Source organism: Halichoeres trimaculatus, unplaced genomic scaffold (assembly GCF_033239565.1).
Source record: "Halichoeres trimaculatus isolate MK-OKI-2021-1 unplaced genomic scaffold, fHalTri1.1 fHalTri1_scaffold_14, whole genome shotgun sequence".
NCBI lineage: Eukaryota > Metazoa > Chordata > Actinopteri > Labriformes > Labridae > Halichoeres > Halichoeres trimaculatus.
Genome location: NW_027437192.1, coordinates 33641443 through 33785621, shown reverse-complemented (window position 1 = coordinate 33785621; position 144179 = coordinate 33641443). Strand labels below are relative to the sequence as shown.

Here is a 144179-nt window from a genome sequence, read left to right as displayed (position 1 = left end):
AGAACACAAACGCCCTAACTGACTCATAACTGTGGCTCACACTGTGGTGATGGGGGCAGTAATGAGTTGATAACTGTAGTGATCAGAAGAGTCAACCACAGCAGCAGAAGAAGAGAAGACTGAAAAACTGAAGAAAATGAGTCGTGGGCTTATGTGGAGCAGTAAAGAAATAAAGTGCCTTATGGAAGTGCCTTGACGCAGTCAGGACTTTTAAAAACTACATTTGTTGATCATATGGCACACACCGTTACATGAGACAGATTAACACCATACTGCTAATTAGCCACACACGTTGTTGATGCTCCATGGCTGTTCTTCCCTGAGGGAAAGCGGACAAGAGCATGAATGAAGATAGAGAAACTCTCTGCCTTCCAGGTATGATTTCTGACCAATGAGAGAAAAAAAAACATCATGTGGCATTTGATGACAACTTTGGACCACAAGAGACTTTTGCTTTGGTAAAGGTAAGTTTCTGCAATTTTTTGACTGGTCAGAAGAAATTGATCAGGAATAGTGTAATTATATATATATATATATATATATATATATATATATATATATATATATATATATAATCCTAGTATTTCTAAACCACCTCTGACTTTCAATTTCTTTTTCCTCATAGGAGGTTTCCAAACAGCCACAGCAGCATCCCAGTTTAATTTGCACAATTAAGGTGGATCAAAAAAAAGCCTCAGTGAGCAGAGACGGGCATGTTCAGCAGCCCCCGGCTTTTTGTTTTTCCTACGGTTGAATCTTCTCTGAGTTCAGCCTAAAACAATTCACAGTGGAATAAAGAGCACGGATAAAGTGGTGCTGCAGGGTGCAAACATCATTTGACTCATGAGATGATCCCAAATGAGGAAATGAAACACTATGTAGACATGAAAGCTCTCGGGGCAAGCCTGATCTTCACATCAATATGTGATGATCCATTTCGTGGCTCTCCCCACGGCTCCCTGCTTCCTTTTAGTGTCTGAAATCAGAGCAGAGAGAGTGGAGGCTGCAGGAGCATTTATAAACTATCTCCTGTACACTGGGCTCACCCACCATCCTGCTGCGTGGATACAGGGAGCAGCGTCTCCGGGGATGCTCCTCCTCCTCCTCCTCCTCCCCCTGCAGTGCATCTCATTCAACCAGGAGTTAATTCACAGGAAACAGTTTGAAATGAACCACAGATGTGTTCCTCAATGAGGCACTCTGAGCCCAGAGGTGACCACTTTACATCTTCTGTGGTGGAGTTACAGGAACCAGGACTGGGTGGTTTCCTGAGGGGAAGCCTCAGAGGTCAGCATGTAGAAAGCCCCAAACCTCAAGATGCATCTAAAACCAAGAGCACAACAAGAGCTGGCAGGAGGATTAGCAGCTCCAGGTCTGAGGCCATGAAGGGGACTCAGTCCCTGTCCCAAGAGGAGGAGCAAATGTAGGTCAGGGTCCTGTACCATGTGAGGGTGATATGGATCCTAAACCTTCGGGGTGAGCTGCATGTGGGAAAGTTGTCTACCAAGCTTTTGGTTGGCCCGGCTGTGGTGAAGGGGCCCATTGAGACATCTCTTTATCAGGTCCAGGATTTTATGCAACAGCCCTGCATGGAGCAACTGCAAACCAGCCAGGACAAAACCTCCAGCCTCTAAAGTCAAACCAAGTTTACCCAAGAGTCAAGGCTCAGGTGACGTTCGTCCGAGCTCTGCTTCCCCTGTTGCAGATTGAAACCAGAGGGGAGGTCCAGTGCTGGAGCAGTGACACATCAATTTGCAGGGAGCAGATCAAGCAGGATAGGAAGTCATGTACTGACATCACGTTAAAACAACCGGTGACTTCAAAGTCCCTGTGAGGAGTTTGACAGTGATCTTAAAAAATTCTCCTTTCTAGATATACAAATTCACCAGATACAGTCTAACTCTGCTCCATTGCATGTTGACTGTGTTTGTCAGCTGTATGTTCGGTCCATCATAGTAAGGGCATTTTATCCGATATTTGACAAATCTGGGAACTAAATCGTTACCAAGAAATTTCTTCACCAATGTGTTTCTAAAGGTGTCTTATAACATGTACTAAAAGTTTGAAGTTCAACTCCTGTGGGAAACCTCTCAAAACACTTCTCAAAGTTGGGGTACTGATAACCGATTTTCAAAAATTCAAAAGTGCTTAAATTGGACTTAAGTAACTTGTGAAGGCTCAAACTAGGGATTTTTCATGATTCTGAGCTGATTGCAAACAATTATTTTTCAGCAAGGCAACTCCCTAGTGAAAAAAACTCCCAATAACCCACACACACACATACCCTGCAGGGTACACTTAAATTAAAAAATAGCATTTTTTAATGGTAAATAGGCCTAGTTTCTGTTTAAAGGTGATTGCTGTAGTTGGTTGACATTCAAGTTCACATTAGCACCAGAAGTCATTTTGGTCCTTTTTCCCTGTTGATCATGGACAGACAAATCTACTGCTTTAATATCCGATAAGTAAGTATTATCAGCATGTTTTTAATGCGTTCCTTAGAAGTAAGTGATGTTGTTTGTTTCCTTATCTTCATATATGTAACGTGTACATTCTATTATTTATTTGAGTTTCATATATATTTTGGAAGAATGTGTTTCATGTTTGAGTTATATCTTGGTGTTTTCAGTGATATTTGGTGTTACTGAGACATATTGATATTACAAAATATTAAATTTATATGTTCATTTTACTTTGCATGCTATGATAGTCTAAGATTAGGCTATAATTGCAGTACTATGGATGAAGAGGTTACTCCAGCTCTGCTTAATTGTTTCATCTGTGAAGGCCCAGAGACACCAGCTGAGAGGCTTATACAAGGAACTCCTAAAGGCTACTCTACTTTTTTGAAACATGTAGAAGCAGTTGGAAATGCTAGGATTTTGGAGCTTATGCAGGGGTATGACCAAGAAGGAAGACTTAGGTACCACAAAAAGTAGAGGTGTCCCAATCCGATATTGATATTGGATATCGCCCCGATACCAGCAAAAACAACAAGTATCGGTATCATATCAGAAAGCATCTAAAATCTCCGATATAAGCAGTTTCTGTTACCCATTGGTTAATAATAAATGGGTCAGTTTTTCCTCATACCTACTGTTGCTGACTACTGTTCTTTGTTTGAATAATATCACTTAATCAAGCCTTTTCTAACATGACAGACATACTACAAAATAAGTAATAAAAGTATGCATGTTTAATGCTGATACCGTATCGGATTAATATCGGTATCGGCCAATACTCAATGCTGCTGTATCGGTATCGTATCGGAAGTGAAAATGTAATATTGGGACATCCCTAACAAAAGTGTCAAAATGATTTGTACAACAAGTTTGTTGAGGTCACGAAGAAGTCAGCTATAGCATCAAAGGCAGAGAAAGAGTCAGCAAAGCTGCAGCGAAGACTCTCTCTGAAAAACAGAGACAATGATCTTTTCTCACGCCTTCACTGTGTGTGATACAGTTTCTGCTATCGCTGGCCATGGGAAACAACTCTGTTTGACAGGTAATAATAATAATAATAATAATAATAATAATAATGATAACAATATAACGTTATGAAATATTTGTATACTAAAAGGTCTGAAACAAACCTGAAGTGCTTTCTTTTGCAGATTTGCAGATTTGAAGCCAGTTGTGTAACTGTCTCTTATTTTTGTACTCCTATTAATGACAAAGGAACAGATTACATCTGTCCCGGGAGCTGGCCCACACGGTGACGCGCTTCGTGTCCTCTGATGTGCCCCGCTGTCCTTTCTCCTGCTGCAGGGACAGCGGCTCTGACCGTCTCCGCTACCGGGTCTTTCCAGCACACTTTCCGCTGTGTCTGGGATCAGTCAGACCAATCAGATGCTGCGCCTCGGCCGTAGCACATTTAGAGGCGAGGAGAGGCCCTCATTTGATTGGTGAACACAGCGCTCGGCTGTGTTAAACCCACTCACGGCTTTTCTCCTCCCTCTCTGCCATTTGTGCAGAGGGAGGCGTGGACATGCAGCTCTGCGCTCCTCTGCGTCTTGACTGCGCCTCTCTTGGCACTGCAGGAAATTTGCAAAATGCGCCGGTCACGCCCTGTCCAAACAGCGAAGGCCAGCGCAGGGCAGGTGTACCTGCGCTTGCGCCTGGTCTATGAAATTAGAGCCCTAGGTGTTCCTGGTTATGAGCCACTTCCAACTCTACACCCCATAGCTCCTGAAGAGCTACTCCAGTTTACCAGCTGCAATTGCAATTCTTCTTGCAGTAACCAGTGATGCAACTGCAAGAAGGCGTCAAGTGCATCTTAGCTTGTGGAGTCTGTAAAGGCATTGTCTGCAAGAATGCCATTCATTATAGTTTTGATGATTTCGACATCGACACCTAAAGCATTTCAGAGAATGGATTAGTATTTTCTCTAATTATTGTGCAACTAATTGAAATAAATGCAACTTTATATGTAAATGCAAAGGTGGGTGTGTCATTTTTTCCACTAAGGAATGGTTGTGGTGAAAAATAAATGATAGCAATCAACTCAGAATAATGAAAAACCTCTTGTTTGACCCTTCACAAGTTACTTTAGTCCAATTTAAGCACTTTTGAATTTTTGAAAATCGGTTATCAGTACCCCAACTTTGAGAAGTTTTTTGAGAGGTTTCCCACCGGAGTTGAATTTCAAACTTTTAGTACATGTTTTAAGACACCTTTAAAAACACATTGGTGAAGAAATTTCTTGGTAACGATTTAGTTCCCAAATTTTCAGATCTTTCCCTTACTATCAAGCTGTATGACTGACAGACAGCTGGAGTCACAGACTGAGGAGTTCCTGCTCTTCCCACTCCATTGATAAGTCTCTCTTCATTCACGTTGGGCTGTAAAACCTCAAACCTGTTGACTCCTGGTCTGGCTCCACTCATTATGTCTGTCCATCATTGTAGTCAAGATAAATATGAACTCATTTTGACTCGCTCTGTTTTATTTTGAAAGTCACAGGGTGTTTTAGGCAGTATCTGGTCACTTTTTCCTGTTCTGCTTGATCTTCCCTACACTGAATTTATCACAGCTCTGCATCCATCAAAAATAGGCTGGCTGTGTATTACCTGTAACATGACAGAGCAGCCACACAGACGAACCGAAACAGAACAGATCCAGTGTAAGTTGACAGTTTAAATTGACTTGAATGGAAACCTTTCTGTGCTGTGACGGAACAGAGACAAGCTGCAGACGCATCTTATGTATTTCAGCTGTTAGTCTCTATGACAACACCATGCCGGCTGACGAAGTTTAGTAGAGAGAAAAAAGATCTGTGTTTTTCTCTGCTGAAAACAACTACTGTGATTAATTTTGTAGTGATGGTGGACACTGCAGCCTAACTGTCAGACAGAAAAAGGACAGAAGAGCAGAAGAAAGAGAGCAAGAGGTAAAGGCACAGACAGCCGGTCCACGCCGTGGAGCATAGACAACTGGTCCATGCAGTGGAGCATAAACAGCCGGTCCATGCAGTGGAGCATAGACAGCCCATGCTGTGGAGCACAGACATGCTGTACCCCCTGTACTGCAGGGCCTCATTTCCACAATGTGCCACTCCCCACTCATGGTTACAAGTGTTGTCATTACAAAAATGACTTAAATAAATAAATGAAATACCAGGAAAATGCATGAGAGGAAAGTGTTACCAGGCAAAGAGCAGTCCGTTCTGTTTGGGGGGTTTTGGTTTTAAAAATCTCTCATTGGTGACAGAATAATTTATTGTTAAAGCATAACCATTTTTGCAACCATGATTGAGGAAGAAACAGGGAGCAGCTGAAACACTGCATAAAACTAACAACATTTACCTGCAAATTCCAGTTCAAAACATGACATCATTAGTATGGCACGATGAGAACCAGAGCCTTATTTAGCGGTGTTTTTGTGTGAAAGTAACGCACTGAAAATTCTCTAAATAAAGCGTGAATGCAGGTCCATATCAGATTTTCAGTGGGAGTTCGTTTATTTGTGTTTTTGGTCAAGTAAAATATGGCCCCGTCTGAGTGCAGAGGAAACCAGCGGAGGAGCAGGGAGGGGGTGTTTGGTGTGAGCGCTCTGGGCTTCTGCTGCACAAAAACACTGCTGTAGGGGTAATTTCTGCCCTAAACCTTGTGATAGGACCCAACTTGTTCCATCCTGGAGTATCACTTTAAACCAGAAAAACTACGACTACTAAAAATTTAGGGTTAACAACCATAAATCTAGGAATTTATTGTGTACCTTTGTGTGTTGTATCCGGTAAAGATAGTCTTGAACAAAGAAAATCAGTTTGATCATATCTCCATTTAATTCCAAAATAAACACACGCCTGGTTAAAAGTCACATCTTTACAACAGTGTGTGAGACCTCGGGCCAGAAGGTGGCAAGGAAGTCACATTAAAATCTCCTCAGAGCAGCTTTAAAAAACTGGGTTGAAGACCAGATCCTGCTTTACTCGACTACAACTACAAACCAACATAATGAGTGTAGCCAGACCAGAGTCAACAGGTTTGAGGTTTTTCAGCCTACAAAAAACTAACAGACAGAGCTTTGAAAATGCAACAGTGTGGGGGATGAAGCCGAGTGATGCTGACTGATGTTGAAATGATCGTCCTGAGCCAATTCCTCCATGGCTGGATGGAGCCACATATGGAGCAGCAGCTGCGTTAATAAATGATCATAGCGTCCTGGTCTGAGTATGAATCTGAAGCTCTGCTGGCTGTGTGAATGGACCTGCAGGGTACAGATCAGCTGATCAGCAGCTGTAAGAGCTCAGACTGGTTTGGTCACTTCCAAACACATCCTCCAGCTTCATGCTGAGTTAGAGCAACAGCAGCTTCATGTGTCGTTCAGCCACTGAGAAATGAAGAGTGTGAGCTGAAGCTATAACTCACTGTGTTCATGAGCTCCATGAATTCATCTCTGTTCATAAAAGGGATTGGCTGTCACACACAGCCAACAGCTCTGATTAATATGAAGTGCTTTAAAAGGAGCTCTGCAGCGTGGACTTCATCACTGAGGCTTTATGATGGACTTCATCACCCCTGCTCACTGTGCTGGGATCAGAATTCAAGCCTGGGCGTTTTTAGACCCTGTACAGACAGATGGATGTGAAATAATACAATTCAGCAGGAATTTTGCAAATATGTCATTGCTGCACAATATATGATTGGAATAAATGGAAGTTACTTGAAAATAGTTCTAGTTGACTTTATTCCTCTACTACATTCATTCTGAAAAAGGCACTCCCCTCTTTGGCTCTGACGGTGGCCCTGAAGGCCAACAGGAATGAATATTTCAAAAAGCACAAAACAATTTTCAGAGGCCCAAATACATTTCATAATCCACAAATTTATGTCTAATGGCAACACACAAAAAAAACATTTCACAGAACACAAATCAAAATCACAGATCGCAAATTAAATTGCAGCAATCACAAAATAAATTTATATAGCACCATGCTACTTGTCTCTAAATGGCTTAATCGAAGTATGACAGTCACATCAGTCCTCTATCATTTCCTGTTTACACTTGATACCAGCTTTAGCTGAACCAGAGCAAGGTTTCAAGCCTCTGCCAGGATGAAGGAGGAGCTTGATTTGATAGTGCAGTTGTGACAGGGTCGCCGTGCTGAAAAAAAATGAGTGGAAATGATAGAAAAATAAAAGAACTGAGTAAAGAGAAAAAAAGTAGGCTTGGTTCATTTTGGGTGATGATGTAAGTCCCTGTACTGAAAGTAGGTGAGGGGTGCAATAAAAATAATGTTAGAAACAAAGGTGATAAAAGGGAGGATGTGGCGTGGGGGAAGAGGTGTGTGTGGAGGACCGGGAGGTGCCAAAGGAAACAGTGCAGAAGGAACGTGCTGGACAATTTTTCCTTAATTTTGTGACTTTGTTTTCAAGAGCCCAAACCTTCGGGGCAGGAGGCAAAGGAGGACTTCTTTTTTGTGGCTAACAATTAGGAAAAAAAACTCTTTTACATTGGACAATTTTCGGGGAAAGTTTGATTTCCGTTAGAGGGTTATTTAGGGATATTTTCTGTTTCTTGAAGTCTAGGTTTTGAGTGTTATTTTGTGTTTCTTCTTATCTTTTTATGACGGAGACGCCTGCTGTCGCGGGCGGTAGAGAAGCGACCAGGGCCCTGTTCTACGAAGCAAGTTCAGTCTAGCGAGATAGCCTTGGAGCTACCTCGCTGAACTGAGCGCGGTAGCCGGCGGTCTCCGGCGCTACACGGTTTTACGACGCTGGTTATCAACCTCATAAGTGGATCCAGCTTGGCAATGAGCGCGTGCACACATATAAGGCGGAGCCCGCTGCATCTGACCAATCGCGAACATGGAGCAGTCTGGAGCGTCAGAGCAGGCCGGAGAGAGAAGGACCGCATACTTCACACAGGAGGAGCAGGAGGTGATCATGAGGAAGTATGACGAGCTGAAACATGTAATTAACGTGAAAAGTAACACCGTCACCACTGCTAAAGCACGGAAGGAGTGCTGGCAGAAAATTGCTGACAGTCTAAATGTGTAAGTGTAATGCAAATAAAATCTTTTGTGCCATTATCATCCTAAAATAGCACTGTTCACCATGCACTTTTACTGTAACATGCACCATACCTAATTTATTTCTTAGATGAATTTATTCATTTGTTCATTCCTATTGTGTTTACATTTTTTTGTGTGATATGTAGCCCACCTTAGCCCTACATGAATTCCTGTCACAATTTTAATACGGACAATAAAATATTGTCATGGAACAGAAGTGTTGGCATTGAAGATCTTATTACGGCAATGAGAGTTCTTCATTCCCTTTAACTACCTGTAGAAAGTGTCATATACTACCAACCCCTCCCTGGAAAACCAGTACCAGTAAAGGTGGTCATCCAAAAAAGAGAGTGGGTCGAGCTCCGATGTCCACGGGATCCTCTAAGAACGGACGAGCCATTTTTTCGTGAGGGCTCATTGGTCAGTGGGCGGGGTTTTAATAGTCCGCGAGTTCAATCTGGAACCTAACCTGCCCCGGAGCAGGTTAGCCGTTCAGCGTACGTTGCCATGGAGACTCGCCTCATGAGGAGTGATCCCATGTCGTAGAACAGGGAATCCGAAACCTATCCTCAAAGCTACCTCGCTAGGCAGTAATCCTGCTTCGTAGAACAGGGCCCTGGAGAGAAGTGTTTTTGTATTTTTTTTCGTTTATAATGATTTGAGGTCGTGCTATTTAGTTGTTCAAAAAAACGGGAGGGGTTATAGGATTATTTTCAGAGTTTGTGTCAATAAATCAGAGCGTTATCTTACACTATCATCACCCAACGAGTCCCCCTTTTTTTCGATGCAATGTGAGAACGTAGGCTGAGAGTTACACAGCACTTCAACAAGGAGTATACATATAGTGTGATTATAGAAATGCTTTGCTCTTATCATGATGTACACACATCACAAAGAACCCTTAAGTCACGCTGTAAGAGCCTTGGGCTGCAGAGAAGGGGCAGATATTCCTCACTGAATGTTTTCAGGAGGGAAATATCATCTGAGCTACTGTGACCTGGAGAATAGTCTGGATACCGAACAATGTGGGTAACTCTCCAGCAGAAACATGGTCTGTGTGTCAAAAGGGAGACCGTAATGAGACTGCTCCAGGAGCTGACCAGGATCCTGTTGCAGGCACGTTGCAGGTTTATCTGTTGCACTTACCACTCTATGGGTCCGGTATAGATGGGTTTTCAGGATATTGTAACTGAGATGTGAACCAACCATCAACAACCCTGAAGTGATAAAAAACAACTTTATTGCCTGCATCAGAAGTGTTAGTGTGGTTCCCATGATGCTCTGCACAGACTGTGGGACCGAGGACAGGGCTATGGCAGCTGTACAATGCATGCTTCACCATCATCATAGCAATTACCATGTCAGTGCCTGAGGTCATTTTTTGGTCCTTGATGAGCAATCAACGGATCAAGTCTTGGTGGTCACTGTTCAGGAAACAGAGGTTTGTTTTTCTCCCTGATGTCTTCCTTGGAATAAGCTCATCTTTCCCTTGTAATAACATTAATTGTTTTGCAAGGTCAATGAGCTGCTGTCTAAAGTTTACTGCATGCAGGTAGCTGTCACAATTTAGGTTTCTCTTGAACCTCATAAATTAAAGTTTTCTTTGAATAAACGCCCAATTCCTGCTTACCACGGTAACTGAAGTTGCTGTATTCTAATCATATTTACTGGACAGTGTCACCTTAGAAAGAAGTCTTACTCCTTTATTCTATACACTTTGTAACATTTGCACTATCTGTCCCAAGAGGTCACTTCTGGGTGGAGCTGTTTGGAGACTTGAGGGGCCAGGGTCTGTTCAACGGAACCCATGTGCACCTATGTCTGCTAAGGTTCTGTTTCATGAGAGTTCTCCAAGCGGACTTAGATGAATGTGTCCAGCTCTGAACAGCCACAGGATCCAGTGCAGCAGACATACATTTTGCCCTGGAGGAGTTCCAGATAAGCTCTATTCACTACCTCACAGGTATGATCCATATCAATAACCTCTGTTAACTGCTGGTTATGGCTCATCATTTTTCATTTCAGAGTTACCAAGCTGTGGTAATGGTGATAATATAGTAATATTGTGTTGTAGGTTTAGATCTGCGGACTGTGGTTTTGCTGTGGAGGAGACATCCCTCTCTATTTTCAAGAGGGCCTGGTAAATGAGGATCCATGCGGTGACCTAGACGTCCATGAAGATCTTGAGCAGGCATCGCAACAAGGACTGCGACAGCCACAGACCTGGCATGCTGCAGCAGAACTGTACAATACTCTAAAGCAGGAGTCCCCAAACTTTTTCCCGTCAGGGCCAAAGAACTTTTCCCTCCTCTGATGGGGGGCCAGGGTCAGTTTATAAAAAAAACGTGTGACGATCACAGAGGTGTCCAAACCTAAATATTTATTGTTTCCTAGAAAGCCACACATAACCAAATATTAATAACACTTTCTGGGATCTTGACAGGAAAAAAATCAGAAAATAAATAATAACACTGATAATGAAATATATAACACTATTTATGAAATAAATAATAACTAAATAACCCTTTTCAGGTTTTTCACAGAAAAAAAGACCATGAAATATTAACTTTGTTGTAGACACCACTGCAGCTCTCTCTCATTAACTTCACTGTGAAAACCAAAAAGCAAGCAGGCTAAGAAACCAAATTAAGTGATACAACACCTACCGGCACAATACATTTCACAACCAGTATGGTTGTATAACAGGATTTTTTTTTTTTTAAGGGAGGGGTTTCAGATAGAGCACGAACTGCAGAAGGTTTGAAAAGAAAGTTACGCTCTATGCATGTGTAAGTCTCGATCACGTGACCAGACTGAAAAAAAAAAAAAAATCATAATTTGCCTCTGGTATTGTTCAGGGGGCCGGGCAAAATGTGGAGGCGGGCCGTATCTGGCCCCCAGGCCATAGTTTGGGGACCACTGCTCTAAAGGATGTAGCTGGTCTGTGAGCAGGAAACTTTCTCAGCCCCTTTTTAGACACAAACAAAATGCCTTACTGTTTTGATTTCAAATCAATCAAATGTGACCAAAATTTGCATGAACAAGTTGCCACTTGTGTCGCTGGATCTACACACCTGAACATAATTTTCTCTGACAAAGAGTCAGCACGGTTATTTTGATGTTGTTTGACAAGCTCAGCCAGACCCCGCCTCCCCCTGTTGAAACCAACTTCTATGGATGCAGTAAATGGTTGTAATCAAATTGACGTCTACAGATGTCAACGGCAGGCACTGAGTCACTGCATCTGTGATTAAAAACTGCTTAAGGCCAGACAACACTGATTGACACCTTTGCACCTCAACTTCCAGAGTCAAGTGCCAGAGCCACGACAATAAGGGGAGACTTAAAAAAAGGTCAGTCTCTTTTTGCACTTACACTCCGTATTGACAGTGTAGTATTATCACTCACTTTGAAATAAACTGAGGTCATCCATGGATTCAAGTACAAAACGGACCCGCATTATTTTGTGACCCTGCACTTTAAAAAGTCTGTCATTTTAGTATTCATAAAAACGTTGTGATGATCTCGTCTTGACCTTGTGAACCCAGTTTCCTGTATTGTCTTGTGAACTGAGTGAATCCCCCTTAATATTTACCATCAAGTTTTTTTCTGTGCTGTGTTCCATCTGCGTTCACTCTGACACAGTTGTTGTACTGATAGTGATGAAAACTCTTCTGCTGAAATCTCACAAGTAGCTCCAGTGTTGGTAGTTTCAGAGATGTACCCTTTTTATTCCGAGCATATCGTTTCCCATCAGGAGCCTCTCAAAGGGGCTCAGCAGAGAAGGGGTTAACAGCAGGTTCAAACTTCTAAGAAAACTGTGTATCTCATCTCCCCCAAGGCACCCTTAAAGGTCTGGACCTAAAAACTCCCCTGCATACAGGTATTACAATATTTAAAAGTTTTTAAAGGATGCATGAAGTAAAGGAGAGTCCAATGGTCTTTATAATGCACCACCACAGGACACCAAGTTCCTGTTCTCCAGCAGAGCATATATTCAAAAGAGAGATCCAGTCACACACAACTAGGGTACCTTTCACATTTGAAGCGATACAGTACCTTACAGTACAGTTCTCTCAGCACCTTGCAATTGGTATCGGTGCTCAGCTACCAATTTGCGGTACGTTCGGTGTTTAATAATAGAATACCAAAGTTTTTCATTTTAAGATATTAATTTCTCAACATATAAACTTGCAATGCTGTGTTCATGTCCAGCATGGAAAATTGCCTACTCTTCCACTCCCTCACAGTCACAAGGATGTGTTTAGGTTCTAGAACATGGTACTCTTTGATTTTATGTGAATCTTTACTACAGACAGAATTTGGTAGGTAACCATGAAAGTACCCAATTCAGTACCCATCCCTACACACAACCCCAACATGCTTAATTCACTTACCGTTTTCTATTGAGTGGATGTAAGCGAACAATCCATTTATGAGAAGGACAAACTCACCAGTTCTTCTGCTGGTGCTGGATTGGATGACCTTCCTCTGGAGTGTAAGGAGTCCATCAGTTTGTTGAGGTGCGGGTTGATAACAGTCTCACACTGAACGAAGTGCGGCACATTTCTCATACTCCAACCTAGTTTTTTGAAGTATGAATTTAATAGCATGTCTCCGCCTCTGAACACAAACTGCATGTAACTTCCTCTCGTCATTATTCGTATCCTAAGTTCTTGGTTGTCCTGTTGTCTATCTAATTATTTGTGTGTTTGATATGTAGCTGCATTGGAACAGAAAGTCTATTTCATTAATGAGTTCCACATGGCATTTAAAAGTCAAACACCTCAGAACATAGTGCCACAGAAGATCAGGAAGAAGCAACAGGTTCATTTAAAAACCCTGAAATTTCAAGAATCAAAAATAATCAAGAGGCGACACTGTTCAAGACGATGATGCAGACCCCTTTAATATCCTCAGCCTACGTGGTGTTTGTGTTCTCATCTCTAGAATTTTCAAGTTGGATGCTAAGAGCTGCTCGATTGGCAGCTTGTTATCCTCTTTTTTTTTTACTCCTTTTTTCCTTCTCCTTCTAGTTCTCTTGGTATTTGTAGCCTCTCATCACTTTTTATGGCTTGTTGTGTATGTGTGTGTTCAGAGATCCTACAAGTAACCTTGGTCACACTATTTACACAGAAGATTTACGCTGTTAGCAGCCTTTGGCATGTCAATGCTAATCAGTGCTAGGTCCAATGTTCTCCACAGGCTAACCCCTAAATTCCACCGCAAGCGCCACGCCACACAGCGGAGCGGCGTGGTCTTGCTCCGATTGTCAAACCTCACTGGAAGCAGCGCGCTACACAGCGCTGCTCCACTCAATCTGGAGGGGGAGGGCTGGTCCTCGGAGAGTCACAGGCTCTCATATGAATAGCGATATCACATGATCATCATCCACTCCCATAACTTTTGATATGTCAGTCCACACCTTGTCCTTTCTGCCTGTATCCTTATTAAAAGGATGTTTGGGATCATACAGAATGTTGAACTTCTCCACTTCCAAGATCAGCTTCTCTTCATCCATGCCTTTGTGTTGCGTCTAGGACCCTCCGACTGACTATTTACCTGATACACGTGCCTTCAGATGTGGCATATGTTTTAACATATGGGGAAATATACGTTTGAGAGTTTGTGCATCGTGTTTTATTTGGAATCTTCTGGGTACTCTTCTGGGCAGTGGAATTTGCCTGATAGATTACAATGGAAGCTAAAGTGCTCCGCAGTACGTTCCAAGGGCGCGGCCCTTGCGGTGGAATTTAGGGGTAAGAAGAAGGCGGTAAGAATGACTTGATGGTTCTGCCATGTGCTACAAAGAGATGACATCGACCTGTCCTTTCATCTATCATTATGGTAAATTTAAAATCTTTCTCCAACAAGATGGATAAGCTAGCTGTGCAAACCCAGGGGCCTAAGTAGTATCATGCTATTCACATGTGGCTAACAGAGCTAACACCCGACACCAATGCCACATTGGAAGAACTTCACCTGCTGTGGGCAGACAGGATCCAGGAGACAGAGACTGAACAGAGTGCTGAAGAAGTTCAGTCCTGGACCCTGTGGAGGTGGAGGCTGGCTGAACTGGACAATGATGGACAAGCTGTCATCTCTGATTGACTTTTTTTTTCTAGCTATGTTGAGATGCTGAGCACATTCTATTCTATTCTATTCTATTCTATTCTATTCTATTCTATTCTATTCTATTCTATTCTATTCTATTCTACTATTTAGTTTAAACCAAAGAGGTGCCATGCAGCACGCTCCTGAATTACCATGCAATGAGAACAGTAATAGATGTGTTCTTTGCCTTTTGTAAACATTAATAATGTGGATAATGCACTCTTAGTGTGAACTGAAGCTTTGTATGCTACTCGTACTCGTGTTGTTTGTTATCTACTTGTGGTTTAAAGTTGTATTGCTCAAAGGCTACATTGGTGATGAAAACCATTTCATTGAGCTCATTGTTGATTTGTTTTCTCTTTCTCCACCTCGTTGGCCTAGAATGGTAACCCATTTTTTAACCAAGAGAAAGCCATACTGCAGATGACAAACTGCTTGATAAGCAGGGCATTCACATGTTTCAACCCTCCTTTGGACATAGATCAGTCTGCAGGAAACACAGCTACCTTCAGATAAGACTCTAAAATCATAAACTGTTCCTTTGATTCCAAATATATCCGCTAATGATGCAGTAATATAGCATGTCACGGTTAATGTCAGCAATGATTGCTGTAACACAACATTCACTTTGCTTTATGTGAGGACTGGATGTACTTGTGCGCTGATGATCCAGGCTCAGCTCCACTCTCTGCTTTGAGTCCTGATGAGCATGTAATGAGACGCTAATGAAAGATGAGGAGGCCTTCTCTGCCATCAGTCATGCATACTTAACTCTTCACTTGTGTTTCTCCCTCCCTCCATGCCTCCTGCTGGGGGTGACTTTAGTCATGTCTCAGAAAGGTTGGAGACTGAGGTAAACAATCAGTGAATCTGAGCTTTAAAATGAGCACAAAGGATAATAAACTATCCTGAGTACGTGTTGTTCATAGCTTGGTTAAAGCTTGATGTGTCCACGAGGTCTGCATGCCGTTATGCAGACCAAACAGTGTATATAGAGTGGACAGCGTGGCTCCGCCTTTTACCATTGTAAAGTTTGAAGCTATAATACCACATCAGGCGCATAGACTGTAAAAAAAATGGACGTCATCTTGCTCAGCTCAAAGTGAGATCTCCACAAAAACTGCTCCCCCTGGTGGCTGGCTGCAATATATGAAAAAAAATCAGACTCTCCAGTCATTCCAGATTGGCTGTGGTCAAACTTTGTAAAATTAAAAGACCTCGTAAAATTGTAGCACAGACAAATTATTGTGGTGATTTTAACATATCATTTGGATGTCCTGTATTCAAGTCCTCATTTTTATAAAAAAAAGTTTTGTTTTCAGTAGTTTTTAAGAGGATAAAATGAGGTTATACGTCACATTTAACAATGATTGACAGCTGCCGTTCTTGTGTATTTTTTCCGGGGATTGTAAAATATGTCAGGAAGTAGAGTCAAGAAGTGATTAGACTCTCGAAAAAAATAAATAAATAAACAAAAAATTATATATATATATATATATATATATATATATATATATATATCTTTATTTATATAGCGCCAAATCATAACAAATGTTATTTCAAGACACTTTACAAAAACATTTACAGGTCTAGACCCGTAAATGTTAATAAAATTTTATTAGCAGAAAATCAACATCAAGACAAGATAAGGAGTCTTATCTTATCTTAATCCACCATGAGTACAGGACTTTGCAGCATTTAGCAAGTTACAATGGAGAGGAAAAACTTCCCTTTAACGGGCAGAAACCTCGGACAGAACCAGACTCATGTTAGATAGACTGTCTAGACTGTGTTGGGGTTAGAGAGAGACAGATAGAGGAGAGAGAGTGGGAGAGAGAATGGGGTGGGGGTGGGGGGGGAGAATAAGGGGGGGGGGGGGATACACACACACAGACACACACAGACACACACACACACACAAACACACACACACATACAGAAAGGGAGAGAGAGAGAAACAGACGCAGTCTGAAGTTTGGCGCTGTGGCGACAGTTAAGGAGAAACCAGCAGGCCATTCCCGGCAACAATCCAAAGCCGTAGCAGCTGGAGTCTGACAGGAGCACAGCAGCAGGCCGTCTACTTCACCGATCCTCAGGAACCTACAAGACAAACTCAGATCCTCCCAGAGAGGTGTATGGTCAGTAACTATAACAGGTCAGTAAGACTAGAAGTTAGACTGACAGAAAAAGAGGGAAACAGGAGCCCTGTGTGTCAGTTCCCCCCAGCAGTCTAAACCTATAGCAGCATGACTAAGAGCTGGTTCTGATCTGATCCAGCTCTAACTGTAAGCTTTATCAAAAAGGAAAGTTTTAAGTCTACATTTAAAGGTTGAGACCGCGTCTGCTCCCCGGACCTCAACCAGTAAGTTATTCCAAAGAAGAGGAGCCTGATAACTAAAGGCTCGACCTCCCATACTACTTTTAGAGACCCTAGGTACAACGAGCAGACCTGCATGTTGAGAACGCAAAGACCTAGACGGATTATACGGAACGATTAAGTCTTTAAGATACGATGGCCCGATGCCATTAAGCGCTTTGTAAGTCAGAAGAAGAATTTTAAACTCTATCCTAGATTTTATAGGTAACCAGTGTAGAGACGCTAACACTGGAGAGATGTGCTCTCTCCTCCTGATATCAGTCAGTACCTGAGCGGCAGCATTCTGAACCAGCTGAAGAGTCCCAATAGACTTATTAGGACAGCCGGATAAAAGAGAGTTACAGTAGTCCAGCCTAGAAGAAACAAAAGCGTGGACCAGTTTCTCAGCATCGCTCCGAGACAAGATGTGTATAATTCTCTTGATATTTACGAAGATGAAAAAATGCCGTCCTTGAGACCTGTTGGATGTGAGAGTTAAACGACAGGTCCTGATCCAAAAGAACTCCCAGGTTCCTGACAGTGGTGCTGGAAGCCAAGCTGATGTTGTCAGAGGTGGCGATGTTGTTCAAGAAAGCTTCTCTGAGATGTTTAGGTCCAAGAACAATGACTTCAGTCTTCCCTGAGTTCAGCAGTAAGAAGTTTCTGCTCATCCAGGACCTTACGTCTTTGAGGCATGCTTCAAGTTTAGATAAGCCGTTGGTTTCTTCAGGCTTCATTGACAAGTAAAGCTGAGCGTCATCTGCATAGCAGTGAAGGTTTATGGAGTGTTTCCTCAATATAGTGCCGAGAGGAAGCATATACAAGATGAAAAGAATCGGTCCGAGCACTGAACCTTGAGGAACTCCATATTGCACCCTGGTGTGCGAAGAAGAGACGTTGTTCACATGAACAAACTGATGTGGATCCGAAAGATACGATCGAAGCCAGGCTAAAGCGATTCCTGAGATACCAAGAAGACTCTCCAATCTCCGCAGAAGAGTGCAATGATCAATAGTGTCGGAGGGGCACTAAGATCAAGCAAGACAAGCACAGAAAGAAGACCACTGTCCGAAGCCAAAAGTAGATCGTTGGTTACTTTCAGCAGCGCAGTCTCAGTGCTGTGGTGGGCTCTGAACCCAGACTGAAAGACCTCAAAGAGACTGTTGCTATGAAGAAAATCACAGAGCTGACTCGCAACAACTTTCTCCAAGATCTTAGAAACGAAAGAGAGGTTAGATATCGGTCTGTAGTTGACAAAAGAGCCTGAATCAAGTGTAGGCTTTTTAAGAAGAGGCTTAATAACAGCAAGTTGGGGCACGTAGCCCGACAGTAAAGATGCATTAATCATCCTTAGTAAAGAAGATCCGACCAAGGGAAAGACTTCCTTTAACAGCCAAGCTGGGATGGGATCTATATATATATATATATATATATATATATATATATATATATATATATATATATATATATATATATATATATATATTAGGGGCGTAACGGTTCACAAAAATCACGGATTGGTACGTACCTTGGTTTTAGGGTCACAGTTCGGTACATTTTCGGTACAGTATGGAACAACGCAAAACCATTTGCTTGTTTAGCATGTTTATTAAACCAAAAACTTGCCATTATACAGCGAGGGGGGAGGCTCTTCAAGCTATGGTTGGTTGTTAGCAGCAGGCATGATGCATAATTCAGACACAAGCGCCTGTGGCTACGAAAGCTCTTTGATATTCATCTTCTGATTGGCTCACTGTGAGACGTCACGTCCACATGACATGCACACGATTGCAAAGCACGAATCACAGACCACTTTCCTCATGAATATTAAAACACCTTCCCTGTTCAGCCAATCATAGATGAGTACTCACGTGAATATTAAAGAGTCATGTGCAGTGGCTCACGTCATTCGAATACAGCACTGTAGCGAACCGAATGGCCTTATGGAGCGGTTTGGCACAAATACATGTACCGTTACACCCCTAGTATATATACAGTCAAGGGTGGTCTGGCCATCGGGAGCACCGGGAGATTTCCTGGTGGGCCGGTACGGCCATCTGGGCAGGTGCTGCCAGTTGGCTGATGGCCAGTTAACCGGTGACAGCAACCCCCCCGGGCAGAACCGTCCGTTGACAGACCTGCAGGACTGGCCGTTGTTGGGCTGAACCGGTCGTTCATAGACCCACAGCCCCCCCCTGTTGTTATGAGCTGGGCCAAGTTGAAGTCCAGGACTGTTTTTCAGTCCCAGTCTGCCACTGTATACAGTATCTCACAAAAGTTAGTGCACCCCTCAAATATCTCCAGATATTTCATTATATCTTTGCATGGGTCAACACTGGAGAAATGACACTTTGAAACAACGAAAAGTAGTCAATGTACAGCTTACATAATAGTGTAACTGTATTTCTCCCTCAAAAAAAAAAACTCAAGATACAGCCATCAATGTCTAAATCACTGGCAACAAAAGTGAGTACACCCACAAGGGAAAATGCCCAAATTGAGCTCATGTAGTCATTTTCCCTTCCCAGTGTCATGTTTCTCGTTAGTATCACAAGGTCTCAGGTGTGAATAGGGAGCAGGCTTGTTAAATTTGGTATTTCAGCTCTCACACCCTCTCATACTGGTCCCTGAAAGTTCAACATGGCACCTCATGGTGGAGAACTCTCTGATGATCTGAAAAAAAAAAACCATGTTGCTCTACATAAAGATGGCCCAGGCTATAAGAAGAGTGCCAACACCCTGAAACTGAGCTGCAGCACAGTGGCCAAGACCATCCAGAGATTTAACAGAGCAGGCTCCACTCAGAACAGACCTCGCCGTGGTCAACCAAAGAAGCTGAGTGCACGTGCTTTGCAGCACATCCAGAGTTTGTGTTTGGAAAATAGACATAGGAATGCTGCCAGCATTGCTGCAGAGGTTGAAGGGGCTGGGGGGGTCAGCCTGTTAGTGCTCAGACCATACGCTGCACACTGCATCAAATTGGTCTGCATGGCTGTCGTCCCAGAAGGAAGCTTCTTTTAAAGATAACACACAAGAAAGCCCACTAACACTTTGCTGGAGACAAGCAGAGTAAGGACATAAATTACTGGAACCATGTCCTGTGGTCTGATGAGACAAAGGTAAACTTATTTGGTTCAGATGGCGTCAAGCCTGTGTGGCGGCAACCAGGTGAGGAGTACAAAGACAAGTGTGTCTTTCCTACAGTCAAGCATGGTGGTGGGAGTGTCATGGTCTGGGGCTGCATGAGTGCTGCTGGCATTGGGGAGCTACAGTCCATTGAAGTAACCATAAATGCCAACATGTACTGTGACATACTGAAGCAGAGCACAATCCCCTCCTTCCAGAAACTGGGCTGCAGGGCAGTATTCCAACATGATAATGACCCCAAACACACCTCCAAGATGACCACTGCCTTGCTAAAGAGGCTGAAGGTAAAGGTGATGAACTGGCCAAGCATGTCTCCAGACCTAAACCCTATTGAACATCTCTGGGGCATCCTCAAACAGAAGGTGGAGGAGTGTAAGGTCTCGAATATGTGCCAGCTCCAGGATGTCGTCATGGAGGAGTGGAAGAGGATTCTAGTGGCAACCTGTGAAGCTCTGGTGAACTCCATGCTCAAGAGAGTGCTGGAAAAACAATGGTGGCCAAACAATATATTGACACTTTGGGTATTTTCACTTGTGGGTGTACTCACTTTTGTTGCCAGTGATTGAGACATTAATGGCTGTGGGCTCTAATTTCGTAGACCAGGTGCAGGCCTTCGCCGTGTGGACAGGGCGTGACCGGCGCACTTTGCAAGTTTCCTGCAGTGCCAGGAGAAGCGCAGTCAAAGCGCAGAGGAGGGCAGAAGAGCGCAGAGCTGCGCGTACACGCCTCCCTCTGCGCAAATGGCAGAGAGGGAAGAGAAAAGCCGTGAGTGGGTTTAACACAGCCGAGCGCTGTTTTCACCAATCAAATGAGCGCCTCTCTTCGCCTTTAAATGCCCTGTGGCCGAGGCGCAGCGTCTGATTGGTCTGACTGTTCTTCAGCACCGCGGAAACAGTGCTGGTAGCGGAGACGGTCAGAGCCGCTGTCCCTGCAGCAGGAAAACGGACAGCGGGGCACATCGGAGGACACGAAGCGCGTCACCGTGTGGGCCAGCTCCCGGGACAGATTTAATCTGTTCCTTTGTCATTAATAGAAGTACAAAATGAAGAGACAGTTACACAGCTGGCTTATCCATTCAGAATACTTTTGATTCACCTGCACTCCTGGTTTGTCATCACCAAATAGCAGAGCCTTTGGTGATATACTGTATACTCTCCTGGTGTCTCCACCTCATCCTCCTTACAATAATGTACTCCATCTTTTTAGATCACGTTAAAAATAAAGACTAAAACACAGAAATATGGGAAATCACGGGTAAATCCTGAGTGACATACATTTATTTTGTCTCTTTTTACTTTGTCTTTTCTCTCCCTCTTTTCTTTGAATTAAATGAAATGAGAGAACCAGATATATACTCAGTATCAGATGTTAAGGCTGTTTATTGTTTAATTGTAAGATGTGCATCAAACTTCCAGCTGCCGTCAGGTTAACTTTCCATTATGACAAACGGCTTTAATCTGACGTCAGATGTGACGGGAAAATCAATATAGATATAAATGTATATGCTGGTTCAGACAGTTACATTAAATAGTGAACTGTGATTGTTTACTGCATTACAATGCGCCTGACACTCTGGAAACCTGCCTCTGAGGCTTTGATGACATGTGCGCACGTGTGCCTGTCACCAAATTACAGTTGCAGAGGGTGCGCTCAGCCTTGCGCCGAGGATAGACCAGGTTGGAGCTGACGAGCATTTAGTGCACTTTTTTGGCACAAAATTGTCACTGCCCCAACATGAATCTCCCCCTGGTGCACCGTCAACTCCCCCTGGCGCGCAGTCACACCCATCTCTGCGCAGACGGTCTACCAAATTGTCAAATTGGCAGCGCACGGCGGTGCAGCACATGGCGGTGCAGCACATGGCGGTGCACCGCACGAAATTAGCACTGCGCCAGCCTGGCGCCAGGCTTGCGCCAGGCTTGCACCAGGCTTGCGCCAGGCTTATGCCAGGCTTAGGCCAGGCTTATACCAGGCTTATGCCAGGCTTATGCCCCCTGCACTGCAACACTAAATTAGAGCCCTGTACCTTAAGTTTTTTGGAGGAGGCAATAAATTTACACTGTTATGTAAGCTGTATATTGACTACTTTTCATTGTTCCAGAGTTTTATTTCTCCAGTGTTGACCCATGCAAAGATATAATTAAATTACTGCAGAAATGTGAGGGGTGTACTCACTTTTGTGAGATACTGTATATATATATATATATATATATATATATATATATATATATATATATATATATATATATATATATTTATAAAGTCCCTGCTCTCTGCTTGAAGGTGAGGTAGTCAGTGGAATCAGCTGGTGGAGTTTTTGGTTGGAAAGAAAACCTGCAGCCTCTTGGCCCACCATGGCACTTGTTTGACATACCCGGCCTAAAGTTTATCTTGGTGTGGTGCTTTGCTGTAGATTTTGGGACTTACATGAGTTACCGTGGCGTTGGAGAACTGATGGGGGTGTGGCTTGTGCACAGTTTAGTTAAACAATAACCAGCAGTGGAGTCACATGGTTTTTATACTGTGTCCGTGTATTGTAGCATACGCGGGATTTTGATTTTCTTAAGCTTCTGGATAATTTAGTGACACTTCTTAAAATAAAGAGTTTATCTTGTTTTAAACCTAAAGAAAGGTGAAGTGGATTAATGCTGCAAGACACAAGAAGACACGCGTATACCATGACTATCGGCTCAAACAGTTTAGACTCCCATACACAGGATTAACAGTAACAGATACTACAAGGTTCATTAGACCAGGATATGCAGTGGCTAAGTTCTCCACTGCCTGTAAGTGGGCTGGTAACTTCACCTAACCTTGAGTGTTACATAATAGAGTCCCAGTTTAGCCTGGCCACATTCCCTCTGCCACAGCCTTTAGATGTGTATCCTCATGAAGAAGAGTTTACAGGTTGGAGCAGCATAGACCACAATAGCAGTAGTAAAACCCACCCTGCTGCCTACTCAGAGCTGCTTCATCCTCTCAGTCATCTCTGAGCAACATCAGCCAGGTCAGAGCTCAGCTGAGGCAGTCCAGATGGATGTGCCCTGTAAAACCCTCCTGTACTCATTTACAGTGCAGCTGATCCCCAGACACACACACACACACACACACACACACACACACACACACACACACACACACACACACACACACACACACACACACACATTAAACCCACAAAGAAAGAGAAAGAGACACAGAAAAGTATAAAATACAATGTCTACATTCGTGTTTATTCTGTGCATGGTGTTCTTTTATTACATGACTTCCCGTGGTGGATAGCTGTGAGGGTTCATGTCAAAGAAAAAACTTTGCTTGTTTCCAAGTTGAAGAGGGGTGACAGCACGGTGAGGAACTAGGACATGTTGGAAAGGACTGTACAGAATATCATGTTCTAAAAAAGCATCATGTTCAAAAATTGACAAATATGAAGTATGTGAAGCAAACGAAGCATGGCCTTAAGATTACAGGCAGTGTGTACTCAGCAGGACTCTGACTCCAGCTGCCAAGACGTGTTCTTAAACTAACCGGGACAAGGTCAGGGCTCAAAGATAGCTGTTAGTGAATGTTTGAGGCCTCTAACACTGCTTCACTTTGCCTTCTCACTGAGACATTCAGGCTGTGACCCAGTCTGCTGGTGTAGTCACAGGGACCTGTTAGCAGAGTTGGTACCCTAGCTCCTGAAAGGGTTGGAGTCTTGAGCAGACTGATGTCATCGTAAACACAGATGCTCACCGGTTCCTGAGTGGTTAAGACAGGTCTATCAAATTTGCATCAAAAGACAACTCTGGAAAAAAAAGGGGCGTTCCGCTTTGGTCAAATGGGAGATCAACACAGATAAGTTCCTCAAAGAAGCTTTAAATGTCTCCAAATTATGTTTTTGGTCCCACAGGGCACTGGTCTGGGCCTTCTTTCATTCAAAGCTGAAGACAATGACAGCTTTTTCTGTTGTAAACCAAATATTAGATGTCCAGTGCAGCTGATAAAAATTTGTTATGCTACAAGTTTTTTTTTTTTTTTTTTTATGGCCCAGGATGGTGTTACCATTTGGGGGCATGATCCTACTTTAAAGCATTACACACCAAAGGATTGTTCATTTTTCATGAAATCACATTGGAACGACTAATATCTGGTGGCAACAGAGATAATTAGTCTGTTACAGGCCAACTGAAAGAAAAGTACTGCAAGTCCAGAAACAATGCTAAATGCTACAGCATCACGTTTACCAGTTACTTATCACCAGTCCGCATGAACTCAATAACCCTACCCACTTTAAGAAATCATTTCTGATGCATCTTCTCAACTCTGGGTAAAGAATTTACATTAGCTACAGACACTAGTGAGCCCTTCAGCTAATTTTATTATCACCCCTGGTTTGAGTTGTTTTAAGCTGAACATCAAATCTTGGCTAGCTGAAGTAGAGTCATAGATTGTATAACACATGGACGTACTCTGTGTGACACCACCTGTGTGTTTCTGAAATAGAGTTTTAAAGCGAATCGTCGGCAGAGGCCTGTTAAAGCACAATTTATAGCAATAATCTGACACATAATACATTTTTGCCCCAAATGTTTTTTTTTTCCAATCACATTTTGGATCATTGTTGTATATTGGGCTCTAGCAGGTCATATATGGAACAGTCTCCACGCATACAATTATAGGGTGCCCACCCAAAATGTGCCTCTAGTTGGGGGAAGTCAGGTTCTTAATATCCTCTAAACTTCTGGGTTAGTAAAAAAGTAATCCTCCGTACAGCCTGTACCGATAGTGAATTTAATGGTTCAGATGGACACAGCTTTTTTGGCTAGGTGCATGGTTTCTGGTACTTCCAGAGCCAGCTTCAAGCTAACACTGAAGAAACAGCAGATTTTAGCACTTTAACATTGTCCCATAGTTTTAGACCAGAGGTTGCTGCTTGAGTAGAGTTGATCTGGGGTTTAAAATTCATGGTCTTGATAATCTGTTTGACTTAGTGCCCCCTAAAGGCTCGGAGTCCTTTCGTTGTTTTAAGCCCCGTTTCCACCAAGCAGTTCAGTTTGGTTCATCTTGGTACAGCACACATTTTGTGGTGTTTCTTTTGACTAAAACTGGGACAGGTCCCCAAATTACTGACTGGTCCCACTTTTTGGTAACCTTCTTTGGGGGTGCCTGACAAAGCTTGATTGTTCTTTGTGTTAAAGAGCCACATTCCACTCACAAAGAAGACGAATTGCTGAATGCCTTCCATCATTGCTCTTTGTTTACTGTGTCATGTTTTTTCTTCTTTGTTAGATTTATTAGCAGGGCACACTGTGTCACGCTGCTATGCCGTCATTCTATTACGTAGCTGGTGCAGCTATCAGCATCCAGCTTACACGCTGTCTACCAAGAAAGGCACAGTTGGCTGTGGAAACACAAACAGGATCAGGCTTTACTGATCTATACCAAACTGTACTGATCCGTCCTGGACCACTTGGTGGAAACAGAGCTATGTCTACAGGGTCTACTGGGCAGGCTGGTGACTGGTGTTAAAATTCACCCCCTCCAGCTCCTGTGCCCCCTTGAGGTGGAGCTGTAAATAAAATGATTCCTCAGGTGCAGCAGTTTTTTCATTCATTTTAACTTGTGTTTTTCTGAACAGACATTGTTTCTGAACATGCAGTATGAAGCCATCAGGCCATGTTAATCAAAAATCAGCGGCTTTTTTAACATGCCTTTTGAGTGCCTGTGATTCTTTACAGCTTTACACTCATTACCCCTACTCAAACAGAAACAAGAATGATTAATAAAAGCAGACCTAAGAGCCAAGTCATGCTGTAATTATCCATTACAGAAATCTGAAGTCCCCCTCTGTGTGTGTTGATAACTGGTGTAATAAATGAGTGTAATTACCCTGATTAGGTCCCTGTGAGGTGACGATCTGAGCTTTTTTTCTCAATCAGATAATTATCCAATTAGGAGCATGAATGCAGAGGCTGTGATGAAACGTGCTGATCACTGCGCTCCTCTCTCTGCATGAGTACACACTGCCCACTGCGCAGGAAAGCTGAAGCATATGTAGAAACACTGCAGACATCCTGCTTGGTGCCCTCAGTACAAAACCATAATGTTACAGAAAACTGATCTAAAACACACACACACACAACAAAAAGACAAAGGAGGAGGAATAAATAAAGAAAGGATGGCTTCAGTAAACTGTTGTCTCTCTGGTCCTCAGAAAACCCAATCTACGAGCACTACGACAACAAGAACAACTAAAAGAACCAAGAGATGGACGGATCGCACAACAGAAGCTCCAACTCTGAGGAGGGTGGAAGGTTCCATAAAATCAATCTTTTTTTTACATAAATTGAAAAAATATTTTTTCACATTGAGAGGGAAAATAAAATATTTACTGTACAAGAGATGACACCAAACTCATGTTAGAATTTGAGAGGGATCTGAGTCCCGGTGCCACGAAAAATCACCCACAATCCCTTTGTCAAAGCAGTTTGAAACACTCTGTTTAAAAAGTTATCGATCACCAATTCTGATGGTAAGAAAAGCTGTAGAAAAATAAGGTACCAGGAATCTCAAGATTAAAAGACCAAATGCCCTTGAAAATTTCTTTAAAATCTCCAGACAAATTGGAGAGGAATAAATCCACAAATGCTGTACTTTGTTTTCTTTTTTCTCCTCTAGAAAATATTTTTTTTCTGTTTTCATCCAGCGGTTGATCTTTTGGCAGTATCTGGAACAAGAGGGGATTGTGGGGAATGCTTGTAGGGTCCGTCTCCTTCTTCTCCTGAGGGTTAAAGGTCAGAGTTCAACATCCAAAACTGGTTCCTTCTGACGTGGTCTGGTGGGTTCAGGTTCAGGTAGACGCAGTGCAGTCAGGTTGATGGCTGGGTAAGGAGAGTGCTGCTGGAAAATGGTGTGATGGAGATACAAGAAAGGAGAGAGGTGAAGCTGAGAGGTAGAATGAGAGAGGGGGGGGAGGGGGGGGGGGGGGGTTGAAGGAAAACATGTTAACGATGACAGGAAAACATCAAAGCTTCAAAGATTCAAAAATAATAAACCATTTTCCTGACAACCTTCCCTTCATCAGGTCACGGTCAGATGTGAGCACAAAGCTGAGCAACAGTTTGGATCCACTAAAGTGAAGCTGAGGATAGAAATGGCTGCTGCTAAAACCTCTGGGTTCATTCATCCCTCAGAGGAGGGACGTTATGCATAGCTAAGTGCTGCCTGAGTGGCAGCTTGTTGTGGTAGCTCTCTCTTCGGTCCTCTTTCTCCTCCTTTTTGGTTCTCTTTGTATTTGGAGCCCATCATTACTTTTTGGCTCATCAGGTGGCCATTGACACCAAACTTAACTTTTTTAGCTTCTGTGTGTCTGGAGATCCTGCATGTAACCATAGCCTCATTGTTTACACACAGGATTTCAGCTGTCAACAGCCAGTAGCATTATGATGCTAACCAGTGCTCGGTCCAATGTACCCCACAGGCTGAGGAGAAGGAGTTAAAGATGGCTTTATGGTACTGCCATGCGTGAAAAAGAGACGGCATGGACCTGTCCTTCTATCCATTGTAATTGGGAACATGAGATCTATCTCCAACAAGATGGACGAGCTAGCCATGCTAACTCAGCACTAGAGGGAATACCAGGAGCCTGTACTACGAAGCTGGATTAAGTAATCCAGGATAACTCTACGACAACTCGCTGAACTTCACCGGATCTCCGTTATCCAGATCTGCTGTACTACGAAGCTCGTTATCAACTCGATAAGTGAATCTGGCTGGGATCTATGCACGCACACATAAAATGGGCGTGGTTAGCGGCCCTGGAGCATTTTCCACAATGGAGAAGAGAGCAGCCTACTTTAAGGCGGAGGAGCAGCAAATAATACTGCAAAAATACGAGGAGTACCACAGTATAATCCAGGCCAGGAGCAACACGACTGCGGCCGTGAGAAGCCGGAGGGATTGCTGGCAAAAAATTGCCAACTCTGTGGATGCATACATTTCCAAAATGCTGATATTAATAGACCTATCTCATCACGTGACGACACGGGCAGTCAGGTCCTTATTCATTCATGTTGTCAGTCAGTGTGTGTGTGTGATCAGCATCATATCTGACCTCATAATTGGAAAGAGTCCACTCTCCTACAAATCCCAAGGAAAACGCTCATTATAGGCAGTTTGTATTGCAGATGCAATAGCAGTGGGGAAAAAAGGAGGTGGGAGCAAATAAAAATAAATATAAAAACATCCTTCAAAGTGGTCAGTATGAAGGATTCCATTTGCACACATTTCTACTTTTCCCTGACAATGTCTCAGTTAGGATGATCAGTAAGATATTGTTTGTTCACAGCCCATAAGAAAAAATGTTGGTCCAAAAAGACAGGGGGTGGTCCCAGGCCGGAGGACTTCACTCCGGCTGAGCAAATTGGTGACTGAGCGGTCTTTCATGCCCGCCCGAGAGAACCGATTGGTCAGCGGGCGGTCTGTCACACCCAGTGAGCTCTTATCCTGGAACTTAACCTGCTCCAGACCAGGTTTGATGTTCAGCATCAGGTACAGGGGCAACGTGTCTGGATAAAAAGAGATCCACATTCGTAGTACGGAAAACCCAAAACTTATCCAGGAAGTTATCTCTCTACTAGCTAATCCAGCTTCGTAGTACAGGCCCCAGAAGGCAGAGTAGCGTCATGCTATTCACAGACATGGCTAACAGAGCTAACACCAGACACCAACGCCACACTGGAAGAGCTTCACCTGCTGTGAGCAGACAGGATCCAGGAGACAGAGACTGAACAGACTGCTGAAGAAGCTCAGTTCTGGACCCTGTGGAGGTGGAGGCTGATGGAGAATGATAGACAAGCTGTCATCTCGGATAGACTTTTTTTTCTAGTTTGCACTTTTTATAATAGACCATTTGAGTATTCTACTCATTGTTTTTGCACTATATACTTAATTGTTTTGCTGTTTTTATCTGAATTGCTCTTCAATGGTTAATAAAGGACATTCTATTTTATTCTATTCCATTCTATTCTATTCTACCCATCTGTATGTGATGAGTTTCAGTTTCACTGTAAACGGTAAGCTCCACACAGGCTGTACTCTGTCTCCTGTCAGAGGTCTGGTATTAGAAGATTATCAATTACAACAAAGTCTTTAAGTCAAATTGAGATTGATAAAATTTACAGTTGGTTTTTTTTTTCTATAAAACTGTCTTTGAGTTTAATGATGGCTCACCTGTCTGGATGTCAGGTCTTTCTTTCAATCATAGAAACAGTGTAGTATCTTATATTTCCATCACTGAAATGTAGCTGCAGTCTGAGCTGGGCGACTGTGTGAGGACAAACCATGAAAAAGACAGGACGTGGTATAAATGGCTCTGTGTGTGCTGCTTCAAAGCCTCTCAATAAATGTCTGCTCCTGTTTATAGAGTCAGAGTGGGGAAATGTTTCAATGGAACTGAGTCTAAATTTAACAGTTCAGACTCAGATTTCAGTCAGAGCCTGACGTCCGTAGAGAGCACGTTAAACTCTGACTAATGATGGAGATGTAAGGGTTTGGCTTCTCCAGCTTTACTCTGATGTAAACACAGTGAAGCTGACTGAACATGCCAGTTTAACAGAGAACTCAACAGAGAGCTCCATGGGACGAATGGAGCCCTCAGCTTTGTCTGGCAGGCTCAGCAAACCTCAGGTTACTACTGATAAGCTTTAACAGAACAGATGCTGGCCAAATTTTCAGTGATTGAGTGTATACTTAACTTTCTCATTGAAAGTTACCTCACCCCTTTTCATCATTAACTTTTTCAACAAAGATGCTCGACAACATCCCGTGTTGAGGGATGATTCAGAAGGTGAATGCAGCTCATTGCACTCTGTGTGCAGGACACTATGTTCTGGTAAGAGGTAGTTTAACACCTTGGTTACATTAAAGTGGGGGCAGAGGAGGTGGTGGTGGTGGTGTGGACCCCCCCTTCCCCTCCCATGGCACAATTGTTGAAAAACCCTCTTTGAAGCCAGAACATGCTCAAGTGCCCTGTTTGGAGCCAAAAAAACACTATCTGACCTCTCGGCTGGAAAAACTACACGAAACTGCCCTTTCAAGTGGCAAAACCGCATGCTGTTTGTTCCTTTTCTTTTTTCCCTCTTTCTTTGCCCCTACCCTTTTAAAAAATCTGTGCAAACCACTGCATCATTTCCTGTTTCAATGAGAAATGTTCTTTCATTTTGAAAGGACAAAAAGAGAACTACATATTAAGGTTACAGGAGTGATAGAAACAGCTATAGTAGAAACTAAATAGAACAACAAGATGATTGTGTGTCAAAAGCTCCAAGTCCATAAAGAAATGCAAAAATAATTCAGTCCCTCAATCATGCACAAGAGGGCATGTGCAGGAGTTAACATGTTGGCAGCCAGAGACAAAAAACATTTTATTTTATCTAGAACAAGTGTGCAGGAAACATTCATTCAGGACTCATTGTTTGGGTTTTATCAAGTTCTAAAACACCAGAAACTAATGGGTGATATCATGAAAATTACATCTGGACTCATCACAGTCTTTAGCTGTGTCCCAGGTTAGGGGATGCCTGACTTCCCTCTAAAACGCATTTCTAAGACCAATATCACAGCAGTGCGTCACACACTGTCCTTCAGATGTGTCCTTCATTGTCACACCACCAAAGGATAGGTTCAACTCAATGGACCAACACGTTAACTAGGGATGTTCAATGCCACTTTTTATGCAGACCGATACCAGTACAAGTACTCCCTCTTGAGTAGTCACTGATACCGAGTACCAATACTAGTACTTTTGATACATAAATTAACAGTGACAGATCATTTTAATCAAAGACAGCACAGTCACTCTGCTATTAAGACCAAATAAAACACAAACAACTATCCCTGAGTTAAGATCTTTTTTGATAAATATCTAAAAAAAATATATATTTAAGGTCCCAATCACTTTATTAAGTCTTTCAGTAAAATTTGTGGGTCTTTGGCTTTCCTTTCCAAATGTGATGTTTAATGACAAAACATGTACTTAGTAGTGCTTGTGAATGTAAAATCCTGACCTAGAACGAGCTGTTTGGATTTCGGGGATTTGCTGACGTCAGCTATTTCCCTTTTTTAACCAATCAGGAGCAAGTCTGACCTGATAGGTCCACCATAGCAGATAACCCTCCCTGACAACTCTCTGTGTGTGGCGTCGCTCTCAGTGACATAGAAGAGCTGGGCGGTATCAGCGGTGGGTCATTTACAGAAGGCCACGCCCACTAAATCAGAGCATTCTGAACAGAGGGGCTATGAGAGCCTGGAAACAATGCTGCTGTGCTTGATTTATTGGCTTTTTGGACCAAAACATGTGACTACCATTTCATGAAGACATTGATCCATATTAAACTGCAGAAAAGGAGCAGAATATGGGACCTTTAAAAGTGCACAATAAAACTAAGAACTGTCAAAGTTTAAGTATTTTTCAAAGTAAAATAAAGTGCAAAATGAAACAGTTTAACTGTTAACTCTCCCTGGTTCATGTATGTTGTCCTAACTGGACCTGGCTCATGTTTGCCATGGTGTTAAACCACAGCAATTAGCAGCAACTAGTGGTGAGGAGGACTTACAGGACTACAGGATTTTTTTTGCCAAGAGTATCTGCAGCCTTCATGAGCACCGATACCTTGAAAAAAGGCTGGTATCAGCCTGAAACCAATAGCTGGTATCGGTACTCGCCCATCCCTAACGTTAACACAAGAAATCAACTTATGACTGTGATAATGTCATGTGATGCTTCTAGTTAGCCAGCTAGCTACCTGTCCTGTTGCTAGGAGACCATAACAAATGTAAAATAGGAAGGGGGCAGCTAATGACTAAAGCCCCGTTTCCACCAAGTGGAAAGTTACTCTACCAAGTTACTCTTTGTTACAAAGAACAATCAAGCTTTGTTTCAGAGAAGGCTGTGAGTCACCAGGAGAAACACAGCAGCCCCTGTTGCACAGTAATTTTTTTGACCAATCAGTGGACTGCAGTGTGTCTGACTCCACCTTCTGGGGTTGGATTGGTTTCTCTGGCACCCCAACAGAAGGGTACCAAAAAGTGGGATCTGTCCTGGGATTAGTCAGTGGAAAAAGCCACAAAGGTCAAATAAACCCCAGTTCAGCCTGAGGGGTCTGTAAAAACCAGGTCCTTGTGAGGATTCGACCTCCCTGCTGGGAGACAGCTTGTGACTGGCTAAGAGACATTTTCATGATTCTGTCTGTTACACCTCTCCCACTCTATGGACACATTACCCATGGACACCAGGAGCTCAACGGGACACAGACAGAGAGAAGTCTTATGGTTTATGGATAGATGTTGATCTTGAATGGATAAAAAGGGAAATGTTAAAAAAGATGGTCAAGAAGAGAAGTAAATGGGAGAGGTCAAAGCCAGCTAGCGCCTTCTACTTTCAATAGAGTATATTAATATTAATTTTTCCTCTCACTGCTTTGAAACTTCCCCAAAGTGGACAGGATTTCAAATGTGAGGTGAGACACCATTACATCCTAACTATAGGATGGATAATGGACACAGCTCTTCATGTTGTGTTTATGCATCTCCTGCTTCTAATTGCTGAAGACTGTAGTTTGAAGCCATTCATGTTGGCACACTTTTTCAGTTCCTTTATATTCCTTCCTTCCAGACCAATTTGTAACTTTGCAGGATGTCTCTGTACCTCTCTGTAGCTCATGGCTCTGATTCCAGGCTGTGTTGGTGTGTACATGCAATCAGCAATCACACTATAATATTTAAAGCCTTCAGCTCATCTTACAGTCTGCAGCTGGTGTAACCCAGCATGATCACACAGACTGCTTCTCTCTGACTGTGGCCCCTTCCTGTCAGCTGATCCCACGCCCCTCTGCCTGTCAGACAGCACTGAGGGCTCACACAGATAGGCTGGGAGATGGGGCGGCTGTGTTTACATACCACCCTGTCAGACAGCTAAACAGCCCCAGACTCCAGCCCCAAACCTCCAACATCACATAAACACGGGCACAATGAAAACCACATTGGCTGAGTTAATGAACAGAGCTCAAAGAGCCAAGGGCTTCATGTTCAGTCCACACACACACGTGCACACACACACACACACACACACACACACACACACACACACACACACACACACACACACACACACACACACACACACACACACACACACACACACACACACACACACACACTTCCTTCCATACATATGCATGGTATGCATGGTGTGTGTGTGAGATGTCGCAGTGATCACCAGCATATCCATCATTGTTGTCTCACCATGAGGCTTTTCCTTACTACACTCAGAGACAGAGACACCTTAAGATTTCTGGGGATGGGTCTATCTGAACCTCTGGATGTTCTCCAAATCAGAACCAGAGGTACCAGATGGTGAAACTTCATGCTATTACATCTACAGTTAGAAAATTTTCAAGGTGTAGTTCTGCCACAGTCACTAGCTGTAGCTGTAGCTCAGGTTAATATGATAACAGAGACATGAGGAACCAGCACAGGCTAAAGAACGTTAACCTGAAAGGAGGGCAGAAGGCTGCTGGAGCTGGCTCTGCTAACCTTAGCTACACTCTGCTAACCCTGGGGGTTTTCAGTTCATCCTTGGGAGATGAGTTACTCCCAAACACCCTTGGCTGATCAGGGATTTGGATTAGGGGTGCAACAGGACCCAAGACAGTCCAGCTATAGGCCTCTACTATCAGCAAACTCTATTGGAGGCTCCACTCCTCCACTGTCAGAAGGAAGTGTCGTCAGGGAATAAAATGAAAATGAAAATATAAAAGTTGCCTTCAGAGTAACGATTGGTGGACACTTCTTGTTTGAATTTTGAGTTACAATGAAAAAGGAAAATGTATAAAATCATGTCTTCAGTGACACAACATGAACTAGTGTCACCTCTGTTTGCTGTAATGATGTTGACTGTTTTCGTTTCCTCAACTGTTTCATTATCAGAGTCATGATAAACAGCAGTGAATAGATTCATTGAGCTCTACTTTTACTCATACTGAGGTAAATGTAGGGATGGGTATGGAGAACTGTTTCCTGTTAGGAACTGATTAGAAATGGTTCAATCCATTGACATCATTAGCCTTAATGCTTGATGCGTCCATGGTTGATTATTTACATTACACTGGAGCAGTTGAGCTTACTACTCATTCAAAGACCATAGCTATTGCCTGTCCCAGAAGTCGCTCGAAGTTACTGAAAGACATCATCACTTAATGGTTCAAGTTCTCACAGCCTCTTTAAAGAAATCCTTGGACATGAAATCACTCATGAATCACATCCAAAGCAGAAGAACCTGGAGGTCTTACTACTGCTTAATCTACATAAAGGTGAGACACTTGGTAAGCCCAGAGATGGTTTAGGCAGACTGGACTGAGGCTGAAGCATCTCATGGAACATAGACCACCACAGAGGTGTTATGGCACGCATACTGGATACCCATGAATGTGGACAATGGCTTTTCAATCAAGAAAACTAAAAGAAAAATAGAAAGTTTCATCCTTTTCTTTGAGTGTTAATAACTGATACCTAAAGGCACTGAAGCTCCTGAGAGGCCCTCTCTCTCCACACAGATTTCAGAGGTTAAAGATGTCCGTGCAGTGGCAGTCAGTCTTTAAGCTGATGATTCTGTTTTCTGGGGGTCATGTGGTCTGTCTCTGAGCACTACAGGTTGTTGTCTCTTTAAGCCCCTCCTCTTTCCTCATGTGGCTGCTCTCCACTGATTGGCCAACTCTTCTCCTGCCTTTCACTTTGACCTGACACAGCTTCCACCGTGGTATCTGTGCTTTTACCTCTGTACGTCTCTCTGCTGCTTCACCCAGCACTGAAGAAGCTGGTGTTAGCTGTTACTTGAGTCTGCACTTCAGGCTGTCTCAGGGGAGAGCAGGGCCGCAGAGACAAGCTGCTGAAGAGGGTGGATGTGTTCTTTGTTAATGCAGCTCAAACAAACCCTCTACCTTCTGCTGAATACAAAGTAAACCTGTGTTCACCTGTCGGCTCCACTTATTTGATGCAATAAGGAGAAAGCTTTCCCTCATAGACTCTCAGTGAGTTTTGTCAGCTCGCGCTCTGACTCCATCCCACAGCGACTTTTTGATAAAAGCATTTCTTCTGTCTGGGGCAGGAGGCATGGAGAATCTGGACAATAGGATTAGTGAATCTGGCCCTGCAGAGAGTGCTGCTTTCTCTGAGTGCAAGGCTGCATCCTGCTACAGATAAACTCTGAGTATAACCGGAAACATCCGGAGCAGAGGTCAGGCTAAATGTTTGTACTGCTCAGACTGCAGGCTGTGAATTCACCCTGAGCCTCTGCTGCCATGGCTCTGGTTCAGTGTTGTCAGAGGTTATTGACCTCTCCTTATCAGTCACAACCTGGTCTGATAGAAGTAGACCCTTCAAACTGATCAAAGTGAGCACTGCCTCCCCAAACCACGTAGAGATGTCAAGTTTCAGAGCTGCTTAGTTTTCCCATCTTTATAAAAAAACAGACTAAATAATAAACCCACGTTTTCAGGTGCTCATTTGATGCTAAACTTTGTTGGTTCTTATCACGTTCTTCCTTAGATCTGGTTTGGTTGTCCGTCAGCAAGGAGCCAAGCTGGAGCTGTAACATTGCATCACTGTAAAATGTCAGGAGGTCACACACATACAAAGCTATTTGCCCAAAAACACTTGCACCGTATGAAAGCCCAAAAACAGCAAAGGAGCCCTCAGAGGCTCCACAAAGATCCAGAGCCGAAGACCAAACTGCTACAGGCTCCCCATCTACATCAGGGCTCTTCACTAACTTTCCACTGGTTCAACTGGTGCCACCAACTCTCTCAGCAGGTCGCACCAGCACATGATTTGGTTGAATGCTTCTTCTTCTTCTTTTTTTTTTTTTAATAAAAGCAAAGAAAACAACAGACATGCATATGTTTACACGCTATAAAAAACTGAAAACTTTTCAAGTGCTTTTGTCTTATTTTCAATAGAAAATGTCTTTGTAGACTTAATATGAGCCACATTCACCTGAACAGCCAGAAAAATGTCCGATTTCAAACTATACAAAGACAAAATGTGGTCTGCATTGCTTCAAGTCAAAAATATCTGCCAATGGAACAAGAGAAAAGTTATGTTATTCTAGTTTGTAGCAATCTTTGAGCAAATTTCTCTGTTTGATTGGCAGATTTTTTTTACTTGTTACAAGTAATTCAGAGCGACTTTGGTACTCATAGTGATGCCAGTTAGAAAAAAAAGTTAGATCAAATAATCTAAAGAAATTTTCAAAAAAAGTATTTTTATAGATAACAACAACAACAATAATAATAATAATAATAATAATAATAATAATGATAATAATAATAATAATAATAATAATAATAATAATAATAATAATAATAATGTCCTTCATTTAAGCAGGTAAAAAACTTATTGAGATTTAAAACCTCTTTTTCAAGAGTGACCTGGCCGAGAAGGCAGCACAAAACAGAAAATTAAACAAATTGCAGTCACAGATACACACACTACATAAAAGCAACAATGGAAATTTATAATTGCACAGTGCAGTAACAAGAACCAATTAAGTTAATTTCTATGTCTTTTATAATTGTTTTAAATTCCCCTAAAGTTACAAGATGTGTCAATTTTAAGTCCTTCTGCACATCATTCCAGGCAGACGGGGCAGAAAACGTAAAAGCTGTTTTGCCCAGTTCAGCTCTTACTCTCAGGACATGCAGCTGTATGGTGTCCTGAGAGTGCAGGCCATATCGGCTGAGGTAAGAGATATTAAGGTTGAGATATTTTGGAGGTTTGTTGCCTTGAGGCAACACTGCACCATAATGATCAGTAATGAAAAAAGAGAGTTATTTATTTATATTTCAACACACTTTTTTCAAAAAAAGACATGCATAATATCTGATGGCCTCAACAGTTTACAATGCATGTCATAAAAGTGTAAAAACTTGAAAAAATAACTCTTTTTAAAGTTGCCTGCAGGCAATACTTTACCATTTAGGAACACCCCATTGAAATGAATGGGTCAAGGAGTCTGAACATATTTTATCCAACTTTATAAGTAGTATTTAATGAAAGACTTCACTTCTTTGACTTTCAGGAGACAGAATTTTCATCAAGGAAAATCATGTGTGGAGGATATGAGCCTGTGCTTTTTAAAGAAGGCTCACTCCAGACCAGAGCCTGCAGTGTGAGTCTGAACTAAAACGAACATCACATTTATCCAGGTGAAAACTTAAGAGGTCCAAAACAACATTAGTGAGCAGTTTGTTTTACAACAGTGTGTAAACCCAAAGACACTAACCAAAACGTTTTCATGGTAAATTCATAATGGCACAGTGTTGCCTAAGGACATTTGCATTTACAAAAAAAAAAAAAAAAGGAAGTCTGCAAAAAAGGGATTCTGTATCACCTTCAAATGGTCACATGACAAAATTAATCACTTCTATTGGTTCCTTAAGGTTTTTTCTCTTTTTTAAAAAAAAGTATTTTATGACAACTGGGATGTATAGTGTGAGTGCTAAAGACCAAAAGAGGCAACGAGGTACCATGGAGGGTTAAATAACTTAAAACAAGACATTTTTCTGGACTGATCAGTTAAATGTGACTCATATTAAGTATAACAAGACAATTTTTACTTCACATGAGACAAAACACTCATAGGATTTCATTCATTCATTTTCTGAACCGCTTATCCTGTGCAGGGTTGCGGGTGGCTGGAGCCTATCCCAGCGGTACACCCTGGACTGGTCGTCAGCCATTCACAGGGCTGACACATAGACAGAGAACCTTTCATGCAAACACTCACAAACAATCTAGAGTGACCAATTAACCTTGTGAGCATGTTTTTTGGACTGTGGGAGGAAGCTGGAGGACCTGGAGAGAACCCACACATGTACGAGGAGAACATGCAAACTCTACACAGAAAGGCCCACCAGCCAACCCAGGAATCGAACTGGTGACCTTCTTGCTGTGAGGCTGCAGCGCCAACCGTTGTGCCACCGTGCAGCCATCAATAAGCATTTAGTGTTATTTTATTGGACTTAAAAGAAAAAAAGAGATCACAGGATTCATGGCTGTGTGAAGTGGGGAAGATGCTCACCTTCCAAAGGATGATCTTCTTACTCAGGGCTGATCTCTGTCTCCTGGTGCACCACCACTTTGGTAACAGACATGTCAGGGTGCTGCTCCTTGGCCTCTTTAATGGCCTGAGCCAAAGCCTGGAGACGACACCAGCACAGGCTCGTTGAGAGGAACTTGATTAATGAGTTTAATTAAAATGAGGAGCATGCAGAGCAGGATTACTTGGTGTGGAGAAACAATAAGGCTCTAGGGGAAAAATTATTCAGATAACTCCATCTACACCAGTCAGGTACGTCTGAGGCCAAACATGAGCCAACACAGCACACAAAGCACTCAGCTCTAAGTCCCTCAATGGTTCACATCCCTCACCTTGTCGTGATCGATCTCTGTGTCTCCAGTGATGACGATCCTCTTCTCGATGCGAGTCTCAGAGACCCCTCCTTTCACCGTCTGAAACAGAGACAACACTCGAGGTGAGGAACAAGCTAGGGGAACATTCTGCAACAAATCATTCCTCACCAGCCCTCAGACAGAAGTTAGAAGAGAACAAGATCCAAGTTTCCAAGGAAACCCTTTCAAAATAAAGGACAGACTCAAAGACGTCTGTTCCAAACAGCAATTCTTGAGCTGAGAATGTGAGAGCACACATGAATCCAAATGAACCAGGGGAAACCACAGAGAGTCAAGGATGAAACGTGCTGGCACACAGACTCTAAGCCTGGAGGTTAACACTAATTTAGCCTTAGATACTCTGTGTGAGGTTATCTCTCAAAAGTCTAACCGCTGTACTGAGGGTTACATCTCTCAGGATGCCAGAGAGCTGGCACAAGGCCTTTCTGCTGATAGACAGAGGTAATGCTGTGGGTTTTAAGCAAGCAACTGAAGAAAGAAAGAAAGAAAGAAAGAAAGAAAGAAAGAAAGAAAGAAAGAAAGAAAGAAAGAAAGAAAGAAAGACAGACATTTTTAAGTGTTCATCAAACATGTTGAGAGTTTTCTTGAGAGGCCCAGGTTCCTAACAGACAGCCACTGTAGATCTAGAAACAATAGATCAACAGCCAGGGCACGGATAGAAATGGTAGAAGAAATAACAAACAGTGTTGATTCAACGAAGTGTGGACTGGGGTGTATGGGTGAGCACACATGATGATGATGATGATGATGATGATGATGATGATGATGATGATGATAGTTTTATTCTTCACTGCACATGTTTCAGGGCACCGAAATTACATTTCAGTTACATCCCATCTAAGAACATATAAAAAAAGACAGTGACAAGGACAAGGGGAGGAAAAGAATGGGAGAACAGGAGGTAAGTAGGAGGGGAAAAAGCAATACCAGACTATGCTCCTGAAGGTGACTTCATCAGATGCTTTTTTAAAAACCAGCTGGCACACCTCTGTCAGTCTTTCTTTTTCACTGCCTAGGTGTTAGGTAACATCATTCAAATCAAGAAAATGTTCTTAGTTGCACATAAAGGAATGTAATACTTTTTAAAGATGTGTTACAACCCACCCCACCCCTGTCAGCCAGTGTTTAGCTAGCTCTGTTAGCATTGTGAATTGAAATTAGCATGGGAAAATACATCACATTCTTCCTGAGAAACTACAGTTGATTCTGATCTAAGTCAAATGGTTTTATCTGGAATAGGACAAGTACTAAACAAAATATAGTGTTTTTCCGAACATTTACTTTCTTACCTCAAAATCATTTATTTTTCTCTACAGAATCAGCAGCAGTTTCCAGCCCTGACAGTCACCATGTGTGACCAGGGTGGAAGTGGGTAAATACTGAAACGATCATACGACTCCTATCAAATGTATTAAATAAGTCTGTACTTTGTCTCCCTCTTTTTGGAGCATGTAGACTTTCAGCACACGTAGGAAAGGGTGTTTTGGATGCATGTGCTGTCTATGATGACTATTTCTGTTTGTTTTTTATTCCTTTTCTTTTTTTATACGTGTTTGAAATAAATTTTTTTATCTTAATTAGAGGTGTTTAAAGAAAGCGTCTCATGGTGTCGGCTGCTACTGAACTCTAAATCAGATGCAGAAAAAACTTTGTCATCAACAGCCCATCCATGAAGCGGTGAATACTTGTGTTTGATATCAGTAATTCACAGATATTCAGCATCATGCCCTGCTTCATGACTGAGAGGCTTGTTGCTAAAGTGTGGCTGACAAACAGCAGAGCTGAAAGCAACACATCCAGTCAGATTAAGACAGCCTGGTGGTGACTGAGGAGCATTTATCTGGACTGTCACACAGATTCTTCAGCAGGCTCTGGATCAGTGATGCTGGATCTGGGGAAAAGGTTTCAGGAGTCCACACTCTCTTTGTAACTGCCTCTGTGCCACCAGACCAGCTGACAGGTGAGCTCACCTGTCTGCATGATCATGTTCCAGCTGGCTGAGCAGCTATGGAGGAGGGAAACTCAAACTGGAAGAGCAAAGTTAGTGAGTCAGGTCTGTGAACTCCTGTGGTGGGTCTGGGCCTGTTGGTGCTGTGATATCGTTACTGTTTGCTCTGAGGAGCTGATGACAGCTCTGACGGGTTCTGGGTTGATCTGGTCCCTGTAAATGTTGGAGCAGAGCTGCTAATGCCCTCCATCTGTTTTAAGAAGTCTGATCCCAGAGCACGGATTACACAGACAATGAGCTTTACATTTTTTCTTTAAGGGATCACAGTGAGGTGCAAGTGATGCTTAATGTGTGTGCAGAGCTGCTGGATTACCGTTTAAAAAGACAGGGTGTATTATCTTTATTCAGAGGGTGTAGCCTCATGGCTCCCAAAGCAGGGCACGTGCCAAAAGCTCTATTATTCCCTCAGTAAACATTCCCCTGATGGCTTCAATTCAGCAGGATGTCCGTTAAGTCAATTAAGGTCCATTTGGAGTCAAATAGAGAGCAGGGAGAGGCGGAGGTCACAGCTGATGGGAAAGCAGTTCAATCTAAAGACATTCTGCAGTCCTAGCCCAAAAGATCCCCAGCAGTGTTTTTGTGCAGCAGAAGCCCAGGGCGCTCGCACCAAACACTCCCTCCCTGCTCCTCCTCCAGATTCCTCTGCACTCAGACGGGGCCATATTTTACTTGACCAAAAACACTAATAAATGGACTCCCACCAAAAAAATCTGATATCAGTCTGCTTTATTTAGAAAATTTTCGTTACTGGCTCTCATAATCGTTCATCTTTAATTTGTTATTGCATAATTCATCCTGGCAGACTACCTGCATTTGTTTATATCTGGCACGTCGGGCGCTGACTGATACACTAGCTGTGGCTCTGCAGCGGAGGCAGCACCGTTTTACAACACGATGAGAACTAGAGCCTTATTAAGCGGTGTTTTTGTGTGAAAGTAACGTGCGGAAAATTCTCTAAATAAAGCGTGAATGCAGACCCATATCAGATTTTTTCGGTGGGAGTCCGTTTATTTGTGTTTTTGGTCAAGTAAAATATGGCCCCGTCTGAGTGCAGAGGAAACCGGCAGAGGAGCAGGGAGGGGGTGTTTGGTGTGAGCACTCTGGGCTTCTGCTGCACAAAAACACTGCTGTAGGGGTAATTTCTGCCCTAAACCTTGTGATAGGACCCAACTTGTCCATCCCAGAATATCACTTAAGAGTTTAGTGCTGAACATAAAATTTTGGCATTGAAAAACACGACCTGAAACTGAAAAAGGAAACACTGGCATTATTATTATAATCATTTTTGATTATAATGGCATCAAAACAAATAATGACATTGATACCTTTTTGCTTAAGTGAAAAACACAAACATCAAATGTTTTATACAATTTCATTTGTATTTTTTTGCATTCTGATGTTTTTACATTAAAATCACATTTTATTTCATTGATGTCACTGTTTGATCAATGACAGTTTATGGTCTCAACAATGTTTTTTTTTGTTTTGTTTTTGGTCCCACTTTTTTTTTCACTTAATGTCTTTTTTCCATTTCAACTTTCTGTCACTCTGTTGGCATGAAGCGTCGAGTCTGGGGCCAGGGCCAGGAGGGTGAGATTTGCATATTATTGGTAAGTAGCGCAGCACTTGACTGGACCCAATATATACGGTGGCTGGACCCCACAGAACATACAAAACCCTTGAACATTAGACATCCACAAGTTCACTTGGATCTCCAAAACCACCAGTCAGTCTGTTTCTTCTGCTGTTGGTTTTCAAGAAGTGGAATTGATAAAAGTATGTTTTAAAATGATGTAATAACCCTAGCTTGTTTCAGCGGACCTCTGTAAACCCACTGTTATATCATATTAAAAAGTACTTTAATCCATTCCACTTTTGGATGGATAACAGCAAAACAACAGACTGACTGGTGGTTTTGGAGCTCTGGGTGAACTGTGGATGTCTGACTCTCAGGGGTCTCAGTGGCATCCGGCTGAGGGCTGCAGAACTTACCAGTACTATGCAAATCACGCCCTCCCATCCCTTCCTTTCAACCCCTCCCCACCACACTAGAAGAGTGATAGGAAGTCGATACCGAAAAAGACAGTAAGTGAAATAAAAAAAGTGATCAAAACAGAAAAACATCATTGGAATTATTAACTGTCATTGATCAAACAGTGACATCAAATAAATTTAATATTATTTGAATTCTCAAAAAGTCAAAATGCAAATTTAATAAAAATGAAATGTCAAACATTTCATGTCTGTGTTTTTGACTTTAGCAATATGTTATCAATACCATTTCCTGTTTTGATGCCACTATAATTTTTCTTAATACATGTTTTTCAATTCTAATGTTTCTTTTTTCAGTTTCAGGATGTGTTTTTCAATGCCAAATTTGATTTTCAATACCAAACAATAAAGTTCTCATTTTGGCAGACACATGAGATGACAGTGACTTCAAAAAGTGATCAATGGGGACAAAAAAGATAACAAAAAGACAAAAAAAGATTATTTTTTTTCCCTCAGATATTAATGGAAGAAAAGCAGAGATCTGTGTTGATGACGGGTAGAGAAGGCAGGTGTTCTTGACTGTAAAAATCTAAAGTTGTTAACACTACACTTACATAAAGAGCAAATATCACAGCAGTCAGAAGCAGGGTCTGGCTGTTTTCAGTCCCCCTGCAGCTCCTTACAGAGCCGGTCTGTGGGGTTTAGCAGTGTGATGGGCCCCGCTGAGTGGGAGCAGGGGTCCATCTCAGCATCACACTGATTCATTCTATTGATCTGTGTGGACTGGAGGATGTGCTGTGGGTGTGGGGAACATACCTTGGTGATCTGGGTGGTGGTGGTGGTGCTGATGGTCTCCGAGGTGATGGTCTGGGCACTCAGCAGCACTCCTGAGTCCCTCTCTGCCACGGTGTCCACCGGCTGTGGGAGAGAAACCTTTTGAGTGTTAGTCAAGAACCTCAGAGTGATCTGTTTGGATCGTAATCTCACAGACCTGGTCTAAAAGCTTCTGCCAAGCTTTGAAAGAAATAGTAATAACTTCATCGTAGTGAATACACTTAAGACATGGTGTTATGTTCCTAAATCAGTTAGACATTTGAAATCAAAGTCTGCACCCATTTCCTAACTAATCATATCTTTTTACCAGGGCAGGAAAAAACAACAGGAGACTTGTTTACTGCAGAGAAACTTCCATCCTTCAGCTGCTCCAGCTCATATCTGGATTGTCCTCCAAGCATATTTACAGATCAGAAACATTGTGTTAGTTTCCTGCAGGTTTCCTGGTGATAGACATATCAAGAGATCCTTTGACGATTTCCAGATGATTCCAAATATCAAAGAAAAGCTCATTTCTCTAGTCTGTCAGAAGCTACAGTTCCTCTGACCTCACTGCATGACTAAAATCAGCTGAGCATGGGAGAAGGTAACCCAGTCAAGGAGAGTGGTCAAAGGTATTCCACTGTACATGTGATCAGTTTGAGGATAGTCAGCATCAGATACTTCATCCTACACCTCAGTTTCTTTATGAAAGCAGCTCTAGCATCTCATCAGGAGGAAGGAGGGACTCATTTTCACCCAATGTGGTAATGTCCTGTGATATTTTTTGGACAATATAAAAAAGGGCTCAGCACAGTTTTGCATACAAAGGTTAACGCTGAACCGGTGTTCCTGCTGGGATTTAACCCCTCACATTTCACACTTCCTATGAAACTGTTGCTGATAGAGAGACGCTCGATTTGTTTTCAGTGGATCACAGGGAAACCCCCAACAGGAACTCAGAGCTACACAGAGCTACACAAAGTTATACCAGTGGAAAGCGTCTCTGCTAATTTAACAACGCACTTGTCTTGGAAATCTGGCAGCCTGTTTAACTTCACTTACTGTTTGAAAACACAAAATGGCTGGGGAGTGGAGAATGAACTTTTGGAGGGAATCCCAGTCCCTAAAAATAATCATCTAACAGAGAATAAATGGCGTGAACAAACCTGTTTTTATTTATTTACTCATTTTGTGATTATCTAATAAAACCTTTTACCATTTTTGTCCTCTCAGAGAAATCATGACAAAGTGGTTTATTACACACTGCAGATTTCTCAGAGTGGCTGTCACACCACTTCTGTTAGCGATGCGTCATGTGATGATCCATGGCTGAGTACTGATCTTGGTGCTGTCTTGTTATAATGTCAGTGATGAGTTTTTTGCTGGTTATTTTTTGTATTTGTCATGTCTTGTGATTGCCAGAAAGTGTATTTGTTCTTTGTTGCTAAGTTTTTTTTCTGCTGCTGTCTTTGTTTCTGAAAATGAATTAAAAATCCTGGATTCATTCTTAAGGAGTCTTAAAGGAGTCACTCTGTGTCTGTTCACCTGTCTGCTCCGCATCATGTCAGACAACTGGGCCCTGACCTGCTGAAACAAGGACCCCAGTCAACCTGAGAGACTGTGCTTCATACTGTCCAGTTTATAAGAGCTCTGTGAGCTGGTCTTTCTGCTCAGAGTTTCTTACACTCTTAGAAGTAAAGGTGGTTCCTGTTAGAATCCTAAAAGGTTCCACCTGGAACCCTTCCATGGGGTTCTGTTTAGAACTAAGGCTGTCATTTTAACGTGTCAATTAGATTAATCAATTACACCGCAATTTAACACGTTATGAAAATTAACGCAAAGTAATCTGGATCCAAACCCGCGGGGCGTTCAAATACGCACTTATTTTCAAATGTCTGGCATTTACAAACTGTTTTTCCTACTCGGAAACAGTGCCGTTCTCTTCAGATTTTCAAATTTTAGACTGTCCCTGAATGTACCACACATTCAGTGCACACACACACACACACACACACACACACACACACACACACACACACACACACACACACACACACACATATATATATATATATATTATATATATATATATATATATATATATATATATATATATATATATATGTATTTATATATATGTATTTATATATATGTATTTATTTATATATATATGTAAAATATATATGTATATATATATATATATATATATATATATATATATATATATATATATATATATATATATATATATATATATATATATATATATAGACACACACACACACACACACACACACACACACACACACACAACTGATCTTGATCAGTATGTGATGTCTGATTCTGACTAAGTCTGTAACCATGTGATCGGCCCCGTGATCTGATCACGTGATCTGATCTGGACATCCCTAGTGTGAACCTTGGGTTAAGATAAAGACATTTTAGACTGGGGCAGAACAAACACATTGAATTGATGAAGGTTATTCCAGATACATCTATATTAAAAATACTATTTGAAAGGTGGCTAAAGATTTGAATATTTGAGGGTTAGGATCTCCATATACCTACGTTTCCAACAGTATATGAAGACTCCCTTCTTCCAAAAAGGATTCCCTGTATTAAAATGGTTCCTGCAGGAACCTCTAGTCTTGCAAAGAACCCCTGAAAACCCTTTTTTAAAACAGGAAATGGTTTAGGATAGGGCTTCTGCCCTTTTTGGAGCCCTTACTTCCATGAGTGTTTGAGTGTGTTTTTTGAGTGTTTTTTACAGTGATTTCTAAAGTGTTCATCAATGAGCCTTTAACACCACCTCAGACTGGTGGTTGAGTCTGCTCTCCACCTTCAAACCACTCCACTCTGAGGAAGGGTTGGGTACCATTTCATTTTTATCCATTTCTGAACATTGGGAATTAGGGAGTGGTTGTGGAATGGGTTGTTGGTACCAAAGCTTACTCTTAGGACGCTCAGTCTGTCTCTGGGCTAACTCAGGGCCAGATCTGTCCATGTGTTAGGTCTCCTTCACCCTGTCCACCAGTCCCCAACCCTGCATTAGACCTCAGTGAGCCAGCCTTGGGGCTGCTTTCCTGTTTCTATTATTCAGTTCATCACAGAATAACTGGGCAACACAAACTCAGCACACCGTTTCCTCACTTCAAGCTGTTACTTCCAAAACACATCAGTCAGGTTTCATTCAAAGGCAGCTCTCCTGTCCTGTCACCCAGCATAACACTCAGTCAGCATCCTCCCAGCTCTCTCTGGAGCTCGCACTCCCTCTGCTAGTGAGCTGTACAACAGACCCTCCAGGCCCTCCAGGCCCCCTGCACAACAACACTCGACTGCACATTCAGAACTGGACACTAAGAGCTGACATCTCAAACCTTAAGATGAAGAAACGACCCACCCCAACAAGCACAGGAGGAAGGAGACAGAAAGGCCTCTGCAAAGTAGATCTCAGTGAGGCGCCATCAGGTGGTAGATTTACTGAACAACAGTTCATGTGTTCAAAAAGACTTCACTTTCTTTCTGACCCTGACACTGTGTAAATGACTGGTTCACAGAGTGGGCAGCAGTGGTTCACCCACCATAAAATGGGGGGATACAATCAAATATCCCATTAGCCAATCACCAGGCAGCAGCTCTGTGCATTCAGTCAGACAGACAGTCAGTAAACATTGAGAAAACAAGTGGCTAGAGTTTAAACTGAGCATCAGTTGGAAAAGAAAGGAGATTTAAGAGACTGAGTGGGGGATAGTTGTTGGTCTGAGTATTTGACAAACTGCTGATCTACTGGGATTTTCACCCACAACCATCTCTAGGGTTTACAGAGAATGGTCCCAAAAAGAGAAAATATCCAGTGAGCGGCAGTTCTCAGGGACTAAATGTTGAGGTCAGAGGTCAGAGGAAAATGGCCAGACTGGCTTAAGATGACAGAAAGACAACAGGAACTCAAAGAACCACTGGTCTGTTGAGTCTGGATTTCTGCTCCACATTCAGACGGTCGGCTCAGGATTTGGCAACAACAACATGAAAGCATGGATATATTGTGTTCTAGATCAACACTGCTGCTGCTGCTGCTGCTGCTGGTGTAATGGTGTGGGGGATATTTTCTTGGCTCACTTTGGGCCCCTTAGTACAAACTGAGCATGGTTTAAAGTCCACAGCCTATTTGAGTATTGTTGCTGACCATGTCCATCCCTTTATGAGCACAGTGAGTTCCCTGTACTTCAATGACCTCCACAGTCACCAGATCTCAGTCCAATAGAGATCTAAAAAGGTATATCCAACCCAGGACTTGCAAAGTGGACTATAACAGAGTGTGTGGTCAACAGTGACTGCCATAGGAGGACAATGAAGAATGATCAAGGACAGCAAAAGACATAATGGGTAGACATTAAGGTTTCACAGTGGTTAGCTATCTGGTTGTTGCGAATACCTGCGCTTTAAAACTTTATGGTGACACTTACAAAACATGTAAGGTGCTTAAAATAATGCAGGGGAGGACCCCAAGCAGTCTTACCATTCCATCCTTAACTGACCTTTGGCTAAGTCCCGCCCTCAAATGAGATGAGCCAATCACATTGCGTGCAGCTTTCCCATACACTCTGACGCTCTCTGCCTAGATGTCCACTGAAATGCAGGAAGTCAGTTTTTGTTTGGTCTGATGAAGTTTTTCTGAGAATTTGAGTTTAAAAACGATCAAACAGTGTTCACGAGACACATGTAACTCTGACACAAAGTATCCTGAGAGGGTGGGTGACAGGGTGGTGTGTTTTTAACCCTTTCCTCAGACTCATCTGAACAGAGGAAAGTGTCTTCTTTGGATAAAGTTGAGCAGTAGACCAACATCAGCTCTGTGTGAATCAAATGAAGAAGGATGTCTCCATCTGCTCTAAGGTCAGCTGACATCGTACCTGAGGCAGCAGATTGGGACTTTGCTGTAAAGAAATATTAAGTTACCTTTAACACTAGAACCACCACTGCAGTCTGACGCTTTGGGATTTTCTCTAATGTTAGCTAAAGTTGGCGTAACGTTAGCTCCGAGCTGTGTTTTTCATCAGGTCTCTTTGTTTGTTTGGAGTTCATTGGCCTGTTTTGTTCTAGTTTTTATTATGTGATGATCGTAGATCATTGATAGCTGTTACCAAAGACCTAACGCTAGCTGCTGGAGCTTAGCTTCTAGAGCTTAGCTTCATTAGCTTATCTGTAATAGCCCAGATAACAAAGGTTGTCAAACAATGTGCTGAATGATTCAGTGTAAATCCTGTAGCTCCAAACTAACAGAGACTCACTCTTGGTAAAGATGGTAAAAAGGAGGTTATATTTTTGTCCTGACCAATGCTGATCCTCTGTCTTGTTGTCTGAGATGCTGATGCTAACCAGATGCTGTTTATCAGGTTTGCTCTGGGAGCTGTAAATTTAGTCTGTAACTGAAGCTTTTTATCGAGCTTCTCAACAATAAAATGATTCATATCTCCCTCCAATGTGGACTCACACACACGGCCTCTCTGTCCCCGCTCCAGCAGGGATCTAAATAGATCATCATTTTGTTGTCAGATGTTGGGCCGTGCTCTGTTTGACTTGTTCCCTCAGTTTTCAGTAAAAATCATGACAACACAGTTGTACCAACTTATTTTCACCAGACTTATTGTGAGGTAAAATTCTGACAGAGCTAATGCCAAATGTTCTCACTTTTTTCAGCTGTATCATTAAGTAATTCCAACAACAAATCCTCTAGATTTTTAATTTTTCAGTTGATTCCCAGAATTGGTTACAGCCAGTAACCTGTATGGCTTTGAAACCTGCAGTATTAAAATGAAAACGTTTGTCGAACTTGAAATTTTCTCTGAACATTTCAGGGTTTATTGGTGATCTGAGTGATAAATACAGAGCTGTCTTAGCTTTAATAAAAGTCCCTGCAGTGATGAGTGTCCTCATGTCACTCACACAGCCGTGGAGTTGGATTTCAGCTCACATGCAACAGGATGTACAGTCCTCTGAAATTAGCATCAAATGTCAAGTCTGTAAAAAAACAAAGTCCATGCAAGTCGGGATTCTCTGCTGAACCCGTCCTACCACATGCAGTTAACAGAATTCCCCTCACCTGTGCTGACTCGTATGTGATGGTCTTGGTCTCAGTGTGCACTAAGGGGACGTCCTTGTAGATGACACTCTCTCTCAGGGAGTTGGTGACGTCAGAGATGGTGATTGTCTGGGTCTTTAGCACAGGAGACTGCAGGGATCAGACAAACAGTCAGCAACACACTCTCTGAGGCTTTTATCAACACAAACATCAGTCAGTATACCTGTCACACCAGCTGGGCCCCTCAGTAAACACAGGGGCCACACCTAGAGCTCATGATAGATGGTGGATATTGATTAGCATGCTATCATCCTGCACAGGGCTCACCTGTAAACATGATTTCAAAGGGAAGAAAATACTGACTCCTGGGTTTAACTGCACCAACGTCTATGTAACCTGACCCTCCGATATTTTCTCTACACAAAATCTTGTGCTTTTTTTCCAGCGCCCACCAGAGGTAGAGAAAAAGATAAACGAGGGGAGGGGGCACATATTTCCTTGCAGCAGATGCTGGATGTTGAAATGCAGAGCTCTAACTCTAACTGCACCATGCCTTATGACATAATCAGCAAAGCAGAGCTAAACTCAAGTGATGCCCACCTGCCCTATTTAAAACCTCTGTGTTAACTCTAACCCTAACTCCATATGACATAATCAACTGTGTGATTTCCATGGTGATAGATCCCATGCATTCATTTTAATGGGTGAAAAAAAAGGGAAATGCTAAATGTTTCAAAAAGTACAGGGGTTAGAACTGTAAAAAATACTTGCCCACTACTCCTAAATCTGCTGAACATTTTAAAATTTGAATGGTGAAAATTGGTGTAAATATGTTGGAGGAGTAGCGAGTCAAATTACATAAGGAAAATGACAGACGTTTTTTTTTTTTTTTCATAATAAAGTCACTGGATTTCAATATGAAAGTATTCAAAACATGTAAGTGTTTGAACTTTCCGTCTGCTCCCAGCCAGTTAAGGCTAAAAGACCAGCTACAGTTTATGAAGCAATGTCACAGCATGAAGAAACTTGTATTCCATTCTGCGAAGTTCAGTCTCACCACTGACTTCCTTTTTTTTGTCTATAGAGACTGTCATTTGAATGCCTGACTGTGATGTGGAAACATCAGGTTTCTGCACAATAAGACAAGGCAGACGTATCGTCAGGACTGGAGCGAGCATGGCTGCTTAGCCCCACTGTGCTTGGAGTCATGGAGCCCCACAGTTTGATTTCTCTCCTCCTACTGATATCACTGTCAAACGCTGTGGTCACCTTCAGGAGAGGTTTGTTACATCTGACAATGCTGTGATGCCTTCATGGTACAGAGAAACCTCAGACGTGCAGGCATACATGATGGAGGATAAAGAAGCCTGAACTATCTCTTTGCAGAGTGCAAATATGCTGCGACTTCAAACACTCAAATGCTAGAAAAACACAAACAGTGCTGAGTTTAGAACACACAATGTCAGAAAGCAACTGCAAACAGTCAGGCCTCCACAGAGGAGCAGCAGGTGTGTCTGAGGGGAAGAGAGGAAGGCCAGAAACTAAATGTATTCATTATCGGACCATGCTGAAGCTCCATGTCTCTGAGGCCCATCTCAGGGGTCTACTGTACAAAAAAAAACAGCACCCATAACTCTCAGTGGAAACCAGTGTCTGGTGGAGAATCTCAGTTAGCTTACAGCTCAGAAGCTTCAGGAGGTATTGGTTGGAACATTAGCAAAATTTGATCAGGAGGTAATGTTGAAAACACTGTATCCAAAAGGGTAACACTTAGTCCGTACTGGACTCTGACACTGGTGATTAAGGTCACTGGGGCTTTATTATCAATGAACCATGGCTACAGTCCTGAACTGAGGATCCTCAGTTAACGTTAGCTCAAGGCCTCCACAGCTCAAAGAAATGAGGCAGAGTTACGCCTGACATCCCCCTCACTCCTCTTCCCTCTCCACCATGTCCTCATCATTAGCAGTGAGTCCAGGTCACCCCCCCCCCCAAGTTCTAGTCCCGAGTAGAGTCTGCTCCTCCTCTCTGTCTTCCCTGAAAGCCCTGACCTGGATTTGCAGCAATTTACTTGTAGCTGCTGTTTTCTGGCATTGTGTTTTGTCTTTGCTGCTTTATGTATCTGCAGCATGCGTTTTGTTAATCCCAGAGTTCTGTCCTACTGCGGCATGTTTTATCAATATTTCTTTCTGTGATTGCTTTGATTTTGAAGTATGCATTTGTTGCAGCACTAACTTTATACTGATAGCATAAAAGTGAGGAAGTTATGAGCAATCTCCAATCTCCAAACTGGTTCACAACACTTTGGGGGATGGGCCTCAAACACTAAGGTCTGGCCATAGTTCTGCCCTCAACAGGCCTCAAGCATGCTGGCCAGCAGTGATAATAGAATGAGTCAACTAAATACCACAAGAGTTTTAGTCTTAGTCTAGTCTTTCAGTTTTAGTATAGTTTTAGTGCAGTGACGTAGAGGTGATTTGGCGGACGTCACAGCAGAGCCAGCCCAAAAGTCCTTCACAACCATAGACTGTATAAAACAGTTCACAACACTCCCTCCTCTACAACACGTACCCCCGAGTAGTACCTTATAGTTTCTGTTTACTGTATACCGTGCATAAAGACTATGAAAGACACGATTCTGTCATCAAGAGAATCCCCCCTAGGAATAAATTTTAATGGCTGATTCAAGAATTTAACATTGCCACAGACTAAAAAACGGAGGGTAAAATAAGGCTGAGTCATCAAAAGAATTCCCTTGAGAAATATGTTTAAATAGTTGGTTCCACAATACTACACCACTACTGACTATAAAACGGAGGGGAAAATACAGTTCAAACCCCTTTACTGTGATAAATCAAATCATAATTAATGTTTTTGAATGTTTTGAATGTTTCAATTTAGTTGAAATGTTGCCCCATGCCCAGTTTTTCTTCTGGTTGTCTTTGTAGGACGGGAGAGCAGTATTGTAGAGCTCTGGATATTCAGATACCAGCAGTATTAGCTCCTGCATTGCTCGTTTTGCCCTCGAAGCCTGCTATTTCCGGGTTTTCTTCTTCTTTAGATGTGATTCCCAGGCGGCTGCCGCCAGAAAGTTCAACACGCTGGACTACAGGCGGCAAGGGAAAATCTGAGCGTGTGGACGTGGGCGGCAACCGCTTCTGGGTCCTACCACCGCAGCCAAAACCGCTTGCCCTCTGCTGCCCGTCCCTCATTTAAATGACTGGAAGCGGCGCGTTGCTGCGCAGCGGTGTGGAGAACCCATTAGTCAAGTCTTAAGTCTTTTAGTCTTAGACTAGCTTTAGCGGATCAAATAATCAAAGATATTAAGATTTTACAATGTAAACAACCTAACTGTTGTGAAAACATCCTGAAAATTGTGTAAAGTTCTGCAAACTGGTCTTAGTTCTCCTCCTGTGTAACTGCTGCTGCTGCTGAGGGGCTGCAGACAGAGACGTTTACCTGTTGAGGTACGTGGCATCACATTATACTATCAATTAAATAATTTAGCCTTATGTTTCAACGATACACAGGTCATAAACTTGGACGGTGGTTTGCAGGCAGCATTTAAGTTTCTTTGCCATCTTACCTTACCGGTTTCATCTTCTCCATCCCACAGCTCGTCTTGGTGAAAAAGTGCCTAAGTTTGAAACACTTGGTGGGGTCAAGTGCTTTTCTTCTGTTATTTCTTGCCTTTTGCACGATGCACGTTTCTGTATTGTGTTTGTGTGTGACTGAGGCCTTGTACACATGTAGCAGGGTATTTCCAAAAATACTTTCATCCACATGCAGTGGGCAAATCGACTGATATGTGCAGCTCAAAGCATTTCAAACCCATATTTGTCAGTGATTTTGGACGTGAAACCCGTGGCAGCCAATCAGTATGAACCACTGTCATTGAGATGCGGCGTTTCAGAACCCGAAACTCTGTTTCCCAGCGTCTACATGAAACCATAAAACTGGAGTTTTTAAAAACCATCACTTTGGCCAGAAAATGTTCCCAGAAAACATCGTTTTTGGTGACGTAAAGCTGTGGTTTGGTGCAGACGACAGGACTCAATGCATAAAAATATGAGGTTTTCCCAGATACTTAGCTACTTTGAACATGGCCACAGAGAGCAGAGGAGAGTTGTGAATACTAATATGGCACTATGTAGGAGATGAAATTGAAAAAAAAAAAAAAACGTAATTCATGTCAATTTTATCAATTCAATATCCCCAAGCTTATCTTCAACCTTCCTCTGTTGTCAGAGCGGTCTTCTTCTTTATCTGGATGGTAGCGTGTGCTTTGTGTTTGCATATTTTGATGAAGGAGACTATTTTAAAACTATCTGCCTAAGAAGGAAAGTTTCTCTGAGTTCAGACTTAATTTTGGGTCCAAGGAATGTTCGTCCGAGATGGTTTTTATCTCATTACAATGTCCAAGAGCATGGTGTGGAAATCTCAGCCACCCTCTTAACAGATCAGGCACAGCTCAGTACGCAGCAAAGTACGCACTGCTTCAACAACAAGCTGAGAGATTTAGGAGACTTACTTCAAAGTTACATCCAGCTGAAACATTGGCTGTCTTCCCAGGCTCGCCCTGGATCTACATACAGCTCAAGGAGACATCTCATCTCAGAAAAACAACCTCAGGGCTTGCCGCAAAAATGGGTCGAACAAAACTTCAAGTACAAGAACAAATCCTTTCAGAAGTGTGTCTTAACACTGTCAGAGACTGAGACCACTAACCCCATCAAACAAGGCCAGTTACAGCTGAAGTCACTGTAAATATACAGCGGGGAAGTCAGTGCTCTGCAGATTCCATTGCACACCTCATAAAGGAACAATGAACAGCTTCAGTAACAAATCAGAAGGAAAAGCCTCCATGTTTTTGACTTTCATCTCTTTGCAGATCTACAGCGGCAACAAAGTATAAATCAAACCTGATGACAAGCTGTCTAAGCTTTCTTCAGCCAAATAACAGTCGTATCCCAAGTCACAGAAGGCCATAACAGTGTTGCACTTCAAGATGCTGACCTAGCTGATGAAAAATATTACCCAAACCCAGGAGGGGTTGTCTAAATCCTTCCAAGAGCAAAGGCTTACAACCTCTATGGATCCAGAGCTTTGAAATTTGAATTGAAAATTGAAATTGAAATTGAATTTTAAAACTGAAACTGCCTTTTGTAAATTGAAATTGAATTTTAAAACTGAATCTGCCTTTTGTAAATTGAAATTGAATTTTAAAACTGAATCTGATTTTTGTGAATTGAAATTGAAATTGAATGCTGTGTTTTTTCAAATTCAATTAAAGAAATAATTCAATTTAAAAAATAAATTCATTTTCAAAACATTAATTTTCAGTTACACTTCATGCTTTTCAAATTCAATATTTTAATAAATTCAAATTTCTGATGGCACAAATATAACCCCATAGTCCATCCAGTCCTAAGGGCAGGAAACCACTGTCTTCAAGAGAGGACTAAGTGTGCGCGCCTTTTCAGGAAACTCGAACTGTATCATGTTGTACTGTGCCATATGATGTTATATTGGACAAAGTTTTTGAAAGTTAAGCCCTGTTTCCACCAAGTAGTCCAGTATGGATCAGTACAATTTGGTTAGGGTTGGGTTAATAAAGCCTGATCCTGTTTGTGTTTCTACAGCCAACCGTACCCTTCTTGGTAGGCAGTGTGTAAGCTGGGTGCTGATGGCTGCGTCAGCTATAAAAGCGTGACGCCATAGCGGTGTGACACAGTGTACCTCGCTAATAAATCCAACAAAGAAGAAAAAACGTGACACAGTAAACAAAGAGCAACGATGGAAGACATCCAGCAATTCGTCTTCTTTGTGACTGGCATGTGGCTCTTTGTTACAAAGAACTATCATGATATTAACAATAAATGATATAAATAAAGGTAACCATTCTTTCCACCAATCAGTGGATAGCAGTGTTTCTAGCTTCACCTTTTTGGGATTGATCAGTATGTCTAATACCCCAAAAAAGGGTACTAAAAAGTGGGGCAGTATGGGTCGGTACTTTGGGACCTGTCCTTGTTTTAGTCACAGGAAACACCACAAAATGCGAGCTGTACAGAGACGAAATGAACTGATCCACTGGTGAAAACAGGGCTTTAGTTGGGTTTCATAAAGTATAGTTACGTTGTGATGTTTTTGAGTACATGTAGCACCATAGTTTTCATCAATGAGAAATTATTGTTATAAATCTTCTTATAAAAAGGATATAATGTACAGTATTGTGTCATGTCCTAATGTCACATTGAGCTGTATGGTCATAAGTCAAAGAGCATTATAGGCCATATCCCATTGTGCTTTGCCTTTTAAATCAGATAGTATTAAAATGAGTTGCATGGTTTTATTGTTTTGTTCTGATCTCGGTTGCATTATGGTTTACTTTTGTCTTACTAAACAGAATGAAATGATATACTGTCTCATATTTCCAAGGTTCCACCAAAAAAGAGGGGTTGCATACATGGAACACTTTCAGGGGCTGCCAACTCAGGTTTATTTGTTAAAAGATAACACTTCACTCTGTTACTTCTGAGAGTTCAGTTTTCTTACCATAATATGTGGTTCAATGCTGCTGAAGGATCAGGACTTATCTCCTCATACAAATCTAGATCCATGTGGTCCTAAGACCACATGGTTCTGTTCTCCTGTTGAGCACTCAGTGTAAACATTGCCTGAAGCCGAGAGGATAAACCTGGTGTCCATGATTAAGTCTTTCATAGACCATTTATGGTTTTCATGAAGAAAAGGTTCCAGCTTTCCAGCGCTGAGATACAATGCTGGTTATATGTTTCTTTGGGCCCTACTTTGCCTGATGAAAATATTAAGCAACCATGAAGTCTTGACTGAAGCAGCAGGTTCTGGAGGAAATGGTCGTGGTATCTGTATCATAAACTGAAGCTCAGCAAAGGCTGTGCCGTGAAGCCAGATGATAACCAAAGCCCATCTTTTCTGATCACCTCAGTTCAATCTGTCTCTGCTCAGTGACATATGTCTTTCTGCCCCCCAAAAATATTTTTGTTTGATCTTGTGTGAAAAATGCAAGGACAAAGAGAACAAAGATGATGCCAAGGTGGCGCTGTGATGCCTGAAACAATGGGCTTTGGATCCAATGTTACAGTACAGTCCCCCAACTGACGGTGGCATTACATTGGCAACATTCACTTCCTCTGCAGAGTAATCTCTAAATGACACAGTATCAAAGGATGGTTCACTCTAAATCAGGATATAAAGAAGTGCAGACACCACAGAGACTCAAAGAAATCCTTGGCTACAAACATGGAAGAAGGAACCTCTGCGATCAGTTTTAACCCGACAAGAACATTCACATTCAAGAGAAGACATCAGATTTGATGCATTTATTATTTTATATGAACTATATCACCTTGCTGTAGCTTTAAATAGTTATCCTAAAAGATGCATCATACCAAGAATGAATCCAGTGACGGGGATAGAGGAAGTCCATCAGTCCACATGAGAAACAGCTTTAAGATTCGCTGCAGTTATCACAGTGAAAAGTTCAAGATTTACAGATTGAGAATTATACAAGAGTCTATGACACTAAATCATCATCATCGTCATCATCATCATCATGCACAGTCTTTTCTGGGTATATGAACAGAAGAAATAAAAGAGACACATTAGAGACGTGTTTCAGGTCAGTCCCAGCAAATGTCACGGGGTAAACATTAGACTCTCCCAGAGTTCATTAACACCTGGTCATACTGTGGGAAATGAGTGTTCCCTTTCATCATCTACAGCCTGGGAACAGATTTTGCAGAGTGTAAATGACAGAAGCCTAAAAACCTGTGAATCCAGGAGCAGTGCCATTACTACTGGAGGAGTTCAGACCATCTAGTGGGCTAAGGTTGAGCCTACATACTGAGCACCCAGCATCAAGAGTGGGACCACCACGAGGATGCATCAGTTCAAACCTGACAGTGCTTGTTTGACAGTCACCTTGTCACTTTGTGTATGTTTAAATAGTCAAAGAGCCAATCACCAGTTTCAAAGCTCCAAATATTGGCTTGTTCTTCAAGCCAACATTACTGGTTCTGCTTCATACCATTACCTGGAGGTGCACACAGCTTGCTTAGTTTGTATTTCTTCACCAGGAGCTGTATCTTCTTTCTGCTTTCCAACTGCACTCAACTCTTTAGCTCTAGTTCTGTTTGATCCATTCTGTCTAGTTTTTGATTTTTAAAGTTATACTTGCTTAAATTATTTGTCAGCTGTACTTGTATCAGCTTTTCAAAATGAAAGCCTCACAAATGATGGTGTCAGCGTCTTGTTTCTCATCAATACCCCTTTTCAACCAGTGCTCCTCTGCAGGTGCTAGTACTTAGTTTGTTCTTATCATGTTCTTAGGAACCAGTTTGGTTTTTCCATCAGCAAGGGGCTGCAGATGCTTGGGGTGGGGCAGAAACAAAGATGGCGCCTATAGCACTTAAAAACAGGTAGAGATTTATTTTTATCTGCGTATATGGCATTAGTTTTTCTGACTGTCTGCTGCACTGAGTGTGCTTGACTATGACGTGCCCATTTGTCTGAGTGTCTCCAAACAGATTAGGGTGGACCTCTGCCGTGCATGATACACAGGGCAGAGGAGAAATGAGAACGCACCACTATGAGGCAGAAATGACATCCAGTCATGTAAATAAGATAAATACCACGTAGGTGTTTAGTCAGATTACTAAAATAATAAGGAAATAATTAAAATAACATGGTATTGACCTGATCTATAAAGCCCTGTTTCTACCAAACGGGCTGCTTTGGATCACTACAGATTAGTATGGGTTGGATTAGTAAAGCCTGATCCTGTATATGTTTTCACAGCCAACCGTGCCCTTTGTGGTTAATAGCGTACAATCTGGGTGCTAATGGCCCCGCCAGCTACATAATAGCGTGATGCCATAGCAATGCGACACAGTGTACCTGCTAATAAATCCAACAAAGAAGAAAAACATCTCTTCGCAGAGAAGCAAGGCAATGCTGCTTCAGTTTTGCCTCTATTTCAGGTTTTGAATGAGTAAACGTAAACAAAACAACAGCTTTACTTTTTAAGAATGGCTGTTTTCACCACTGATTGTTGGTCCCATTGGTTTGGAACCAGAGGTTTGGTAGTGCAGACACAAAGAACCAATGCTAAGTCAGACACTGGCCTGGAACTAGCATTAGCTCTAGCACCAGCTAGGTTGAAAAGGGGTATGAGACAGCACATTGGTCAGGGCAACCAGATGCTAAGCTGTGTTAGCCACATGTTCTGTGACTTGTGGGGTTCATCCAAAAGGCCGGGGTCCAGGGTTGTCTTGACAGAAAGTGACCTTGGACTTTTTATTTTTTCTGCACGTGTCTTTAGTGAAGCGGTTGGTATGATGGGCTCTTCCCTTTTGGACTCTTTGTTCACTCTAAGGTCAGTGCTGCTTGTTCAGCAGCACAAATTTGCATGCTAAAGATCCCCGGGGTTGCTTCTGTTCAGATCGCTTTAGCTTCAGCTTCAGCTCCAGGATTTGGGATAATGTCATTAAAAAGAAGTGAACAGTACTTTGCTGTTGCAGATGCTGCAGCAGCTCCATGATGAGTCAGGAGCCTCTGGGCTGCGTTTTAAAGAGCCCAGCCTGCATTTAACAGGAGAGCTACACAGACCTTCAACAGCCACGCAACAAACCATGAGTGAAGTCAAGTAAACAAGTACACCGTGATGTGGAACGAGTGCATCAGCTTTATGCAGAGTAAGGCCTATGACGGTGCACAGCACAGAGCTGGGCTGCTTCCTCTGTATGAAGAGGACAGCTTGTAGCGTTTGATTTCATCACCTCTCTGGATCCTAACAGGATATGTGATCTGGTTTTCTAACTAAACCAGTGTTTCTCAATTCCGGTCCTGGGACCCCCCTGCCCTGCATGTTTTAGATGTTACCCTACTCCAGCACACCTGATTCAAATGAATGGCTCGTTATCGGGCTCGAGCAGAGCTTGATGACGAGCTGATCATTTCAATCAGGTGTGTTGGAGTCGGGTAACATCTAAAACATGCAGAGCAGGGGGGCCCCAGGACCGGAATTGAGAAACACTGAACTAAACCAAGTGCCCACGGTTCGGATGAAACAGGCGACAGCTGGGTAAGTTGATTGATTCTTATTTATGGGTTTAAAATCTTTCTGTTAACCCTACAGAAACTCTAAAAACATACACTGCACACCATCATTTGTCCTCGTTCAACCTTTACAGACTGAAACAGCTTACTCTTATTGAACTTCAGAGTAAATGTCGCTGATGTAGAAGACTACAGCCCACAGCTTACATCCGTCCATCCCACGTTAATGCCAGAGTCCCACAATGCCTGTGTCCACATTTGACCCGATGGCGGCCTGGTGCCTAGTTTGAGTCAACATCAGCTCCACTGAATGTTGGCTGAAAACCTATAAAACTGCTGTGTAAATTTCCTGAGTGGTTTCTTGTCTGATAATGAACACTTGACCTGATTGTCTGCTGATGCTTGGTCCAACATTAACATCGGGTTACTGCACGCAAGTTTACACAGCATGAAGATTCTCATCAAGCTTTGGTCTACTGACGGACGAGAGACGTCTGATAGCCTGTACTGAGGCTCTGCAACAGATGTGTCCAGAGTTAGATCTGTATTAAACATGCATTTTTACATCATTCTGGTAATACAAGTGCTGGACATGTATGTGCAAAGAATTAGCCATGAAGATACCTCACGGTGAATTCAGAAACTCAATCAAACTGGTCAGCAGCTTTGTTTATGTCCAACACAGACAGCCTCATGAAACCAAACACTTTCAACTGGTTTCTGTGTGAAATGGTTTCACCTCTGTCATTCTGACAAAGAAAACTTTTGGACAGACTTAAACTGCTACAGTCAGATCGGGTCAGGAGTGACTGTACGCTAATGGAGGCTGTTGATAGCATGTGAACTGACACTCCTCTGTTTTATGTCCACCAAGTGGTCCTCTGAAGAGCTGGTTTTCATATTAGATATGTAGTTCAGTCTAGTTAAGTCTAGTCGAGGCCAGTGATTTCCAAACTGGGGTAATTTTACCCTGAGGGTAAAGGTTAGGGGGTATGTGAAAACATTATTTGAAAACAGCCTGATTACATTTTGAAACTGGTGTATGAGTAGAAAGGTGTCAGTCTGAGGTGCCTGCTCTTTTTGCCAAAAATCACATATATAGGCTGCTATCTAGTGTTCAGTGAATGGTATTGTCAAAATAAATTCACATGCTAGACTCTCGATAATTGTTTGACACCTGTGGGTGTGTCCGTGTAGAGTTGCCGTCACTCACGCCAGCTGCCTGGCTAACCACCAAAAGAGAGAGACATCAATTGCTACCACCAGTTTTTCCAAAAGTTATAGTAATTCACTTTGAGAGATTGTTTATACTTGCTAAATGTGGGTGGTGAGGGCGGCGGCAGGCTTACAGACATGTCTTTTTCTAGCTGCTAGAAGTGTGTGAGAGTTATTGGTACATAGCTGAAGGTCAAATGTCTGAAGGGGTGCAGGCTTTGAAAAGTTTGGGAACCACTGGTCTAGGCAATCAACACGATTTTGTAAATTGAACACCATCCTTTCTTGATCACTTAGCAAATGAAGGAAAACCCGAGTGGGAAGTTTCAGAGGGACATTGGGACATGGTTCAGGAAACATTTCATTTGAATGATGGCAGAAGTTTGTGATCAATAGTTACAGGATATGAAGGACAGACTTGTAGTTAATAGTAACGTTAGCTTATTACCTCTAATGTTAGCCAGAAGTTGGTTAAATTCGAGTGTTACATGCTACATGCTAATATGTGGGTTTTCAGAGGGACAGCTGGGGCATCAGTCCTGCCTATCATCAGTCCTTTGCCAGGGATAGTTTTCCACCAACCAAGAACAAAAGTCAGGGGCTCAAAGATGATCAGATACCTTCTTAGTAACGGCTATGATGGCACCAACTCATGATTTGCAGGCATCCTCACCACCACCTGCCAGGTGGTGTATGGGAAACCACAGTTTTTGGGTTTAGGGAAACTTTAAGAAACTGACATAATGGCATCATCAGGAGTAGAGCCTGTGGCTTACTTTGACTCGACATGGTCTGGACAGATGGGGGGCTCTTTCTTGATTCCGTGGGTGGTGGTGTACAAAATGGTCTACAAAATGGTGTGCCTCAGCTGGTGTGAGCAGACAAGTGGCAGGAGCAGCCTGTAGCTGGAGGTACATTAAAGTCAACAACTGATAATCTAATAATCTACATATTACCTGTGAAATAGTTGGAATAAATTCAGCCTTTTATGAGTCTTACTCTTACTACAGGTGAAGCTGAAGCCCAGATGTAACACTGTTGAGGAACTTGAGATCCAAAATGTCAAAGAGCGAGACTGAAAGTGACTTTGAACAGCTGTTTGGACCACATTGCTAGATCAAAAAGAGAGCCAACAACAGCAGTGATGCGCTGTGGGATCACAGCCAAACACCCACATCCCCATGATGGAAAACCATCATTGAGTGGTGGGCACAAAACGAAGAACCCTCCCACCCATTCAAGGCACCACCTGGCCAGTCCAGAAACGAGCTCCTTAAGCAAGTGTTTTTTTTTTCTGACAGTGGTCAAGGCTTTCCATTCCTCCCACACTGATGCCTTAGTTTTCCTCAATATAAACCACAAAATTGACAAGAAAGACATGAGCAAGCAGGACAGTGATGGTGAGTAATGTGTGGGACGCGGTGCACATTTCATTTGCAGTGTTTAAGTTTTTACTACAGAGCTTTGGCTGTAGTTTAAGGAGTACAGTCATGTTTGTATATTTGGTAGAAATACTCTAATGTTGCATAAAATGCTGCTGTTTGTCATTATATACAGACCAAGCCTTTCTTGAAGGCTCACTTTTGCAAACTTAGCTCCGTGTTTTGTGTCAAAATGCAGAGGTAGATTGTACTCTTTGACATCCGCCACTGCCTCATAACATAAAAGACATACTGGTTTTTCTCCTTGAAGCACAAATAAATATCTATCTTCCCATCTTTCCTGAAACAGCCTTCATTTGCATCAACTTTACTTTTCCTGGACATTTTAGGATCAGTGTTTTATTTCTCAATTCTAATAAAATTATTTCATTGTGGTGTTTTGGTTTTTAAAAAGGGCATTGGTCAAATGAAAAGGGGGTTGTCTTAGATGGTGATATGGTTGCCTCTATCAGGCAGTGCTATATTACCACATGTCCCTCTGGATATTCCCACAATCCATCCTCATTCCAGTTGCTGATCAAGACTAAAGCATCATACTTCACTGATTTGATCTTTATGTTGGCAGCATTTGTCAACATGGGACACAATAACAAACACATTATGACAGCATTTTAGCTTCCCACCCTGAGTGTGGTGTCAGAGAAACATGGCAGCTGTGTGGATGCGGTGGATCAGCACTGTGAAAAGCTTGAGAGACATACTGTAGCAACAGTTACCAAGCTGAGGCAGAGCTTAGCTAAGGGCAGCTGGTCAGGTGGCCAGTGCTAATCGAAAAGGTTCAAAGGCTCACTTGAAATGTGGTTTTGAGTCTGGTCCTCTAGGCTGGACTGCAGTGCACTGGCTGGGAATAATGCCTCCAATGGGAAGGAGCACAAAGAGTCCTGCACAAGGAAGTCCGTGGATGACCATGGTCACCTTCCAGGGTACATGTTCCGGGATCTTCCCAGGTCCCTAAATGAAGGCCAGCCACAGCATGGTGAGTGCCATCAGCAGCAGCCCCGACAGGAAGAAAGACATCCTGGAGGCCTTGATCCGAGCTGGATTCAGCTCACATGGGTTAACCAGGCTCACCCCCTCCTCCGGCATGTTAATAGCCACCTTCAGAGTGTGACCGTGAGCCAGAGCTTCCTCCTCCTCCTCCTCCTCTTCACCCTCATCAACCCATTCAACATCACTGTCCTCCTCCTCGTACTCCTCCTCCTCGTCTTCCTCCAGGAGGCAGTCTTGCCTGAAGAGCCGTGGTCCCCCGAGAGCTGGAGACAGACTAGAAGCTCTTACCTTGTGTCCAAACAGAGACTGCCTCCCTCGCTGTGCTCAGCAGCAGCAGCAGCAGCAGCAGACCAAGAGAGACAGATAACAATGAACACACAGGTGGGATCAGTGACGGGAGGGGGTGGACATGGGGTGGGGACATGAGGATGGGGAAGGTGCAGCAAGGGGTGAAGTGTGAGTGAGTCTACAAAAGGATTTCAAATGAAGTGGTTTTGTCTAGTACTGGTGGGCTGCAGACTTAGGCCCTCTGTAAGTCTGTGTAAGCTCATCCAGATCAGCCGATTTCTCCATGACAGGGTTAAGAAGCTGAGCAGTGACACCTGTGTGGCTACAACACCCACAGCTCAGTGCACCTAAGAGCTTTTCCTGTGTAGGTGTGGGATGACTGCAGTAGTAGTACGGTTAAAGGATGACTGTTAAACTTGAATGCAGTAAGGGGATTGTTCAGAGGTACATGACATGAAATCTGACAGTCCTTCAGAGGGTCTGAACGAAGAAAAACTATAGACCCCAGGTGTGGAAAGCCTGTGAGACCGTACTCCAACAGACTGAGGGGGATTCCAGCTGGGAGGGTACTTATTGCTGTGTGACCATGCCCACACCTTTGCTGTTTACTATCACTTGGTTTCAAAGGTTGTCTCACAACACTTCCACTAACCTCACTGACCACAGAGGCTGTTTTTAAATTGTCTGTGTAAAGGGACATGCCTATGTTAAGGGACTGTGAGGAGGATCTGTTTGAAGTGGACTGCAGCGCCACCTTTTGGCCTGGAGTCTCAAACTGTGGTAAAGACGTGACTCTTAACAAGAATGGAGATCAGATTGTCTTTTTGACTCTACTTTTCTTTGTTCAAGACAACTTTTTCCCAGATCCAACGCCATGAGGTAAGGTATTAATCAACAGTTAGGCAGAGCTACACTTTGAAACGTGACAACTAGCTAACTTTGTCAGTTTGTACTGTAGTTTAGTATCCAGCTGTATTTAGCTCTACTCACACCCCGTTGCTCTGAGACGTGTCTGTAACCTGTAACGTTAGTAAATCCTGGTTCTGTCCTACCAGCGCTCATCTACCAACTCTGCTCTATCTCTCTCCTGTTTAGCTTTGGCCTGCTCTTCTGTCCTTTTTCTGTCTGACAGTTAGGCTCTTGTAAGGACGGGTACTTTTCACATTTGAAACAATACAGTGCCGATGCCCGGTACCTGGCAATCACTATCAATACTCCAAGGTACCCCTTTTCAGTACTTTTTGTGTGCTTATGTGGTAATAAATCTTAGATTGTGTAATAATAAAATCTCTATGTTTTTAAATTTAAAACATTTATTTCTCAATATATAAACTTGCACCATTGTGTTCATGTCCAGTATGGACAATCCCCTACTCTTCCACTCCCTCACATTCACAAGGATGGGTTTAGGAGCCCAAAAATAGTACTGTTTGATTTTACTACAGACGGAATTTGGTTGCTACCTATAAAAGTATCTAATCTGGTACCCATCCCTACGCTCCAGTGTCCACCATCACTACAAAATGAATCACAGAAATTGCTTTCAGCAGAGAAAAACACAGATCTCTCTTCCTTGTACTCAGCGTGGTGTTGACATTAAGACCTAGACGTGCCCTAAACCAATCCAGTCCTGCTGGACCTGATCAGGAAGCTGAGAAATAGCATTTATGTACAACCTATTTTGGTGTGGATATTCTCATTTTAAAGTGTGGATTAGGATCAGGCATATATCTAGAAGAGAGACTTTTTCAAGATCACTTAGAAACTCCTCACAGCCCCTCTAAGAATTATTTAATTCAAGGACATTTCACAAAGATGAAAATGTGAAAAACAATGAACCATCATCCATTTTAGCTGAAGGCAAAAGTTTTTGCAGAGACTCTTTGTTGCCTTGCAAACTTCAAAGATGGCTGATATCTATGGTTGTGATATAAGGGTATCATTGTGCTAACCGAGCCCTCTGCAGGCCTCCTCCACCTGTTCTCGTTTTGGTTTGTTTTGTAGCAGATAGATTTAACTGGTGTGGTGGTAAGATAGATCTTACCAGGAGCCTTTCTAAGAAATGATTAAACTGCATGAAACAGGTGAAGCTGCTGCAGACGAAAGCCAAGCTGCTCTTTACAGAGGCTGACAGATTGAACAGTTGGACTGTTTGTGTCACAGTTTGACTGCAGCTGCTTTCTGCTAACGGACAGGAACAACAGACCTATCTGTTGTTGGTTTATTACTGGCTGAAATCAGCTGAAGTAAAATGACGCTAAAGGTTCAGATAAAGGTTTGTTTTTACTGGAGTGTAACTGGATCTGAGTTAATCTGACTTCATCAGAGTAAGTGTTTTGAAAAATGGCAGGTAGGGACAGTGAGATGGTCAAAGAAGGTGGATGGAGGGGGAGAGGAGTGCTCTGAAGATTAATACAGCTTTGCTTTGCTTCGTGGTGGGGAGGGGAAGGGCATTATCTGGCAGAGAAAATGCTAGCTAGTGCAAACTGTTTGGCAGTGCAAAGTCCTTTAAGTGCCATCAGGAAGTCAGAAACAGCAGACGACCTGGCAGAGCCAGAGTTTCTAATCTGCACTGCTCTATAACTGTAGTAGTAAAGTGTTGGCGTATCAGGAGTCAGAGCCTTTGTGGGGGCTCTCCATCAAACAGGTCTCAAATAATGCTGCACCAAATGAGGAAACAGAGATGATTTAATTCACTCTATAGGCAGAAAGGCTGCGCTCAGGGGCCTGCAGGAGGTGATGCAACACAAACTGGTTTTATTGCATTTCATCCAAAGTGTCATCATCATTTCAAGCACTCAGCAGTAATGTGGAACTGTTAAAACTGTGCCTCAGGCTCTCAGCAAAAAGTGACACTATGACTGGATTATCTAGTATCAAAAACAGGACAATCTGATGGTAGTGCAAGAGCTCAAGTCTGAGACAGAAACTGTCTTTAAGTTTAGGGTGACGGAGAGCCCAGAGCCAGGACCGACAGGCCTGAGCAGGGTCCTGCTGGGGAAACAGCCCCAGACCTCAGAGGAGAATGGAAAGGAGATGAGTACTGAGGGGGCAGAGATACGAGACAGAGAAAAACACATAAAGACATCCACAGAGGACAGATACAGAGGGGGGGATTGGTGGGGTGAGACAGATGAAGAAGGGGGAGGAGGGGGTCAGTCCTCTGGCTACCAATCATCAGTCCTTAGCTAAATTTCCTTCTTTTCAGTCTTTCACTAAGAAGACCAGGCACAAGAGTCATGCATCATCAGGATGAAGTGAGCCATGCAACTGATCGGCAGATCAAGCAGGAAGTCAAAGCTGCAGCAGCCATCTGGGGAGTGTAGGCGGGGGTGAGGGGCGGGGTTAGAGACCCCGGGGTCCAGAACAGGGAGCCATAAAGGTGCCAGTATATCCCAAATCAGCAATGAACCCCCCACCCTCTAACTCCAGCCACCTTTTAAATATGATCAATCTAAATCTCCTTGAAATAACCAGAAGACCTGAAAGTGTGAAATTATCATCAGCAACAACAGAAAAAAAACCCCGTATACTTCTTCATTAAAGTGCAAAAAAATGCAGTTCCCTGAGTTTCCACTAGAGTCTGTCTCCAGCAGTGAGTTAGTCCCCATAGAGCTCAATGTTAAAATAATGTCTGACTTTCAGCACCCATAACAGCTGGATACCAGAGATCACAAGATCACAGCAGAGCCACATTTCTGCAGGAATCCCACCCATGACAACGTACTTTCATAGTAATTAATTAGCATGTTGAACTTATCTGGCCCTCCAAAAACTTCAGAACCTTCAGTCCATGCCTTCTCCTTTCTGTTGGTGTCCTTATAGAAAGAATGTGTTGTGTCGTATAGAATTAAGAAGTTTTTCGCCTGCAAGTTTAACTTTTTCCTCCTCCAAAATCTCAGATTTCCTCTGGATCTGACCTACTTACTATGTGTACATTTCAAGCCTGTGTAGTAGTAGAAAATGATTGGGAAAGTGGCATCCATACTGTGTGTGCAATAAAATGCTGTTATTCAGAAGCAGCAGAACCACTAATTATAAGTTGTTTGTTTTTCTCCCCCATATCGTCATACATATCATTATTGCAAATTTCCTTAAAATATTGTGATATAATTTTGAGGCTTTATCGCCCACCCAAATATTCAAGTCCTTTTTTCTGAAAAGTTTCGTTTTCATTAGTTATACGAGGTTGAAAACAAGGTTTTACTTCACGTTTAACGATGATTGACAGCTGCTGTTCTTGTGTATTTTTTTCGGGGGATGTAAAATATATCGGGAGGTAAGAGTCAGGAAGTGATTGTATTCTCGAAAGAAAAAAAATAGTAAGTATTATTTTTGTCACCCAGCTCCACTCACATTCTCCTGGAATCCCTAAGTCTCTACTGCACAGACTCTGGCTGTGCCTGTGACAGGGTTTTTTTGGCTTCAAAACAATACAATGGTAAATGGCGGAGCCACGCTGTCCACTCTATATACAGTCAATGATTAGATAATATCACAGTTACTCTTTGTGAATAACACTGAACTCTCTGATGTCAAACATAAACAGGCAAATGTTTTCAGACAAGAGAAGAAAATAAAAGTTACTGCAGTCTCATGGCAAATTAATGCTGTGACCACTTCAAGCCACTAGATGGCGTACTTAAGTCAATAACAATTCAAACAATACATCTACGTCGGGTGATTCTATTTAACTGTGTCCAGAGGAATCTCTTTCATTTATATTTAATTGTTAACTTGTTGTAAACTCAATAAAATTCTTTTATTTTGTTTTTGTTGTTTTTTATACCTCACATCCTGACATCACTTCCTTTTGACAGTGGAGTGGAGCCTCCAAAAGAGTCCCCTGAGGGTGGAGGACCCCTTTTGAAACGGTTGACTCTGTGGTGTAGTAATGTTTAAAAAATGGATTTTCTGTCTATGTCTAACAAATCAATTCATTTACTCCCTGTAAAATCCAACCAGAGCTCAGATACTGAGAAATCACATTCAGGTATAACTAGTTTAGCATCTGATAATCTGATTTTACATTTTAGATTATAAACAGGCAAAGATATATAGTAAAGGTATTTCATCATCACAAAGTCCTCACTAAAGGTCAAATGTTTGCTAACCTCTTATTCCTTTCTAGCTCCCCCTTCTGGGCCATGTATGATCAAAAATGCAGGGCAGCTGAGAAGCTATGAGGCTGACATCCCCCCTCCCACATGGTAACAGCTTTTACCTTTCACAGCCTGCAGGTGTCTGTAACGTGTGATCACCTGTGTCTGCAGACATGTTCACAACAGCTTCCATGAATCAGCTGCCATCAAGCCAAGCACATTGCGGTAAAAGCTGTATGCTAACAGCTGTAGACAAACACACACACACACACACACACACACACACACACACACACACACACACACACACACACACACACACACACACACACACACACACACACACACACACAGCCTCCAGGTGTCTGTTTCTTTACTCAACCCAGAAACCAAGTCTGGATGCTGCTGCAGCCAGTGTTGGAGAGCTCACCTGTATCACAGAAATGCCACCAGCTAGTTGGTATGCAGGTACAATAGTGGAACTCCTCCCCTACACACACACACACACACACACACACACACACACACACACACACACACACACACACACACACACACACACACGCATACATGCACCCGTGCACTCACACATTTCTGCTTGCATCAGTGGACACTGAGAAAATATCCTTAGGTGTAGCCACTCTGTGACTGCAGGTCCAGTCATGCTGAAGCAGTGAAATGAGAATGGGAAAGTCAACAGCACCACCCAGTGGAGGACAGCTATGTTATCATTAAAAGATAATCTTTAATGAATAGTTTATTCTCTCTACTGCAGTGCATGGGTGTAACATAAAAAATTCAATCCAACATTGAACCAATTTACAGGGGGTTTAAGTGTGTGAGTGATGAAGAATCCTCCTCCTCTACAAAATAAATCCACCTCTACCTCTCTGTAGGATCCTTTCTGTAGTTTAGTCAGACCCCTAGAGGAATAACCTGAGCCTGTCAGGAACAAAACAAGAACTCAAAGGGGTCACACTCAAAGCCAGGATGGAGAAGTCCATCCCAGACACTGCAAACCTACTAGCTGAAAGTACAAATGATTAAACAGATACATGTAGATGTAATGCAGACACACAGGTTTTTCAAGCAGTTTGTTTACATCAGCTGTTTTCAGTGCACTTTTTTGACTCAGCACAGCCATGAAAACAAACTATGAAACTTTGATTTATAATTTAAAAAAAAACACGATAAAATCTATTATGTTAATGTTTTCTATAATTCAGTGGTTTCTAAATAAAGATTGATAAATAAAGATTAAATAATTGACAGGTGCAGTGTGTAGAAGTTAAAGCAGCAGTGTTTAGTATATAAACTGTGCAGTGTTCAAGGTACAGAGAAACGACTTTAAAAGTGTAGTGTGAAGGATTTAAAGAGACAGAGTGTAATATAAAAAGAAAGTGTAGTTTGTGGGATTAAAGGGAAAAGATGTCCCCTTTAACGGTGCAGTACGTTATATTTATGGTAGAGTGTGTATGATTTAAAAGTATAGAGACTTGCCCTTTAAGGTACAGAAGCTTGTCTTTCAAGATATAGTGTGTGACATTTAAAGTGTGATAGTGTGTGCAGTGTGTGATATGAAAATGTACAGAGTGTAGGATCTAAAGGTACATCGTGTAGTATTAGAAAGGGGCCTTTTTGATATTTAAAGGTGCAGTTTGTAGGATTTAAAGGAACAGGGGGTTGTCTTTAAAGGTGCAGAATGTAATATTTCAGTGTGTAGTGTGCACGATTCTTTATTCCTGGTTTCCCTTTAGATTTTATTTCTCCCTTTATGAACTGTGCTCTGATGGTTTTGAAAATCCTCATTGTGAAGTATGTGCTCAGTTAGCGTCAGTATTTTTAGAGAGTTGATTCATCTAACTTTAGGGTCAGGATCCTGTGTATAGAAATGTAAGCTATGAACTGTAAGAATACTGATGATCAGCTGACCTTTAAGGTTCATGTGGCCTTGATTGCTCGATTTTGTGGATATGCCCTCAAAAACATCAAGAGGATCAGACCCTACCTGACACAACAGGCCACACAGTTTCTGGTACAGGCTGTTGTAATATCACGCAGCCCCCTCCTAGCAGCCTCCCTGTGTGTACAACCTCTACAGATTATCCATAATACAGCAACACATCTGGTCTTTAACCAGCCCAATAAAGCATGTCACCCTGCTGTTAATCTCTTTTCACTGGCTTCCAGTGGCAGCTCCAATCAAATTCAAAGCTCTTCTTCTGGCTTACAAATCATTGACAAGAACAGCTCCTGCCTACCTGGGGTCCCTCATCAAGGTCTACACTCCTTCTGGCCCACTATGCTCTGCTTGTTTAAGACGCCTGGAGCTCCCAGCCCAGCGCGGCTCTAAATCTCTAGCCAGACTTCTTCTGCCCAAATGGTGAATGAATTATATGGAATGAATATCCCATCTTAAATCAAAAGCATTTTAAATTGATTTGAGAGCAGCATTTTATTGATTTCACGCTCAGATTTTGTGATATTGGGCTCTAATTTCGTAGACCAGGCGCAAGCGCACCTGCCCTGCGCTGGCCTTCGCCGTGCGCACAGGGCGTGACCGGAGCACTTTGCAAGTTTCCTGCATTGCCAAGAGAGGCGCAGTACAGGCGCACATGAGCGCAGAGCTGCGCGTCCACGCCTCCCTCCGCGCAAATGGCAGAGAGGGAGGAGAAAAGCCGTGAGTGGGTTTAACACAGCCGAGCGCTGTTTTCACCAATCAAATGAGCGCCTCTCCTCGCCTTTAAATGCCCTGCGACTGAGGCGCAGCGTCTGATTGGTCTGACTGATCTCCAGCACCGAGGAGAGAGGTAGCGGAGACGGTCAGAGCCGCTGTGCCTGCAGCAGGTCAATGGACAGCGGGGCGCATCGGAGGGCACGACGCGCGTCACCTTGTGGGCCAGCTCCCGGGACAGATTTAATCTGTTCCTTTGTCTTTATCCGGAGTAAAAAATGAAGAGGCAGTTACACAGCTGGCTTATCCATTCAGAATACTTTTGATCCACCTGCACTCCTGGTTTGTCATCGCCAAATAGCAGAACCTTTGGTGATATACTGTATACTCTCCCAGTGTCTCCACCTCATCCTCCTTACAATAATATACTCCATCTTTTTAGATCAGGTTAAAAATAAAGACTAAAACAGAGAAATATGGGAAATCACGGGTAAATCCTGAGTGACAAACATTTATTTAGTCTCTTTTTTCTTCGTCTTTTCTCTCCCTCTTTTCTTTGAATTAAATGAAATGAGAGAACCAGATATATACTCAGTATCAGATGTTAAGGCTGTTTATTGTTTAATCGTAAGATGTGCATCAAACTTCCAGCTGCAGTCAGGTTAACTAAACTGACAAACGGCTTTAATCTGACATCAGATGTGACGGGACAGTTAATATAGATATAAATGTATATGCTGGTTCAGACGGTTACATTAAATAGTGATTGCTGTGATTGTTTACTGCATTAAAATATGTCTGACTCTGGAAACCTGCCTCTGAGGCTTTGATGACATGTGCGCACATGTGCGCCTGTCACCAAATTACAGCTGCGTGGGGTGCGCACCGCCTTGCCCCTAGAATAGACCAGGTTGGAGCTGGCGAGCTTTCAGCGCACTTTTTTGGCACCAAATTGTCACTGCGCCAACATGAATCTGCTGACACCTCCCCCTGGTGCGTCGTCAACTCCCCCTGGCGCGCCGTCACACCCACCTGTGCGCAGACCGTCTACCAAATTGTCAAATTGGCAGCGCACAGCGGTGCGCCGCACGAAATTAGCACTGCGCAGGCTGCGCCAGGCTTGCGCCCCCTGCGCTGCGCCACGAAATTAGAGCCCTAAGTCTCTCAAAACTCTTGCGCTCAAATTTGCTCTGCGCGTGCTCAAACTGTCTCCTCGTGCTCAGTTATAATGCTGCGCGTGCTCAAACTATCTCCTCGTGCTCGATATCAGTAATTAATGTTCATTTATAGCTGAAAACGAAGGGCATAAGGGCATTTATACCTTACTTAATGCATTGGCTAATCAAGGTAAGGTAGCTTATTTACTGTCAAACAGGTGTAGTATTGTTCAGGCATAATGTTAAGTATATGATCAAATATTCAGTGCACAGCTCAATATAGTTTACAATAAAATGAATTTAAAACAACTTGCCTGATTTTCTTGACTCTGTCGGTCCATTTTTTATGAGAGCTGCTGTCTCGCTAGCTTCATGATGGTGACACTGTTTTCTCCACCAGCACAGCGCAAAGAGCACTGTGTCATGCAGCTATGCGTATACAACATAGCTATTTCAGTTAAGAACACGGGTGCTCGTGTATTTATTGAATGATGTTTGATTTTAACAGTGGACAAAAAAATTAAAGAAATCACATTTATTACTGCCCTGGAGGTCAGGGGCAGATAAACCAGGTTGAAAGAGTGCCCGCCCGTATGTGACGCTCCGTGAACAACAGCAAACACACCCATGAAAAAACAGGGATAATCTGATTGGTCAATACTAGTCAGCCTCCTATTGGTTGATCCACAAAAAATTTTGAGCGCAACAGAGATCTGTGAGCAAAAATTCCCTCAGCGCGAGAGGAAGAACCGGAGTGTGAGTGCAGGAAATCTGCGCGAGCAGCATTATATCCGAGCGCAAGGACACAGTTTGAGCTCGCGCAGCATTATAACTGAGCACGAGGAGACAGTTTGAGCACGCGCAGAGCAAATTTGAGCGCAAGAGCAGAGTTTTGAGAGACAATATCACAAAATCTGAGCGTGAAATCAATATAATACTGCTCTCAAATCAATTTAAAATGCTCTTGATTTAAGATGGGATATTCATTCCATAGAATTACCAAACTCTATACAATCCACAGAGTCCCTTTTTACTTTAATAGATGTATGAAGACTCATCTGTTCAGGGAACACTTAGACCCTTAATCTGAGCCTTCACCTCTTTGTCCTCAGGGGTAGAATAAGCTCTTAGTCAATATTTTTACATTATATTATATTGTTTACATTATCATACTGTTCCAGTGGTTATTTTGGGCTACATTATTATAACATAGAAAAAAAATCTTCTTACACTAGATGGCAGCACGTGCAGCCAAATAACTTCAAGCGCTTAACTAAGGTTTTCCTTCTGTCTAAATTTTTGCTTGTGTTGTATGTTGCTTTGGACAAAAGCATCTGCTAAATGAAATTGTAGAATTATAGAAGAATCTCAAACAACTGTAAATAGTATCTCATGTACAGGGAATGAGGATCACGCAGGCATTCAACTTTAAGAAAAAGCATTAAATGTCAAGAAAGAAAGAAAGTCCACAAACAGCAATCATTATACCCAGTGAACAGATACAAGTACTACCTTTTGTTACCTGGTTTTCAGCAATCATCAGTAGATTGTGTTAGACAGTATATTCTGTAGTGTAAAGCGCCGAGAAAAAAAATCACTGAAATAGTGCATACTCCCTGCATGCAGCCAGTCCCCCCAGAGACGTAGCCCTAACCTCCACTGGTCACCTGATGTCTGATCTGAGGAGTCCTTTCAGTCACACCAGCATCACACAGGCTCTATCTCCTGACACTGCTTCACTGTTTAATCTGTTTAATCTGTTTCTATGGTCCTGAGGATAGTGAACGGAAAAAGCCGTTCAACAGTGGCAGTGCTGGCTCCTTTCATGGTGCAGATCTCCCAGCATGCTCGCACCACAAAGCTGGGGTTGCAATACGCAATGAATGGAAGAAAGTTTCAGCCACGCAATCCCTTTCAGGGCATGCACTGTGAGCCAGCTGAGGGCGTGTGTGTGTGTGTATGTGTGTGTGACGTAGTAAGGTAAGGTCAAAAGTGTCAGTGGGTCACTAGTATTATTCAGGATCATTATAAAAGTGTGGAAGCCTTGTAAAGACAGCAGAGCTGTAAGACTCACACCAGACTGATGTTTGTCGGTCTACCATCAGGGCTCTCTTCTTTCTGAGTAAAAAACCACTGACTAACTCCTCCTACAGGTGAGGAGAACTCCCCCCTATCATGTCATGTGGATGCAGAGCACGTGTAGTGGTTAGAAGTCAGCTATCAGCTATCAAGACTCAGTCAGGTGAGCAGAATGACATCACTTCGATCTCTGAGTCTCCGGCTCAGAGAAGGGGAGGGATGTTGTTAGCTTAGCTTGGCGCAAAGCTGGAAGCAAGGGTAAAGCTGCTAGCATAGCTACATAGCAAGAAAAATCCCACCTTTAGTCTGAATGCAGTGACTCTGTGGATGAGATTATCTTTCAAAAGAACCACCAACAGGCCTGCTTCAGCTCGTCTGACTCACCGCTGGCTGCAGCTGTCCGTTGATGCTCGCTGTGCGGAAAGGTGAGTTGGTGGAGAGGCGTTTGTCCCACTCGCTGGGCCGTGGCTCTGGTACAGACTCCATGAAGCTCCTTTTCAACTCACTGATGCTCGTGTGGTGACGCATGATCTCAGTCTGGGTCTTGTCCAGGTCCTTTAACAGAAGGCTTATAGTCAGGGCGGGTAGATGGAGACCACAGTGACAGTAACAGGACGGACAATGATGACGATGGTCGATGAAGTGAGAAATCAGATCACATGAAGATGAAATATGCCAAGGGTTAAAGAAGAAGATGAACATTCTCTCAGTGGGATGAAGAACTGTTCTTTGAAGCCACAAGGTCATGTTTAGTTTTTAAATGTGTTCTTAATTCAGCCGGTCTCAACATATGGGTGATGTCACTGAGACAATGTCCATTTAAGTAGTTCCATGTAAACGGTTTTTGTGAAGCTTGTCCATCAGTATTAGGCTTATGTACTAAGTCCCTAAACTTCTCTTCAGGGATAATAAAAGTATATTCTCTTCTATTCTATTCTACCCTACTAATGAACTGACCTCTGTAGGTGGCAGCAGGGCTCTATTTGGATTATGAGCACTAAAATCTAATCAAGCTTGTTTTTCCTGTTTTTGGTCAATAACAGTTATTTCTTTCAATGTTATTTTTGTTAAGCTGTCTGTGCTGTCTGTTCAAGGTGGATAAAATTATGTGCTGTGTGTAATAATAACTGTTCTGTGTGTATGGATGTCTGTCATGTCTGTGCTGTGTGAATGGATGTCTGTCATGTCTGTGCTGTGTGAATGGATGTCTGTCATGTCTGTGCTGGGTGAATGGATGTGTGTCATGTCTGTGCTTGGTGTATGGATGTCTGTTATGTCTGTGCTGTGTGTACGGATGTCTGTCATGTCTGTGCTGGGTGTATGGATGTCTGTCATGTCTGTGCTGGGTGTATGGATGTCTGTCATGTCTGTGCTGGGTGTATGGATGACTGTCATGTCTGTGCTGAGTGTATGGATGTCTGTCATGTCTGTGCTGGTGGTAGTTAAGCTTTGGATGAAGCAGTGTGCAGGATCAGAGAATTAAACACTTGTAGAGGAGAATGAATCTCATCAGAAGCAGGTTGAGGTTGTCTCAGACTGAAATCAGAGAAAATCAAAGGTCCTCTGTGGAGCTGCTTGGTCTCGGTAATGGTCCTTATGGTTGTCCTCTGCATCAATGGTTTTAATCATTGAAGGTCTCATGACACTGATTTGGGTAAATATGCACAAATGGGATCAAAGGGCTTCATCTTAATCACAGAGTTCACTTCTGGCTGAACGTGCTGCAGAGCGGTGAGTGTCTGTGCACAGGTGTTGATGGCTCACATGTAAATTGGCTGTTATTTATTCATTTAAGGCATAATAGACCAGGCCAGGCTCAGCTGGGCAGTTTGAGTGAACATTTTCCATCTCCTGACAGTTAGTGACAGTACTTTTAAATAATAGCATTCACAGTTCACCTCTTAGTGACCTTACAGCCAAATCTGCTGACATCACAGTGATGTATCTATATAATCTACTCCTGTTCTATCAGGGGTTAATATCAGCCAGACAATAGCTGTCTGAGCTGCTCTTTCAATCCAGACATTTTTACTTTTGAGATATTTTCCAAAATGTTTCTTTTTGTGTGCAGACCTTACATATAGTTCCTTACCTATAAAGGTTAAGGGGTTTGTGTGTCCACCTGATCATTAAGGCAGTAAGCTTGTGAAGTCCACCTTGAGGCAGAGGAGCAACCAGGAGCAGTTCTTGGTAAAACTGCCTTTTGATTCAACCAGTGCAGCTTTTCAAGAGACAAGCTGAGTGATACACCACATCAACTCTTTCCTCTGAACTGATCTCAAACACACAGAGTCACACAGTCATCTACACACTGCTGAGGAAGTAAACACACCAGTGAGGTTAGTGAAGGGTTTAGGCTGTATGAGAATCAACAGCACTGTGCACCATGTGGGAGAGACAAGACTGAGATAAACATGACTGGGAAAGAGCAATGACCATTTTTGTATGTGACCCACTGATGGATGACCTGTCAGTGCTCCAAAAGAGCACTGACTAGACTGATTCCACCAAGTGGTCCGGTACAGATCAGTACAGTGTGGTACGGGTTGGATCAGTAAAGTCTGATCCTGTTTGTGTTTCCTCAGACAACCATGCGCTTCTTAGTAGGCAGCGTGCAAGCTGGATACTAATTGGACTGCAGTCTTTCTAGCCCCTCCTTCTGGCAACCCAACAGAAGGAAACCAAAAAGTGAAACTGTACGGGTCAGTAGTTTGGGGACCTGTCCTGGTTTTAGTCTAAGGAAACGCCACAAAAAAGTGAACGAACCAAACTGAACCACTTGGTGGACACAGGGCTTGATAGCTCCCCCTGGTGACTGGCTGCAGTGTAAGTCATTTAGCCCACCTCTTCCATGTTAACAGATGAGATGTCAAACATGGTTTCTGTCATTAGTCTGGTCACGCTGATTTATGTCATAGTGTTCATTTTTTAAGAAAGTTTACTCTGATGCTAGCTAATGCTATAAAAGAGAGGGTGTGATGTCATGATTGACAGCTGTGTTGACCAATTAGGTTTCTACAGTGCTGTGTACACCGTTCATTTGAGCCTTCAGGTAAGCGTGGGTTTGAGATAACTGAAGGGATTTTGAAACTCAAAGCTTGTGATGAGCCAGATTCTGGCTTCTACACCAGAAGGAGGTGGAGACACGCCATCCATCTTAGAGCCCTCTTCTTTCACTGAGGTCAAAATCTGTTTGGATCCTCTGTTCACACCTCAACAGCTCTAATGAAACTGCTTCATGTAAGGAATGGTTTAGCTTTGAGCAGCACACCTGAGGATGGAAGACAAAGACATCACAGCTAACGTTTTTGAGTATTTCACATCAAATCAAAGCTTTCCCAGTTATATTTCATGACGGGGACACATGAAATAATGAAGACAATGTCGGAGTTCAGTGAAGCTACTTGCATGGGAGTCAGAGAGGAAAATAGTGCATGCCAAGCCTTTAGGGTTGAGCTGAAAATGAGGCAGAAACACAGAAAAGCAAAAAGAAAAGAAAACAGTGTTCATGCAGAACCAAAGAAGGCGGCGACAAACAGCCAGAACAGAAGAGTGAAGACAGACATATACAAACCTCCAACATTAAATTGCTATGTCTGATATAAATGGTTTCCCCCTCAAGTTTCTTTGCTCTTTTCTGCAGAAAAAAGGGAACACCTGGTTGGAAACAGTTCAGAAAGTTTAACAGCAGTTTGTGATGGAGTCCACTAGCAGCTCTGACTCCAGCCATGACATGGATCCAGAAATTATAAAGAGGCCATGGATCTGCAGGACTGAGGCAGCAGGTCCCATCATGCCCAGCTCAGCAGGTGATAGGTGGGCACACACTCACACACACATTCACACGCACACACTCACACAGGTGCTCAGGTGCTGTATGTGTGTGACAGAAGCCAAGAAGACACACACTCGGTGCGCTGTGAGCCGAGCTCCATGCGGTTCATGCAAAAGCTGCTGCAGAGAGCGGACGTGTGCAGGAGGAGGAGGACGGTGTGTGCCGTCGCTTCAGGAGCTCACACATTTTTCAAGATTACGTTTACCTGATTTGGTTTTGAGTTTCAGCCTCTTTTCAGCAGTTTGAGTCGGCTGTAGCATTTTTATTCAGTTTACAACATGTTTTATTCCTATGTTTGAGCTCTCATAAGGAGTCTCATTGCATTTCAACAAGGTCTGAAATCTATAAATGTCATCTGATGACGACAAAAACCTCTTTCAGCGGTCAGCTACTGACCGTGGGTGGCTCTTTGGGGACTTGTCACAGACGGCAGTGGCCACAGGGCAGCGGTTTCAAGTCAAGACAACAACAGAGTGAGCAGATTCACACCTGTCAGCTAATATGGGAACTTGATATGAGATGTTTCGTTTTAAAGGTTAACTTTTTGAGTGCTATTCTTGCTTTAACTAAGGAATAAAATAGTGAAACAGTCCAGGACAGCAGGACAGAGTGAGTAACAACAGAGGTCTGATCCAAACAGAGCTACACATTCTGAGGAGCGTGGGTCACCATCTAAATGGGCAGCACTTTACCTTCATTGGTTTCTGTTTAGAGACTGGTTTTGGCTCTTTGATGAGCAACAGTTTAGTGTTGACTCTTTTTTAGCTGTAGGAATCATCAGTCTATAAAAACACTGAACCCTCAGGGCTCATCAGGGACACATTTGTCCTTTCAGGTAAACTTTTGCTCAGTTTGTGGCTGTAATTTTGTTTGTGTTGCTCCTAATTAGATTTTGTAAGAAAGCTTGTTCATGATAAATCTTAAAACTTAAATATACTTTTTTCTTTTTTTGTTCCCTTGACCTTTCAGTCTACTTCAATTCCAATTAAATGCATCAAATATTGTATTATTATTATTATTATTATTTTATTTATCTATGTATTTTATTTTAATAATGATTATAATGTTAGTCTGCTCAACACCTCAGACTCATCCACCAAAGGAGCTCTTGCAGTGTATACACCATGGCTCCTTCACCAGTCTGAGCCAGGCTGTTCAGACCTTGCAGCACTAACTGTAGTCAAAGTATTTTGAGATAATGTTTTTTTTTTTTTTTTTGTTTTTGTTTTTTTCTTCAATAAAACCTGTTCAAACTCCTTGTTTCCATCTTTCATGACAGGATTAGGACTCAACCCTGAATAGCTTTTTGTTTTGGCTCAACCTGCACTGCTCCACCCAAACCTCCACTGCAGATCACATTTCTAAAAATAAACTCTGATCCTGTCTCCTGAATCTCTGTCTGATTTTTGGGGTCCAAGGAACCCAACCTGACAGAGTTATTTTTCATTTGTTGGTGTTTTTCAGAAGGACTGAAACTACTTGAAAGATCTGAGAAAAAAGAGGGGAAAACATTCATCTGTTTTGTTTTATAGCAGTTTTTGTAGCTGTTTTTGTAGGTCATTTTTGTCCTGATGTCTTCAAAGGGTGGTAAACTAAAGCCACCCACAAAGGTTAATGATGCATTATTCAGGCTCTCTCTGAAAGCTGTGTCTGAGTGTATTAAAAGAATCTCATGATATCATAGTGTAAAATACCAAAGTAATTTCAGATTGGAAGAAGATTTGTGGGTTTTTTCAGTGGAGCTGATTCCCTTGCGTGTGCATGTAGTCTTGTTTCCTGTTGTATTCAGTTTATTTTAATCCTTGTAATAAAAGCAGCTAGTACATCTTTAAAAATTAGAATTATTACAGCTCCATCTGCAAAGTCCTGAAGGGAGAGACTCAGCCAAGCAGTGGGTCTGCCCTGAACACGCAGGAACACACATGAGTCGGTGTTAGAGGGAAAAGTGTCCTCCCTCTGACAAATGTTCCTGATTAAACTCACATGTAAACACTGTCAGAGAGACAAACCAAACTTTGTGCAACATAAACATCTTTTTTTTTTTCAACAGACAGACAGACATGGACTGAATCATAGTGAGTGCTGCACACTGGGTTGGTTTCCTCTTGTGTGCAGCTCTTGTGTGGCAAGCTTCCAGAGACACACAGTCAAACATGATCAAATCCACCTGCAGTCAGATTCTGCTCTCACTGTGATGGAAAACCTCAAAGCAAAGTGTCTGTGTGTGGAACTGATGCAGGGATGAGGATGCAAAACGGCGCATGCTAACCTTCCTCACTCGCATCACCTCCATCTTTGATTTATCCTGAGGAGAATGCTGCCCCCCACAGACAGAGGAGAGACACGGTTACTGCATGATAGAGTCAGTCTGTCACATTAAAAGCTTGACTTATACATCAGATACCCATGCAACATGTACAAGAGTCTGCAACCTGCAGCTCTGGAGCCTTATGTGGCTCCTTGTAGCTTCAAAAAGTTGTTATGAAATAAAGAATTTTTATTTTTCTTACAGAGGGTATTGATCATTTAAGACACTGACACTGAATAAAGTCATGTATTAGCATTTTGTTGAAATAAATCTATATCACATCTGTCAATACAGCCTGCCACCAGCCCTGGGGAGATAACTACATCTACAAAAAGACAAATCTGGTAGAAAACACAGATTTTAATTCTGTGTGGATAGATTCATTTCATTGCCAACATGCTGGCTTAATATACATGATTGATATGTTGAAAGTCGCTAGCAGACACCATTTTTTTAAAAATGAATTCATTTTCAAAAATATTTAAAACTAAAAAGTTGTTCAACTTTTTTGCAAAAATCAAAGTTTCGCTCATTTTTGAAATTTAAAAATTTTGATTAACTTTTGAACTTTTTTAAATTAACAATAATAATTTCGTAAAATTACAAAAATAAATTCAAAATGTTGCATATTAAACTTGAAAAAATAATACTTTGTTGAAACTTCTTTTTTTCTTTTTTTTTGTCAATTTTTGAAATTTCAAAACTTTTGCAAATTTTGCAAATTTTTTAAATCATTTTTTTTTTTTTGATTTTTTTCAAAGTAATGGCATCTTAATTTTGGGGAATTTTTTTGCAATTTGTTTTAAATGATTAACTTAGCTATCACATGAACAATTTCATAAATCCAAAAAAAATCTTGTTAAGGGGATTACTAACTAGCACTTAATGATGCTTAGAATGGTATACACTTTTTAGTCTTCTCTTGTGAAGATAAAGTATATTTTGTGGTAATGACTTTAATCCAGGTGACCTGAGGCAAAATGGACCCTTGAAAGTAAAGGTTGCAGACCCCTGAACACGAAGAAGAGAGGCTAAAATCAGCTCCTGACCATAATGAAGTGATGGTTAACTAAACTCATCAAGTCCTGTTTTGGCACAGACAGCTTTGTCCTTCTCTGGCTTTCTTACTTGCACTTCCTGCACAGTCACCTGGTGGACCTGTGATCTGGCTGTGAGCTCTGATCTAACTGATTGTCCTGATCTCACTGTTTGTGTTGTTGATGAGCTGCCCTAACATCCTGTCTCTTGGGTTGTGTCTCATTTTGAAATCTGATTTGAATCATTTTTTGATCCTGCAGATGCTGTATTATGTCATTCTGTGAGCTACAGACACATTCACCTTTATTGGATCAAAAAGTCCCCTTAATCTCTGAGAGGAATGCTGTTGTTTCTGCTTCTTTAAAACTAGAAACTAATAGTTTTCAAGTATCCCCTGATCTATCACTCAAAGTTTTCTGTTGCTCACTGTTGAAAACAAACTTTGTTCTCTGATCTCTCTATCAAACAGAAATCACGCCTCTGTATCTACTCCTACACATCCCTGTGATCCCACTGGTTTGACTGGTTTCCATGACTGGTTGGGTCTGATGATGCGTCTCAAACAAACCTGGCTCTTTTTCTCTCTCTCCCCGTTGGCCGTGGTCACGGAGGGCGAGTGCCTTCGCTCTCTCCTCGCCACAGTCTGATGACACATACAAACTTACACATCAGGAAAGAAACCAACTGAACTCTGCAGTGTCCATGAACAACAACATGTCTGTAAAGGTTAAAGGAACGATCATGTGTACTGGAGGATCATTCAAAGAGGCTGTGTGGAGGATCTGTTTGACTTAATCTGCAGCGACACCTGGTGGTGAAGACGTGACTCCAAACAAGGGTGTTTGTTTTGGAAATGAATGGAGATCAGATCGAAACAAATGTTTTTTGTTCAAGAACATTTTTTACCAGACACGAGTTAAGGTATTAATCAACAGTTAGGAAGAGCTACGCTTTGAAACATGACAACAAGCTAACTTTGTCAGTTTTTAGCGTAGTTTAGCAGCCGGCTAAATTTAGCTCTACTCACAGCCCAGTGCTCTGAGATGTGTTGGAATGAACATTATCACTAATAGCTCAGCCTTAAGCCTGTGTTTTAGCATTTTAGCTTATGATTGAGCCTTTAGCCTGTGTTTAAGCCTTTCAGCCTGTGTTTAAGCCTTTAACACGTGTTCAAGCCTTTAGCTCATATTTTAGCATTAAGCTACTGTTTGGGCCTCAGCTCAAGTTGTAGAAGCCTGTATTTTAGCCTTAGCTCATGTTTAAGCCCTAAGCCTGTGTCTGAGCCTTAACTCATGTATTAGCTTTTAGCTTTTGTTCAAGCCTTAAGCTCGTGTTTTAGCCTTAACTCATGTTTTAGCCTTTGGCTTGTCTCTTAGCATTCAGCTCCTGTTTCAGCCTTCAGCTCGTGCTCTATCTCTCTCCTGTTTCTCTTTCTTCTGCTCTTCTGTCCTTTTTCTGTCTGACAGTTAGGCTCCAGTGTCCACCATCACTACAAAATTAATCACAGAAATTGTTTTCAGCAGAGAAAAACACAGCTCTCTCTTCTGTCTACTAAACTTTGTCAGCTGGCATGGTGTTGTCATCGAGACTTTGCTGAAAATCAATCCAGTCCTCATCGCCCCGATTGAGAAGCGAAGAAGTAGTATTTAGGAATAAACTGTATTGGTGCTGATAATCTCATTTTAAAGTGTGGAATATGATCAGGCATATATCTAGAATGTAGACTTTTTTTTTTTTTAATCACTTAGAAACTCCTCACAGCCTCTTTAACTCAACATGATGAAACCATCATGACCTCAGCTTCAGTCTCTAGTCATCCCTGGGTGTATGGTTACCTTCCATCTCTTCCCCTGGCCCTGCTCTGATCCCTGATCATCGTTGCTCATTAATCTGAACAGAGTCTGAACACCTCTTGAAACCACAGAGTCCTGTACCTTGATCTCCGGAGTGCTCTCTGGTCGGGGACTCTGGCTCTTGCCGTGCTTGGTTGGCTGACTCTCTGCCTTCTTTGCAGACTTCCTGTCTGCACAGCGATGTCCTTTGGGGGTGGAGCCATCGCGGTGGTCGGAGCGACACAGGGCAGGCAGCAGCGGGGACGGGGTGGCCTCCCCGGGTGACACTGGTGACATCACAGGAGCGCTGACTGGCCGCGTGGACTTATTGTCGGGGGTGGACGCCATGGCTGAGAGGACAGAAGAGGAAGGACAATGGTCTCATTTAACAAAGGAAGACAGAGAGCTGCTGTGTGTGCAGCTTCAACAACGACTGTAGACTGTATCTAAACCAGGTTACTGTGGAGTGAAGGCTTCAGTCTGAAAATAGTCTGACCATGACCGTGTCTGATCATGACATTCAATAACCTTCATCAACCTGCTGTTTTTCCTCCTGCAGACACTTCCTGGTGGTTTGATCTTTGTTTGCATGGTTTTTTGTCTGACTTTGAGGAAGACTCTTCTTATGGATTTAATCATTTAATGCTGAATGGAACTACAGTTATAGTTGGCTTTTCATGAGGCTGGGGTGGAGGAGGCCACGTTTAACCTGCAGCAGCAGAGTGTGAGCTGCACAGGTGTGGCAGGAATTAGTGAGAGTGAAGACGTGTATACATCGCCTCATCGTTGGAAAGAGCTGAAAGCTGCTGGTTGGAAACAAACACTGGGAAAACAAACTGACATCCTATTCTTGGTGTAAAAGATTATTTCTGAAAACAAAACAAAAACGAAGTGTTAGTTGCATTGATGAACAATAAGACAACAAAAAAGAACATTGTCATTCATAGGTAATAATACAATTCTAATTATATCAAATCCCTTTTCCATTGCTTTTTCATCGATTCCATCAGTTCCTCCTTTGAATTTTCTCTGTACAAAAAGTAGATTTACTGGTTTTTCTGTCAACTACATTTTATTTGGTTTATGAGTTAATAAATATGACATTAGACACTGTATCTGGATATCTTTTTACATAAAGAAATCAAAACAAGTAAAAATTGTTCGTCAGGTGTGGCCTATGTTTTACTGTAAAAGTTAATGACTGAAGTAGGCCATCTAGTGTCACAAAGTGGTTATAGCACTGAGCTGTAGATAATCTGTCAGCCATGAACCTGTACCTAACTTTTCATCTTCCCATCTGGGAAACATTTACCTGTTAGTATTCTGACATTCATTTACGGAGAGTAACTGTGATGAAAGTTAAATTCTGTTCCAAAGCTGAAGTTATACTGATGTATGCTAACCACTAGCATATTACGGATGGAACGATTTATGAAAAAAATCCGAACTGCTCGGTTTCCCTCACTCAGGGCGCGCATGCTTCGTTTGGTTCATGACTTTATTTGTTTTACAGCTCAGTTTGAAGATAGTATGTAGCTTCGATCATACACATGCGCAACTCAAGGCGAAGGATACAGCAGAACAGTTTGTAGGGAGGCATGTGTGTTGTTCACATGACGAGCAGAGAAGGCATAGTCAGAGGGTGTATGTGTGGCATTGAGTCGTCCTGCTGTCTGGGAGCTCTTTAGATTCAGTCTGAGCTCTGATGACCGACTTAAGAAAGTGGAGGATAAAACCACGACTGAGTGTTGCCAACTTAAAGACTTCATAGCTATGCTTCATGACTTTTCAGAGGTAATAATTTTTTTTAAAGACAACTCTTGCAACTTTTCTGGAGTTTGGAGAACCTGAGATTAAAGCATGTTTTGATCTCCTCAATGGTCAGCGTGTGTGAGCCCCTCCCCTATCCAAAACACATACGGACAGTCCTCCTCACTCACAGCAGATGTGTCTTAAGTGTGTGTCTCAATATAGTCACTTCTGAGGGTTGATATTTAGACATAAAAAAAAACAAGAATGGACACAAAGAAAGTCAATTTGTAGTTCTAAACATATTGATGATGTTGTATTTTACCTGCTTTCTGTCTCTCCCAGCATATTTCTCTGTCCTACAGAGTCCGTGACAATTACATGCTAATAGATCATTAAGCAAATTAGACAGCAGTGTCATTTAGTGGCTATTAGTGACTTCTGGAACAGACAATAGTGATGTTCCTTACTGAGGAGTTGGCATGTTGAAACTAGTAGTGTTTCACTCTGCTTTAATGATGTTTCAAATGGGAAACAGTCTCATTCTTTTAGGTTTTTCATGACTGAACATGATAGAATTGATTAAAAATAATCTGTTAATGGTGGATTATTAGTATATATGGTAATCTGGGGTGTTAAGAACGACATCAATGTACACAGACTCAAACCGAAAACTGGGAGTACAAAACCATCATAAGAACTGAACCATTCCATCCCTATAGCATTTTGTTGACATATATATGTATATATATATATATATATATATATATATATATATATATATATATATATATATATATATATATATATATATATATATATATATTTTTAATGAACCTTAATTTTAACCAACACTAAGGCTATATAATGTATACTATTATGGATAATGTCCCTAGTCAGGATATGTACATTCAGTGGAGCTTTAATTTACAAGGCTGCAAATTAATACTGAACAAATAACTCAAACAATTAATTATGAAAGAGCTGCAGCATCTTAAACCAGCAACAATGAACATTTTAAAGATAAACCACAGTGCTTCAGTTTCAGCTTCAGTTTTTCGTGTCTTTTATGTATTGTGACTGTCTCTCTCAACTCACTATATTGAAAGTGATACATGGAACAAGTTGGGTCCTATCACAAGGTTTAGGGCAGAAATTACCCCTACAGCAGTGATTTTGTGCAGCAGAAGCCCAGAGCGCTCACACCAAACACCCCCTCCCTGCTCCTCTGCCAGTTTCCTCTGCACTCAGACGGGGCATATTTTACTTGACCAAAAACACAAATAAACGGACTCCCACCAAAAAAACTCTGATATCGGTCTGCATTCACGCTTTATTTAGAGAATTTTCAGCGAGTTACTTTCAAACAAAAACACTGCTAAATAAGGCTCTAGTTCTCATCGTGTCTCTTTGTCCTGGCAGACTACCTGCGTTTGTTTATATCTGGCACGCCGCACGCGCGGACTGATACACTAAGCAGTGAGTGCCTCGTAGCCAGCTTGTGGCTCTGCAGCGGAGGTAGCGACGTTTTACGACACAATGAGAACTAGAGCCTTATTTAGCGGTGTTTTTGTGTGAAAGTAACACGCTGAAAATTCTCTAAATAAAGCGTGAATGCAGACCCATATCAGATGTTTTTGGGTGGGAGTCCGTTTATTTGTGTTTTTGTGTTTTCAAAGTCAGGTGCTGTGGTGGAGTGAGCGCATCTCATCTCCGACGTAACATCCAATCGAGAGGGTTAAACTTGTTTTACAATTATTACTATTAACATAATAATTATTCTTATATAGGAAAATGTGTGGTGTTTTAATCTAAATGAAATATATGGGCCTATTCAATCATTAAAAAATATATAAGTATTTTTTTTATCTTTTTTTTTTTTATCAATTGCTGGAAATTCCAGGCGACCCCATTTGAATTCCAGGCGACCCCACATGGGGTCGCAACCCCAAGGTTCAAAAAGACTGATGTAAAGAAATGATGAGTGAAAGACACACAGTGAAGCAGAAAGGTTGTAATGTTAATGGGTCAAACCATTACAAATCTAATTTTTAATAGCAACCAGTTATTAATAACCATCTCTAGATTTGTAACTCTGCAGCTGTAGTTCTGCAGCTCTGTAGATTTGTAGCTGCAGCTTTGCAGCTCTACAGTTCTGCAAACAGTAAACAGTCTGAGGAGACTGAACCACACCATGATGTACAAATGGAACAAGTCTCAGGGTCTCAAACCCAAAGAGCAGATGGAGTCACGTACCTCCGTCCAGGCTTCGAGAGTTTCTCTTGCTGGATGAACGTTGGAACAGAGGAGCCGGTCTGTCGATCAGAGAGCTCGCCTGTCTAGTCTGAGCCTGAGTCCGACCGCTGTAACGAAACTTTGAGCCCAGAGCCAGGAACTTCCTGGGTGTGGTGGCCATCTCTGTGGATGTCAGCCTACACAAAGGGACACAGACCGACCTGTTGATCAAACTCTGCAGTAGACTCTGGACAAACACTGACAGGCTGAAACCCCATACCTGAAAAAGGTGTGATGCTCCACACACACTTTCCACAGCTTCTTGGCCGCCTTGTAGTTTGGCAGTTTGAAGCCAATGGCACTCTCGTATTGTTCCACCTGTTCCAGAAAGAAGCAGGGAAAGTTAGATCTAATCAGAATGCTGTAAAGGAAAGTTCAGGAAAGCAGCATGAGGAACCACTGGACTGCAACTTCCAGCCAGAGCAAAGAATAGAATAGAATGGAGAATAGAATATACTTGTTTTGATCCCCCGTGGGGGATTTTTTTTTTTTTGTCACAGCAGCTCACAGAAAAGTGCAGTAAATGCAGTAACAATGGTAAATAGAATAATAACAAGAATATGAAATTTGAAGGAAAATAGAAAAATAGAAATTATAGAAAATATATCTAATAACACATTATCATTAAGACAAATGTGACATGCAGTTAAAAAAGACATGCAGAAGAGCTAAAACTGCAGTTTTCTCCAGTGTTACCTGAGGCTGGCTCTGAAAACCACCTCAAATCCTAACATCAGCTCTGTGTGAATCAAATGAAGAAGGATGTCTCCATCTGCTGCAAGGTCAGCTGACATCGTATCTGAGGCAGCAGATTGTGACTTTATCTTTTATCTAAAGTTATCTTTAACATTAGTAGCATCACTGCAGTCTGACGGACGATTTGGGATTTTCTCGTTAGCTAAAGTTAGCCTGACGTTAGCTCCTATCTGTGTTCTTCATCATGTCTCTTTGTTTGTTTGGAGTTCATTGGCCTGTTTTGTTCTAGCTTTTGTTCTTTGGTGATCGTACATCATTGTTAGCTGTTGTCCAAAGGGCTCTTGTTAAGATAACGTTAGCTTCTGGAGTTTAGCTTCATTAGCTTATCTGTAATAGCTGAGATAACAAAGGTTGTCAAACGTTGTGCTGAATGATTCAGTGTAAATACTGTAGCTCCAAACTAACAGAGACACACTCTTGGTAAAGATGGTAAAAAGGAGGTTATATTTTAGTCCTGACCAATGCTGATCCTCTGTCTTGTTGTCTGAGATGCTGAAGCTAACCAGATGCTGTTTATCAGGTTAGCTCTGGGAGCTATAAATGTAGTCTGTAACTGAAGCTTTTTATCAACCTTCAATAAAATGATTCATATCTCCCTCCAATGTGGACTTTAGAGACTTTTGGTGACTGAAAGATGATCTGTGATCTTTCTGTCTCACCTGTCACTGAATGTTCACTGATTGTTCACTGATTGTCTGAGTGAGTGAGGGGAGTGGAGCTTAGCTAAATGGTCCTTTCTTATCATCCTGTGTGGTGGTTTATGTTGTGCCTGATCTTAAAATGTGGAGGAGACTTCAACAGTGTTATTCAGACCTGTTGATTTAAAGAGATGTGACTGATTGCCAAAATATTTTTATTGGTTCTGTAACAGCCAATCCACCAAACAGCAGAAAAAAATGGTAAAGCACATTATTATTTCTGTGACTGTTGACCTAGTTATTTACTTTGATTCCTGAACAGAAGAATTTGTTAACATGATTTTTTTCTGATGCTTCAGATAATTCGCGGCTTAAATTTAGAAATAACACACAAATTCAGATCTAACTTGCTCTGCTGTTCAAAATGGTGAAGCACAGGGAGCTCAAGGAGGAAGGAAGGGTCTGAATTTAAGTTCTTCATACTGCTGGATCATTTTAATATCAGAGATGAAGCAAAAAAAGAGTGCTATGTGTTGTGATTAAAGTAAGATAATGAGACAGCTCTCCTGTGAACGTGGCTCCATGACTGGTGTCTCTTCTCAGGGAGGATGAGGTCTTTGTGTGTGTGGATGTGTGGAAACAGAAGCAGTCGTACCTCAGATGGTCTGATCTTGATGAAGAAGCTGCTGCGTTTGTAGGACACCTTGAGGACCTTTGGCCAGGGGAAGCGGTTGATTCTGAGCTTGTCTTTGTAAACCATCAGACCACTGGAGCAAACACCCAGCATGATGTCCACACCATCCAGATCCTGGAACACAAAGGGGACACACTCTGCTGGGTTACAAACACAAAACCATGACAGAAATTGTGTTTTTCCACTTGTCATTTGGAGCGAACTGCAGAAAACACTGCTCATATTCTCCTTGGACTGGCACATTGTGGCTCCTGTATCTTTAAAACTTCTTCTGTCTGCATGCATTCACTGGCTGATGATCCCCACTCTTAGTGAGGACAGCACAAAAAGGCTTCCACTTCCTGTGGTGCATTTACTGCTGAAAAAGTCTAAATAGTAGCTTTTTTTTTTCTTTGTTGTGTCTGATTGTTGTTGTCGAAGTTCAGGTGATCTGTTTTTGTTTTAGATGGGATCAGACACATGAATCAAATGTTCCTGCATCCCCTCCTCAAATCTTACTCACTTTTTTTTTGTTGTTGTAATTCCACAACCAGCCACAGGAGGCTGAAGTGTGCCACCACTCCCTGTTTTGAGAAGGGATCTCCTTCTATCTTTATTTGAGATCTAAAATCAAACCCAGACAAATGGGGGTATGACAGTAAAGTAACACCATTATATTTCATACATACATTTTATTTTTGTTTTTGTTTTTTTTCTGAATATTTTTCTGTGCTCAGGATACACTGCTTCCTAAACTTATTCACAGCACTTTTCAAATATTCCAAAATGGAACAAATTCATTTTTTCCTCAAAATTCTACACACAACACCCCATAATGACAAAGTTAAAAAAGTTTCATTGATTTTTATTTTGCAAATTTATTAAAAACCCTAAACTTAAGTTATCACATCAGTCCTCACAGCCTTTGTTCAGTCCTTTGTTTACTCACCTTTGGCAGCAGGTACAGCCACAGGTCTGTTTGAATATTGTAGCCTGAAGCTTGGCTCACCTCTCTTTGGACAGTTTGGTCCGTTCCTCTCTGCAGCTCCTCTCAGCTCCATCAGGTTGGATGAGGAGTGTTGGTGCTCAGACATTTTCAGACTCTGCAGAGATGTTTGATTCAGTTCTGGGCTCTGGCAGGGCCCTCAAGGACCTTTATAGAAGCCCCTCCTTTGATATCTTGGCTGTGGTCTCGGGGTCTTTGTCCTGCTGAAAGATGAACCGTGGCCCCAGTCTGAGGTCCAAAGTTCTCTGGAGCAGGTTTTCATCCAGGATGTCTCTGTACATTGCTGCATTCATCTTCCCCTCAATCCTGACTGGTCTCCCAGTTCCTGCTGCTGAAAAACACCCCCACAGCATGATGCTGACACCACCATGCTTCACTGTAGGGATGGTATGGTCCAGGTGATGAGTGGGGCCTGGTTTCCTCCAAACATGACGCCAAAGAGTTCAATCTTTGTCCAGTCAGAGCAGAGGATTTTCTTTCTCCTAGTCTGAGAATCCTTCAGGGGCCTTTTGATAAATTCCAGGTGAGCTGCCATGAGCCTTTTACTAAGGAGTGTCTTCCTCTGGCCTCTCTACAGGCCTGATTGGTGGATTGCTGCAGAGATAGTTGTTCTTCTGGAAGGTTCTCCTCTCTCCACAGAGGACCTCTGGAGCTCTGACAGAGGGACCATCAGGGTCTTGGTCTCCTCCCTGGTTAAGATCCTTGTCCCCTGACCCCCGATCAGGGGACAAGCAGTCCGGGTCGGTTCGTCTCGGTACGGTGCGCTTTTAGCGGCGTTTCCACTGACTCATCCCGGGACGGATCCCTAAAAACCGAGACGAGCCGTCCCACTTTTTTGGGACCCTTTCGTATGGGTGCCAGACTGAACCGATCCGCTCTCGGGAGGTGGAGCAACACACTGCATACGGTTGATTGGTCAAAAGAATCGTCACTTACCCCGACAGCTGCTGCATTTCTCCTGGGGGCACACAGACTTCTCTGAAACGAAGCTTGATTGCACTTTGTAACAGAGAGTTACATGAAAATCACAGAGAGGACGAAATGCTGCATGTCTTCCATCCGTGCTCTTTGTTTACTGTGTCGCGTTTTCTTCTTTGTTGGATTTAATAGCGGGGTAAGCTGCTACAGCGTCGCGCTATTGTTTACCAGCTGTGGCTTCCGGCATCCAGTTTACACGCCGCCCACCACGAGAGGGCACAGTTTGCTGTGGAAACGCAAATGGGATGAGACTTCACTGTCCCAAACCGTCCCAAACCGTACTGAACCGACCCGTACTGCTTGGTGGAAACGCAGCTTAAGTTTAGTGGGGTCCAGCTCTAAAATAGTCTTGGTGATTCTGGACTTCTTCCTTCTCCAGATGATGGAGTCCACTGGGCTCATTGGAACCTTCAAGGCAGCAGAAATGTTTCTGGAGCCTTCCCCAGATTTGTTCCTGGAGACCATCCTGTCTCTGAGGTCTACAGACATTTCCTCTGACTTCATGCTTGGTTTGTGCTCTAACACGCTCTGTCACCTGTGGGACCTGATATAGACAGGTGTGAGCTGTTCCACATCACAGGTGGACTCACATGGAGCTGAAGGAACATCTCCAGGAGGATCAGAGGAAACAGGAGGAACCTGAGCCCAGTTTGAGATTCATGGTAAAGGCTGTGAATACTCCTGTAGATATGATGTCTGAGTTTTTTTTTCTTCTTTTTTTTAAATAAATTTGTAGACATTTAAGAAAGAAACTTTTATTCTCACGTTGTCATCATGAGGTGTTGTGTGTATAATTTTTAGGATTTTTTTACAGACACTACATGTTTTAAATACAGTTGATGACTTTTCAGGGAGGCTTGAGAAAATTTTTATTTAACTCAAATATGATCTGACAACTTTATCACATTAGCAGGACATATATGCTCTGAAGGTTTGATTTTCACTGTCACTGATCATGACTGACGCTTCCTTGTACTGTCCCCATCCATCCACAGGGGGGAGGTGCAGGCACATAAAGCTCCCCTCTATATGAGATTAAATCCTGCTCTGATGCAAACAGATTGACCTGATTTTAGCTGTAAGATCTGACGGTCACATGTCATCCTGTTGTTCAGGCCGTTCTGCTGCTGCTGTGTTTGAAGTCTAACTCACACTGACGGCTGCAGACACACACACACACACACACATTCACACACACACACACACACACACACACTAAAACAGTGTGTGCTTCAGACTGTTTGATGTCACTGCTGTTGTTTCAGACCCTGATAAACTGTGCTGTAGTATTTCATGACAGTATGAAGTCATGGGTGACCTCTGCCCCCTGTGCTCACCTTGGCCTGGTGCAGGTCTACTCCATACATGGAGAGTTTTTTGGCGTTCTCCAGGAACATCATGTCTGCCTGGGCCGGACTCATCGACCTGATACAACACGTACACAGTGACATTAATAACCACAGAGTGTTGTTCTCTTGTTCTGAGTGTGTCTGTCTGTGCTGCTCTTCCTCATGTGATCCTGCTCTGACCTGTATGTTTGGTGCAGCTCCATCATCTTGTCCTCCAGCTCCTTGGTCTGACCCTGGGCCATCTTCATCTCCTTAGCGTACTCACTGCCGTGCACCTCTGGGTCATACTCACCCAGCTCCGACTGCAAGGCATAGGAACCCAGCAGGGCCAGGGTGACGAAAGAGCAGGGGAGGCGACCCTGCAGGATGTCCTTCCTCAGCTGGAGACACAGGTAGTACCTGAACAACACAGACCCAGACCACAGGAGCAGATGAGCCTTCTTTCAGGTAAGTTATCTGATCTAGGTTTTAAAGAGTCAAACACTGAGGACAGCCAATGTTGTCTTCTTACCTTTTTATGTAAGTTTCCATCAAAAATACCAAATCTTTGGCATTTCATACTCAAATTTTCCTAAGTTTTATTCTTCATACTGACTCAGTACCAGACACAAATGACCACACCATGGTCAGAGTTTCAAAGATGAGTCAGCGTCAAAGCTCTGTGAAGCTGAGGAAGGTCAGAAATAATCACCTCATCCAACCTCAGCTTCGACGTCAATCAGAGGAAACAAACAGGATCAGGTTTGGAATTTGACCCCGAAGTGAAATGTTCAGTTTGATGTTAACAGACCAGTTTTAAATAGTTTCAGCTGTGCGCCCATCTTGGCTGCAGAGTACAACAGTTGGTCAAACACATTTTCTCTTAAATAAAAACAATTTGACGGATTGTAAATGACTCACAGGTTTGTGAGAAATCAGTGAGTGAATGGACAACATCAACAGTTGGACAGACGTTCAGTGGACACACATTTTTAGTGGAGAAATCCAGTTAGAAAAAATTTACCCCCTGTTCAGTTGGGCTGGGAGAAAAAAAATGTTATACTTTACATCTGGATTTTTTGTTTGAAAATATAAAAATGTGGATTTTTTTTGTCAAGAATCTTCCTTTCTTAAATTCAAATTCTTTTCAGTGTTTTTTATAAACTGGATTGAAAAAAAGTTACCACTTTCCTCCAGCAGAGGGTGACATGTTTCTCTCTGTACCACTTGATGTTCATTTTATGGGAAAATATGGCTCCTGATGTAGTCTGTACATTATCATCATTTAACTTTTTCACATGGTCGGGTGTTAAAAAAAGCAAACTAAATGGGCTCTAATTTCGTTGACCAGGTGCAAGCACAGGCATTTATTTTGTCTCTTTTTTTCTTCGTCTTTTCTCTCCCTCTTTTCTTTGAACGAAATGAAATAAGAGAAGCCAGATATATACTCAGTATCAGATGTTAAGGCTGTTTATTGTTTAATTGTAAGATGTGCATCAAACTTCCAGCTGCCGTCAGGTTAACTTTCCATTATGACAAACAGCTTTAATCCGACATCAGATGTGTTGGGACAGTTGATATAGATACAAATGTATATGCTGGTTCAGATGTGCGCCTGTCACCAAATTACAGCTGCGAAGGGGGCGCTCCGCTTTGCGCCAAGATTAGACCAGGTTGGAGCTGGCGAGCTTTCAGCGCACTTTCTGCACTGTTTTTGGTACGAAATTGTCACTCCGCATGAATCTGTTGACACCTCCCCCTGGTGCGTCAACACTTCCCCCATCTTTGCGCAGACGGTCTACCAAATTGTCAAATTGGCAGAGCACGGCGGTGCGCCGCATGAAATTAACACTGCACGGGGTGCGCCAGGCTTGCACCCCCTGTGCTGCGCCAGGCTTGCACCCCCTGTGCTGCGCCACGAAATTAGAGCCCCATATTGCAAAAATTATAAATAGCAAAGAATCACAATTTAAATCGAACCTCCCCCTAAAAATCATGATAGAATCGAACTGCCAGCCCTACTGTTCAGTGAGTGTCAAAGGCAAAATCGGGTTGAACCAGGCTGTAAATGTGATTTTAACACTGTAGAAGTCTGTTTTTATGGCTGGGTGTCTTCATGGTTTCTGGTATTTCTGCAGCCAGACTCAAGCAGATCCTTCATTAACAGCAACTTTTAGAAACCCTCCCAAACCACTGAGAGAATACCATAGTTTCACCTTGAACAAAAAATCTCTTTTGTTAATTAACAGGTTCACTTATATTTACCCTCCAGAGTGAGTCCATGTTTGAATCTCAGCCCAAAACCAACTTTTTCATTTAATTTACAAAGTAAAAACTGGATTTATAAAAACAGTGGTAAAAATTAATTCTTTGCTGTCCGACCTGGTTACCTGAGGCTGGATAAAGACAACACTCTAGCAACAGCCGCAGACGTAGCTGGTGTTTCAGTGTAAAGTGTGACCCTGTTAACTGGTGACTCTCGGCCATTAATCATTGACACATTCAGCTGAGAGTCACCAGTTAGCATGGTCATTCTTTGCTCCAAAACACCTGTGGCTCTGTAACCATCCAAACTTGACAGACACTGACTCTGTTGCATAGCATCGTTTCTGACAGCTGACCTCAGAACGGATGTACATTTTGATGCTGCTAACAGGTTGAATTTAGTGTTGACAGAAAGATAACTTGTCTGAATGAATGGAGCTAAACACTGATTTGGCTGCCAACTTACACATACATATTTATGATGACATCCACTGTTAATGGGTCTATACATCCCACAAGGAGGCTGGGAAGATTCTGTTGCCATGGAAACGATGTTAAGATACTGATATACTTTACTGTCTGCTCACTATATAAGATCTCAGGTGGCTTTGATGTTTAGTTTTGATGCATTAGCTCCGAACCCAACTGTATCACTGGGGTATTAGATTAAATCGTCTAAATACTGTTCAACTCTTCTGCATCACACTCTAAGTGAAGCCCTGAGGCTGAGCTCTGACGTCTCATTGGTCACCTGCGTGCTGTGACAGGTGTGGAGGTCAGAAGTGACAGGATTTAGGTTCAGACCTCTTTGTCCTTCATAAACATGTCTGTTTGGAGGAACTGGTGCTGTACCTGGTGATGTCCTCGGAGAGCTGAGCTGGGTCAGGAGGGTAAAACTTCACGTTGAAGGTGAAATTATAGTTGGCACCTGCAGACAAGGAAAACAGGGCGTGATTCAACGTCTTTGTGAGTGCAGGTGGGAACAAAAGAGAAGTGGAGCCCTGCTCACCTTGGACCTGCCGGCGGATCTCTTTAGTTAGGTCCATCCAGGTCTGAGGAGGAGAGACAAAGGATACAGTCTGGATACTAGGTTTTAGCTTCCTAAATATGACTCTGTATTTCCACTTTACAAGCTCAGAGCTGGACCTTTCTGCTCTGAATGTTTCACACTCTGTAAAATAAGAAAGGCAGCTCACCATCACGGTGGGACTGTCCCAGATCGCAAGACCGTAGTAGTCCTTCTCAAGCAGGTTCAGGTGGTCACACACCTTCATGAACAGCTCCTGGCCTTTGGCATGTTTCTGAGGCACACACACACACACACACACACACACACACACACACAAACACAGAGGGAGTGTTTAACCTTTGGCCTGCTGATGTAACAGACTGCTGGACAGTGTTTTATTAATGTGCTGAACAGTGAAGCAGATGGGGAGGAGAGCGCAGAGCCTCACAGGAAGATCCCAGCGGACACTAAAACAGCTGTCAGGTTCACACTGTAACACAAACTCACACACTCACACACACTCAGCACATGAGAGTGGAGAGAGAGGCCATCCCTCTGACCAGGCGCTCCTAGTCAACCTGCTCTGTCTGCTGCTGATACAAACAGGTTTTGTGTCTGTTCTGTTCTCCCGGTCGTGTCTCTGATCATCAGATGAAATGTAAACACACGACTCGGCTCAGATATACACCCTGCATCCTCAGCTCATGAACTCTCACAGGGGTTTTCTCACAGTAGCCTCTCAGAGCGGATCAACCGTTCTGACATATATCCAGCTTTAACCTGGAAGAGCTCCCTGTGTGAGTTGGTGGGTCTTCTCACCCAGAGTTTATCAGATTTCTTCCTCCAGTGAAGACCTGTGATTCAGTTTGTGAACACAGCAGTCAATGGTTTGGAAGGCTTCTAATGAGAGAGTATAAAACTAATGTGAATGTAAATATACAACAGATAGAAAAAGGTTAAGTGTCCCCCCTAGGTGGGGAGTGGGAATAATGTCATTAATACGGCTGATCAATTGCGACAAACACACGTCGGTAATGCTAAAACTAACAGAAAATTTTGGAGGCTTATTTACTGTTTACACCTGGGGCAGCCATCTTTGATTGTATTCAGACCTCAGGTGGCGTTCCAGTTGAAATTTCCCACTCAGAACTCGTAAAGTCCAACTTCTGAGAACCAATGGAACGCACCATAAGACATTTTCAGAGCACACACCCACTGACACAGCCAGGTGTGTGTAAGTAACACTCCTCACACACCACACCAACAAAAACACAAATTATGACATGGAAAAAACCCTGCCCAGCTCTTACTGACTGATTCTAATGGACAGCTTGCATGCTAAAGTTTTAAGCCTCTCTGTTTGCTGCACAGCTAGCAGTGCTTTACAGCTTTGAATGCAGTGTGTGTGTGTGTGTGTGTGTGTGTGTGTGTGTGTGTGTGTGTGTGTGTGTGTGTGTGTGTGTGTGTGTGTGTGTGTGTGTGTGTGTGTGTGTGTGTGTGTGTGTGTGTGTGTGTGTGTGTGTGTGTGTGTGTGCATGTGTTAGCTCAATGAGTCGTGTCACTGAGAGTTTAGGTGGGGATACGACAGGTTATGTTTGTATTAAAGTGTTGCACTGAGCGCTCCTGCAGGCCTGGAGGTCTTTTCTCTGTTTGTGTATTCCTGGATTCATAACACTGTATGCACTTCATGTTTTTCAGCTGGTTTTAATGAGCACACCTGTCTCCCTCTGAGGATCTGCTGGGCTGTTGTGGACTGTTAGCTGAGCTGAAGTAAGGTCAGCAAACCTTCAAACTGAGATATCCACCATGCTCCAGTCTACATGTAACGAACTGCTCCTTAAACAGAAAGTTCTCCCACCAGCAGGGTGTCTCTGAAGAAAGAACTAAACTTATAGAATGAAGTACACGTCTGTACTCACATCCAGCTCACACTCGAACACCACATCGTCCAGCAGCGTCACTTTGATCTGCATCGTCTTCTGTCGTCGTGGAGCTCGTGGAGCTTTGACCTCCTCCTCCTCTGTCGCCTTCTCCTCCTTCTCCTCCTTCTCCTCCATCTCCTCCTTATCCCCTCCTTCAGGGCCCTCCTCCTTCTTCTCCTCCTCCTTCTCCTTGTCCTCCTTCTCCAGGGTGACCTCCTCTCCTTTTTCCTTTTCTTTGTCTTTTCCCTCCTCCTCCTCCACTGCTTCCTTCTTCTCTACCTGAGCAGCCTGGGACACACACAGACACACAGACACACAGACACACAGACACAGACACACAGACACAGACACACAGACACAAACACAGACACACACAGACACACAGACACAGACACACACACACACAGACACACACACACACACACACACACACACACACACACACACACACACACACACACACACACACACACACACACACACGTGCGCTTCGGTCAGAGTCTGAACTCCATCAATCCTTCCTCTGATGAATGACTGGAGTTCTTATCAGACTGCACCGTGTCCAGATGTGCCCGATGTTTATCTGGGTAGTGTTTCTGATCTAAGACAAACTCAGCTTTCTGATCTTTGATAAAGAAAAGAAATAACTTGAATTAATAAATTAAACACTCATAATTAAAGTCATTCCAGTAATGATCCATGGTAAACAAATAAAAATGGATGTATCCGCAGACAACTGCACCATGAACCTTCAGGGGTCCAGGTCGCTTCTGCCTGCAGCTCTTTGTTTCAGGTCAGCTGTTTAAAAAATGCTATAAGTAAATGTATTGCAGCTCCTCCCAAGTTTTACTTTACCTCACTACATTAAAAAGACTTTTTTTTTTTTTACTTTTCCTCCACTACTTTTACACTGTCACTGTAGTTGCTCACTACAAAATAAAAGAAAATATAATTGTCTTATCGTATCTGGATTATAGGGACTGTGTCTTCTCTGAGAATAACTAGCGCTCCCATATCAAGCTGAGACTCATCTCAGTGAGATCCCACCACCACGCTCAGCCTGGGAATATTCCTCAGTGTCTACAGCATGATGGAAACAACCCCGTCCACTGGTGATCGTAGAGACACCTCCACACCACCTGCTAGTTAAGCTTCAGAAGAAGACCAACACCTGTCGCCATAACTAAAAAACATTTTCACTTTTGTCAGGATTAGAGGCTCATCCGACAGTATGAAGAGCCTCCTGTGTTTGCTGAAAAACAACAAAATATTGGCGTAACTCACCCTCAAACCTAAATAAAAAGAAGCAAGAGGAGAAGGAAAGGGGGGGGGGGTTATATTGAAGCCTATAAGAGAAACAACTATTGCTGTTTTTGTTTCATTATACTTTTACTTTTGATACTAAAGTACTTTTTATTCCAGCTACTTTAAGACTTTTACTCCAGTGAAAATGTCACCGTCAAACTAAATTATAGCCTCTCTCCAGTCAGAGCTGACCACTGCTGGCGCCATGATGAAGGGTGAAGCGTTGACTTGTGGTTCAGCTCTGTCTGTGAACTGAAACCCTGATGTGTGAGTCCCTCTCTGTGTGTCTGTGACCTCCAAACGTCTGACCTGAGCCTCAGCGCTGCTCACTGAGTGCTGGTCCGGGGCCACCTCTCCCTCCGTTCTCAGCTCAGGTTCAGGGTCAGCGATGGGTGCTTTGGCTTCCTCCTCCCCCTCCTTGTCCTGCCTCTCTCCCCCTTCGCTGTCACACTGCGAGCGCCTCTTCAGGAAGGACGAGAAGAGGCGGGAGAGGCCGCGGCCGGCAGAGTTGCGGTTTCGGGGCCGGAGCTGTTCGCCCTCCTCCGGTGGGGGTGAGGGCGGCCGAGCGTCCTGCTGGCCGGCTTCCTCCTGCTGCCTCGGCTTCTTCTGGTGACTCTCTGTCTCGTCTGTTGTCATGGCAACAGCTGGGGAAACCAAAAACAGAAGCAGGTTAGAAAACCAAGGAAAAGAGCTGCACGTGTGTGGAATGTGGTGGTTAAGACGAACAGCACGTGGTCAGACCAGATGAAGGTCCCACAGGTACACATAGAGTTCAAGGTTCATTCAGACATTTCTACGAGCTAAAAAACAACCACAAACATTTTAGCACAGCTTCCAGGACTGGAAGGAGGATGCTTGAGATTATCTGACACTTTTCCACTTTTTATGGTCCCACAGAGAAAGTTCTACATGCCAGGACCAATGAAGAGACGGTCCCTGGGACTCAGCTCATCACTGGAGGACATCACTGTTATAACGTACTTCAGCTGCAGCTGCTCTCAAACATCGTGTGAAATCTGTGATTTCCAGATCCCAGCACACGTCACACGTGCTGCTTTTTTAGGGCTGGAATATTTTGTGAAAGTCCAACTTTGGAAAGATCCCACAGGTTTCTACAGCTCCTGTAGATTCCACGTGATGAAACTACCAGGTTAATGCTCAGGTTCCTCAGGTTCCACATCCACTGACTGATTAAAAAAAGAAAATCCACAGGAGATCTCTGTCAGTTTTGACTTGCTGAACAAATATATCAAGAAAAAGAAAAATTCCACAAAAACTCTCACTTTAGGTGGTAAAAGATACAAAAAAGAAATGAGAAAGAAAACTAAGAAGTCAAAAAACTGTCTCTAGAAAGTTCTGATCATCTTGTCTAAAACACACACACAATTCTTGTTGCATTTTAAAACAAAATCACATAACAGAAAGTAGAAATAAAAAACAGTTTTTATGTACCTTTTACTGCGAACACATACTAGACAAATATTCATACAAATTATTAACATTAACTACTGACATAAAACATTTGTTTGGCTCCTACAGCTCCCATCGAGGAGGCGTTTCTCCAACACCAAAATCAGCTTAAGGCTGCATTCATGTGTGATTTACGAAACGTGCGTACCAGGGCCAACCATGGCATACGCCTGCTCAGGTGTTGATAAGATAAGATAAGATAAGATAAGATAAGATAAGATAAGATAAGATAAGATATACTTTATTGATCCCCGAAGGGAAATTCATGTTGTTTGGGCTCTCTTCCAAGCAAAGATAATGAGGCGGCTGAAAACAATCATTATTTACATAACATGCCCCTAAATATTCAAGGTTCAGCTGGCCGGGCCCACAGAATTTATGGCATGGAGGGACGCATTACGGGAAAAAGGGAACTTCCCTGTGCAACAGAGCCATACAAACAGAGAGAAATGACGCCGTGTTGTTTGGCAGCCAGAAAAATGGTGTCAGAGCAAGTCAGAAAAAACTTCTCCAAGGTAAGTTTTAAAAATGTGATTTACACAGCCTTCGTTTATACCTTGATTAATTCATCCGTGATGTCTGACTATTAGAAGCCACAGTATTATTAGCTGTTTCTGTTCAGGTCCATAAACGTGGAAAGTTGTCTTTTAAAGATGTGTTTGAGCTCTGAAAGAAGCTGCAGACTCCAGCCTGAACCTGTCACAGACTGAGGAGGGAGTGGAGCTGAAGTGTGTGGATCATGCGCAATTATGCACGGGTAGACCAGAGTTTTATGATTAGATGAGCAGGTTGTTTGTGATCCTGTATAAATGAACAGCGTTAAGTTATGAAATAGTCACTTTGTCACACACAGATCAAGTTTATATGATAATATTGTGAGGACTGAAATAATCTTCTCCACTATAAATCCTGTAATTGATACAGATCAACAAAAATCCAGGCTAAAAGTTTGCTCCAGCATCCTCTGAATATTCTCTGCGGAGACTCTGTCATGGACATGAGAGTGTATTAAAAGCTGTTTACAGCATCTCTATTTTTCCTTTTTTTAATAAAAAATAAACTGATAAAGGAAACATTTTTTCATACGCAGAAATAAGCTGACAGCTCGTGCTGCTGTTCTTTTATTGTGATGAATTTTACAGATTGGTGGAAGAACAGTGAAATGTTGGAAACATTCTTGGTGTCATATCTAATTCAAGGATCTAAATACTTATCTAAATCAGTTTTTAGTTCTGAAAACGTTTTGTGCTTATATGATCTAATAATTCTTCTCCACAGACAAATTTCCCTTGCTGCACCCCATGCTCCCCACTGACATGAAACTTGCATACACGAACTCAGACCTGGCGTGGGATTTGAGCATACCTGACGCCCACGTTCACATTGATAAAGGCTGATCTGTGCTTGGAAGTCGGGCTGCACGATTATCGCAATCGCAATGGCAATCGCAATGGCAATCGCAATGGCAATCGCAATGTCAGCACATGCAATTACGTAATCGCAAAAGAGGTTATCGCAATCGCAATGTCAGCACATGCAATTCAGATTTTTTCTCCATGATAACCAAGCAAGTCTGTAGACTCATCATGACACAACTTTTTTTAATTAAATCGCAAGCACAATCGCAGTTGCAATATTGTCCACCTAATTGCAAATCGCACCTTTTCCCCAAATCGTGCAGAACTACTTGGAAGGGAGCGTATACCTATTTTTAGGGCGGACGCACGCTTGATAAATGAGGGCCAAAGAGTGTAAAGCAGATGGATCAAAGGAAAGCACAGAAAAACTGAGCTGAGTTTGTAAAAAAAATAAATATAGCTTAAAAAAAATCCTCTCTGGTTATAAAACCTCTGAGGTTTCTGCATGAGTCTGAGACTAAAGGAGCATCTGCAGGACTGACCCCATGTGAAAAGGTTAGAATGGGATGAACTTCAGGATGAATGAAGCTCTCATATATGTATTTGTATGTGTAGATTAGTGCTTGTGTTGTGTGGTGACTATTTCAGAACAGTGACCCAGGTCTTCTTTGTCCTGCGTGTGATGGTCTGAGGCTTTTATTGAGTGCATCCTTCGTGGAACAATGAGCCATGCTTTGTTTGTGCTGCATAGTGAGTGAACAGCTGAATGTTTCTCTCCTCTACTTTCAGTTTGTCTCACGATGAGGAGCCTACATCCTCAGGTGGTGTGTGTGCTCGAGAGGGACAGGTTGTGAGGATGCTGGAGGTTCTGGTGATGCTGTCGAGAGACCTTTATTTACAAAATAAGGGACAAAGACTCATAAATGTTATTGTGTATGTCTTAAATATTGTTTTAATAATAAGTTTATCCTGTAAAATGTGCAAGTGATGTCTGACTGCAGTGTTTTTTTCTCTAAAGCTCTAAAATCAAATTCAGTTTTTGTGTTTTTCCTCAGTTTAAACAGTTTTACTCTTGTATAACATGCAGTTAACTGAAAGAACTCCAGAAGTTGAAAGTTCCAAGTATTCCAGACAAAGGGGCAAAAGCATTTATTCACAAGACATTTTCTGACCTTATAAAGTCAAAAAAAAAAAAAAAAAAAAACTTAAGCTCATTAGTAAAGGTTTTGTTACTAACCTGTCCTACTCCCTACATGCTAACCTGTTTTCTTTGTACATGCTAACCTGTCCTCCCCCTGCATGTAAACCTGTCCTCCTCCCTACATGCTTACCTGTCCTCCCCCTACATGTTAACCTGTCCTCCTCCCTACATGCTTACCTGTCCTCCCCCTACATGTTAACCTGTCCTCCTCCCTACATGTTAACCTGTCCTCCTCCCTACATGCTAACCTGTCCTCCTCCCTGCATGCTCACCTGTCCTCCTCCCTACATGCTAACCTGTTTTCTTTGTACATGCTAACCTGTCCTCCTCCAACATGCAAACCTGTCCTCCTCCCTACATGCTTACCTGTTTTCTTTGTACATGCTAACCTGTCCTTCCACTGCATGTTAACCTGTCCTTCTCCCTACATGCTCACCTGTCCTGCTCCCTACATGCTAACCTGTTTTCTTTGAACATGCTTCCCAGTCCTCCCCCTACTACTAACCCGTCCTCCTCCCTACATGCTTACCTGTCCACCTCCCTATATGCTAACCTGTTTTCTATGTACATGCTAACCTGCCCTCCCCCTACATGTTGACCTGTCCTCCTCCCTACATTCTGACATGTCCTCCCCCCACATGTAAACCCGTCCTCCTCTCTTCATACTCACCTGTCCTTCTCCATACATGCCAACGCTAACCTGTCCTACTCCCAATATGCTAACCTGTCCTCCTCCCTACATGCTACCCTGTCCTCCTCCCTACATGCTTACCTGTCCTCCCTTCTGAATGCTAACCTGTCCTCCTCCCTACATGCTTACCTGTCCTCCCTTCTGAATGCTAACCTGTCCTCCTCCCTACATGTTAACCTGTCATCCTCCCTACATGCTAACCTGTCCTCCCCTTACATACTTACCTGTCCTCCTCCCAACGTGCTAACCTGTTTTTTTTGTACCTGCTAACCTGTCCTCCTCCCAACATGCTAACCTGTTTTCTTTGTAAATGCTTACCTGTCCTCCCCCTACATTTTAAACATTCCTTCTCCCTACATGCTTACCTGTCCTCCTCCCTACATGCTCACCTGTTTTCTTTGTACATGCTTACCTGTCCTGCTCCCTTCATGCTAACCTGTTTTCTTTGTACATGCTAACCAGTCCTCCCTCTACATGTTAACCCTTCCTCCTCCATTCATGCTAACCAATTTTCTATGTACATGCTAACCTGTCCTCCCCCTACATGTTTACCTGTCCTCCTCCCTACATGCTAACCTGTTTTCTTTGTACATGCTTACCTGTCCTCCGCCTTTATGTTAACCTGTACCTCCCTACATGCTCACCTGTCCTGCTCCCTTCATGCTAACCTGTTTTATTTGTACATGCTAACCAGTCCTCCCCCTACATGTTATCTGTCCTCCTCCCTTCATGCTAACCAATTTTCTATGTACATGCTAACCTGCCCTCCCCCTACATGTTGACCTGTCCTCTTTACATTCTGACCTGTCCTCCCCCCACATGTAAACCTGTCCTCCTCTCTTTATACTTACCTGTCCTCCTCTATACATGCTAACGCTAACCCGTCCTCCTCCCTATATGCTAACCTGTCCTCCCTACATGCTAACCTGTCCTCCTCCCTACATGCTTACCTGTCCTCCCTTCTGAATGCTAACCTGTCCTCCTCCCTACATGTTCACCTGTCCTCCCTTCTGAATGCTAACCTGTCCTCCTCCCTACATGCTTACCTGTCCTCCCTTCTGAATGCTAACCTGTCCTCCTCCCTACATGTTCACCTGTCCTCCCTTCTGAATGCTAACCTGTCCTCCTCCCTACATGCTTACCTGTCCTCCCTTCTGAATGCTAACCTGTCCTCCTCCTTACATGCTTACCTATCTCCCTTCTGAATGCTAACCTGTCCTCCTTCCTACATACTTACCTGTCCTTCCTCCTACATTATAACCTGTCCTCTTACATGATTGCTGAGCCAATTGAAGCTTTCCTTTGCAGACACCACACACACTGATCCTCAGACACATCTATACACCAAGGCATAAGCAGAGATAACAGCACACTAACTGGTTGATGGGAAGAGAATCCACTGAGAAAACAGCTGCCACTCTGTGACTCTTGTGATGGTCATTGTGTGACCCTCAGTGCAGTAGGTCAAAGTGGTACTGCTAGGGACATCGTGGGAGCATGCTGGTCACCAGCCATGCAAAGCTGAAAGAGAGCAACCTCTGCTGAACCCTGACTGGTCAAAACACCAGTGGTCTGGACAACTGAGCAGCCTGTGAGCTGTTTGTGTCAGCAGTTGCTTTTATCAGTTTGATCCATCAGGGCCGTGTTCTACGAAGCAAGTTCAGCCTAGCGAGATAGCCTTGGAGCTACCTCGCTGAACTGAGCGTGGCAGCTGGCGGTCTCACTACACGGTTTTACGACGCTGGTTATCAACCTCATAAGTGGATCCAGCTTGGGAATGAGCGTGTGCACGCATATAAGGCGGAGCCCGCTGCATCTGACCAATCGCGAACATGGAGCAGTCTGGAGCGTCAGAGCAGGCCGGAGAGAGAAGGACCACATACTTCACTCAGGAGGAGCAGGAGGTGATCATGAGGAAGTATGACGAGCTGAAACATGTAATTAACGTTAAAAGCAACACCGTCGCCGCTGCTAAAGCACGGAAGGAGTGCTGGCAGAAAATTGCTGACAGTCTAAATGCGTAAGTGTAGTGCAAAAAAAATCTTTTGTGCCATTATCATCCTGAATTAGCACTGTTCAACATGCACTTTTACTGCGAGTTCAATCTGGAACCTAACCTGCCCCGAAACAGGTTAGCCGTTCAGCGTATGTTGCCATGGAGACTCGCCTCGCTGAGGAGTGATCCCGTGTCGTAGAACAGGGAATCCAGAACCTATCCTCAAAGCTACCTCGCTAGGCAGTAATCCTGCTTCGTAGAACAGGGCCCAGGTCAGGACAACAGAATCAAAACAGAGTGTGTGAGAGAGACAGAGGGAGGCAGACAGCAGTCCGCAAAAAGTATTCCTGCAATCACAAGTCCCAGCTCTAAACTTACCCCATCCCTAAGTCAGTGTTTCTCAACCCTGGTCCTGGGGACCCCCTGCCCTGCATGTTTTTTATGTTCCCGACTCCAGCACACCTGATTCAAATGATCAGCTCGTCATCAAGCTCTGCTCGAGCCTGATAACGAGCCATTCATTTGAACCAGGTGTGTTGGAGTAGGGTAACATCCAAAACATGCAGGGCAGGGGGTCCCCAGGACCAGGATTGAGAAACACTGCCCTAAGTGAGGGTGTTCTGATAGTCTCCAGGTGTTAGGTATCTGGAGCTTTAATTAGCTTCTCAAAAAACACTGTCTCCCTGCACAGACACAAACGCTGACAGAGGAGGGAACAGGTGCATCCAGCCTGTGACACAAACCACTCACACACACACACACACACACACACACACACACACACACACACACACACACACACACACACACACACACACACAAACAAACAAACATAAACACAAGCACACTTACACACACATACACACACACACACAGGACACTACTTCATGTTGACGCTAATGCTCGTTGGGTCAGTGTGAGGTCAAGATGTCAGAGAAAAAAAACAATTCTGCCTCTTCTCAGAACAGAGCAGCAGAGTCACTTCTCCTCCTCCTGCTCCTCCTACTCCTGCTTTTCAGGTTTCTTCATCTGTTTTCTGACAAAACGAACAGCTATGACCAGCTTCAGGGAAAACACACTTTACCTCCCTGTGACTGCCATTAGATTAACACACATGCAAAGCATTATGTTAGCACTGCTAAGTTAGCAAGCTCTTCTCCCAGAGATGGGGCTCAGTGCTGTGCTGGCAGACAGAGCAGGTGTGTGCAGGTGAGAACCCTGGGGTGTTCTAGAAGAGCCCTGTCAGCTCTGTGTGTTATTTTGGGCTGCAGCACTGCACGTCTCCTCACTGCTCCTCAATGCTGCTCATTGCTCCTTACTGCTTGCTGCTCCTCACTGCTACTAACTGCTCCTCATTGCACCTCACTCCTGCTTGCTGCTCCTCACTGAACCTCACTGTTGCTTGCTGCTCCTCACTGCTGCTCAGTGCACCTTACTGCTCCTCACTGCTCTGCACTGCTCCTCACTGCTCTGCACTGCTCCTCACTGCTCTGCACTGCTCCTCACTGCTCTGCACTGCTCCTCACTGCTGCTAACTGCTTTGCACTGCTCCTCACTGCTCATTGCTCCTTACTTCTGCTCACCGCTGCTTACTGCTCCTCACTGCAGACCTTTGCTCCTCACTGCTTGTAACTTCTCCTTACTGATGCTATAACTGATCATAGCTGCCTCTAACTGGGAGACCATTGCTCCACTTGCTCCTTACTGCTGCTAACCTTGTTCGCTGCTGCTCATTGCTTTGTATTGCTACTCATTGCTCCTCACAGCTGCTCACTGCCCCTCATTTCTCCTCAATGCTCCTCACTGCTGCTCATCACTTTGTACTGCTCCTTACTGCTCCTCACGGTTGCTTATTGTTTGTACTGAAGAGGGGGAGGAGGTGTTAGGCCTCATTTTTCTGAGGTTCAGATTTGGATCTATGAATGTGGACTTGATTAGAATGGTTCATTTTTCTCCTTAACCCTCAGTTTTAATAAATGATAGGCTAACAGAGTCCTAATTTACACCGGGATGTGAGACAGGGACAGTGTTTGTACCCATTATTATAAAGAATTACATTTGGGATCAGGAATCAACCACGCACAAAGGGAATCTCAGGTGGTACATCTGAATGTCTTGTTATACTTTGAGCAGACAATTTCCTTCAATCAATCCTGAAGTGGGTACCCCTCATCTTTCAGAATACATGGTGAATTAGGATGAAATTGAACTTGTGTTTTATTAGAGAAAATATATTTTTCATAACTGTCCCTTTAAGATGATCATGATCATATCTTATATTTAGGATTAAAGCATCTAAAATCCTGGTTTAAATCAAAGGGCTCAAATACAGCTGGAATACTAAAGGACCTCACCTCTATCTGTGATTGATGAGCTATTGCCATTTAGGGATTGGTACCTTTCACATTTGAAACGATATGGTATTAATGCCCCGTACCTGACAATTGGTACCAGTACTCAACGGTACCAATTTTCGGTACTTTTTTGCATTTATGTAGTAAAAAATATCAATTTTTTTAATAATAAAACTTTTTTTTTCAATTTAGCGTATTTGTTCTTCAAAATATAACCTTTCAATGCCAAGTTCATGTCCAGCATGGAAAATCACCTACTCTTCCACTCCCTCACAGTCACAAGGATGCATTTAGGTACCTAACTGTGGTACCTTTTGATTTTACATGAATTGGTGCCAGGCACTTTTGACAGAATTTGGTCAGTACCTATAAAAGTACCTAAATCGGTACCCATCCCTATAGCCATTAAATGTTGTTTTTTTAAGTACAACTCTCAAATCTAGACTTTCAAGACTGTCCTGTTCGGATCTCAGCAGATTTTGTCAAAAACAATGAAACTCATGTCTTAGACTTTGTTTGGGGCGATTAAAACACAGACTTTCAAAAAAGAAAAATTCTTCAGGTCAACCCAAGAGGGGACTTTGGATCTTCAGGTGTTTAAAGTGCTCAGGGATTGGGATTCTCCACATCATGAGCCACTAAACTCTGCCCCTCTCTGGTTAAAATGAGAAATTTCAACCCCTGATACAACCAACCTCTCACCTAACACCTCAAAAGCCACGTTTCCACCAAGCAGACCGGTTTGTTTCGTCTCGGTACAGCGCCCATTTCGTGGCGTTTCCACTGACTTATCCCGGGACAGATATCCAAATAACGGTCCCACTTTTTGGGACCCTTTCGTATGGGTGCCAGACTGAACTGACCCGCTCTCGTAAGGTGGATCTACAACACTGCAGACCATTGATTGGTCAAAAGAATCGTCAATTACCATGCGACAGCTGCTGCATTTCTCCTGGTGACATACAGACTTCTCTGAAACAAAGCTTGAAAACACTTAGTATCAAAGAGTCACATGCCAAATACAAAGAGGACAAAATGCTGCATGTCTTCTACCGTTGCTCTTTGTTTACTTTGTCAGTAGTTAAAAATAAAGACTAGAACAGAGAAATATGGGAAATCACGGGTAAATCCTGACTGACATACGTTTATTTTGTCTCTTTTTTTCTTATCTTTTCTCTCCCTCTTTTCTTTGAATTAAATGAAATGAGAGAAGCCAGATATATACTCAGTATCAGATGTTAAGGCTGTTTATTGTTTAATTGTAAGATGTGCATCAAACTTCCAGCTGCCGTCAGGTTAACTTTCCACTATGACAAACGGCTTTAATCTGACATCAGATGTGACGGGACAGTTAATATAGATATAAATGTATATGCTGGTTCAGACGGTTATATTAAATAGTGATTACTGTGATTGTTTACTGCATTAAAATTTGCCTGACACTCTGGAAACCTGCCTCTGAGGCTTTGATGACATGTGCGCACATATGCACCTGTCACCAAATTACAGCTGCGCCTGTCACCAAATTACAGCTGCGCCGAGGATAGACCAAGTTGGAGCTGGCGAATTTTCAGCGCACTTTCTGCACTGTTTTTGGCATGAAATTGTCACTGTGCCAACATGAATCTGCCGACACCTCCCCCTGGCGCGCCGTCAACTCCCCCGGCGCGCCGTCACACCCATCTCTGCACAGACAGTAATGCTGCACGATTTGGGGAAAAGGTGCGATTTGCGATTAGGTGGACAATATTGCGATTGCGATTGTGCTTGCGATTTAATAAAAAAAGTTGTGTCATGATGAGTCTACAGACTTGCTTGGTTATCATGGAGAAAAATCTGAATTGCATGTGCTGACATTGCGATTGCGATTGCGATAACCTCTTTTGCGATTATGTAATTGCATGTGCTGACATTGCGATTGCGATTGCGGTTGCGATTGCGATAATCGTGCAGCCCTAACAGACGGCCTACAAAATTGTCAAATTGACTGTGCGGGGTGTGCCAGGCTTTTGTCCCCTGCGCTGCACCACGAAATTAGAGCCCATTATCTTAGTCTATGGCAATGGGCTATCAGCAGACCACAGAAATGTAGCCTGAAAACCTGAGATCACTTGTGTAAAATGATCTTAATGACTGTACTCCTCTCCTGGGTGAATTTGTTTAATATTTCTGTATCATATTTTATTGTTCAGAGAGAAACACCTTTGTAGCTCTCATTCTCGCTCATTGTGATTGCAGAGAGGTGGATTTGTCAAAGTAATGTTCCTCTGGTGAGTTGTTGATCGGGACCAGCCCCACTTCCATTATGGCCCCTGTTTACAATTTGCTTAAAAACTGTGTTTTCGAAGCTGACAGGTAACTTCACAAAGACTTTGTCCATTTATTATAGAGTGTATGGGCTCAGCTGATCTTACAGGACATTTTTCTGGAAAAGCCTGAATAAATGACTTAGACCATTGTTTTAAGAGGGTGTAATTGTAACTTCATTGTCTTTGTTTTCACTGCTTGAAACACCCTATCTCCTGATTCTTCAATAAGCTTCCAGACCCTTTTGTCATCACACCTTCTGCCCAACTTCTAGGCCTTTGTCTCAATGTGGATTCCTGTAGCAGACAGAGGGGCGTGAACAGTACCTTAGGGAGCGTTTCTCTCAAGCATAAATGTTCTACTCGAACATTGTTCGAGGTCTTTCTTCACCTTGACCGCTCGCCTGTTGACTGACCTTTTTCTTTGCAAAGGAAAATAAAACCTTGCTGGCCGGCTGAAGTCTCTATTTCATTCTTCACAATAAACAGGAAAAATTTCCACAGCAAAGGCCTGGATATCCAATGAGCTCTTCTGATGGTAAGGGTTAGGGGTGCACCAACCACAATTTTCTGGCCAATCACCTATCACCGATCTTTAAAAAACTTTGACCTGCTATACCGATTTTGGCCAATACCAATTTTTATTAGGTCTGTCAGACCTTCCCAGAGGTATATAAGATCAGTTTCATATGTAAGGATGGGCTGACCACCGATCACCCATCACTGATCACCATCCACTGATCACTGGTCACCCAAAATTGAGGAAATCGGCACCAATCGATTGGTGCATGTCTAGTAGGAGGTCAAAAATGAACTTAAAGACACCAGCTTCACCATGCCTCAGAAACTGGTTGCATGAACTGGTCTCAGTGGTACACATGGAGGAACTGCCAGTTAACTTTTCAAACAGAAACAACATTGGGAAGAAGCTTAGGGTCCCTGCTTGAAACAGCTAGACCCTGACAGCATTTGTTCCTGTATGGATTATTTATTTATTCATCAATCATACTGTTCTTTTTAAGGACATTTGTATTGCAGACAGCTCTGATGTATAATGATCTTGTCCTCAGCACAGGGTGACGATGAACTTCAGAGACTGATGCTCTGATAGGAGGACACAGAGCAGCAAACAAAGAGCTCAGCAAACAGCTCGGGCTCTGACTCTTACATCTGAACCCACTTAAGTTTCCTTTCAGCTTTACACTGACACACTCTCTCTGAAAAATAAAAACATACACAAGTGTGTTTCTGTGTGAAAGTGTGTCAGAGCGCTGAAAGTGAGCTTAGGGCCTAAAAGCCGCTTTAAAATTAATCGTTCCCAGTGTGGGATTAAAGCTAATGCTGGACAGGAAGCTGGATGTCTATCCAACCGCTGGATGCCTCGACAACCAGCCCCGCCCCCACCCCTCCCACGGTCAAACCCTGCCCACACTCTCACACACACCATACACACACACACACAAACACACACACACACACACACACACACACACACACACACACACACACACACACACACACACACACACTGCAAGCACAAGCTCTGGAAACAACCCAGAAAAAGCGAGTCAGGCTGACCCAGATGAAACAGAGGCTGCAGATATTTAAAGACAATGAAGGAAAAGAGCGGAAAACCTTCTCATACACAATCAATCAATCAGTCAGCACACACCTGATCCAATCCTGCTCCTAAATGTGGATTCATGTGATTTCCTGTCAGGTATTCTCTCTGTCATGACCTTCTGATGGTAAAGGCTAAAAATCTTTCTCTCTTTGAACGTGGTCGCGTTGATGAGCTGCATTAGCAAGGCCTCTCACAACACGCCATCTCTGCTGAGGTTGGACACCATGAGACAGCCATTTTGGATTGCTTCAAAGATCCTGCGGGTTAGGGAACAAAGAAGTCAAGTTATTGACCTAAAACCATTTCACCAGCGCTGAGCCGGAGGATGTGATTGGCTGTCTGTCAAGACACGGGACGATCATTGGCCCCAATAAAGGCCATTACTGGGGCTGACTGCAGCCCAATAACCATCAGACGCCATCTGAGAGAGAGGAGCTTTAAGAAGAAAACACGTCTTCAAAGGCCTCGTCTTCATCAACGCCACAAACTCACTGTTTGGACTTTTTCAGAGAGCAGCAAACATGGGACACTGAAAGGTGGAGAAAGTTTGATTCGCTGAGGAGAAGAAACTGAACCTTGACGTCCTGATGGCTTCAACGTTATTGACATGACCAGGAGATCCCACTGGAGATGTTTTCACGACGGCACAGTGAAGGGGGCACCATCATGATCTGTGGCTTTTTCCTTCAATGGAACATTGGAGCTTCAGGTTGGTCAGGGGCACCAAACGATGGCTGGCTCTGTGGAGATGTTGCAGGGGGCCTCCTTCATGACTGAGGGCCCTGGTCTGTTTGGGAATGACTGGGTTTCTGGACTTTTTCCAGAGGAATCAGCACACTCTTTGGACCATCCTGATGTTCCCCTGATCTAAATCACTCTGACAACATTTGGCGATGGATGGAGAGGGACGTTTACAGAAATGGACATCAGTTCTTACTCCCATTACGTCTTTCTTATGTTGAAACTCTACTCATAGTCAGGGGGCCAAAACTGAAATAGCAACTTTGGAGGACACCTCTGGGTACAGGCTGACAACCTATCCAGTATTAATATTTAACCTCTTGACATGTATTCTAGCTAGGTTGTCAACCCAAATAATATTTTTTTGTCCTTTTATTCACTGTTTTATGAAAGGTGGTAAAATCAGATTTTTCTTCCTAAGAGCTTCCTCATTATTCCAAACTTCCACCAAAAATCTTTTTTTTATTATTATTATTTTATGCGCAAACTTGATGTTTAAAATGAGTAATCAATAAAAACAAAGGAGTATGACACCAAAGGGGGGCGCTGTTGAGCCAGCAAAGCTGTGATTTGCCATGAGAAAGCAGCCCATTGACTACAATCACAGCGGGTGTCAACAGTCTGAACAAAAGTGAATTGTGTTATGTGAATTTCACATAAAAGATTAACTTTGTCTATTTGTCTACAAACGAAAACATTTACATTAAGAGTCAACCACAAAGTTTGTAAGAAAAGGAACACTAAAATTTTCCCTTTAGTAGCTAAGTAGCAAGGCTACTGTACTTTATAATTAACAGCCTACTTTCAAGTTGTGTGTTTTTAGTCAAATAAATCAAGGTACAACAAATAAAAGATTTTTTTTCTATAGTAAATAGAAAATAATTAAACCATCACATCGTCAAATTAATATCCAGTAGTCCTGCTGTTAGCAGCAGTAGAGCTCTTATCCTGGCTGGTATGTTTCCCACCAGCCTTTCACACTGTTAAGGGCTCTTCTTGTCCAATTCTTCTTAAGTTATCAATTTTAATTCTTCCAAATTCTTCAGTTCATGCTTTTAAACAGGCCTTTAGGTAATCCACCATAGATTTTTAATGGGGCTCATGCCTGGGGATTAAGCTGGCCACTCTTGAGACCTGGATCCTGTGCTCCTGCAGCCAAATTCTCCTGGTTCTGGATATGTGGCAAGGGGCATTATCTTGTTGAAACATCCAGTTTGGACCAGGCCAGAACTGAGCACGTTCAAAAGGAAGCATGTGGATTCGGAGAATGGCTCAGTGCTTGTCAGAGTTCAATATGCCATCACAGACAGTGAGAGGAGCTACAGCAGCAGCTCTCATGGATCCCCAAACCCTGATCCTCCATCCTACCATGCTGGCAGTAGGTACTGTACATGCTGGAAATAAAGCTTGGCCTGGCCTTCTGTGTCCCATCACATTAGCAGCAGGAAGATAAAGCTTGAAACGGGTCTCATCTGACTGCACAATCTTCTACCATTTCCTGGGGGTCCAGGTCTTGTGTGCTTGGGTCCAATGATGCTGGGCTAACCTATGTCTCTCATGGATCGGGGGCTTCTTGACAACCCTGAAGGCCCTTAAGCCATGATGTAAAAGTGGGCCACAAACATTGTAGGTTAGGGTAAGCGCCAGGACAATGGACAGCAGCTTGGTTTGACCATTGTTGCTGAAGCTCTTGTGATGTCATTTGGTGGTCTTCCTTGCACATGCAGATCAGAATGGGGTCAAGAAACCCTTTCTGCAGAGTGGATCCAACTGCTGAAGGACTGCATCTACACTTCTTGGCTATCCGGCAGCAGCTGTACCCTTTCTGGCAGAGAATTGGTATCTTCAGATGTGTTTCCTGCACTAGCTTCCTTGTTTTAGATGGTTTTATCTCTGAAGAACTTTCAAATGTGCTGGATTCATACAGACATGGAGCACCACAACAAAAACTGTCTAAGTGGAACACTGGTACCAAAACAACCCAATACTTAAGATTTCTGCTTTATTTTTATGGAATCAATCAATGTGAAGTTTAAAATGGCTTTTCTTTTTGTGGGATATGTTTAGTATTTTGGCTCTGACTGTGCTAAAGAATTACAAGACCTAAGCCTGCTTCTTCATGCAATATGTATGTGGGGATTTGATGATCCTGAAAAAGTGGCATCAGCCATCTCAGCTGATGGAACCACCTGCTGCACATGGAGAAGCAGACACCAAAAAATTGCTCCATGCATTTGATACAACAAGCAAAGGGCATCATAGGCTTGTCATTCAGTGCAGAAACATAAATATGCTGGTGTCGCTCCTTGTGTTGGCACACCAGCTGAGCCAAGAAATATGGACCATGACATTGAAAAAAACAGGATTCATTAAAATCCATCGTGTCAAAATGCCAAATGAAATCCTTGATAGTCCGTTGGTACTTCATGCTGTCACTAGATTTGAAACCACCAGTGAGTTCACCGGGTGCAGAACAGTTTGCAGGCTCACTGTATGCCCCACAGTCAACTGGCAACTCTATCCATGATATTGGCTGTGCCCTGTTTAGAAAAGTGAAAGCCAATATAGACACTTTACTACCAACAGAGGATGTCACTGCACCCCATGAGGGCCCACTATCAGATAGTGGTTAGGAACAGTCACTGGTGAACTGTCCACAGCTGCCCTCACTAATCGGTTGTGGTTAGTACATGAAGAATGACAGGCTGATCCCCCAACTTTGAACCACATAACCTGTGCAGGCCAGGGCTCGTGTGCACATCCAGCCATTAGCAATGAAAACAGACTCCAAGAAGCAAAAGACCCATCACAGGTGCTATCAGCAGGAGTACCATACCTTTTTTATTTGTTCAAAAGATGGTGGACGTTGTGCTTAAGACAAAATATGCAAAGATAGTGGATATGTGGGAATCAAATGAACCATAGTACGATGATGTGGAGTTATACAGCTAATTCAGATTTATAGGACAACATTTCTCAGTTAACAGATGAGGTAAGAGAGGCAATTGAAGTCTCAGACCAGCAAAACTTGCTGGAGTCAGTTTTGCAGATTTGCTTGGCTCTTTGCTTTTATATGTCTGGGTCCTTCCAAGATGTGTGTTGGAGTTCATCAAACAGCTGTTATTTATCGAGTTATAGGGGCATTGCTGCGGTGCTTGTTCCACATAGTGGCTTCCATATTGCTTATTTCATTTTTGAGGTCTTCTACTGTGTATTTGGAAACACTACACACATTTACTCTGTTCAAGATCTTTATCCAAAAGTCATTTTTCTTAGTTATTTTTGAGACTGACCAGCTGATAACAGCTGTATTTTTCATTCTTTATTCTTGTTATAAAATCTCCAGGTCTCCGCTATAAATGTTTTCTCTACTTACTCACAGTGACTCTGTTACCACTCGCCATGTTTATCACTGTTAATGCTCAGTACCCATATGTACAATTCAAATTTGTTGAATAGGGGTTTTCCAGGAAGTTCCCCTGAGTTATGACGTAATCTGCACCTGTGTTGCTCTAATGGTGCAATTAGTTAACCAGCCAGTTATTTGCAGTTGTGCATGTGGCTAACTCTATGACCAAATGGGTATAATGGTCCCATTTTTGTGATGGCTGGATGTGCATACAGGCCAAGGTGTTTAGAGCCGACAACTGACTTAAAGTAGGAGTCTGTGAAGTACAAAGTAGTGAGTCTTTCGAAGAACAGGAGGGCATATAGGTGTGCCTTTGCAGTCAGGTGAAAGAAAACTTGGATATCTATATCTTGCATCTGTACGTAAGTTTTGTTTGGTGAAAGTAAATATATACTCAAAACAAAAACAGTGAACTCGTCTATTGTGTCTCTGGCCCAGACTCTGACAGAGCACTCAGAAACAGAAACAGTCCCGGCTTGCCTTCTGATGGCTGCCTACTTTTCCTGCTGTCTCTGGAGTGGGTAGCTTGAATGAGGAAGAAACTGTTCTTGTTTTGTGCTGTTACTACCTTAAGTCCCTGTGAGGACTTTCTAAGTGATCTTGAAAAAGTCTATGCCTGATCGTAATCCACAAGTTAAAATAGGTTATCATTACTTGCTATTTTCAGCTTCCTGATCGAGTTGGGTTTCTTGATTTACATGTTGAAGCCCCCATGACCAGCAAAGAGGGAAGAAAGATCAGTGTTATTCTCTGCTGAAAATTATTTCTGTGATTAATTTTGTAGTGATGGTGGACACTGGAACTGGACTGGCAAAAAATGGACAGAGGAACAGAAGAAAGTGTAATAGGGGAGTGATAGAGCACAAGCTAGAACACAGGCTAAAACACAAGCTAAACTGTTTGTGATCATTTTCATTCCAACTTACAGTCAGCAGTTATTCTGCAGTGGTCTGTTCAAACTTGAAAGTCTATCAATAAAATGAAGAGTGAGGTTATGTTTGCTCTGCTTGGTGAGGTTGGAGTTGGTAGATAACTGGTAGGACATAACCAGGATTCACTAACATTACACGCTACAGACATGTCTCTGAGCACTGGACTGTGGGTAACACTAAACAGATAGTCTGCTCACCTTCTGGACAAAAAACTACACCACAAACTTAATTTTAAAAGTTTGCATGTTGTAAAACCGTTTCTAACAGTAGCTCTATGTAACTGTTGATAAATACCTTACCTTGTGGCATTGGTTTCGGTAAAAAGTTGTCCTAAACATAGTGTCGTAAAACAGAGGATGTGATCTCCATACATTTTTTAAACGTTATTTCTTCCCTTTTTTCAGCTTGTTTTAAACTCTTGATCAGGAGTGTATCAAGACATGGAAAAATCTGATTAGAGGAAGACAGCGGGAAACAAAGCACAGTGAAACACCAACTCTCACAGAGTCTGAACACTGAGAAGAAGAGGACTCTAGGTAAATATTAACCATTTGATTCCTAGAGTCCACTCTGTGCTGGATGAGCAGCTCAGCACCCCACTGGATCCAAGGCTTCACGGACACTTTATCATTACTCAGACTAGGGCTGGGGGAAATATCGAGTATATTCGATGTATCACGGGCTTTTGCACGTGAGATGTATGAAACGGATATATCGCAATCATCGAGTATTAACAGAAAACTACATTTTTTCAGACATCAGAATGTAATTCTCTTTGGTGATTCGCTCGTTTCACTCTCTGCTGCTCAGCCGGTGCTCCTCTCACTGGGCCTTTTTCAAACCGCCCCCTACACACTCCCGAGTCACACTCGCAACTGAATGAAGTTCACTTCATCAGGGTGTAGGGTATAAATACAGCTTTGGGACAGAAACTTCCCTAGATCTCAGGCGGAAACAGACAAAGAAAAAAAAAAGAAAATATAACGTAGAAAATACAAAAGAAACTTACTCCCACGCTTCTTTGGCTGCATTTATTTTTTTATTGAAGAGTTTTTCATGTTTCACTCTCACTTGAATGAATTCTTTTGTTTTTGTGAAAGTCCCTGTAAATATTAGACACTCAAATACACACAAACTGTCTGAACAAATGCAAGGCAGGCCTTAATCAATGACATGTACATCTAAAGTTGTGAACATCTGCACTCATTAAATATTTCTGTTAGTTTTACAGTATTTGTGCAGGCACATGTGCGTGGAACTTACATTCGTATGTTGCTTCCTCCATGGCTGACACTGGACACAATTTAGCGCTACACGTGTTCAGCGAGTCGGCATCGGTGCAGACTCGCTTGTGGAGGGTTTTATAGCCCACTACCCCTCCCCTCGGATCGGTTTGGGATGGCCCTTTATGTGGCGGACCCTCCGCGAGAACGCGCAAACGGAGGGTTAGTGGGTAGGGAGAGTGCGTAGGGGGCGGTTTGAAAAAGGCCCACTGTGAGCACCACGCTCCCGCCGCCCACCCAGAAAAAATCTCCTGCGCATGCGTGTTATGATATTGGGAGAGGATAGAAGAAAAGTCGCGTGCACGTCATATCAGTCTAGGGTTGCAGGTCCCTGGGGCTTGTTTTCTAGAGTGTAGTAGTTGCTCATCTCTCTTCCAGCTCCCCACAACGAGAAACAAATGCAGAACGTTTTTAACTTTCACTTTCGCTTTTCTGCATACGCTGCCCCCTTGTCTGAATGCCGTTCAGTCAAAGCAATCAGCTGTGCACAGCTCGAAACATAACGGCAGATGAGTTTGATGCTATTTTACAACTGAATACCAAAATACTGCTAGCTGGGATATGATCAGAGGGCAAACACAAATCCAATACAATTCAACCAGACCCCAGGCTCAAAGACAAATCTCAATAGAGTCCTTTCAGCATGACCAGGTGGCTGATTTATGGAAATAAAATTAATATTATCTCCAACTGTAGTTCGTGATATTTTGAAAGTATAATATGATATAATATAATATAATATAATATAATATAATATAATATAATATAATATAATATAATATAATATAATATAATCAGCTAGTTGAATATATCTGAATGAATTATTTTACTGGAACTAAAAATATGTAACCACCTAAAGTTTGGTTTAAAATTAAAGGTTTGCTAAACTTTACCTGATTGAGATTTCCCCTTTTTGCATTTAAATTTTAAAAATCCAACTGAAAGGTCTGCTTAAATCATTCAACTGATGTCATTTTATACATCAAAGTGTTCAATCTAACATTAATATCGTGATTTAGAAGAGAAATCAGAATATTGAGATACATATCGTGTATCGAGATATAGCCTCCAAATATCGAGATATTGGATTTTGGCCATATCGTGCAGCCCTAACTCAGACTATGTGACCATGACATGAACAAAGAGCTGCTGGACCCAGGAGCTCTGAAAACCTGAGAATTGCAGAGCCTCAAAAAAATAAAGGAATTAAAGGCCACAATAGAGCTTTAACATGCACACAGAATACCGAATAATAATGTAAATATCATTCTTCCATAAGAAGTTAAAAGGTCGATAAAAATAACAAGTTCAAGCTTCCACCCACAGGGGAATGTAGTGTCATCAAAGTTCCTTCTAGAGTGTGTATTGTGCTTATGTTCAGGGTCTTTATTGCTCCTCTGATGGCATGTAGCAGCTTTAACACTGCCCTCTGAGCTCAGGCTGTCAGCTGGAGAGAAACCACACTACAGACACTGAACAAACTGAAACAGAAAACAATCTTTTCACAAAGTACAGAGCTCACTTTCTGGAAGTGGATCAAACATTTGAGATGTAGATAGCCAACTAATGAAGTGGATGAATTGATTAAAATGGGGGCAGAGGAACAGCCAATCGGGTAAATCTTACATTTTTTTTTGTTACGTTTGTTAAATTGTGCTGTCACTAGCTATGTGTTCATATACAACATTTCCAACCTGATCAGAGTCGGTCTGTTTAAGAGTCACTGTCCTTATCTGCTCTGGCTGAAGACATCTAACAAAGTGTTCATACATGCACCAAGCAGACGTTTGAGAGGGCGTTCTATCAAATAGTGCTACCTACTCAGAGGCTGGTACTGGGAGGCTCAGCCAAGCACCAGCCTACAGTCTGAAAATATGAGGCAATGCAGAAGTGCTGTAATCTTCAGTCCCTAACACTAGAGGCTGACTCTAGAAGAACCAGAAACCAGATACACACCAAGCCAAAAGAAACCCTTTCCATAGGGCTGGGCACTGTGGCAAAAGTGTTACAAAAGTAGAAGCTGAGTGATATATATCTATATATGTATACACACACATACCTATAGGTACAGCTCGGCTCACGTCACTGACAGGCGCCCTATAGCTATTAGTGGAGATTTAAAGCCTGCCCAAGGCATCTGCTTTCAGCTTCCTGCTGCTGTCGGCCTGTAACAGAACACCAGCTTTGAAAAGCTCACTTTCACCAGCTCCTCCAAACACCTCTGTGTTTCCAGCACTCTGACCATCAGCAGATCTTAAAGCTGCTCGCTGATGAAGTTCTCTGATAGGGAGAATAACAAAACCTAGTCTGGATCAGTACAGTTTAGTATGAGCTGGATCAGTAAAGCCTGACGCTCTTTGCATTTAGCCAGCCGTGGCTCAGCCGTGGCTCAGTGGTAGACTCGTCGTCTTTCATTCTGAGGATCGAGGGTAGCTCCTGTCCTTGAGCAAGACACTGAATCTGAAACTGCTGGTTAGTAGTGTGTGGATGGGTGTGAATGTGTTAGCTCAAACTGATGGTTCCTACTACAGAACTTTACCATCAGTATGTGAATGTGGTGTGGATGGCTGAATAGGACTAGCAGTTTAAAGTGCTTTGAGTGGTCGGAGAGACTAGAAATGAGCCAAGTACTCCAAGTACTGCTCCATTACCATTTACCTTCTTGGTAGGCGGCATGTAAGCCAGACACTTAATAACAACATGAGGCCCTGTGACAGCGATACAGTGTACCCCCCTAACTCAAACGAAGAAGAAAATTGTGACACAGTAAACAAAGAGCAACGATGGAGACATCCAGCAATTCGTTTTCTTTGTGGTCGGCATGTGGCTCTTTGTTACAAAGAACAATCATGATTTAAACATGGCAGGATCATGTGTTGTTCTCCATCACTGCTGTCACACAGGAAGTGATGATTCTTTCCACCAATCAATGGACTGCAGTGTTTCTAGCTCCACCTTCTGGGGTTGGATCAGTATGTATGGCACCCCAATAGAAGGGTGCCAGAAAGTGGGACGGTAGGGGTCGGTAATTTGAGGACTTGTCCTGATTTTAGTCAAAGGAAATGCCACAAAATGTGTGACAGCTTGGTGGAAAAGGTGCTTTAGTGCAGCGATTCCCATCCAGGGGTTCCCACACACAATGCAGGGGGTACGTGGAAACATTTAATAATTTATTCCCAACATGGAGGTACTAAAATCAGCCCGTCAATAAAATGGTAGCTGTGCACTACAACTAGTCTCCACAGGGAAACAATAACCTGTGGCATAGCTGCAGCAAAATCAAAACTGATGTTTACCTACAGCCAGGTAAATATGACCGACAAGCCAGCTCAAGTTTCCACTACCTGTAAATGACTATGGCACACCGCCACACCAAAACAACAGCCATGCCTTCAGGATTATGATCTTTTTAAAAATGTTTCAAATGTAAATTCTTCTGTTCAGGGCTCTTGAACATGCCAAAAACTGCTATGACCAAAACTCACACTCTTGGTAAGCTCAAATCGTGGTTGGAACTAATCAGAGACAGAGTGGGTCTTTGCAGCTCACAAATTTCGTCTCTCTACATCCCACACGGCGGAGTTTTCCCCATGCGTACAGACACACAGGCTGTTTCCCAAAGTCCAGGTACCTTGCCTTGCCTTGCCTTGCCTTGGAAGGCAGTGCCTCCGAAGCCACTTCCTTCCAATCCAAGGCAAGTGTCCTGCCTCTGATCAAAAGGAGATGCTAATGGAACAGCCTACAAAGGCATATTTTTTACCATCAGATCTCACATAACGTGTTGCACTGTGGACAGTGCTTGGAAAGTTAAATACAAACGTGGGAGTAGACCATATGCTCAAGCGGCTACAAATATTGTCATGGCTAGCCACTTTTGTACTCTTTTTGCTTTTTTATTGTCACATCATTGACACGCTGCAGGTGCAGCTTCTTAGTAATTAAAGTTACATGAGTGACACACAAAAGAGTTAAGTGTTGACATGGTATAAGTTGTTATTTTCAGAGGCATATTTTGTTACTTATATTTGAATTCGAATTTACTGTGCGCCTCCACTGGAGCGTCTCTCTGGTGTGGTTTTTCCTTCCATTTTTTCCTTTTACGTAGATTCACTCATTGCATGTTGGATATTTATAGCCATGGCAAGGCAGCAAAGGATACACCTGTGTATCCTTGGTCAATTAGCCACATGCTAACCAAACCGAGGACAAATGCCTCCAGAGGACATGAACATTGGAAGAGCACTTGGGCAGTGACTGATGATGTGGATGCCTGCCCACGCCTACCCCACGCCCACATGAGACCAAGGCTGTTTCCCAAAGCCAAGGTACCTTGCCTTGCCTTGGTCTGATGTGGCCGTGGGCAGGCATCCACATCATCAGTCGCTACCTAAGTGCTGTTCCAATGTTCATGTCCTCCGGAGGAATATGTCCTCCGTTTGGTTAGCATGTGGCTAATTGACCAAGGATACACAGGTGTATCCTCCGCTGCCTTGCCATGGCAATAAATACCCAACATGCAATGCGTGAATCTACAAAAAAGGAAAAAATGGAAGGAAAACACGCACCAGCGGAGGCGCGTGGTAAATTCCAATTTAAATGTAAGTAACAAAATACACCTCTGAAAATAACAACTTATACCATGTCCACCACTTAACTCTTTTGTGTGTCACTCACGTAACTATGATTACTGAGAAGCTGCACCTGCAGAGTGTCAATGATGTGACAATAAAAAAGCAAAAAGTATAGAAAAGTGGCAAGCTATGACAATATTTGTAGCCGTCTGAGCTCCTCCCAAAATGTGCCTTTGTAGGCTGTTCCATTAGCATCTTCTTTGGAGCAAAGGCAGGACACTTGCCTTGGATTGGAAGGAAGTGGCTTCGGAGGCACTGCCTTCAAAGGCAAGGCAAGGTACCTTGGCTTTGGGAAACAGCCCAAGGCAAGGCAAGGTACCTTGGCTTTGGGAAACAGCCCAAGGCAAGGCAAGGTACCTTGGCTTTGGGAAACAGCCACAGTTACTGGGGAACACTAACGCCAGAAGGGGGGTGCTGCTGGGGCTGCAGCCCCCCCTGGTGGCGGCTGGATGTGACATGTTTTGTCAGAAGCTTCATTAGCAACACACCAGAAAGCAAGGCCATGTTTGGCGCCCTATAAATCAAGGTAAAAATATTTATTCATAATTACTCTCGGTGTGCTTATACTATGTACTTATTAATTCCATGACATTTTATTTGCGTAAGATCCTGCGTAATTGTGCGCACACCTCTGCTCTGTGCGTGTGTGTGAGGTTGTAAATAAAATTTCATCAATAAAGTGATGGTGAAAGTATTGAACTTTTGTGAGACGGCATTTCTCTGAGCCACTCTTTAAAAGGAAACAGTTAATTTGTTGTGGAAAGAAGGCAGCATTATGCAGATCATAGGTTAAACAATCTTTGCCTCCTCTATCTGTTTTGGATTACAGCAGTAATGTAATAGTAGCTGCTGCAGCAGCAACGTTAGTTACTAATAGCTGTCTGTGTTTTTGTTTCACATATCATCACCCTGATAAAATAATGGCATAAGTCAGTTTTGAAGAAAATTAGTTTTTGTCTGAAATCATCATGATAATGCTGGTCATCTTTGGTAAAATCTCTTAAATTTTTATTGAAAAGGATGATCTTGATGCTCTTTATATCCTATAGGACAATGGCCTATGTCAAGAGGGTGACTGTGGCCATTTTATTTGTAGTCTAAGTCAAAATTTTGGATTATTCAGGATAAAACTTGTGACTTGGTCAATTCGCCAAGTTTTCATGATGGCGGCTGCTTCTAGAAGAAACAGAAACTTTGGAGCAGAAGAAGCTGTAAACATGATTCTTGAATCAGTTTCTACTGCTGAGTGATTAGGCTTCTATCATAAAGGCTAGGCTATAATGTTGTGTAGTCATTTAGTCTAAATTTCACAACTTAATGTTTAACTACAAATTTAGCTACTTCTAGCTAGCTACCTATTCCTGGCTAGCCCACTTATTTCTGTAAACAAACATTAATGAGCACAGGGCAATAACACCCCTCAGAGTTCTAAAATTAAAGAGATGTTTTTGTTCTTTGGTAGATGTATAAGTATACCTACTCAGCGTATGAGTGACCTGACAGTTGTTCAGTTTAGTTTGGAGTTATTTACGTTTTGAGTTTGTTCTATGGAATTAAAGCACAGTTAATGGTCAGGTTTCAGAAAGTTGTCTGGACTGGATGTTGGAAATGGTTTAAGTTCAATAAAAACCAGCAAAGAAGACCTGGAGAAGAGAGGACAGGGACTGCCTCCTGACCAATCTGATTTACCTGACATTTCATTGAACTCAGGGTCATTTCAGTTCTGAGTTTGCTCTATGGAATGAAGTTTAAGCCAGGTTTAAAGTTGATAAGTTAGACTAGAATGTTAGAAAAAATGGCCTAAGTCACTTTGTTCTTTAATGTTACATGATTGACACACAATGTTCTCTACATGTCAGCAGTCATCCACTGTGAAGGCCTTTTTGATTGAAATGATTCATAAATATCAAATGCTTTGTTATTGGTAAAGCTATTTGTGTTTTCTCAAACACTAGAAAAATGACTTAGGCCACTGTTTTGATAGGGTGATGATATACAAAGTTTTTGGCCATGGGGATCTTTGCGTACTGTTGGTTTGCATGACTTCTGTTTTCTGCTCGCTGCTCGCCGCTTGCTGTTAGTTTGTGGGTATTTCTGTTGATCTTCTGATGTTTTTTTGATCTATCTCCACTACCTGTGTTGTCAGAGGTTTAGCGTTTGGAGTATAGACCCACTTGACTGTATCTTCAGCACCAAGGACAGCGCTTGAAACAAGGATGATTTACCACTGTTAAAGGGTCTGCTCTTGTTATATTTTGCATCAGCTGATTGTTAATCCTGCTCGCACTCATCATCATACAGGCGTCACCTTTCTGCCCTCTTTGGGATAGAAGTTACAGTTTGTATCTTTCCTCATTCTTTAAAACTCAACAGAGAAGTTTTCCTCCAGCTCTTGTTTAACAAACCTCAGAGGTCTGATGAAAAAATAAAACTTCTATGCTGTGTCCAAATATCATATTGTGGAGTGTTTTGTTCCTGATTTTTTTTTTATTCCTTTTTTCAAGTGGACTAAACGTTACATGAGTTACAGAGAATATCAAAGACAGGCTGATTGTTTCGATTTTGCATTTATTTATTTAAATTACTTTGCCAGAGAATTAAATGTTCAAATTAAGGAGATAAAATGATTTTCATTTAATAATCAATTATGCTACTTTTGAAGAATTATCAACAGGTATGAGTGAGGGGGAACTCATGACATGACAAAAAGGATCAGGGGCTACACAAGACAAAAAAGGCTTTGACCCACTGCTTTAGTGTGTGTGTGTGTGTGTGTGTGTGTGTGTGTGTGTGTGTGTGTGTGTGTGTGTGTGTGTGTACTAACACTCCCTCTGTGTGTTCAGCTCTCCTGCTGACACAGCCATATCACAGAGTAAGATCACACATGGACATTACTAGCATAAAAAACAGGGAGTGATGACTGAGCTGAGGAACATCTTCAGAGTTTTTTAAGAATGGATTTAGGTTTGGGTGAACAGGCTCTCTTTAAAGTTGTGTTTCTCCATGTAGCACAAAGTGTTTGTCCCTACACTGACCCCGTAGTGTGTCTCAGACAGCACAGGATGATCTCTATAATCACCACAACCAAAATCTACCCTTTGAATTCAGTATCCTTTAAATCTGGGGGGACTTCTTCCTTTACTTTACACAAACATTTACTTACGTTCAGCTGGAATTATAAAATAAAATAGGGCTGCAAAGTATCTCACTAAACCACCAAAAGGTGTCATGTCCAGCTCTGTCTGTATGGTTTATTCTACCAGCTGGCTCATTTAAAAACCTAAAAGTCAGTAAAGAAATTATATTTGAGCTAGGGGGCTGCTTCCTTCACTCTTAGGTGTCAGGGTGGAAACTTCATGTCCACATAAAGTGACTGTAAAAACTTCAAAAAGGGAACATCTACCTGTCAGAGGAACCTGGGCTGTGATTGTAAGACAAAGGTCTGCGCCCTGCAACCTCTCTGGAGCCTTCTGCGGCTCTTTGACTACTTTGCAGTGGCTCCTTGTGGGTTAAATAAAAAAAAGAAACATCAAAAAAATATATTTTTTTATGATGATCAAAGACACTAACACTGAATAATGTGTTAACATTTAGTTGAACTAAATCTTCATCTCATCTGTCAATAAAGCCTGCCACCGCTCTACTTCACTTCCTACAACATCAACAGCCCACCAACTTTCCATACACCTGTGGCTAACCTCAAGTTTTACAGCCCTGGGAAGATAACTACATCTACAAAAAGACTAATCTGGAAGAAAATACAGATTTCAATTCTGTGTGGATTAATTTATTTATCTGACAACATGCTGGACTAATATGCATGTTTGATATGTGGCAAGACATTAGCAACTAAAAATGATAAGTTGAGCAAAAGTAGTGATGTGTTATCAGATTCAAGTGTTATTATTTTTTATTGTTTTTTTAATATATTTTTTGCACATTTTTGAAATTTAAAAATTTACAATTTTTGCAATAGATATATATATATATATATATATATATATATATATATATATATATATATATATATATATATATATTTTTTTTTTTTTTTTTTTTTTTTTTTTTTTTTTCAAAAACTCTTGAATATTTGAAAAAAAATCAATGTTTTAATTCATGCAAACTTATTAAAAATAAAAAAGGTCAGGGTTAGGGCTCCAGAATGACTTTGATCCAGGTGAGCTGAGGCAAATAGCTCCTAAAAAGGATATTTCTCTGTTGTTACGTTTGCCAGGTGGTGACTTTTAGGTGCCCTGATGTGACCTTATTGATCACTTCTCTAATTCAACGTGATGACGTGAGAACAGCCTCTCAGGTGATCTGAAGGCTCTGACAGCAGAGCTTTGAGTTCATCCGTTCTGCCTTTTTATCGCCCATTAACTCCGATATTATCACGCACTGATGACATTATAATATATGAATTATATGATTAAATGGTAAATAATGAAATTGGGCTCGCGCTTTTCTTGATGCTAACGTGGAACTATTTAAAGCCCTCCCCCGGACCCACAGACTGACTCTGGATCTGTTCCCGCTGATCCTACCGACAACAGTCTCCATGATGGATCCATACAGTAGCTGCTGCAAAAACACATGAAGCAAACAGCCTCTGCTCCCTTCATCAGTGTAAAATAACAGGGAGCTATAGACACAGACTCAGCAGGCTGTGAGGATGAGGATCAGTACAAAGAAAAGCTGAGATAATTCAGATCCAACCAATGGTGTCAGCGCGCTCAGGCTGTATGAGGAATGTCAGGAGCGTCGGTGTTTACGTGAATCTGAGCATCTCATCTGATCCCCCTCATTCCCTCTCAGCGCCGCGTATTCTCACATTTCACGTTGTGTTATAAAAGCTTTCTGTTTATATAAGCCCGGCTCTCCATCCCCGGGCTTTTCAAACAAACGCATCGCGTTAGACGGTGGGAACAATAAAAGGGGCGGTAGGTGTACCTGTCTGCAAATGGCGCTGAAAGTGAAATAATGTCAACAAATCCTCCGTAATGCTGAGACCTGAAGATCCACTCACCGCTCGGTTCAGATCCTCCAGCAGGAAAGTCAGGTCCTTCAATTAACGCTCAGTGATAAATCCCAGCGATGGTCAGACAAAGTCAGAGCAGCAGCGCTGTGAGGAGAAGCTGAGGCTTTCACAATGTGTTTAGGTACCAGCTGCACGGAGCCCTGAGCCCTCAGCGCGGGCTGACAGGCACAGAGGGAGGAGGCGCAGTGTGTGTGTGTGTGTGTGTGTGTGTGTGTGTGTGTGTGTGTGTGTGTGTGTGTGTGTGTGTGTGTGTGTGTGTGTGTGTGTGCGTGTGTGTGTGTGTGTGTGTGTGTGATTGCTCTGTCCTCAGCTACACTCAGGTTAGAGTAGCTCAGCATGGATGCGCTATACTAGCATAATCAGAAACAAGGAAAGGGGAAGTGTAGTCAATTGCTCAACACCTGCATGGGATGTAAAATATGTGAATTCATATCTGCAGAAATGATTCATGCAGTGGCGTGCACAGACTCTTTAAGGGGCCAGGGGCAAAAAAAAAAAAAAAGACATTTCCCACACCCAAGAAGGGGGCCTATCATATTTTAACCAGCCAGGAGAGATTTTTGTATCTTTTCCACATAAGATGAAAGTAAAGGGGGCTTCACACCGCCGCGCGGCAACGCGCCGCCTCCAGTCATTTTAATGAGGGTCGGGCGGCAGGCGGCAAGCGGTTTTGGCTGCGGCGGTTGGACCCAGAAGCGGTTGCCGCCCACGTGCACGCGCACAGATTTCCCCCTGCCGCCTGGAGTCCAGCGTGTTGAACTTTCTGGCGGCAGCCGCCTGGGAACAGTCAATCACATCGAAGGAAAAAGAAAACCCGGAAATAGCAGGCTTCGCGGGGCAGAACAGCAATGGAGGAGCTAATACTGCCGGTATCTGAATATCCAGAGCCCTACAATAATAATAAAATCTTTCATATGCACATTATAGAGTAAACAGAAACTGAAAGGTACTACTAGGGGGTACGTGTTTTTGAGGAGGGAGTGTTGTGAAGGACTTTTGGGCGGGCTCTGCTGTAACGTTCGCCGAATCACCTCTACGTCGCTGCCGCCTGTTACCCCATGCTCATGCCGCGGTGGCAGGAGCCGCTTTGAAAAACGCTCTGCATTTCAGGGGCCTCTGCCGGCAGAGGAGCGGTTTTCGGGGCGGTTACCGCGCGGCGGTGTGAAGGGCGCTTTAGTGTGTTTTATCGACCAGGAAGGCACTTAAGCATGTTTTTGTTTAAAAGGGGGGATTTTAGCGCACACTTTTCTTCAAAAGGGCAGACTTAGATGCGCATTAATGTTCCAACGAGGGCACTTTAGTGCGTGTTTTTGTTCTAAAGGGGCCACTTAGTGCAATTTTGTTCTAAAAGGGACACCAAGGCATGTGCTTTGACTCCATAGGGGGCACTGTGGTAATCTTTGTTCCAAAAGGGGCACTTGCCCCCCTCTGTGCACACCACTACATTCATCACACACACACACACACACACACACACACACACACACACACACACACACACACACACACACACACACACACACACAAACCATTCAGGAACACATAAATATTTTACATAACGCAAATATCAACACATAAAAATAAATAAAGAAAAATATTTTATGAGAATCAAAAATTTCAAGAAATGTGAAACTGAGAAGCAAAGATTGAGAAATCAAACGTTTGGCAGGACAATTAAAACATTTATAAGGACTCTTTAAGAAAAAAAGCTTTGTTCCTGAAACACTGAAACACAGTTTGAGGATTCAGAGGACAGAGACCTCAGTTTTGTGCAGGCATGACCGGCAGCCTAAAGTGCTTCAGTTAGGGAGACTATACTCAATCACTGTCAACCAACATCTCACATTTCAGTGTAAGTGTAATGAGATTAAGAATTAGAAGACAAACTGAGCTTTTTGTGTTAGTGTATAGATGACACTAAGAGCAGAAATGGTCTGCTCCTCCAGATTCCTTCTGACTCCAGCTGTTATATTTCTCTGCATGCCTTCTTCTCTCACTGGGTCACAGCCCCAACCTAACCCTGGGTATGTTTCTGGGGTTCAAACATGCAACAGCTCTGTAGTTGCAGCGCAAACACACCAAACCTGTAAGACAGCACACAGGGCACACATGCCCTTTCTCCCCCCATGTTTCCCACAGGAGGGAGGAGCCCTGTATGTAATAAGAAAGTGTATTGGTGGGATCAGCCAATGGGAACAGGGATGCTGCAGCCTGGACCAATCAGAGCTCAGGGAGCTGGTGTTCAGTGCTCCACCATCAGTAACCAAGCATCCTCTCAATAAAGATCAATACATCCAGTTTTATGGAGGTGTCAGAGGCACAGCAGGGTTGGGGGAGTAGGGGGTGCAAACTGAAATCATCGCCTTTAATTCATCGAGATGATGCTCCAGGTTTTACTTAAAGACAGCCACGTAGAGGATTATAATCCCACATGTGTTCTGTTACATAACACCGTAGCAGGCCTTCGTCTACGTGCGTGTCAGGAACGCTCTGATTACTCACAACAACAATAAACTTGTTCTTACAGGGATCAGGAGCTAAAGGTCCATGCTAACACACTGAGACCACCACTCAGCACAGAGGAGGTCTTTGAAGGACTTTAACCTTCAGAAACACTTCACCTTCTTTCTAAACTCCTCTGATTTCAGTCTCTCTTTCGTTTTTCAGCGGAGTGCAGCATTTAAACTCATATCACACAGAAACACATGAGCCAGGGCTGGCTGTCCACATGTCATGGGTAGGCCTACAATCAGTGCATGTTAGCAGTTTCACAGAGGGAAACTCTTTCCCTGAGGTCAAACTGTGAAGTCTGATGATTGGCTGATCATTTTAACAGACACTCGTGAAGACATTTAATTATTGTTACTGTGATAAAACACCTCAATCTGAAATAAAAGTTGCTTTCATTTACTAACTGGCATTCTGACAAAGTGGTATGCAATGAACCATGCAGAGAGGAAGAGCAAGCACAGCCATAGCAGGCCTTAAGGAGCAGACATGGCAGTATGATATGGATGTTACATCCATGAGCCACCTGAAAGTCCTCGCTGCAGCAAAGACCTCTCAAAGAAATAATCCCCACCCCACCTCCCTTTTCCCCCTTCTCTTGGCCCTCCAAACAGATGGGTGACAACACACCCCTAAGAAACGAGACAACGCTCGATTCCTCATTTTCCCTAGTCTCTGTCCGTCTGTCGTAGGCACAGCAACTGTCTCTTCTCATTTTTACAAAAGGATTATAAACTGATGTCGGATCAGGGCGACATAAGTCACAGCAAGCAGACTTCACTACCATGAACTGCATCACATGACTGATGAGACAGCTAAGCTATGAAAAGCCAATGTTAAGCTAACGTTACAGTATTCAGAAGCTACATTTTGTATCTTCTAAATCCTGAAATGTTAGCTTATCATAGTTTATGTAGCTAATGCAGCTAATGCAGTCCCTGAATGTAGCTTATCTGTTTAAACATTCATGAATCGTAGTGAAATTTGTTTGCTGTGAATTTCTCACCATGTGCTGACATTGGTGTAGCTATTATTAGCTGTAGCTTTCGCTAAAGCAGCATTAGCCAGATCTTTATAGTGCGCAAAAATACAAACTAGTATTTATGTGGAGGAGCAAAGGATTGGATATCTGATTTTAAAAAAGTGGATAATTATTACCAGCAGTTTCCATATCTGGGAAATTTGTCATACTCCTTCTTTCAAGTGAGGTCCTGGTTTGTCTTACGGGGTGATCACACAAAACCAAGGGCTGAAGGGTACGATTGGGTAAAAACTGGGGATAGTGTTGCTCACAGGAACTCAGGACACTCGAGAAACAATGACATAGCTGACACATATTGCAGAATTTATCTTTGACGCTGGCTTGTAGCACTGGGACGATGTACTAGTCTCGTGTTTTGATTCTATTACGATTTTCCGGGTTGTCAATTCAATCTAAAATTGTGATTCTTTGATATTTACAATTTTTACAATTTTTAGTTTTCTTTTTTAACACCAGACCATGTGAAAAATGTAAAAGATGATGATGATATTGTCCACAGACTACATTAGGAGCCATATTTTCCCATAAAATGTATATCAGGTGAGTCAAAAACATTTCGCCCTCTGCTGGAGAAAAGTAGCAACTTATTTCCGATCCAGTTTATAAACATATAACAAAGACTGAAATGAAGAATTTGAATTTGAACCACAACTTTGATATTGTAAAAAAAAAAAAAAAAAAAAAAAAGATCTGTCAATTTTGGATTTTTTTTCTCCCACCCCACTGGCTTGCATGCAGCGTGGACTCAGGATGAAGTGGTATAAGAGCTACTGAGTTCGGTTTGAGAGGCTCCACATGCAGGTCATGGTTGGATCACATCAGGTCTATTTTTAAGAAGCTGGTTAACCTTCAGACCAGCAGCAAAGAGCAGAGTCAGCAGTGAGAAGGCTAACAGCATCACAGATATGCAGACAGTCTCCATGGTAACAGCAGCGTTGTTGTAATCGGCATATCTAAGCCTGCCATTGTCTGCTCAGTTCATCACTCTGTTTCAGGGTGTACAGTCTCATCAGCTCTCTGTCCCTCACACACACACACACACACACACACACACACACACACACACACACACACACACACACACACACACACACACACACACACAAACACAAACAAACACTACTCCTTCCCCCATGACACACAAAGGACCCTGTGCCCTCACAGCCCCTCCCCCAGTAAGAAGAGCAGGTGCTGAGCCAGACTGTCTGCTGAGGTGAAGACGGAGCACAGTGGCTCCCCAGCGAGAGGAGATACCAGCACCCCCCACATGTCAAACAGTACACACACACACACACACACACACACACACACACACACACCAAGAATCAGACCAGCTGAAGACCAGAGATGCTAAGTATGAATGAGGTCTGGATCAGAGATTAGAGCCAAAGACTCTCATAAACTTCTGGCTGAAAAGCAGCCAAAATTTTCCATAGATCTGTACACTGAGCTCCTTGAGGCGCTGTGTGTGGTGAGCCCTGTTCTCTGTCTTTATCCTGATTCCTCTGTCAAAGGGCCGTCAGCTCAATGAGACGCCACAGAGACACAGAGAAAAAACAGGCCTGACAGGAAAGCCCTTTAAAGCAGGGGTTCCCAAAGACGCGGGCAGATCTTTGGAAATGAAAAACTATTTACTGCTGCACATTTCATTTATTTAAGACTGAACTGTGCTGACAGAGAAATACCATACCATACCATACCAGCTTTATTTATAGAGCACTTTTAAAAACAACCACAGCTGTAGACAAAGTGCTGTACAGGTAGATCAATTGAAATGATAAAAACAGATAAGTAAAAACAGACAAATAAAAGAAAAACATTTTAAAAACAATAAAAAGCAAATAAAAAGCAAGTAAAAGGGAATAAAAGAAAATAAGAGAGAATAAGACCAGGCAAAGAAACTAAGTCTCGCTGGAGTTAAAAGCCAAAGAATAAAAATGGGTTTTAAGACGCGTTTAAAAGTGGACAGTGAAGGGGCCTCTCTAATGTGCAGGGGAAGACTGTTCCACAGTCGGGGAGCAACATTAGAGAAGGCCCTGTCCCCTCTGAGCTTCTTCCTGGACCTTGGTACCTGCAGGAGCAGCTGGTCGGCTGACCTGAGGGACCGAAAGGGTGAGTAGGGCTGAAGAAGCTCAGAAAGGTAAGGCGGGGCAAGGTCATTTAAACATTTAAAAACAAACATAAGATTTTTTTAAAATCAACTCTAAAAGTCACAGGCAGCCAGTGGAGTGAAGCCAGTACTGGGCTGATGTGCTCCCTTTTTCTTAGAGAGGACGAAATGCTGCATGTAGATCCAATGATCTACACAGAACAACTCTCGTTTTTTGAACTAAGCTGCAAACATCTGATTAATGCTGTCAAGAGTTGTTACTTGGTGTGTGTGTGTGTGTGTGTGTGTGTGTGTGTGTGTGTGTGTGTGTGTGTGTGTGTGTGTGTGTGTGTGTGTGTGTGTGTGTGTGTGTTTCCTGGTGTCTCTGCAGTCAGCCTCAAGTGGACTCTTGAAGAACTACAGTTTTTAACCCTTCCACACAGGCCTCATTTCTCACAGCTTGAGGCTGCCGCTGGGTAAAAATAGATGAGCCAAACAGAGAGGAGGACCAGATTCAGATCCAGACAACTTTATTTTTCACAAGAGCAAGTCAGTTTCAGCCATCTGCCCAGACCAGACATACATTGACTGACAATGGTCAGGAGTATGCCAGGGACAATAAACAATCATTAAACAGTCAGTGCATTGATGTTTAGTGACTGCACCAAGGTTTATCAGCCTGATGGCAGAGGGAATGTAAAGCTGCGTTTCCACCAAGCAGTCCGGGTTGGTTCAGTACGGTTTGGGACGGTTTGGTACAGTTAATCTTGATCCCGTTTGTGTTTCCACAGCACACCGTGCCCTCTCTTGGTGGGCGGCGTGTAAGCCGGATGCCGGAAGCCGCAGCTGTTAAACAATAGCGCGACGCCGTAGCAGCTTACCCCGCTATTAAATCCTACAAAGAAGAAAAACGCGACACAGTAAACAAAGAGCACGGATGGAAGACATGCAGCATTTCGTCCTCTCTGTGATTGACATGTAGTTTTCTGTTACAAAGTACAATCAAGCTTTGTTTCAGAGAAGTCTGTGTGCCGCCAGGAGAAATGCAGCCGCTGTCCGGGTAAGTGACGATTCTTTTGACCAATCAACCGTCTGCAATGTGTTGCTCCACCTTCAAAGAGCGGGTCGGTTCAGTCTGGCACCCATACGAAAGGGTCCCAAAAAAGTAGGTCGGCTCGTCTCAGTTTCTAGGGATCCGTCCCGGGATGAGTCAGTGGAAACGCCGCAAAAAGCGTGCCGTACCGAGACGAACCAAACCGGTCTGCTTGGTGGAAACGCGGCTAAAGGCTTGGAGCACCAGGTTGTTTTCCTGATGGGCCTTATAAAGTGGCCACGTCGGGAATTATTCCTGTAGCATTTAAACCATGAATGACACCCCCAGGAATAATCTCTTATGCTTTAAATCAGTGGTCCCCAAACTACGGCCCAGGGGCCGGATATGGCCCGCCTCCTTGTTTTGCCCGGCCCCCTGAACAATACCAGAGGTGCATTATGTTTATAATTTTTTTTTTCAGTCTAGCCACCTGATTGAGACTCACACATGCATAGAATGTAACTTACTATTCCACCCTTCTGCAGTTAGTGCCCTATCTGAAACCCCTCCCTTAAAAAAAAAAAAATAATAATAAAACCATAAAAAATCCTCTTTTACAACCATACTGGTAGTAAAATGTATTTATTTATTGTTTTATTTAACTTTTATTTAACCAGGAAGAGAAACTCATTGAGATTAAAAATTTCTTTTACAAGAGTGTCCTGGCCAAAATAGGCAGCAGCACAATGTACAAAGTTTCTTACATTCACAAAACAGCATTCCTCACAAAATACACAGACCTGTAAAACACTTTATGAACAATAATTCAAAGATGGGCTGGATTATTAAAAGAAGCAAGATCATCTGTTGACACATCTGCAGCCAGATGCCTCAGTGTTTCCATCATTTAACAATCTCTTAAAAGTGTCCAATGAGACCAGCTCATTCAATTTCAGGTCTTTTTGCAGCTCATTCCAAGCTTTTTCCCCCGCTCAGTTCGAACATTAGGAACAGACAACAAGAGGAAATTCTGGGACCGAAGATTATAAGACCCTGAAGTCCTTCGACTGATGAGGGTCAGAAGATATGAAGGTAGTAGACCTAAAATTGCCTTATAAATGAGAGTGTGCCAATGCACACGTAGACAAAGAGGACCATCCTACATGTGAATACAAGACACAGCTTTGAGTGAGGGATTTTAAATTTGTGATGAACCTCAGAGCTCCGTGGTACACAGTATCCAGGGCTTGTAAACTCTGGGCTGAGGCGTGCACGTACAACCCATCACCATACCGTATTGTGCTCGTAGGTGTTGTATCAGCCGCTGATACTTCGGTTTTCTTAGCCTGCTTGCTTTCTGGTTTTCACAGTGAAGTTAATGAGCGAGAGCTGCAAACAGTGATGTCTACAAGAGAGTTAATATATCATGGTTGTTATTTCTGTGAAAAACCTAAATAGAGTTATTTAGTTATTTAGTTATTTATTTCATAAATAGTGTTTTATATTGCATTTATAGTGTTGTTATTAATATTTGGTTATGTTTGGCTTTCTGGGAAGAAATAACTATTTAGGTTTGGACACCTCTGTGACTGTCACACATTTTTTTACAAACTGACCCTGGCCCCCCGTCAGAGAAGGGGATAGTTGTTTAGCCCTAACAGGAATGAAATGAAATTAAATGAAAAAAAAAATCAAAGTTTTAGTCTATCAGTTCAACATATATAACTCTAATAGAAGGTGGTTGAGTGGTGGAGTTAAAAAAAAGGACAATAAGAAGTTATTTAAATGGTACAAAGCAGAACTTAATTTAACAGTTTAACTGAACTGACAAGTTGAAAAAGGTATCTTAATGAATCTTAACACAAAATGAGCAGCGAACAGGAAACACATCAGTTCAGCCTTCTGTTTATGAGTTACACACACACACACATATATATGACGTCTAACCCCAATTGGAGTTTTCTGCCAGCACCAAGGCCAACAACTGTTAAACAACTAGTAAGCTAGCTAAAACAATCTAATCAGTCTAAAAACTGAAGCTGCCCGTCATACTTTCAAGAGTAACAGCTTATTTAAGTGTTTACTCCAAACTGTTTCATGTTCACTGCTTTGTTAAATTGAAGTTTCCATCAGGCTTCAGTGTTTTTTCTAAATTCAGTTTAACATAAACAAAACAGAAGGACAAAGCAAACAGTAAAAAGAGAAAAACTAAAGAGGTCCACAAAGATGCTGACATGGACATAAATGTAAACACAGCCCCTCCAAACATTTTTGTACTACACATGGATTCATTTCCTGTCTCTGTGCTCTCTGCTGAGCTGCAGGTGGCTTCCTCACCCTGAGTGTGAAATAAATCACTTTCCCTCCCTCTCCTCTGCTGACATCTGTGCTCTGCAGCCTCCAGCTGAGCCTGAGCTTTAATTACCTCCCTTCACTTCCACTCAATTAGCCCAGGGCAGCTCAACAATAGCCCACAGCCCGGACACGGCAGCTAACAGCATTAACCAGGCTAACAGGCCTGCTGGTGTTTCTGAGCAGGGTGACTGCACAGCGTTTAAGACATGCACTGACATTTAGAAGTGACAGACTCAAAAAGTCGTCAGGATTTGTTTGGAAACACAAAGATCCATGGATCAGCTGTTTGAAAGCTGTCGCTCACAGCACAGGAGCAGCAGATAGTGTTGTCTCTGATGTTATACAGCGTGCTGTTACGTCAGCTAGCATCTGGGCTGAAAACAAGGGCTCCATCTGCTGTGTTACAGCATCAGCAGACTTTAAGTCCTTTCTTTGGATGGAAGCACACACCTGTTGGTAAACAACCTGGACATGTGTCCTCACTGTGTGTCCTCATTGTGTCTCCTCATATGTCACTTTATTTATCCCGCTCCGTTTCCTGTTCACACAGAGATTTGTAGAGTATCTTTTAAAGCAAAGGAAACTTCTCACACATGACGTATAAAAGGCATCATCAGAGCAGTTTGATCACCCACTGCACTACAATCAGGGATGCTCCATCATAAACAACCTGCTGCCAAGAACTCTGTATCTGCGTGCGTGCGTGTGTGTGTGTGTGTGTGTGTGTGTGTGTGTGTGTGTGTGTGTGTGTGTGTGTGTGTGTGTGTGTGTGTGTATATGTGTGTGTATATGTGTGTGTATATGTGTGTGTGAGTGTGTGTGTTCTGGATCAGTGTTCTGACATTTAATGATGATGGTAATGGGTCATGGTGATGATGATGATGATAATCCAGCCTGAGTCACAGACCACCTGTTCATCAGTTCCTGCTGCTCTGCTCTCTGCTGCCCTCTGTTGGACGTACATGCTCAGAGCTGTTAATGCAAACTGAATGTTTTTAAAGATGGCTCCTCACTGGCTTCATGGCTTTTTTTTCACTCGGAGAAAAATAATAAAATAATATTTTAGGTAGATTTGTTTGCCTTCCTGAAGTGATTTTCCCTTCGTATGATGGAGTATAAGGGTGTGTCGAACAATAAGACAAAACCTAAAGCAGGTCAGTGATGGGATTTCTTACTTTTGTTGATTTGTTCATACCCAAACATGGGTCATCCCTCAGCTCAGGTAAAGTCCAGGATTGATCCCTGAGCAGGATCAGAGAAAAGGTCCTAAAAACAGTTATTCCTTGGATCACATCATGAGCATGATTACGGAACATTTTATGTCCTTTGCATCGAAAACATGTGGGGGTGTTAACATCCAGAGGGCCTCTGTGTGTATTTGATTTTTAATGGATATGATTCATTTTATGGGCAGAAACTTCTGTAGGCTGCACAGTGGTGCAGTGGTAAGTCCTCACAGATAGAAGGTTCCTGGTCTGATTTATGTCCACTATTACCAGGGTCAGTGATTCATAAAGGGTCAGGAGATTTTAGAATTGCAGAATTGTATGTGACACCCTTCATTTGCCATTACATCTGCGCACATGGGGGCTTAAGCCTGAAATATACCAGATACGTCTGCAGTCCGGCTCCGTTCCATTTTGTGTTGACTGTGTTCATCAACTTACACCAGCTGAGTGTTCAGTCCATCAAGCTCTATGGCTGACAGACAGCTGGAGTCACAGACCGAGGAGTTCCTGCTCTTCCCTCTCCATTGATAAGTCTCTCTTCATTCATGTTGGGCTGTAAAACCTCAAACCTGTTGACTCCTGGTCTGACTCCACTCATTATGTCTGTTTATCGTCATAGTCAAGATAAATATGAACTCATTTTGACAAGGCTTGTTTTATTTTGAAAGTCTTTGGATGTTTTTCAGTAGTTTCTGGTCACTACTTCCTGTTCTGCTCGATTTTCCCTACACTGAATTTATGCATCACAGCTCCGCGTCAGTCAAAAATAGGATGGCTGTTTATTACCTGTGACATGACGGAGCAGCCAAACAGACAGACCACAACAGAACAGATCAAGCATGAGTTGACAGATTAAGTCAAATGGAAACCTATTTGATCTGTTTGCCATGATGGAGCAGAGACGGTCATTGGCACACATACTGTGAGGGTGCAATACATCCCTTACCCAAGGGTGGTAAAGATGCCACCCATGCAAAGCTTCTTCTTCTCTCTTGCAGACGTTAAAGAGCAGGAGAGTTGCAAGAAGAGGCCAACCCCAAAGAAGACAATCACCTTCACCAAGTAAGGAGCCAGGCCCCCTCCAAGCTCAAGGTGAAAGCCTAACCAGCTGCAGGGCGCATGCTCCTGGGAGATGAGTGTTGACACTGGAAGGAGACAGTTCCCAGAGGCAGCGCACACCAACCCCCAGCTGGACATTGTGCTGTGGTCAGGCCCATGAGAGAAAGGGCTTCAAAGTACCAGCACTTGATCTAGGACTGCCGTGACAAAAGCTGGCAGGCATGGCTTTTCCCTGTGGAGACGGGCCCAGCTAAGTCAGTGTGGCATCTGCTGTCTGCTCTGGGCCTGGATGAAGGGAGCAAGAAACAGGCAGCTCGTAGGATGGGGGAGGAGGCAGAACGAGCCTGGTGTTGGGTTTGGGGATGGAGGCGGAGAGCTGAAGGCCAGGAGCAGACAGTCAGTGAGTTGGAGAGTGTTGTGGTTGAGGGCCAAAACAGCCTGCCTCCATCACCTAATGATGTCTGCTGCTGGGCCAACAGGTGAGGGATAGCACCCTCAGTGTATGTCACCAGTATCATCTCAACCCAGTGACTGCGAAGGATGACCTTCAAATAACCGCGTCCAAAATATTTATATTTGTTTAAAATAAAGGGCCTCACATGAAAATAACATAGGTTTGTGTGTTTTCTGTAGATTTGAAATTAAAAAAAACTCAGGGCAGTGTATGGTGAGCTCTGGCTCTGTCCTCTACTGCCCTCTTCCCGTGTTTCTCCTCCTTACCACAGGCCACTCTGTCTGTCTCTCACTTTCGGAGATCACGGGAGATCATTCTTGCTGAATGAGTACAACCTAAAGAGTGCCCCCTAGAGGCCATAAAAAATCTATAAGTTAGTCACACAGTTGTATAAGCAGTAGAGTTCAAAACGTGAGCAAAAATAGCGGCCTATAGTCTTGAAATGATGGTAAGTGAATACTGAGATCAGCCAGTGAGCATCAGACCAGACCACACACACTGTGAATGGGTCATTATGTTCGGCCACAAGTTCAAATGGATTAGCAGAGTCCAAATTCCCAAAGAAGACAAGCTGTGGTTCAATGATCGAAACCATCCCAAAATCTTAACCATTTTAAAGTCATAAAGAAGATCCTCCTGACAACAAACCAAATGACCCACAGCCATCTCCTCTAAGACCAGCCTCAGTCTGCAGGTGTAGGAAACGCTTTTTAAAGCTCCTGATGATCTAAACCAGCTGCACTGTGTGTTCAAACCTGGCCTTGTTCTTATGACCAGAGCTGTTTATTTTGTTAGAGATGCAGAAAAACAACACACACTGAGGATCTACCGAGATCTCACATGAAGAGCACTAAATCACACGTGCAAGCTAAAAAAACTCAACAGTTTGCTCAAGCTGTCTCTCTGGGTGCAGAAGTGCACTGTAGCAGACTGCTCACCTGGTGGACAGCAGAGTTAGTGACACACTGCTGCCGCTGCTCAAACCTCAACATCACAACAGCTGTCAGGATAAAAGCTCACTCACCATGATCCAGAGGTCAGGGGTCGTAGGTCAGAGGTCAGAGGGCAGCAGCAGTGGAAAAGAGAGAGACACTGCATTAGAACATCAGGAAAAACAAACGATTAATATTTACACAGTTATTTTTAACCTCCATTACAACAACAGACAAATTCTTTTTGGTTCCACCCATAGACTTCATACAGAGTGGCTTGGCCATTTACCACCACATGGTTTTGAAGCCAAAATTCCCCCGTCACAGGTGCAGCCATTGGCAGCAGTCGTGCAGCCAGAGTCTGCACAGTAAAGACTATGAGGGATTCTGGGAGAATCTGAGTGGAGCTGGGTGGTGAAAATGATATTTTTTTCTAAGTCTAATCATTCTTGACTCTACCTCCTGATACATTTTACAACCCCCCCCTCCCCCCCCCCCCCCCCCAAAAAAAAAGAAAAAAACAAAACAAAACACAAGAACGTAAAATGTGACATAAAAACTCGTTTTTAACCTTGTATAACTAATGAAAATGAAAATTTTTGGCAAAAAGAGGACCTGAACACAAGGCGGCCAAATGATATCTCCAAATCACCACAACAATAAGATTTGAGAAACATTTCTTTGAGGTGTAATCATTTTATAAAGTTTGACCACAGCCCATCTGGAATGACTGGGGAGTCAATTTTTTTTACCTTTACTGCAGCCAGCCACCAGAGGGAGCAGTTTTTGTGGAGTCCTCACTTAAGGCCTAGTGAGAAGATGTCCATTTTTTTTTACAGTCTATGATTCCACATTTGAATTTCTTTGCTCTGTCGTACAGCACTGTTTTCAAGGTAAAAAGCTTTAGGAAAAAACAAATGAAGATTAATGTTAATGAAGCAAACTTCATTCAAACATTATGGTTCATGCATCCTGAAAGAACCAGAACATTCATGGTGAAAATCTTTCTCTGCTCAGATTTCCACCATGAATGAAACTTTCTTGATTAATCTTTTTGAATTTTTGTCCTTTGTTTTCAACTAAAACATTTTATTTGAAAAAAAAGTATATATAATAATAATAAATAAATTAAACTGATTTGTTAATTATATTTTTCTGTATTTGATAAAAATATTTATCCACTTATGGTTTTATGTATTTTTATCCTTTTATTACATTCTCTATTATGATAAGATATGAAGGATATAACCTGGAAACAGCAATGAAAATGAAAGTTTTCTCTGTGGTTTACAGGATATTTGCATCATTACAGTGCATGAAACATATTGTTAGTGAATAACAGGTGTCTGTTAAGGTAAAGGATCATAGTGAGTGAGGACCGGATGTTCTCCAGGAACTGTGTATTATGAGCAAACAATGGGGTGAACTCCGCCATGCACCATGCAGAGCTGAGAGTTGCGAACACCCATACAACTTTGTGCAGTGAGTGAAATAGGACCACAGCCAATCCGAGGAAAAGACCCACCCAAGCTTTTGCTTATTGGTTTGGACCAACGTGCGATTCTTCCCTGAGTGTGAGTTCAGTCACAGGAGAACACAGAGATGATGCGCTTGCAAAATTAAAAAAAAAAAAAAAAGCTGTTTTCAGCTGGGCAGTGTCAGGTCCACCAAGTGACCTCAGGTCACATGATAAAATTTTTGCACACTGGTCGCACTCTGGTGCCCTGTACCAGGATCTGAAGAGGCAGACAACCATCAGGGGTGTCCTGATTCTGTACCAGGGTTTGGGTGTTAAAAGTCTGAAGTGGATCCTCTGAGGTGTGGACTCCCAAAAACCTGAGGAGGGAAAAACTGAAATGAATGCGCTGATTCTTTGGTCAAACACCTCCAGAGATGATTTCTTTCTCAGTTCAGCATTTATTCTGGTTACTAGAATGAGCCAATGAGCCTCGCTCGCTGGGTATCTTACTCTCTTTATACACACCTAATCAGAGGCTGGGTTAAAATCAACAACCTTATGTAATTAGCCATGTATTGCTGACTGACAGAGTCGTCCCTACCACAACAATCGTCACATTTCAAAAATGTTTGAGCAAAGTGTGAGTGTTGGTGAAGGGCATGTAACTAGGTGTTAATCAGAGGTCACAATCAGAAGCTATCTTCTTAGCCATACCAAGAGAGTTGGGCACATACAGGCTGGCTCCAAGGCAACATAAAAATAGATCAAATGCGTTACTCAATACAGTAAAAACAATAAATAATATAGCAAAACTAAACCTGGAACAAATTGATCCAGGTCACTTTAGTGTTGGGGCATTCCTCTTTAGCTCCACCCTGCGCATCCAAATATGCTGCATCCCCCAAAACCAACATTAACGCCCCGTTTCCACCAAGTGGTGCAGTACGGATCAGCACAGTATGGTTCAGGTTGGATCGGTAAACCCTGGTCCTGTTTGTGTTTCCACAGCCTACCGTGCCCTTCTTGGTGGGCAGCGTGTGAGCTGGATGCTGATAGCCGGGTCAGCTATGTAACAGCATGATGGAGTAGCAGTGCGACACAGTGTACCCAGCTAACAAATCCAACGAAGAAGAAAAAAGTTACACAGCAAACAAAGAGCACGCTTTGCAAACAGAAAGTTCTCTTCAGGAAGGAGACTGGAGATGTGACATAGAATAGAATAGAATAGAAAATACTTTATTTATCCCCGAGGGGAAATTCAGGAGTCACAGCAGCAATCAATAAAACAAAAGTAAGAAAGTGTATAGAAAGTGCGAAAAGGTCCATAAGAAATTAGATGATGACATCCTGTCCACCACTCTCCAGCCAGCCAGCCTCCACCTCCACAGGGTCCAGGACTGAGCTTCTTCAGTAGTCTGTTCAGTCTCTGTCTCCTGGATCCTGTCTGCTCACAGCAGGCGAAGC

The 144179-nt window shown here is 42.7% G+C and overlaps 1 protein-coding gene across 10 annotated transcripts; it reads right to left on the bottom strand.

Moving 5' to 3' along the window:
- Positions 1-23343: 23343 nt before the first annotated feature.
- On the bottom strand, positions 23344-128684 carry epb41a (erythrocyte membrane protein band 4.1a). 10 transcript variants are annotated; one of them, XM_074686238.1, is made up of 21 exons: positions 128544-128684; positions 99831-100165; positions 98214-98504; positions 96482-96586; positions 96295-96337; positions 96138-96213; positions 93222-93440; positions 93030-93117; positions 89691-89843; positions 87862-87959; positions 87603-87778; positions 83700-83947; positions 82334-82408; positions 80689-80736; positions 78159-78221; positions 74969-75139; positions 49558-49686; positions 43458-43574; positions 38600-38680; positions 38250-38367; positions 23344-27058 (listed from the first exon to the last, which is right to left on the bottom strand). In XM_074686238.1, exons 2-20 carry the CDS (start codon positions 100155-100157, stop codon positions 38269-38271), a joined length of 2607 nt encoding a protein of 868 aa, XP_074542339.1. In that variant the 5' UTR covers positions 100158-100165; positions 128544-128684; the 3' UTR covers positions 23344-27058; positions 38250-38268. The 10 variants fall into 10 exon arrangements, with proteins under 10 accessions (XP_074542339.1, XP_074542341.1, XP_074542342.1 ...); XM_074686240.1 differs by having other exon boundaries at positions 23344-27013; XM_074686241.1 differs by having other exon boundaries at positions 23344-27010.
- Between the last annotated feature and the right edge of the window lie 15495 nt (positions 128685-144179).

Bases quoted from the DNA above. Each gene is read 5' to 3' on its own strand.
- epb41a (XM_074686238.1), bottom strand. From the start codon at position 100,157: ATGACAACAGACGAGACAGAGAGTCACCAGAAGAAGCCGAGGCAGCAG. The intron at 96,338-96,481 runs GTGAGCTGCCTT...TCTCCTCCTCAG, and splicing joins GGGACAGTCCCACCGTGATG to ACCTGGATGGACCTAACTAA. The intron at 38,368-38,599 runs GTGAGGGATGTG...TGTCGTCTCCAG, and splicing joins CAGAGATCGATCACGACAAG to GCTTTGGCTCAGGCCATTAA.